The sequence below is a fragment of the Dreissena polymorpha genome, chromosome 16, assembly GCF_020536995.1.
Source record: "Dreissena polymorpha isolate Duluth1 chromosome 16, UMN_Dpol_1.0, whole genome shotgun sequence".
NCBI classification, from domain to species: domain Eukaryota; kingdom Metazoa; phylum Mollusca; class Bivalvia; order Myida; family Dreissenidae; genus Dreissena; species Dreissena polymorpha.
This window is the reverse complement of record NC_068370.1, coordinates 23,843,444-23,987,622: the sequence shown is the minus strand read 5'-3', so window position 1 is coordinate 23,987,622 and position 144,179 is coordinate 23,843,444. Positions and strand designations below refer to the sequence as shown.

At 33.2% G+C, this 144,179-nt stretch overlaps 3 protein-coding genes across 12 annotated transcripts in view; 2 read left to right on the top strand and 1 right to left on the bottom strand.

The window, feature by feature from the left end:
• Positions 1–4,855, top strand: part of LOC127862006 (uncharacterized) — a 16,068-nt gene extending 11,213 nt beyond the window's left edge. The window contains exons 2-5 of the mRNA XM_052400867.1: positions 2,012–2,080; positions 2,556–2,606; positions 2,736–2,792; positions 4,360–4,855. Coding sequence (XP_052256827.1) covers positions 2,012–2,080; positions 2,556–2,606; positions 2,736–2,792; positions 4,360–4,508 — 326 coding nt within the window. The 3' untranslated portion in view covers positions 4,509–4,855. The remainder of the gene's footprint in view (positions 1–2,011; positions 2,081–2,555; positions 2,607–2,735; positions 2,793–4,359) is intronic.
• Positions 4,856–57,977: 53,122 nt separating this feature from the next.
• LOC127862000 (aminopeptidase O-like) lies at positions 57,978–118,031 on the bottom strand. 10 transcript variants are annotated; one of them, XM_052400847.1, is made up of 17 exons: positions 85,434–85,494; positions 85,013–85,091; positions 82,846–83,595; positions 81,838–82,016; positions 77,054–77,177; positions 75,044–75,244; positions 72,674–72,860; positions 69,072–69,178; positions 68,713–68,791; positions 67,401–67,508; positions 66,931–66,971; positions 66,645–66,708; positions 65,404–65,466; positions 64,829–64,921; positions 64,301–64,417; positions 59,919–60,005; positions 57,978–58,681 (listed from the first exon to the last, which is right to left on the bottom strand). In XM_052400847.1, exons 3-17 carry the CDS (start codon positions 83,505–83,507, stop codon positions 58,532–58,534), a joined length of 2,262 nt encoding a protein of 753 aa, XP_052256807.1. In that variant the 5' UTR covers positions 83,508–83,595; positions 85,013–85,091; positions 85,434–85,494; the 3' UTR covers positions 57,978–58,531. The 10 variants fall into 10 exon arrangements, 9 of the variants coding, with proteins under 9 accessions (XP_052256807.1, XP_052256810.1, XP_052256808.1 ...); XM_052400850.1 differs by having other exon boundaries at positions 82,846–83,518; positions 85,434–85,491; XM_052400848.1 differs by having other exon boundaries at positions 82,846–83,527; positions 85,434–85,485.
• A 4,890-nt stretch (positions 118,032–122,921) lies between these two features.
• Positions 122,922–128,636, top strand: LOC127861717 (pyroglutamylated RF-amide peptide receptor-like). Its single transcript, XM_052400404.1, is given in 8 exon segments — positions 122,922–123,194; positions 124,910–125,017; positions 125,019–125,032; positions 125,416–125,539; positions 125,953–126,155; positions 126,638–126,767; positions 127,271–127,525; positions 128,604–128,636. Coding segments are annotated over 8 exon segments (1,140 nt in total).
• The last annotated feature ends 15,543 nt before the right edge of the window (positions 128,637–144,179 follow it).

The window sequence follows — 144,179 nt, the reverse complement described above, 5'->3', positions numbered from 1 at the left end:
TCTTGGGTCACACCGTGCGACGGGTGCAGCAACAGCCTACGAAACCTAATCACGTATCTACACTAATTTTCAATTGAGTATTTTCGTTTCTCGGCATCATGTTAAAAATCCAATACTAGCCGAACATCTTTTTGGCCATAAAAGTAGTCAGGCTAAAATCTCTCCCACCTGTTCTGTTTAATAGAATCATTAGAGTAGGAAAAACATGTAAGTTTAAAGGTACAGTTATTTAAATTATCATGTAGCATAATACTTCGTAATTGTGATTATTTTGCCTACTAAAATAACATTTGTTAACATACTAATGATCCATAAGAATGTTGAAAAACAACGATTAACACCACGGATGAATCAAACAGTTTCGTTAAGGTTCAATGAGGCAATATTACTATACATTAATTGTACATATCAGCACTTCAAAAAGCTAAGGTCGATAATAAACTCAATACGCTCTTATCACTTATTATTTATGTCACTGACTTGTTAGAGTCACTAATTTACATAACTTTATATTGACAATCAGAATCTATGGAACGTTTAGTCAATCACATGATGCATATCGCTGATGCCAGCTACCGGGCAGGTCACATAAACAGAAATATATACCAACCTCTGAAGCTTCTCTGTCAAACTTAGATTGTTTGATCAAGAACATTCGAGTCCTTAGTGGCTTTATTTCAACATGGTTCTTCCATGCACGCCTCTTGCATTTATAAACATGGAAGTATTGGATAGGTTTAATAGCTAAAATAGGTGACACTTATCGGATTTCCCACTGTTTGCACGGACATGGACTTAATCGTCAATCGTGTGTACATAATTTGAATCGCCGTTAATCACAATTTATGTGAAGCACAATCAACTGAAGTAATTGAGTGATGGACGCACTAAACGGATCGATGATTTTATTGCTATCATTTAATTTGAAATGGGCATTACACTTCGCATGTATCGCCCTTCATTCCACTGTCTGATTGAGCGCATCATTTATTTCTAATATTTTTATTCACCGAAATATTGTCATCTCCCTAGATCAACTCCCCAAACTACTACTAATGGCATATTTCCTGTTTGATGTTATTTAATATCATTAAAATGTATCCACACTGTCTAGTTAATCCTTTCATACATTTTGACGAGGATTTAATAACAGTTTTTACTCAATAAAATGAAGCAATAATCAATTCCTGTTTGACATGGGAAATCATTACAATGCGTTGCAATAAATTTTACACATTTCGACAAAAAAGGATCTAAAGACACAGCTTGCATGTTGTCGTAACCACTTTACTCGTAAAGGTTGACATAATGCAACCATTGAAGCTTTGTTTTGAAGATTCCGATTTATAGAGACACATGTTTCTTTTAATTCATTTCAATAAAGTTACTTATCGAATGTATATGGAATGCTTGAGAAGATAAATTTTATTTCATTATCATTTTGATTGTTTTGCACATAAGTATGAATGTACATGTGTTGATTGCATGTTGTATATAATGTAAACACACATTATGAAATCGACGTGCTCAAAAAATTAAATAAAACACGCTTTAACAAATTTTTTGTAAGGCGATAATGATACTAATAAACTTGAGGTTTTGTAAACCGTTGCAAACAGAAACAAATAAAACGTATTAGATTCTAGGGCCAATCCTACAAGAGCGATAGTCAGTTGAAATAGTTAATTGTCCATCTAAAACACAGACTAAGTCCTAACAAGAGTGGAACGTAAGTGATATTTGTGATCGTCGTGTCGGTGAGTAATGTCCTTTTGAGACACAATCGTGAAAGCAAAGCAATAAAATCTTTCTGAGTTAGAAAAAGTAAAACTAAAAAGCGACAACAGTCAAAACCTCTTTTAGCCGCTAGTTGATGTATACATGAGACATGTAAATTAAACATTAACATATGTAATTTAAAAATTTAAATAAAAGCATGGTGTTCATAATTATTGTTTTGTTGTTTTCACTGCCGGTTTTTGGACTTGGTATAATGTATGTTATTTTTCAGGCATCACAGATGCAAGATCATTAACTGCAGACGATGGACTTTTTCCAGAAAATATCAATAAACGCAACAGTAAGTGCGATTTGTAAGATTAAGTCGGTACCTCATTTATAGTACACGCTATCGCTCAATCGCCACCTTCCTTATTCATAGAAGTTACATTGTTAAGAACATAAACACACATCGGGTACTTGTTAGCCCATTAACGAATACTTTGGAATATTTATGTCATGGTGATATACTCTTAATGAAATCCCAAAGAATAATTGACAAAAAATGACGACACGAGTGGATCCAAATATTAATTGACATTCGTTACAAATCAACACGTGAACCAATGATGTGAATAATTACCAGTGGCCTTTAACTAACGAACGGTTTTAACAAAAGCGGCGCATCTGTTGCACTTTTATACGAACTGATCTTTTGTTGATGAAAATAGCGGCGATAATAACTGTTTTAAATAAATACTTCATTGACAAATAAAGGACAACATGCTCGTTTGTACTCAGGATGAAGAATGCTGATAACGTATTCTTTCTTGTAGCATGGTGGAGCAAAAAGTCACTGGATACCATGAACACAATTCCCCATTCCAGTAAGTTATAGATTTCTTTTTAAAACTTAGTAAATAACCTTAATTGCACTTGTTGATTGCATTTAAATGTTCACTTATTTACGATACTTTGCTGACATGTATAGCTAATATATTAACAATTGTTTCCAGATTATGATAATGCCGACTTTGAATTTAACCAGTGTCAAGATGCTTTAGAAGTGTATTGTAAGTATACTTTATTTTATTTTTTTAATAGCATCGCTTTGACTCGACCTCTTTATAAATGTTCATTCTCTCTATAACAGATATTGCTACTTTTGTTTACTATTTATACAGGTAATATTAGTAGAAAACCAACAGAAACTACCATTTAACTTCCAACTAATTAAATAAATATTATTACAATTATTTTTTTAATTATTATTTTTGTTGTTGAAGTACTAGTAGTATTTGTAAAAATAGCAGCAGTAGTAGTAGTAGTAGTAGTAGTAGTAGTAGTAGTAGTAGTAGTAGTAGTAGTAGTAGTAGTAGTGGTAGAAGTAGTAGTAGTAGTAGAAGTAGTAGTAATAGTAGTAGTTGTAGTAGTAGTAGGAGAAGTAGTAGAAGTAGTAGTAGTAGTAGTAGTAGTAGTAGTTGTAGTAGCAGTAGTAGTAGTAGTAGAAGTAGTAGTAGTAGTAGTAGTATTATTAGTAGTAGTAGTAGAAGTAGTAGTAGTAGTAGTAGTAGTAGTAGTAGTAGTAGTAGTAGTAGTAGTAGTCGTAGTAGTAGTAGTAGTAGTAGTAGTAGTAGTAGTAGTAGTAGTAGTAGTAGTAGTAGTAGTAGTAGTAGTAGTAGTAGTAGTAGTAGTAGTTGTAGTAGTAGTAGTAGTAGTAGTTGTAGTAGTAGAAGAAGTAGTAGTAGTAGTAGTAGTAGTAGTACTACTAGTAGTAGTAGTAGTAACAGTTGTTGTAGAAGTAGAAGTGGTAAAAGTAGTAGAAGTAGTAGTAGTAGTAGTAGTAGTAGTAGTAGTAGTAGTAGTAGTAGTAGTAGAAGTAGTAGTAGTAGTAGTAGTAGTAGTAGTAGTAGTAATAGTAGTAGTAGTAGTAGTAGTAGTAGTAGTAGTAGAAGTAGTAGTAGTAGTAAATGTAGTAGTAGTAGTAAATGTAGTAGAAGTAGTAGTAGTAGTACTAGTAGTAGTAGTAGTAGTAGTAGTAGTAGTAGTAGTAGTAAGTAGTAGTAGTAGTAGTAGTAGTAGTAGTAGTAGTAGTAGTAGTAGTAGTAAATGTATTAGTAGAAGTAGTAGTAGTAGCAGTAGTAGTAGTAGTAGTAGTAGTAGTAGAAGTAATAGTAGTAGTAGTAGTAGAAGTAGTAGTAGTAGTAGTAGTAGTAGTAGTAGTAGTAGTAGTAGTAGTAGTAGTAGTAGTAGTAGTAGTAGTAGTAGTAGTAGTAGTAGTAGTAGTAGTAGTAGCCGTAGTAGTAGTAGTAGTAGTAGTAGTAGTAGTAGTAGTAGTAGTAGTAGTAGTAGTAGTAGTAGTAGTAGTAGTAGTATTAGTAGTAGTTGTTGTTGTTGTTGTAGTAGGCGTAGTACTAGTACTAGTAGTACTGATAATAGTACTAGTGTTAGTTGAAATAGCTGTTGCAGTACAAGCAATTGTAGAAGTAGTAATATAAGTAGAAGTAATACGACTAGTAGTAGTTAATAATATCACATTCTTCATCCATAAATATTGCACGATAATTATATTTACTTTAATAACAGTTATATTTCGTGTATTCTACATTGCTCCAGATTTAGTTTGTTGTCCATTTCCAGCATGTTACGTCAACAAATGCGTGCAGAGCTTTTTCACGTGCTCTCGACAGTCAGTATCAGAAGAACTGTTTGGAGCGTGTAAAATGGTCCACAGAATGTGCGCGAAATCCTGTTCGAAGGGCGGAATGTTGGACGATCTCATTCGTTGAAGTGGCACCTCAATGATCAAGAACTTCGAACGAAACAAAAACACATATTTTACAGACAAAAAACGTCTGCTTTTATTCTGTTCTATAGACTTTTGACTTGCGAAGCGTTTTAGGGTTGTATATAATTTGAAATGTAAACATATAAAAAATACTAAGGGTATATAGCAACAAAAAGAAATGGATAAAAGCGAATTTCGAACAGCTGTTTGCTTTTCTGATTGAAATAAACATAACAACAAAACAATATGTATGCTAATTTGTAGCGCCGATTTTGAGCAAATGTTTACCATTTGTTTATGCCATAGCATACATAAATAAATACGAAATAAATAAACAAATAAACAATGTGTACAAACGAATAGTTCGTTTTAGTTTGTAAGAAATGATTCACACTATTCACAATTATCCACCTCACAACTGTATTGATCTATAGTGCGAACAAAGAATCAGGTACACCCACGTAGTACTAATAAGGTCCTGATACACCGTATGTGAATTCATAAGTACGAAGGGGATAGTTACAGACAAAATAACACAATATAATTGCTTATATTCACATGATGGTCGTTTTTAAATTGGGCGATTTGCTTAAGATGATATAAAGATTGTGTGGCTTTCACAATTTTTCATGATTTTCGTCAACGCAGTGTGTGCATAAATGGATCGACTGAATTTTAAAATAGTTTGGGGAGATTTAAACAGAGACCTCTAAACACCACGCAACTAGTTTAGTTAAGACATGCATTGTTGACTTATACGCCATTGACAGAATACCTAGGGTATGTTCAGCATTTCTGGATCCATATTATTTAAAGTTGCTTATTTGTCAGGCTGTAACCATCCTATAATATTTTAAAATCTCTTCCGTTTAAATAAACTTCCTCACATATATGTTATAATAATATCAGACATAAACACACGAATGACTGCACACACATAATGCTATGAGCGTGTAGCCACAAAAGTGATATTTTATCTACTATGAAAGCTAAGGACAAGTTCAACTTAGTTCAACACATTTAGTAAAAGCTATTTGCAGATTGCAGATATGCCCGTACGCCTCATTGGACCGCCCGTTAATATAAATCCGAATGTATTGATCAACTGCTTTTATCTTTTTATCTGTTTGTCCCAAACGAACAAGTCATGAACAAAATTGAAAACAGGATGTGTGCTTTAGAAGGAAACATCATACAAGCAATCACCTTTTTGAAAAACGGTTGGATAGAGACGTCATCCGTAAATGTTATCTGAAGCTGTTAATTATCTACGAAGTAGCAAGTCTTTGTTACCATGTCAATAGATACACATCTTTCTTACGCACCATTTCTGAACTCTCCCGCGGCGTAGCCAGACGTCGATAGGTTGAACAATTATATGTCGAGTCAATACGTAATTGGTATTTATAAAAAATACACGGAAAAACATTTAAAATGAGAACAGTATTAGCAGCATTTGAGATTAATTGTTTCTGGTAATGATGGATATCATGTATCAATAAAGACGTCTCTCGTGGCTTAAAATACATGTACTCGGCTATCAAAGAAGTTTGTTTGTTTGCCATAACTTATGTTTTAAAAGTATTTACAACGCTGATTATTACTTACCTTGATAATAATAATTTGGACATATAATAATGATTTAATGAACAAGATTAATTTATTGCTCGACTGAGAAATATGTAAATGAAAACTGACATTGCATTAAAACAAGACACAACTACGATTATATTTTAGAAATATCTATACAGATAACTCAATTGCATTTGCTTTATATTCACGGCCGTTAATCACGGTCACCCCTTCTTTTAGAGATGCATCAATAAATGAGCCAATGCAATTTTAGAAGTGGCGCTATGACCCATGTGTTTTGAAATTCCATTAATAAGTGTACAGGGTGCGTAGGTTTTGATACGTTGTTGTTTTCAGCATATATCGGATTATTTTTAAAAAATGGCGATGAAGTGTGATTCGACGAAGATCAATGCATCCAAAAATGTACATAAACATACATTCTCAACCCATTTATAAACTTGAGAAACTTTATAAGTTGTGGAATGGTGAAGTTTTAAAAAGCATTTCGGTGAGTTTTTCCTGTGTGGCGGGCAAATTGCCACCCAATTAAATCACTAACGACATCAAACGATTGCGTAAAACATATATTAAATGCTGCATGCACACACATATTGGCTTCTTGCCAACGTAATAGAACATTTTGCATTTTGTTCCAAACGAGATGGAGCTAATGCATAGATGATGGCACTAATAATAGGAGGGTCGCCAATGCATCATGTATCAATTAACAGTCCTATCGCAATGACATCATCAAATAACGTAAATTTGATTACTAATGTTAGTTGTTATTTTTACTTTATTGTTTAATGTACATGCGATGCCCCAAATCTTTAGAGAACATAAACACGTTTTATAATAAATAAGATGTAATTTTTGTAATATATACGATATCAACTCAATTAAGAAGTCACCAACCTGAATAAAACATATTGCATAATATAAACCAACAATGTGTAATACTCAATAAAACCAATAACGTAATTATCAACATTATCAAAATAGTTTATTGACATAATTTTTTGTATAAAGCATGATAATTCACGACATAAATTTAAGATAATACTTCTTCTTGAAAAGATGATTTGTGTCCTTTAATCCAAATGCTTCATTTACTAAAATGCCAAGGTCAACGAATCTTAATTAGGCTCATATGTGTGGTCTTTCCCATTATCTTACAAAGAATAAAGTCTAAATCAATCAAGGCATTATAAGAAAACTACTTTTTTGTAATTAAAAACGCACGCGACTCAATTATGCAGAAGTAGTCAACTTACAAAAATAAATGTAAGTCTTGTAAACATAATAGAAACCATCACATAATATTTATTTTATATATAAAATAGTCACTTAAAAAGCTATAAAACTGAATTGGCACCACCTCAAATTCTTAGCGCCACCTCTTTGGCATTGGCTCAATATCTTTTTGAAAAATGCAAATTTGTATTTTAGATCGGCTAGAAACCTATGTTTTTGTGCATGCATTAAGTTGTACAATCGTTTTATGAAATGAGCGGTTTAATGTTCTGGGAATGAGCTCGTCACACAGGCAAAAGACATCGATTTGGTTTTACGAATTCTACCATGCCGCAACTTATAAAGGTTCTCACGTTTCAAAATGGGTTGTGATTGTATGTTTCTGTACATTTCTGGATGACTTTATCTTCGCTGAATCGCACTTTATTGGCCGATTTGAATAAATAATGCGAACTATGTTTTAAAAACGCATGCTTCTTAATTACCCTGTAAACTAATCGTAAAATGTCTAAACATTTGGGCCTGAGCGCCACCTCGGAAGAAGCATTGGCTCATTTATTAATGCATTTCGAAAAAGAGGTGGCGCCTGTGATTATTAACGGCCGTGTCATTTCTATTAAGCACATTCTGGATTATTGATACTTATGTCGAACAAATTTAATCGTAGATTAGACTTAAAGAGAAATTTGGGCAGATTCTGAATATTTATTAGTTCTTACATGATAGTGTCAAAGAAGATATAAACGGATATAATATTAGCTAAAATCGGTGATATTATATTTTAACATATGTTTATACTGTTTTGTTAAATCAATGGATACAATTTCGCATGCTTATGTAAAAAACTAAATGTACGTTCATGCTAGTACCATAGGAAATACAAAAGAACACGATTAAAGTTGATATAAGAACTGTTTGAAGAACTATTTGAAGAAATAATATATGCAACAAATGTGAACAGTCTTCAGGCAGCTAAGCAAGTTACAAATAGAGAAGAATTTTCTGATTGTCCAAACAGGTCGTGAAAAAAGAATATTGTGTTAAACACACCTTAAACATGTAGAACAATAATAAAAGTACATGTAAATGAGCGAAATAGATGTTAAATATCTGATATAAAATTATGTTTACTGCAGAAGTATCAAAACATTTAAAACTAAACAAGTACGAGCTTCAATATCATATAGAATATTAAACTGAAATAGTGTTATAAGAACGTGTATGAGTCGAGTAGGCTTTCTTGGGTCACACCGTGCGACGGGTGCAGCAACAGCCTACGAAACCTAATCACGTATCTACACTAATTTTCAATTGAGTATTTTCGTTTCTCGGCATCATGTTAAAAATCCAATACTAGCCGAATATCTTTTTGGCCATAAAAGTAGTCAGGCTAAAATCTCTCCCACCTGTTCTGTTTAATAGAATCATTAGAGTAGGAAAAACATGTAAGTTTAAAGGTACAGTTATTTAAATTATCATGTAGCATAATACTTACATTGAATTTGAAATGGTATTTTAGTTAAACTACCTAATATTTACATACACGGATTCATTTGGTAACGAAACCAATGAACAGCATAATAATTAAACATGCCGCTGTTCAACAAATGGAATGGCTTCTTACTTTGTGGCTTGCAGATGATGTCCTCATGGAATCTGTCAAGAACTTGATGGGTTTCATTTAAAAGATCCATCGCCTTAAGAATGAAATACTCTACATTTGTAGCGGTATTTTTGTTTGGTACAGAAAAACACAATTATCATACCAGAACTTTCTTTTGATTCATTTGATATTAATTTCCCCAAACACAATGTCAAACATGTCAAAAGGACACGGATACATAACGTTGATTTTCCCATAATTATTTTATACTGATTATAAAAAAACACACAATAATTTTGGGTCAGAAACTAGTGTACAGGAGACACGGTATACACATATTTAATCAAAACAACTTAAGCAATTTGTCGAAAGTAGTTCACGCCATACATGGATCTCCTATATGTCGGGTGAATTACCCTATCAAATAAAAGAAGCATTATCTTTAAAAGCACATAAACACTCAAAATCAACGAATATTTCGTACAATATTTCGAAAATTAATGTTAACGCATACAAAAAACAATGGTCCTTATGGTAAAAGCCAAAATTTCAACGCTAGATGTGGTTTAGTAACACGATTTAAAGCGATACAAAATGCTCGGTTTTAGTTTTGTGTGGTTTACTTTAATAAAGAAAAGATAAAATTACAGAAACTCTATAATGGTATAAATTCTTATTATTATCATGAGATTTTTATTGTTACCGAACATAACAGTACACATAACATGATCCGCCTTTGGTCACTTGCCTTAAATAAAGGACCAACTTATTGTATATAATGAGAATGCAATACTGCTCCAGCAGCTGGAGTTTCACTTCTTAATATTGAAACGGTCTAAGCAAAGTATTATTGCGGTTCGGGGGTTGGGGGGGGGGTGGGGGGTGGGGGGGGCTAGCCGAAACACACACATAGCTAAACATTGTCATTAGCAACAGACGTTATTTTAAAATGGTTTAGATCAAATGTATCTAAGGAGACATAGAATTAAAATGTGACTCGTTAATATAGCGTACTTAACATAACGTTTTAGTGTCGTAATTATCTCACTTTAACGGTAAACTTATGCCTTGCTACAATCGAGACGAACCAAATACATGGCGCCAGTAGTTTGTTTGTCTTTTGGTAGGGCAAAAAGAGGACACTATAAATAAGGGTGCATTTATTTTAATCGGATATGGCGCTGGGTCGATGATTTCTTAGCCAAATTACTACGAACAAGTACGCGTATCAATTGTCGCGAAATAAACTGTTTAAATATATTCATTCATACAGTTCAATTTTCGTTCATGCTATGTTTAACTTTAGTAGTCAGCTATTCATAATAGACATTAATTCAATTTTATGTCAGAAAAATGGAAGGTTTCATATAAATTTTGACGGACAGTTCAATAACTGGTCACTTGCCTGAAACAAATGAACTAATGGATAGATACTGTTTTTCTGTATTATAGATCAATTTACATAACTACGAAAGTATGATCAAAAATAGGAGAACGAATGATATGGTCACTTTATTTGGAAAAAGTAATACCGAATCGTATCAAAGTTCTATACGTAGATAAGACATTGATATTTAGATATATGAGATTTAATTCATTTTACTATTCATCCCCGTTTTGTACGCACGCATGTGTACTTCACGGCGTACACCTGATTATTTTTGTGTGAAGATGAATGAACTCGGTGTAATTGAAGAAAGATTTGATTTAAATGTGGACGTTATAAAAACCTTTGTTGTGAATACAATATGCACAAAGGAAACAAATTATTTTTCTTAGAAAATGATGTCATAAATATTTAACATTTAACTCCCCATAATTGTGTGTATGTTCAAACCACCATTCCATTACTCCAAGTAAAAGTAAGCACGTTAATACGCTAACACTTCGAGCTAACGTTAGCACACAAACAGACTAACACCTCTAGCTAACGTTAGATTTTCATTACTTTAACACCCAAAGCTAACATTAGTATGCTAACCAGGCTCATCTTACCAGCTATCTAGAAGCTAACTTTGGCAGGCTAACAGGCTAACACCCCACACTAACGTTAGCATTCCCATACGCTAACACCAAAAAGCTACCATAAGCACACTTACGAATCTAACGCATAAGCATGCTATAAAAACATCAGAACATCTTATAAGAGGTCCTTAGCTGAGCATGGCTCCCAATATCCAGGCCCTCTGTCAACTTGCTTGCTCTATGTAGTTTTTAAAGGTACAGCAAAGATAAGCTGTTGGTCCCTGAATAATGCTACAGTCTAATGCGCTGTTTAGCTGTCTTAAACAGCTTATGAATTAATTTGTATGGCCCCAGCTTGCTATAATACTGTCACCAGCAAGAAGAAGATGTAATATGCTCCAGTCTGCAACGGAGTTACATTTGAAGGGTTTAATGATGTAATGGTGCACTTATTTGGGGTTGCATAACAAATGTTGAATTATGATAATGGGTTACCAAGTGTACGTTTTATTTGAAAGTATCCATCTCAAATACTTGGTGAATTTCAGTTAAAAAGTTATAACGAATGTGTCTTCCTTGATACCATCTGATAACATTTAAAATACATTTAAAATAAAAATATAATTGGAATACGTGTAAATACGCTTTTCCCTGCGCCGATAGATCCGCTTTGGTATAGGAACAACTGCGATTAAACGCGTATTTCTCCTTGAATAAAATATTTCAGGTGTACCCATGTACAGAATGCAAAGCTCGCTTTGATTACAATACTGGTCGAACTCAGTTAATTTTATTTTGTTGAAGTTTTAAGTTGTTTTCAACTAAGCACAAATAATTAGGTTATACATGGGCCACGATGTATTTGAAGAGATCTAAAATGCAAGTCTTTAACAATAGTTAGAACATTTTCCATCGTGACACAATCAACAATAAGGTGTCAATAAATGAATATTTGATTAATGTATATATTTATTGCAATGAATTACGTAGAATAGAAGAATTTACATAATGATATGCTCATGTATGCGATGAACGTTTTCTGATGCCATAATTAATAAACTATGGCATGGAGAAATTTTACAAATTTCGTTGAAACGTTCTTTTTAATGACCTTTATTAAATTAACTTAAGTTACTTTAGTGAAGGCAATCGAATATTAGCAAATCTAATAAACAACTTTATAGTTATATAGTGAATGAAGTAAACAAATGTTTTGTAACTTTATCATGAAATATTAAACACAAAAAAAAATTAGAAACAAAAAGGGTTGAACAAGTTAGAGAAAACTTTTTCCACGCCTTGTCGACCTATAGTTATTGTGAGCAGTATTTGTAGCTGTGTCCGACAAAAGTAGCATGGGAAAAAACATTATATACAATACTATAGTATGGCAATATTACAATACCAATGATCGTTGTTCATCACAATTCGAAAGTTTGAATATTTTAATTAAACGTCTTCACAGCAGTTTTTTGTAATTTTGCTCAAGAACATTGAGAATTATGGTAGTCCTCACACCAAAAAAAACCCCAGCCTTATTTAGTTTACTATTTCATCTGTGGACATATTGTTACAATTAATGTTCTCAATACGCTTCAAAAACACAGTTCTGCTAAATGTCAGCCGTGTTCGTTGCTGCGTAAATACGGTGGACATTCACCGCCTCAAGTGTTTTGGTCATGGTCATTTTGCGACATGCATTAACCTCGCTGCAGAGCTGCAAGCTCAGGGTGCAGAATCAACGGGATTTTAAGAGGTTTACACACGGGCTGGACAAAACACACCGATAAGAACTTTATTTGTTAAAATATCTCAAGTTATTGAAAGAAATTTGCTAAAATTTTTACAACATAACATACTGTTTTTCTTGCAGTTTGTGCCGATATCTTAAGGTATAAGAATACATCCTTGAAAACGCCTGACAGAATTTCACGTTGCGTGGAGCATAACCGTGCAGTACACAATGAAGTTTTGAACAAGAACACACTTATTATAAAATAAAGTAATTCTGATGTATATAAAAATATGTCTTTAATGCACTAGTTGTAATTCTAAAGAAAAAATGTTATTTAAAAAAAGTTATTTAAAAAAGCACCACATACCGGTTTGTTTACATCCATTAACGTGTAATTGGGAACCCACAAAGTCACGTGATCCTACACCCTGAAACTTGTTATAGTTAATGCATTCATCGGGAAAAGGAGCGGATAGTTGCGGCGTGTAATATAATAAAACAAAATATTATGTTATGTTTAATATAGAGTTTAGTGCTTTATTGGTAAAGCTGTATGAAATACATCTAATGGAAATAAATGATCAAAATTTGAAATAGATTACGCTGTGGCCGAAACTGACTTACCATGCATCAGTCACATATTCCTGAATGTGGCGTTTGACAGCGTTATTAGAGCGCCAACTGTTTAAAAACAAGCAAATATTTAATGTTGAGTTAACACTGGACCGCATTGGAACATTGTTTACATCCGCCGTCGGGTTATATTGTATTGTCTAAAGCTACCAACATATTCATGGTATATCATTTGAAGGCATTTGTTTTAAGAACTCTGCAAATCTGGCTTTGCACGAAGCGAATTGGTAAACCAATTTTAGTTCGACTATGTTTTATAAGATGACGCTAATTGGTTACGAGCTTTATGATATGTTATCAAGTAACAAGTTTAGTTTTCTGACGCATACAAAATGATTGTCATACAAAAAATACTGGTCCAAACTATTTGTCAGTTATGTAGATCGCAATGACGTTTCATCTCAATTATGTTTTATATGTTTGAACAAAAGAACATGCTTAAACTGTTTTCGGTTGTTTGGACACGGGATAGTTAAACATTTATATTTAAAGGTTGGTGAATGCCGTTGCTTACTGTTTTATAAGCGTTATCCGGGTAATGTTTTAAATAATTTTAGAGATGCACATTGCCGAGTTCAATCGAAAAACATCCTTTATACAGGTGTCCAATATCACCCGATATTGAGTTTGATAGCTTCAATTTTATACCAAACGACTTGTAGTTTCATTTTGAAACACGTTTTATCTTCAACACCACCTAACAGAAAGACGGTCAATAGGCATCTACTTGCTCGGAAAAATCTAACCAAACTGTGAGTAAATAACACGAGATTATTTTGCTGTTTCTGGAAAGTATACTTACAACTATTTTAGATTACAGTTGTTTTGCCGGCATAAAACTAAGTCGGCTTCTAAAGGTACCTTTTAAGTCAGCGTTATTCACTATCGCCCATTACAATAAGAAATTCGTTTATTGTAATATTACCAATCCAATCCGTAAACCCCTCTTGACGTATAAGAGCAACAAATACATTTGTTTTAAAGCTCAAGTTTGACGAGGTACAATCTATATCATACAGTTTTGTCAACAGGCGAAAGTCCACTACTTGTTGCCGCATTGTTGGATCTACACAAAACAATAACGGTCTTTTTTTATCATCTAACTGAGCACTTTCAGATTTCATATTCAACAGTAGAAAACTAATTATGAGCCTTTCTACGGTGTATTTTCTTTATGTGTTTTTGGACCTTGAACCATGTTTATCAGTTGCAATTAAAACACTCCACATTCATTTCACTGAATTTATTATTCCCATTGTGTTGGTTGTGTCTTGGTTTAACAAGTTTGGCGAGATGGTCGATTAAAAAAGGGTACTTTTGATGTCTCTGCCAAATTATTGAAGACACTGTAATCATGTTGTTAAGCTCTACAATACATATCCCTTACTCGTCACGCTTTTAAATCTTTTCAAAGTTATAAATGTTATCAAGTTTGTCTAGCAGCGGCCCGTGTATCAAACAGACCCTCCAAGAAATGACACAGGTGTATAGTGTCTTTTGTTTAATTGTCTTCTGTCTCAAATCACATTTGCACTACCCGTTTTAGTTCTGCGAAATACTCTGCAAAGTTTTTATTTTCATCGATAAAAAGCATTAAACCTCATACAAAGCTGACATACGTTTGTTAAACGAATTATAAATAAATAATAAGCACATCAAAATTATGACGATAGTATTTTGAAAGTTGTTGAACAACGTCATCTGCTGCTTTGTCTCTTATATTGCTTTTCCCACAACAGAACGCGACAGACGGTTTCGTTTACAAGCATGTGGTATTTCAGATGGTTCTATAAAATCTCCGGTAGTGTTTGCCATCAAACAACAACTATCTAGGTCGAGGGATATCGTACTTACGTCTCTTCGAAGACTTTGTTGATAACCTTTAATAAGCAATGTCGCAGATTTACGCAAGGAATATGTTCCTGCTCAAGATCACCGATTTGTGTCTCTACTATTCTCAACTATTTACATAACTATAAAAGTTAATGGCCATCATCAATTTCTTACGATTTTGAGTTCGTCTCATTTTGGCGTTTAGCCCCATGTCTAAGTGATATCAGACTAGTAGAGCCCAGCTTAAAGCAACTCTTCACGTACATAGTTCACACGATCATGACTTTGGTAGATCCATAAGTGTTTTGTCTCCGATGTTCAGCTTTATTAAAATTAAAATCTTTGAGAGGATTAAGTCCAAAATCCCAACGCTACCACCTGTGTTAAAATGTCTATTTCGCGGATTCGTTTATTCTGTCATCTACACGAAAGAGAGCTTAAAATGCCAAAAAAAAGGTGCGTCTTAATCTTCATTTTATTTCCAATGGAAGATTGTGTATACGATGTGTTTTTATCACGTTGTTGAATTTAAGTATCATAAAGCCATATATCAAATAAATAACACACGTTGATAAAACTCAATTTAGAACATTAGATGAAATTCTTTTGATCCATATTCATAGCAGCTTTCTAAACGCACAAATTATTTAAGCTTACGTCAGCGTGCAAATACGCTTATACTTTAAGCTAACGTTATCACACCAACAGGCTTACACATCAAGCTAACGTTTTCATACCAATACGCTAACACCCAAAGCTAATATAAGCATTCTAAACATGCTAATGCTACCAGCTGCTATAGGCCAAAGTATGAAGCCAATACGAGGTGACCCCACGCTTATTTGAGCATGCTAACCATTATAACGATATCAGCTTACTATAAGCTAACGAAAGCACACTAACAAGACAGCACAGTCAATTAGAGGCCAATACTTCCGTAAGTTGTAATTACTGTTATATTTAACTAAATGTAAAATTATATTGTAATCAAGTAGCCTGCTAACACGCAAGCAAATCGTACACAAAAACAATACTTACATTAACACTAAAGCTAAGAACATTCATCCGACAGTTTCATCATCATTATTATGATCGTAGTATATATCATCATTATTGTTGTTGTCAAATTCTATATCATTATCATAATTTAAATCACCGTAATTATTATTATTAGTATCAAAATCAACATTCATCATCGTTATCATAATCATCATCATAATCATCATTTTAATACTACTCCACCTCCTCCTCCTCCTTATCATCATCTCATCATCATCACCTTCTTTATTAACATCAGCATTTTACTCATAACCAGAATATCTATATTATGAAATATATAATAAATAACATAAAAACTTTGATCATGCTTATATAAGGAGTATTGTATTTGATGTCTTGTTACTTAGTTAGCAAAATAACGTGTCTTATATTAGAAAAGGAGATAATACGATATATAATATTATGATGATACACTATTTATCAACAACACTACCGAGATAATTGTGACGAAAGTAATTTGGTATTGTTATTATTGACGATAATAATACTGACTATTATGATATTTGGTGGGTGTTCGTGGTTGTTTTGTTTATTTATAATCATGGTGGTGTTCTGCGCCAGATGACGATGGTGTAATGGTGTGTTAGGATGATGATACAGATACGATATTGAGGAGAAGGGTAATAAACCATTGTAATCAACAGTTATTTTGTATTCACTAGCAATAGACATCGAATATAAAGCACGGTGTTAACCGGTAACAATAAAGTCTGGTTGACACTAAAAGTGGGTAACTAGGTCATATACTTCTATGTTGAACACAGATATTTGGTCGACACCAAAGTGCGCAAAGTGCGGTGCGACAAAGTAAAAGTCAGAGTTTATTTTTTTTTAAATAACACCTATAAACAAGAGGACCTGAAAGGTCCAAAGTCGCTCACCTGAGATAACAAGATATTATTGGGACAAATCTTCTGACCAAGTTTCATGAAGAAAATAAATGTTGCCTCTAGAGTGTTAACAAGGTTTTACTATAGCCATATAAGGAAAAATGCCCCGGCCCCTGCCAGCCATGTTTTTCAACCAACCGGCATCATTTTCAAACTCGTCCAAGATATTATTGGGATGAATCTTCTGACCAAGTTTCATGAAGATTGGACAGTAAACGTGGCCTCTAGAGTGTTAACAAGATTTTACTATAGCCATATAAGGAAAAATGCCCCGCCCCTTGGAAGCCATGTTTTGCAAGCAAACATAATTATTTTCGAACTCATCCAAGATATCCTTAGGACCAATCTTCCGACCAAATTTCATGAAGATTGGACAATGAATGTGGCCTCGAGAGTGTTTACAACGTTTTACTATAGCCATATAAGGAAAAATGCCCGGCCCCTGGTGGCCATGTTTTTAAAGCAACCAAAACCATTTTCGAACTTATCCAAGACATCATTGGGACCAATCGTCTGACCAAGTTTCATAATGAACGGAAAATAAATGTGACCTCTAGTCAGTGTTAACAAGGTTTTACTAAAGCCGTATAAGGAAAAATGCCCCGCTCCGTGGTGGCCATGTTTTTCAACCAACCGGTATCATTTTTGAACTCGTCCAAGATATTATTGGGATGAATCTTCTGACTGAGTTTCATGAAGATCGGACTTTAAATGTGGCATCTAGAGTGTTAACAAGATTTTACTATAGCCATATAAAGCCATAAAAGGAAAAATGCCCCGCCCCTTGGCAGCCATGTTTATCAAGCAAACGTAACCATTTTCGAACTCATCCAAGATATCATTGAGTCCAATCTTCTGACCAAATTTCATGAAGATTGAAAAATAAATGTGGCCTCTAGAGTGTTCACAAGGTTTTACTATAGCCATATAAAGAAAAATGCCCCGCCCCTTGGCAGCTTTTTTTATTAAGCAAACGTAACCATTTTCGAACTCATCCAAGATATCATTGAGACTAATCTTCCGACCAAATTTTATGAAGATTTAAAAAATAAATGTGGCCTCAAGAGTGTTAACAAGATTTTACTATAGCCATATAAGGAAAACTGCCCCGCCCCTTGGCGGCCATTATTTTTCACCGATCGGGATCATTTTCAAACTCAACCGAGATATCAGTAAAGCCAATGTTTTGACCAAGTTGCATGATGATTGGGCAAAAATTGTGACTTCTAGAGTGTTCACAATGTTTCTCTATAGCCATATAAGGAATACTGCACCGCCCCCTGGCGGCCATGTTTTTCAACGGACCGGAACACTTTTTGAACTCAACCAACATATCATTTAGACAAATATTTTGACAAAGTTACATGAAGATTTGGCATCAAATATGTGACTTCTACAGTGTTCACAAGGTTTTTCTTTTTTTTTGACCTAGTGACCTTGAATTGACCCAGCATGACCCAGTTTCGAACTCAGTCGATGTATCAATGGGACAAATGTTCTGACCAAATTTCATGAAGATCAGACAATAAATGTGGCCTCTAGAGTGTTCACAAGGCAAAATGTTGACGACGGACGACGCACGACGGTCGACGGACAAAAGGCGATCACAAAAGCTCACCATGAGCACGTTGTGCTCAGGTGAGCTAAAAACAAAAGCTAATCTTTTGAAAGTCGCATCGACGAAATCAACAAACACAGGAATATCTGCAGCGTTGGTTTGATAAAGACTTACTTTAAAAGGTTTGCGGTTAAGTTATTATAATTTCAGTACACTTTGTATATGTTTTTGTATTACCGGAACTTAGGAGCCTCAGAAAAGAAAATATCGTTCATATATCATTTAGGCACGTGGTCGATTTTTGCATCGAAACGCTGTAGCGTATTGGAACGTATAAAATGTTCGGTTCTTCAGAACCGGGGCTTTTTTAAAGGTAACACCTACAACGCTGTTAACGTGCACGTTTTCACAATTTTCAAAACTGCATCGGATTTTCGCGTTAAAAAACCCCCACATTTTACGGTTCACAACGAACATCGGACCTTAACTACGTTTTTACCCGTCACAGTTGATAATCGTCAAACAAATTATCTGATTAAATACGTTATAATTTGTTACAGAAAGGGATGCCCCATAGCGGTTTCTAACGTGTTTTTACGCTTTTATACAACTGAAAAATGAAGTGCATGAGAATACTATAAGAACTGTAACGTATTTTTATGAACTTTGTCAATAGCAAATACACCTCTGTAACGTATAAAAACGTACTTTTGAAAAAATCAATACAGGTCAATAAACAATGTTTTTGTCTTCAATTAAGTTTCAGTTCATTTACAAACATTGACAATTGTAATTTTTAAGAAATAAAGTTTCAGGGTTACTACGCTTATTAGGGGTCAGGTTTTGAAACAACGAAATTTGTATGCGTTCTATAACGTTGAAGACGTTCACTGTAAAAATCGTCCCGGTTTTAAGGAGTGAAAAAAAAAACGTGTACGTACTAATACGTAACAGGTGTGCAAAGGATATCTCATCAATAAACTTGCTTCGAAAGATACGAAATTTCATCATGAGAATTGTTTTAATTTCTACTTCGAAATGGAAATAAATTAATCATTTAAGGAATAGCATATTTGCATAGAATACCTCTTTCGCAACAAGTGTTATTCAAACGTTGATTATGCACGGATATCATACCACCTTTGTACTTTGAAAATGTGGTAATTGTTTTATTCAAAGCTCTGATCAATCGCTTCTTGCGTTTTCGAAATTATTTTGCATCGCAAAAGGCACTTCTTGTTAAAGGGGCCTTTTCACAGATTTTGGCATGTATTGAAGTTTGTCATTTAATGCTTTATATTGATAAATGTAAACATTTGATCTAAAAAGCTCCAGTAAAAATATCAAGAATACAATTACCACTGACCCCTAGATTAAAAGTCTACCACTTAGACCACTCGGCCATCGTGCTCATACAATGACGGGTGTGTTTTATACTTTATATATTAAGCAATCCTCGTAGTTTCACAAAATATAACAACATCAACAGAACTCTCCAAATTATTCAATCGTTTTGCGTTGCAACGCTGTATAATTTTCAAGTTATCAATCATTAGAAGGATGCATACAATGGCTATTTTAGAGCATGTTAAATGTTTAATATTACTGTTTCCTCACAAATATCATAGCTAAACGAAAACTTGCGAATCTGAAACACTTTTTTGAACTTTGTCAATTTAGCTAAACGTAAAAAGGTCCCTTTAAAGAAAAGGCGCGACTGCCTTTTGTTTACAGTTTTACACAGTTTTACCAGGTGATTACTCTATGACATATAGCAGAAGTTGTTTCCGACTTCGTTGAGTGTTTTAATCGCTAAGGACATGCGGCTCTTAAAAAATATTTTTTAAGCATTATATTTAATAAGAAAATGCAAAAAAGACATTCTTATGAACGCAAGTTGAGCAGATACCACAGTTAACACTTTACCCCAAATAGGTGTGTTATTTGGTGAATCGTAGCGCTTTTAAGCTGCAGTCAAAATTGTGGAGTAACAACATTTATTTTGAATGCGAAAAACTAAAAACGTTAGCACCGAAAAGCGCCATTCTGTACGCATACTATTCGTGCCGCTTGAACACAAAATACAATAGTTAACACATTCTATGAACGCTAGATACATTCTAATTAACAAGAAAATGATGAAAAAGTGTGTACATTGGTGTTGAGTTCTAGAGTGCAGGTTATAGGCACCCATATCAATTTATTGTATCATATTAATTTAAACAATGTATCAACTGCGTAATCCTCAGAAAGTATTCAACCGTAATGGTATACAGTATCAACTCACATAATGTTTTGCATTCCATAAATTTAAAATTGTGTTCTTTTCGTTTGACGTAAAATGTTGCAGCTGCTTAAATGATCGCAAATAATCGAGTTGAAAATGATTTCATCGTCAGCTACGCCGAAACAGATTTAAAATTAGAATGAACAATTGCATATTAATTTATAATGCAATCTGGTGGTAAATGCATTGATTGATTACCGTTCATAATGATTGATGTGTACAAGACTAATAATAAGAAAAGAGTAAATGACAACCATTATAAAGTAACATATCAAGTTTTTAATTAATTAATTGAGCAGTTAAGGTACGTGAAAGCATCATGCGTGCTTCTTTATGTAGCATAATTGATTGATAAAAGTAACGATCATAATTCTTTTGGATCAGGTCATTTTCTCTTGAAACAACCCGTTGAAGCAATAGAACAATGCCGATATGCCTTACAAATCATTCGGGCTGACAAACAGCAACTGAACAAAACTGATGATATATGTCTATTAATATCATTAAATAGTAAATCAGTGAATCAAATTTCCTTATCTCATATGGTACCGGAATATGATCAAACAACACTGAAGGGATGGTACTTCCAATCGTGAACAATATTAATTTCCGAATGCTTATCTTAATTACTAGTGCGCAATGAAGCAAAACTGTTGTTTGCGTATTACCTGAATCACGCAAGGCAAACTGTCCAATACAATACTACGTTAATACTTTTGAGTAAAACAGTTTAGGGGCTTGCTTTTATGACAACATACGTATGTGCATCATATGGAGGATTTATACCTCAAATTAAATCATCTGACATAAGTGACGTTGAAAGGGTCAGTAAAAGAAAGACGTGTTTATTTTGTTCTAACTAACTTATAGTAAATGTTTTATAGAATTCAATACGTGCTCGTATTCATAGACTTTTCGAAAATGTTTATCCTTGATTACCTGCAATGTTACTTCGAAACAGAGCCACGCACACAATTTGTGTAAAGCACATCTTGCGCATGAAGGAGTCTACAATAGTATCGTCTGAGCACAAATTATGGGGAAATAATCATAGGATAATTTTGTTCAGCGTTAACGTTAATATCCATTGCATTTTTCTTATATGGAATCAATCCACAACTGACGGTTAAATATGCTCAATGTTCAAACATTAGAGTTTGGATTCGTAGAACAGCAATTAATGACATTTATCGAAACACAATCGTAATACTCTCATTACATGTTCATATGGCAATGCACAACTTTCTACACGCACTAAAAACCTGCAGAAATGTTTAATTTAAATTGACTTGAAAAGTACAGAGAGTTATAAGGAAACACTTAGCAACTATTATAACCCGACACAAACATATATTACTAAATACACGACTGTTATCGATAAACGTCGATACAACAACAACGTGAGCGCTCAAATGTGATTAAAAATATAACTTAAACTACAAGCAATCATAATACATTTACAATCTAAACATATGATTGCAAATCTAAGCAATATACGATATTTTAAAATCGCCTAAGAAAATTGTTGCCTTACAAATTCGACTTTATAAACCATTATGATTAAAATATTAGCCATGTACTTGTGCATGTACAGTATTATGTGTTAAGATAACATTTCGCCTATAAGTCCATATGCTGGATTGCATACGCGTATACTGGTTAAAACTTGTATTACTGTCAATGTTGAAACCAGTGACAAGAAATTGGGGAAGCGGACAACGACAACAAGCCAGGCATGGTATTGTAATGCGCATGGGGGGATTAGAGGGTGAAGGTTAGGGTTAGTGTTAGGGGGCGGGTTAGGGTTAGGATTAGCCTTAACCTATACCTTAACCCTAACCCGACCCCTAACACTAACCCTAACCTAACCATAACCCAGGGTTATCTCCCTTATACCATGCCTCGCTCGTTGTAATTGTCCTCTTCCTTCCCGAAGAAATTGCGGCTGAAAATTCGCACTTTCAAGAGCATCTTTATTATATCCACCTCTGCGAAATTTCGTGCCGATTTACGAAAACTACCATAAGAAGAAACGACTTATCTAACTCAGTGCTACTTGTAGAAAATAATTGTTATCGTAATTATATAGCAGAGTTATTTATTATTTTAACGTGTGCTAGATTTTTTACCAAATAATACTCTACGTATCAAGGTTTTAGTTCTAAAATGGTGAATTTAAACACGCTACAGATATTATTGCATTCTTAATGGTGTACTTTGACGCGCCAAAAATATAATTGCATCCTTCGATAAACCATTGCCAGACTTAAAAAGTAATGTAAATCATAAGTTAATAAATCATAAGACAAACTCTCAACAACCACTCAAAAGTATCACTTAACTGGGTTTTGCCATATTTCAAACATCTGATACGTCATGTAGTAATTGATGTGTGTTTGCTTTCGCTGGTAAAACCAAGTTTAACGCCTTAATTATTCTTTTCGCACAAGAGAAGTTTAATGTACGTGCTTCTCTCTAATTGATCTGTAGTAATTTATTGTCTTTAATTATTCCGTTCACACTGGTTACATTTGAGAAAAAGTTATGTACGTACTATTTACTCATTAATCTATCGTGTCGATTATTTGGTTAAGAAATCAACCGATTAACAACCAATTACTGATAATATCGATGTCGCCATTACACGATGATTGTTTTTTTAACGTACATTTTTATATTTTAACTGTTAGTCATATATAAAAAGTTAAATAATGCCAAGAAAAACACTGATTTGCATAAAATAAAACCAGTTATAAACCATAAATTCGTCCAGATTTGGACGGACTTTACTTGTGTATATAGCGTATACCGTTACCCAAAGAATTTCAAAAACTGAGTTTGTAAATCAACATTTCTGCACCATGTTAGACTATTTTCCAAAGATGTCAAACGTAATTCGTTAATGCTTTTTCGAGCCTTCCTGATAGGCACAACTATTCTGGCCGTCTTGGTATGAGTCGAGTCGTTACAATAAGCTTTTGCTGCTATTTTCTTCACGTCTTTTTGATGATTTAAAGAGATATTACACGCATCAAACTATTTTACTATTGATTGGAAATTAAAAAAACTCAGTCCCTACTCGAGCTTCTGATAAAAATTTATTTCCCCAAGAATAATTTATTCAGTCACTGAGAATATTAGAAATACAGTGTAACGTTGCATTTATGCCGTGGAAATAATGGTACGATAAATTATAGAAAATAAAGAATTTTCGTTAAACGCCAATAATCCCGTTGTTGGAAAAAGGTTAAATGAAGTCAGAGTCTCTGGAACGCCTTTCATTTTAAAGTTGACAGTGTATTATGCGTTTGAGAGCGGTTTGGAAACGCATTAACAAGTGTGACACAACTTGCAAGGTGTTCGACTTGCCGTACATGTGTACTCGTATCGATGAGAGTGTGCGAATATTATTAGCGATTTTGCCGTAACATTTCAAAAATATTTTGCAAACTGATCTGTCAGATGGTCTTAGATACATGAGGTTTCTTTCCTTTTATAATCAGAGTTCACATTCGTCTAGAGCATGTCATTGTATTCAAGTATAGGCTACTTTGAAATATTAACTTTTTATTGTGATATGGTTGTTTTGTTATTCAATCGAAATACGACTGCAATCTCGATTAACGATTTCGATATTGAGGCAAACTTACCAGAAATCACGTAGTTTTAATGCCTACTGCAATTTTGAAAATATGTTACATTAAAACTGATATCAAAAAGCTTGCATAATTAAAATTAAGTACAAGCTAAAATCTCATGACTGCGCCTTCTAGTTCTTTATTGCATGGAAACGATTTAAATCTTGTTAAAACCAATATAAACTAACCACAAATACTGCAAGGTAAAAGCTTAAAACGTAATGAACAATTATACAGACAAGAGATTTTATAAACGAAAACAACTTGACAAATCCGATGAACCATATTAAGATCCAAAAACTTGAAAGTTAAAGATTAATCTATTTTACAGGTAAGACAAGGGAGCAATTGGTGAAACATTAAACCACACATTTGTACAATTTGGGACTTATAATATTTTACATGTTAACTGATTACCACACAATGCACTGATTCTCTACCAAACAACGTATGAAGCAAATCAAATGCGATACTCTCTTTTGTAATATCAATTTAGGATACAAATTACCATATAATACATATTAGTATATACTTGTATATTGTCAATAGTTGTCAAAATAAACGCCATTTATTGTTTAATATGAATAACATAAAATATTTTATATAGTGTCTTAGTATTTTCTCTAGTTTACAAGGTGCACATATTACAAGTGGAAGACAAAGGCTCCTTATCAGCTAATTAGTTCTTTTCTTATGAACTTGTGCCCTCAGACTGTTCGTTTGAATGTTCAATGAGCAGGACAATGTATCCGATAACCCCAACATCTGTTCAACAATAGTAATGAATCGTTGAATATCATCTGTATGGAAACAAGATAGCGTAAAAACTACATTTTATCAAAAGAACAGACTAAGCAAGTCACCATGATTGTGAATTCAGAAACAAACGATGTGGTAGTAAAGGAAATATGACATTTTTTTTATCGCGAACTTATATATTACTCATGGCGAAGAGAAAATTATGTACAACTTTGGACAGTACAATTGTGCAACAGTGCAATCACGAAGCAGCTGAATATTTGGATTGTAAACTACACTCGTAAACGAAAAGCATCATTAAAATTGAAGAGTTTGCTGCTTTTGATTAATAACTCTTTAAACATTATTTCCCAAAAGGACGTAAACTTCATTTTCAAAAATTGAGAACAACAATGATAATTATATAAAATGCAATAACAAATTGTAAAAAGTCTCCTGCAATTTTAATCAACCAAATGCATCATTAAATTGTTTGTACATGTGTCTTCAGATGTGAGCTTTGACAACCACAATGCCCGTCATGACTCGAGAATGACCATTCATATTTTATTCAATGAACTATAACCACAAATTATATTTCAATAGACAAATATAATTCGTTCCCGCTGTATACAACAAAACAAGTCGACAACAAGTGCTGAATGGACTTTTAAAAATAATGAATAACTCTAAATCCCGTTACTTGGTCGATGTTGTAGCATTTAGAAAATTCCATTTAATCCCGTGCTCTTTCATCGCAGTCTCATCTTAATTGCTTGAATGCAATAATCGTGAACATCAAATCAGTCGATTAATGAGTAAACTACATTAAGGTATATTCTATGGTATATACAATAACTGGAATTAATCATTAATATATTTTAAATGAATTTAAAATAGCAGACGTGAACGTAATGTTAATTCACATATGGATGATTTGGAAAGGAGAACATACATTATCGTGTAAAAATAAATAGACAAGTCGATATTTATACAATTACTGGATCTTAAAATTACAAATTCTATATGTTGCATGTATTGGGTACACACGTAGATAAACATTATTAATACATATACGGTTTTTAAGATGTCACTTAAAGCATCGTTTAAATAAAAAAAATGCAATTATAAACCTCTTGTTGTAACATCCCAACATTTAGTCCATTAGTTCTATATAAAACAAATACTTATTGGACGACCCATTTAAACCCAGTTCCGCCATGCACTCGAGCAAAGGTAAGCATTCACAGTCAACTTCTGTTAATTTGTCATTTATTGACGACGCAATGTTTTGCCATTTTTATTTCTTGTCCATTAACTAACATAAACAGTTCATTGACATTTAAGGCTTTTGAATTGTAAAAAATCATGTAATGAAACTATTTCAAAGCTTATTCTGTAACCAAACATGTGTTGTTATTTAGGGTGATGCTAATATGTTGTATTTAAAAAACAACCACCAACATCAGTACAGTCGCGAAACTTTTAAATGTAAGTACCTTTCATAACTTTTCGTAATGCAACTCTTATCCATACTGCCGTTAACTGCGGATGATGTAACGATTGAAATAATAAACAAAGCAATAATAAAACACGGAAGAGACATGCAAATGGAATTACAACATAAAAATACAACATTATTCTGCATTTTAATAAATCACGCCTTCTTAGCCAATTTAGGCACAACTTTTTTTGATTTTAGAAGTGCAATTCATGAAAAAAAGGATTATGTGCAGCCCAGCGAACAGGATTAATTCGACAGGGCTTACATTATGAAACAATGGGAACTGCTCGTTATTTCAATATCAACAAATCATTCTAATAACCGAACCTGCATACGGCCTAGCAAAACATATTATATATATAAAAAACGTACCAATAGACAATTACAACAGTTATTTTTTTCTTAAATTAATTTTGTTTTTAAAGCGATAACAAACGAGTAGAAGATTTGATATGATTGACCATACCTGTTTTAACATTCACATGGGACCTGCGTATACCACGAATAAGTAAACGGTGAATAGGTGCACTTTTCTGTTGTAGGCATTAATAATTTGTTTCCTTTCGATCATATAACATGGTTTAAAGAAAAGCTATTTTAATTATTTACACGAGTATCGCCTGGATGAGCACATATTAGGCTTTGCAGGTCCCATTGATAACGCGTGTGGCAATAATATTTTAGTTCATTTAACTGCAGGCACAAGGCTTCATTGCGTTTTCCAAGAAACAAAACATACAACTGATGTAACGCCACGGTTGAATGGTGCGTTTTTTTTGTATCGTGACATACACGAAATTGTTTTGCACACTTAATTGGCATACGATTCCTTAAACTAATTTAGAAATATAAAAGCCAAATGAGTGCTTTATGATATAAAAGTAAGTCAGGCATGAACAAAATGCATGTGTACAAGAACACAAATTGATAAAATATGTATCACTGAATTGACATTCTGAATCAAAACATACTGACTCGTTGATTGTTTTTTTCAATACTTATTGTTGACATTTTTATTAGCTTTTAACAAACGCCATAATCAACAAAGAAACACATAGCACTACCGAAACAAGAAAATTTGCTGTGTGTAATCTATTACGGTAACATATTTTGATAAACTATTTATTGCGCGCCGTTTATATTTAGCACGTTTGGTCCATATTTAGCAAACGCGGTCTAAATTAGACAAATGCTCCGAGGTCGGAGACAGTTCCCCCCCCCCCCCCATTTGACACAGGATTAATTTGCCACAAGACTGACCATACAATTTACTCTTATCATATATGTGTAACTGAGCAACTTAAATAAGCTTGTTTAGTTGACACAGAATAACTTCTGTTAAATCATCGTTATAGTAAATGTGTTGAGAATATTAAATCATAATAACTAGTGGTGTCACGATGATCGAATACAATCGATTAATCGTTGTTTGATGGGAGAGCCAGCGATAATCGATTCTATTCGAAAAATCGATGTCACTGATTTAGCAGATAATCATTGAAAAGAACTGAAACTAAAATAAACTCAGTCGGCAGTCATATATATGCAGTTGTTAGTTTATATGTTGTTTTTTTTCACAGTTTAAATCACTTCCATCTGTATATATTGTTTTACATATCAACCTTTTATTGTCATATAAATATCATTTTTCAACAATAAAAGTTATGTCAAATTATATTGTCGCAATATATTTCATTCCTTTGTCCTCTTTATAGAGCTTGATACATTCAGCTGAACATGCAAATACTCGGTGAAGTTATAACGAACATTCAACGATTTATAATCGTTAATGTATGTTTGATTTGATTTGATAATTGATTATGATTTTTGCCTGTTTTTATACATTAATTATAACTGATGGTGCTCTAAAAGCCTATCGATAAATTTGCTGACGAGTAATTATTCGGAAACGATTTTCATATTATTGTGAAAGTGATTTTGACCAATGAACATGTGAAGTATCAAGCCAATCAGTCGATTCGTTGACATGTTTTTGATCAGACTTATTGTGAAAATGACCTTGACCTAGTGACCCCAATTTCAATATAGATTAGCTACTGTCCAGGGCAAATTCAAATGTAAAGGTTCAAGCCAATCGGTCCATTCGTTGTAGAGTTATTGATCGGCCAAGATTTTCACACTTATTGTATCAGTGACCTTTACCTTTAAATTAGAGACCCCATTTTCAATAGGGGCCATCAACTGTCCAACGCCAATGCACATGGGAGGTATCATACCGATCGGTCCCGCTGTTCAAAAGTTATTGATCGTTTTTTAAAATCTTAGTGTGAGAGTGACCTTGACCTTTGACCTAGTGACCCCAATGTCGATGGGGGTCATCTTCTGGCAAAGGCCAATAGAACACATTAGAAAAATCAAGCCAATGGCAAATCCATTCTCAAGTTTTTTATCGGAAACTAACTGGTCTACCTACAGGTAAAGCCGACTGACCGACGTTCAGCAAAGCAATATGCCCCCTTTTCTTCGAAGGGGGGGGGGGCATACAGTAGTGAACTGATTGTCTCTTTCCTATTTTAAGGACCTAGACCTTGCATATAGATAAAGATTAACTTATCAATATGAGGTTTATTACACTCGTAAGATCACCAATTTTGTTTTACATGTCATATCATAACAATTAATATTTCGCAAGGACATAATAAATGAATACATTAGGCGCTTTGATACGTGCACCAGCATCTGGATTCAACAAGTATAGAGTTAGCATTCGAAATTCACTTTAGCACAGCATTTAGCACGAATGGGACATTCAATAAACCCCACTGGATACATGTTCAGCAAGCAACTGTTTCCTTAAATATACTCTTGCTATATTTCATTTTTCATAGCCGTTCAGCGTTGATTCCCAGTGAATTAAACTGATTGACTTTCCGTCACATAATCTTCACAAAAGCAACAACAAGACTGTGTGCACAATCTTTCAGCACGTCAAATATTCGATTTAACCGTCACTCGTTCCTGTTATAGCGTAAACTCTGATTCATCTCGTGTCATGATTACATATCACACAATCGTTCAAATTATCGGAGCAGTCGATTTATAATTGGTTACCAATAAGAGAATGGCCAAATATCTCTTATACTCCTATTTCACAAAATATATCGTGAAAAATCAAACAACCCATAAATCATGGCATCGACCACTCTTTTCATACCCTTATCCATACCGTCTCGAATCGCTGCGAAGGCATTTTCAGCTATCTTAAGCTGTTGTTTGTCTAGACTTATGATAAACTCACCAAATAAATACACGCCCATTGCCTGAAAAAGAAAATGATTCTTCTGCACCATTTATATTAATTTTTATAAGTGTTATATCAGTTGAAGTATTCTTTCATCTATTTTATCCGATTTCACTTTGGAAACTTATATTTATCGCACTGAATTTAACAGTATTAATGCATACAATTCAGCGCCAAGTTGATAATAAATTTTGTGAGCTATAACAAAACACGTGCAGATGTATTAAAAATAAGTACTTTAACAATTGTAAAATTGTAGTATAAGCCGTATTTAAATAGTGTGTTTACTTCTAAATGTTTTACTATTATTGTAGGAACGTATACGCCTTAGAGTAGAAACATGAACATCCTCATTACAGAATATTATTTAAAAACAATTACATGAAACAAGAGCTTTCCAGGCAAAAAAACAGAGGGCCCCAACCTCAAAATCTCAATAAATAGCCAAACATAGCTTAACAACAATCTAGTTATGTTTGGGTGCATATTTAATTTCAAATATTTCTGTAACCATCGCCTTAATAATTTTGATCTGACGAAAAAACCCTGATATAACTTGCATAAACACCATAAGGTCATCTTACCACATAACGAGTTGAATAACTGTACCTTTCCATCTTTTTGAGTTGTCGCAGGATCTATAATAAAGAGTTCACTCATTTCTGTGACCATAAAAACAAACAGGAGATGTGTTTGTAAGAAACACAATGCCACCTACTGCACCGCTTTGATTTTTTTGACCTTGACCTTGAAGGAGGACCTTGACCTTTCAGTTCTGAAAATGTGCAGCTCTATGAGATACACGTGCATGCCAAATATCAAGTTGCTATGTTTTATATTGCAAAAGTAAATGTAAAAGGTTTAAGTTTGTGACAGATAGACACATACAATAACAGACATACAGGCCAAAAACTATATACCCCCGATCCTTCGATCCGGGCAGCATACAAAATTTCCCTGTAAAAACTTAAATAATGGCCATATTCTCAACATTTTTCAAAATACCTATCTTAACTACATTTCGAGTTCGCAAATTAAGATTTTGGACGAACAGACGAATACGATTGAAATAATGCGCATATTCCCAATTTGGTTTCTATCCACATACCACGTTTTATCAACCTAGCTTACATAATTGTTGAGTTTTCGCCGTATCCAATTTAAAGTTTTCAAATATGTCGGTAACCATAGCAATTATAATCATAACAACAATTTCTTAATAATTAGAACACTTAAATAACATGCTTATTCATCGATGGTATTCTAACCATATACCAAGTAATATCAACCAAGCTTTACTTTGTGACATATCGCACGATCCAGATATTAGTCTGACCGAGAAATAAAAATACAGCAATAACGCGCATTTTTGCAATATGGCCATTTATCAACATAAAACGTTCCATCAACTAATTTAAGTACTATTTGAAGTATATTAATTCAGACGGACAGACGGACACTCCGGCGAACCTGTAATAAACAGATGCTCCGCTCAAGAATAAAAAGTACCTTTACCTGATGGTCAATAAGAAATTCGTGTATCATTCCGTACAGACACGATACTTTACATTTTATTATTAGCTCGCACATTCTGTGTGTGACCTGAAAATAAATAATGAATCAATTAATCATATTGCACAAGATGTTCAAATATAGGATTAAACTGAAACTAAGGATATTTATGGATATAAATGATTATTATTATTGTCAGGAAGCCTTTTGTTAAAGGCAAGTTTCCAATAGCCTGTACAATAAAAGGTGAGTGTGTTTGTAAACAAATTCCCAGTTTAATTAAAAACAATAAGGTAGCGAGCAGTTTCTCCACAAATTAAACAAATAACAATGGAGATCTTGACATCAAATGACCAACGTAAGTGATGGGTTTTAAATAAATCGACACTTCATAACATGTACATAAGTGAACTCAGCCTGCGTTAGCATATACCTTTGTGGATGCGTATTTTATTTAGGCGATAAAACCTTTTGTTTTTCCGAGGACGGTTATGTCAACTAAGACGTCCGGTTTACCAAAGGCTGTATCACCCTGAATTAGGTGGGATACTTTAAAATGATACCAAACGCTAACATACTGTAATGTCTCGAACAATCATAATTAAACGCTAGAATCAGCCTTCCGCACCTATCGATAAGTGCATGACATGTACAGCTGTTAGTCATGTTTTAAAGAAGGCTTGTGATCAATATGATGTTCCGAACCCCTGTGGCTTAAACCAGTAAAATAAACATGGGGTTATAAAAACGAAACCTATAGTAAGACACATGTTCGATTGATAAGAGTGCAAATGGACAGTTAATCATTTATTTAGCACTTAAATCGCGATGACTGTGTGAGAAAACATAAGCAGAGGCGTTAAATGGCTTTGTACTTAATAAGCATCTAATTTACAGGAATGCGGTTGTTCTTGACCACGAAAGTGTTGGTACTTCCGAAACCATTTCAGCGGTGTTTTAAATAGATAGAGAAAGCGATATTTATAATCGGATATACGTTCGAAAAACCAATACAAATTCAAAGATCCGTTCTGAAAAGTCATATCGATTAGGAAAACAATTAGTGTCGATATTTCTGGCCTTAATCATTTGACCCTTTGGGCTATCCCAGTGATGACCCCAGAGGCATGAGTTCAACAAGTTTAGTTAAGGACAACTAGGCGATGTGTAAAAACCAGTATTAACACATGACCCTTGCGGTTTCAGAAAAGATGTTTTAAACTTCATTTTTATCATTCATTTGTTTTAGAGGAAATGTCGTTTGAATAAAATGTTTACCCTTATATAAAAAAAACAACGCCCCTCACATGATGCGAGAGAGACACAAGCCTCATAATTATGTTACCTTATTTCTAGATCTTAGCAGCCGATTATGTTGTTTTAAGTATTCGATTAAGTCATATATGGAAACATTACATCGACCCTCGCGGGATATGTTGTTCAACAGCGCAGAAACATTTAATCAACTTTGTTCACGGACTTATTTGTTAATTACTGCCACGTTATTCAATGAATTGTTTCTGACAAGATCGTCAAAGCGTTTCTACCAGTCAAGAGAATTTGACCCAGCCTGATGGCTGCAGTGTTTATCAGTGAATCTTATTTGGTAACGTTTGAACAGGGCTATCTAAGGAAGTAACATTTACAACGAAATATTTCGCGTTAGTTAAAAGTATTCAATAAATGTATGCAATCAATCATATGAATTCAACTTAGTGCAACTAATCATTTTCCGACAACTGGTTACAAAGGGCATACCATATAATTCAAGTTAATGCCCGACGGACGCATACACTTTATTTTTGTAATTTAACATGATTTCTAGGCTAGTGACCAGTTAATTACATTTTTTAAACAAACACCAACATGAGAATCTATATAATAAACAGCCAAAGAAATGAAAAAATAAGGGAACATCATTACATAGTTGAGACATAAATGTAGAGTGAGTAATAAAGCTACTTGCTACTGGCACAGTGTCGCCCTATAAAGCATTATTTATTTTTCAAACCTATAGACAAGAAGGGTGGAGAAAAAAAAGAAGGACAGAGAGAGAGAGAAATTGACGTAAACAAATAAACGTCAAGCTTTGGTATACTAAATAAGCTGTCAGACATAAACATAACCAACTTTTTTCCCAATGATTTGTTAATATGTGCTTTATGCGAAGTTGTGAGAAAAAGCGTCGCAATTGCAAAACACTGTAAAACATAGTGAACAAATGGTACGAGTCGTAAAACAACTACAAAAGAGAATAATAAAATTACTTTAGCTATTCACTTTACACAAATACTTACAATATATTAACTCTTGATAAATGTCATTTAATCATCAAAGCAACCGTAAAACTTTGTTTCGTTAATCCATGATCCAATTTGTGTATACAACTATACATGTATAACCTAGACAATTTGAGAAAAAAACGCTTTTAGGACTTCGTGAATGTCACCATAAATGGCACAAACAAGGCGAGCTAAAATCACAAATAATGTAAATGTGAAGTCGTAAGGCTTCAAAAATCCACCTAAACATATATATAGAGCACACATATAAGAACAAGCACTGGAGAAACACAACAAATATGTACTTACCTCAGGGTAAGCACGTTCATAGTTAATTTGAGAGAACACAAGTTCTAAAACATCAGCATGAAGTTTTTGCGTGCGTAAGCAAATGTTACAACATCACTAAAATTTGGACATTCTGAAACTAAAATACGTATTAAATAATATAATACATATAATATTGATAATATTGATAAGACAACTCTAAATGAAGAGTGTCGTTCAAATAAGAATATTAATAAAAATATTAATTGCTTAGTCTCAAACGCAACTCTTTATCTCGCGTCGCTATGTGCAAGGGCAGCTGACCCAGAAAACGTACATAACTTGATGTGAAACGTGTCTTGCATATTTTTTTATAAATATTTTACCACTCCAAAAATGTATTTCTCTCTTAAAACGTATACCATTTATGCGGACTGACCACCGACCGACATATGACTGCAATTTCTCCTTTCCAGCGGGGGCGGGGACTAGAAATTGTAATCTTGCTTTTGAAAAAATCGCTAAAATAAGACGATATTGGTCGTTTCTATATTAAACAACTTAGTTTGATTGTATCATTGTAATTTCATGCAAATCGATGGTAAGTTTGCGCCGCTCCAGATTTAGTTTGTTGTCCATTTCAAGCATGTTACGTCAACAAATGCGTGCAGAGCTTTTTCATGTGCTCTCGAAAGTCAGTATCAGAAGAACTGTTTGGAGCGTGTAAAATGGTCCACAGAATGTGCGCGAAATCCCGTTCGAAGGACGGAATGTTAGACGATCTCATTCGTTGAAGTGGCATCTCAATGATCAAGAACTTCGAACGAAACAAAACACATATTTCACACACAAAAACGTCTGCTTTTAATCTGTTCTGTAGATTATACTTTTGACCGGCGCAGCGTTTAAGCGTTGTATATAGTTTGAGATGTGAACATATAAAAAATCCTAGGGTATATAACAACATAAAGAAAAGAAGAAAAACACATTTTGAACAGCCTTTTGTTTTTTTTGCATGAAATAAACATAACGACAAAACAATATGTATGCTATTTGTAGCGCCGATTTTTAGCAAATGTTTACCATTTGTTTATGCCATAGCATTCATTAATAAATACGAAAAAATTAACAAATAAACAATGTGTACAAAAATAGTTCGTTTTAGTTTGTTAAAAATGATTCACACTATTTACAATTATCCATCTCACAACTGTATTGATTTATAGTGCGAACAAAGAATCAGGTACACCATCGTAGTACTGATAAGGTCCTGATACACCGTATGTGAATTCATATGTGCGAAGTGAATAGATACAGGCAAAATAACACAATATAATTGCTTATATTCACGTGATGGTCGTTTTTAAATTTGGCGAGTTGCTTAAGATGATAAAGATTGTGTGGCTTTCACAATTTTTCATGATTGTATTCAAAGTAGTGTGCAAATAAATGGATCGACTGAATTTTAAAATAGTTTGGGGAGATTAAAACAGAGACCTCCAAACACCACGCAGCTAGTTTAGTTAAGACATGCATTGTCGATTTTTAGGCCATTGACAGACTACCTAGGGTATTTTCAGCATTTCTTGATCCATATGATTTATAGTTGCTTATTTGTCAGGCTGTAACCATCCTATTATATGCAAAAATCTCTTACCTTTCAATAAATTTCTTTACATAATTGTTTTAATAAAATCAGACATTAACAAACGAATGACTGCACACACATAATGCTAGGAGGTTGAAACTGCAAGAGTGCTACTTTATCTACAATGCAAGTTACGGACAAGTTCAACTTAGTTCAACACAGCTAGTAAAAGCTTTTTGCAGATTAAATATATGCCCAAACGCCTCATTGGATCGCTCGTTAATCCAAATCCGAATTTATTGACCACCTGCTTTTATCGTTTTATCTGTTTGTCCCAAACGAACAAGTCATAAACAAAATTGAAAACAGGATGTGTGCTTTAGAAGGAAACATCATACAAGCAATTGCCTTTTTGAAAAACGGTTTGATAGAGACGTCATCCGTAAATGTTATCTGAAGCTGTTAATTATCGACGAAGTAGCAAGTCTTTGTTTCCATGTCAATAGATACACATCTTTCTTACGAAGACCATTTCTAAACTCTCCAGTGGCGTACCAAGACGTCGATAGGTTGAACAACTAGACGTCGAGTCAATACGTAATTGGTTTTAATAAATAAATACACGGAAAAACATTCAAAATGAGAACAGTATTAACAGCATTTTAGATTAATTGTTTCTGGTAATTATGGATATCATGTATCAATAAAGACAGCTCTTGTGGCTTTAAATACATGTACTCGGCTATCAAAAAAGTTCGTTTGTTGGTCATAACTATGTTTTAAATGTATTTACAACGCTGATTATTACTACACTGGATAATATATTTTGAACACAAAATGATGATTTAATGAACAAGATTAATTTATTGCTCGACTGAGAAATATGTAAATGAACAATGATATTGCATTAAAATAAGACACAAATACGATTATATATTAGAAATATCCATACAGATAACTCAATTGCATTTGCTTTATATTCACGGCCGTTAATCACGGGAACCACCTCTTTTTAGATGCATTAATAAATGACCCAATGCAACTTTCGAAGTGGCACTCAGACCCGGGAGTTTTGAATTTCATGGATAAGTGTACAGGGTGCTTTGGTTTTATATGTTTTGTTCAGCATATATCGGATTGTTTTAAGAAAATGGCGATCTAGTATGATTCGACGAAGATTAATTCATCCGAAAATGTACAGAAACATACATTCACAACCCATTTATAAACTTGAGAACCTTTATACATTGTGGCATGGTGAACTTTCAAAAAGCATTTTGATAAGTTTTTCCTGTGTGACGAGCACATTTTCACCCACTTTATTCTCTAACGACATCAAACGATTGCGTACAACATATATTAAGTGCCGCATGCACAAAACGATTGGCTTCTTGCGGACGTAAAAGATGATTGTGCATGTTTTCCAAAAGAGATACTAGGCGATCGTGCTCATAATAGAGGTTGGCGCCAATGCACGATGTATCAATTAACAGTCCTATCGCATGACATCATCACAAAACGTAAATGTGATAGATAATGTGAGTTGTTATCTTAACTTTTGTTAGAGTAATATTTGTATGCGATTGCCCAAAACTTTAGAGAACATAAACACATTCAATAATAAAGAAGATATAGTTTTTAAATATATAAGTTATCAATTTAAATAAGAAGTCAACAACCTGAATAAAACATATTGCACGATATATACCAAAAATGTTTAATACTCAATAAAACCAATAACGTAATTATCAACATTATCAAAATAGTTCATTGACAGCAATTTTTGTACACAGTACGATAAATCACGATATAGATTTAAGATAATACCTCTTCTTGAAACGATGATTCATGTCCCTTAATCCAAATGCTTCATTAACTAAAAGGTCAAGGTCAACGAATCTTAATTAGGCTCATACATGAGTTCTTTCCCACTATAAATGCCAAAAAATTAAGATAGCTCGGTCTTTTTCCCTGAACGTGTATTAAACGTGTTAAACGTTCTTATCTTACAAAGACTAAAATCTAAATCCATCAAGGCATTATTAGGAAACAACTTTTTTGTAATTAAAAACGCACGCGACTCAAATGTGCTGAAGTAGTCAACTTACAAATATAAATATAAGTCTAGTAAACATAATAGAAACCATCATATAAAATATTTATTTAATATATATAATAGTCAATTTAAAAAGCTATATAACTGCATTGGCACCACCTCCAATTCATAGCGCCCCCCCCCTTTTGCATTGGCCCAATATCTGTTTAGATCGGCTAGAAACCATTTTTGTGCATGCATTAACTTTTACATGTTTACAGCAATCATTTTATGAAATGAGCGGTTAATTGTCTGGGAATGGGCTCGTCACACAGGGAAAAGCCATCGATTTGGTTTTACGAATTCTACCATGCCACAACTTATAAAGGTCCTCACGTTTCCAAATTGGCTGTGGTTTTATGTCTCTGTACATTTGTGGATGAATTTATCTTCGCTGAATCGCACTTCATTGGCCGAATTGTATAAATAATGCGAAATACGTTTTAAAAACGTATGATTCCTAATTACCCTGTACAATTATCCGTTAAATTTCAAAACATTCTGGCCTGAGCGCCACCTCGGGAGTAGCATGGGCTCATTTATTAATGCATCTCAAAAATGAGGTGGCGTCTGTGATTATTAACGGCCGTGAATATTATATTAAGCACGTTTTGGATTATTGACACTTATATCGAACAAATTCAATCGTAGATTAGACTTAATGAGAAGTTATTGGCACAGTCATTTAAATTATCATGTACTGTAGCATAATGCTTACAATGAAATTGAAATGGTATTTTTAGTTAAACTACCTAATATTAACATGCACGGTTTCATTTAGTAACGAAACCAAAAAACTGCATAATAATTAAACGTGCTGCTGTTCAACAAATGTAATGGCTTCCTACTTCGTGGCTTGCAGATGAGATATTCGTGGAATCTGTCAAGAACTTGATGGGATTCATTTAAAAGATCCATCGCCTGAAGAATGAAATACATTTTAGCGGCCTTTTTGTTTGGTACAGACATTAACAGAAAAAACACATTTATCATACCAAAACTTTATTTTGATTAATTGGATAATAATTTCCCCAAATACAATGTCAAACATGTCAACATGACACGGATACTTAGCTTTGATTTTTCCGTAATTATTTTGTACTAATTATCAAAAACAAAAGACAATAATTTTGGGTCAGAAACTAGTGTACAGGAGACACGGTATACACATATTTAATCAAAACAACTTGAGCAATATTTCGAAAGTAGTTCACGCCATACATGAATCTCCTATCTGTCGGGTAAATTACCCTATCAATTAAGATGAGCATTATCTTTAAAAGCACATAAACACTCAAAATAAATGATTATTTCGAACAATATTTAAAAAAATAATGTTAACGCATAAAAAACAATGTTCCTTTTGGTAAAAGCCAAAATTTCAACGCTAGAAGTGGTTTGGTAACGCGATTTAAAGTGATACAAAATGCTCGTTTTTATTGTTGTGTGTCTTAAAGAAAAGATAACATTTCAGATACTCTATAATGGTATAAATTCTTATTATTATCATATTGTTATTGTTACCGAACATAAATATAAACATAACATGATCCGCCTTGAAACGGTCTAAGCAAAGCATTGAAGTTTTATTGCGGTTCGGGGGGGGGGGGGGGGGGCTAGCCGAATCACACACATAGCCCAGAAATTGTCATAAGCAACACACGTTAGTTTTAAATGGTTTAGATCAGATGTACCTAAGCAGACATAAAATTAAAACGTGACGCGTGAATCGCAAATTCAACATAACGTTTTAGTGTATTCGTGTCGTAATTATAAGAAATAAATTGAAACGATTAGCAAATATGTTTTCATCTGATAAGCATACCATGGAGTTCACATTTTTGAATGCACTTTCAATGTAAAAAAGATGTATTAACGTTAAATACTAACGTTTAATGTCACAGTATTAATACAATAATCAAATACACTTAAAAACACTCTTAACACTTTATCTTAGCCTATATCTCAGTAGTACGGTAAACGTATGCCTTGCTCAAATCGAGACGACCCAAACACATGGCGCCACTAGTTTGTTTGTCTTTTGGTAGGCCAAAAAGAGGACACTTATAATAAGGGTGCATTTATTGTAATCGGATATGGCGTTGGGTCGGTGATTTCTTAGCCAAATTCATTCGAACAGAGTACGCGTTTCAATCGTCGCGAAATAAACTGTTTAAATATATTCGTTCATACAGTTCAATTTCCGTTCAATCTATGTATGACTTTAGTATTCAGTTATTCCAAATAGACATTAATTCAATTTTATGTCAGAAATAATTGGAAGGTTTCATATTAATTTTGACAGACAGTTCAATACCTGGTCACCTGCCTGAAATAAATGAACTTGTTGATGGTATCAAAAAGTTCTCTCCTGATGTCGTGTGAAGAGAATGTTTTTCTGTATTATTGATCAATTTACATAACTACTAAAGTATGATCAAATATAAAAGAACGAATGATATGGTTACTTTATTTGGAAAAAGTAATACCGAATCGTATCAAAGTTATATACGTAGATATGTACGTCGACGTACATTTTTTGTACTTCGACGTACAAAAATGTACTTCGACGTACAAATTTACCGACCCTTGAGTGATAGCCAATCAGAAGACGCCTTACATCTGTTGCTTTTAGAGATATTTGACATTGAACATTATCATTATTATTATTTATACCAAATTATGCGACTATCGACCGATAACTCATAGATAATGTGCGTATTTATTGAACATTATTATTCCCCTACCGGTGAAACCGGAGGGGACTTATGATTTTCGCTCTGTGTGTCTGTCACACTTTTCTGGATCCTGCGATAACTTAAAATGTTCTTAATATTTTTTCATGAAACTTTAAACATGGATAGATGGCAATATGGACATTATGCACGTCATTTCATTTTGTTCCTGCGTCAAAAATTCTGGTTGCTATGGCAACAAATAAAAAAATAATCTGACAATGTTGCAATTTCTGACAATGGTGGAGCCGGTAGGGGACATATATTGCTTGGCAATAGTCTTGTTATTATTAGTATTTATACCAAATCACGCGACTATCGACCGCTAACTCATAGATATTGTGCGTATTTATTAAACATTATTATTATTACCAAATTATGCGACTATCGACCGCCAACTCTTAGATATTGTGCGTATTTATTGACCTGGCGTGGCGGAATTAACCTCTGACATATGTAAATTATGGTTGTCACAAAATACGACCAACCCGGGGAGGTTACTATACATTATTAATCTCGTAATCGTTTGGTAACTGTTTGGATACTCACAATATGCTGGATAATTTTAATTTTCAAAAAGTTAACCTTGAATCTTCTTCAAATTTGTGTATAATCTATTTCAATGCATTAAAGACTTGAAACTTCTATGTTTTTTTGCAATTTTGATATTTTTATTCATTTTGTCCTCAATTAAAAAAGAAATTTTAAACATGTATTATGAATTAATCTGAAGGAAAAGCGGCTCAAAAGACGAGTGTTTTGATTGGCTGTTCAGAAAATGTGTACGTCGAAGTACAAACATGTACGTCGAAGTACAAATTGTACTTCGACGTGCAAATATATACTTCGAAGTGTATTTCAGATTTGTACGTCGACGTAAAATTATTGTACTTCGACGTAAAAATTGTACGTCGAGGTACATTTCTCTTTTTACCTGTTGGGCCCTAAATAATGCTACAGTCTAATGATATTTTACGCTGTCTTAAACAGCTTATGAATGAATTTGTATGGCCCCAGCTTGCTCAAATGCTGTCAACAGCACGGGGTAGGATGTAATACGCACCAGTCTGCAATGGAGTTTCCTTTGAAGGTTTTTAGGATGTAATGGTGCACTTATTTGGGTTTGCTTAACAAATTTTGAATTATGATAATGGGTTACCAAGTGTACGTTTTATTTTAAATTATCCGTCCCAAATACATGGTGGATTTCAGTTTAAAAGTTATAACGAATTTGTTTTCCTAAATACCATCTGAAAACAAATAACATACAAATATAATTGGAATCTTGTGCATACGCTTTTCCATGCGCCGATAGATCCGCTTTGCTATAAAAACAACTGCGATAAAACGCGTATTTGTCCTTGAATAAAATAATTAATGTGTACCAATGTACAGAATGCAAAGCTCGCTTTGATTACAACACTTGTCGAACTCATTCAATTTTATATTGTTTAAGTTTTCAGTTGTTTTCAACTGTGCGCATATAAGAAGGTTATAGATCTACATGGACCACTATGTATTTGAAGAAATCTAACATGCAAGTCTTTAACAATAGTTAGTATATTTTATTTCGTGAAACAATCAACAGTAAGGTGTCAATAAATGAATATTTGATTAGTGTATAGATTTATTGCGATGAATTACGTAGAATAGAAGAATTTGACTAATGATATGCTCATGTATGCGATGAACGCGGAAACGCTGTTGTCATGTTTCATTATGCACTTCTGGTAGGTATGTTAACCATCGTCTTTGAAATCAAGATATAATATACTTTTGGATACGGAGTATGTAGGTCAGCTTAACGTTTTCCGATGCCCTAATTAATAAACTATGGCATGAGGAAATTTTACAAATCTTGTTGAAACGTTCTTCTTTAATGACCTTTATTAAATTAACTTAAGTTACTTTAGTGAAGACATCAAATATAGCAAAGCTAATAAACAACTATATAGTTATATAATGAATGAATTAAACACAAATTTTTTGTAAACTTATCATGAAATACCAAAGAAAAAATTAAATTAAAAACAAAAAGGGTCGTTCAGGTTAGTGGAAACTCTGTCCATGCCTTGTCGACCAATAGTTACTGTGAGCAGCAATTGTATTTGTAGCTGTGTCCGAAAAAAGTAGCATGAGGAAAACATTATATACAATACTATAGTATGACAATTTTACAATACTTATGATCAATGTTCATCACAATGCTAAAGTTTGTAATACTTAATTAAACGTCTTCACGGCCTTTTTTTGTAATTTTGCTCAAGAACATTGAGAATTATGGTATACCTTATAACAAAAGAAAAAAAGCCTTATTTAGTTTACTATTTCATCTGTGGACATATTGTTACAATTATTAATGTTCTCTATACGCTTCAAAATCGCAATTCTGCTAAATGTCAGCCGTGTTCGTTGCTGCGTAAATATGGTGGAAATTCACCGCCTAAAGAGTTTTGGTCACGGTCATGTTGCGACATGCATTAACCTCGCTGCAGAGCTGCAAGCTCAGGGTGCAGAATCAACGGGATTTACGGGTTTTACACACGGGCTGGACAGAACACACCGATAAGATTTAAAAATATCTCAAGTTATTGAAAGAAATTTGCTGTTTTTCTTGCAGTTTGAGCCGATATCTTAAGGATTAAGAATAAATCCTTGAATACGTCAGAAATCGGTGACACAATTTCACGTTGCGTGGAGCATAACCGCGAAGTACACAATGAAGCTTTGAACCAGAACACAGGCTTATTAAATAAAGTAATTCTGATGTATTTCACACTGCCATAGGCAGCATACAAATCTGTCTTTTATGCACAAGTTGAAATTCTTAAGAAGAACTGTTATTTTCAAAGTCATTCAAAAAAGCACCACATACCGGTGAGTTTACCTCCATTAACGTGTAATTGGGAAAACCACAAAGTCACGTGATCCTGCACCCTGAAGCTAGTTATATTTAATGTATTCAGAGGGAATAGGAGCGGTTAGTTGCGTCATGAAATATAATACAACATAATATTATGCTATGTTTAATATATAGAGTTAAGTGCTTTATTGCTAAAGCTGTATGAAATACATATTATTGAAATAAATGATCAAAATTTGAAACCCGTTTATCTACTGCACCCTCTCACAGAAAGACGCTCACTAGACATATACTTGCTCGGAGAAATCTAACCAAACTGTGAGTAAATAACCCGAGATTAATTGGCTTTTGTTTGAAAATTTAATTACAACAGTGTAGGATTACAGTTTTTTACCGGCATAAAACTATGTCAGCTTCTAAAGGTACCTTTTAAGTCAGTGTTCTTCACTATCGCCCATTACAATAAGAAAGTATTTAATTGTAATATTAACAATCCAATACGTAAACCCATCCTGACGTATAAGAGCAACATATACATGTGTTTTAAAGTTCTAGTTTGACGAGGTACAATCTATATCATAAGGTTTTGTCAACGGGCAAAAGTCCACTACTTGTAGCCGTATTGTTGGATCTACACAAAACAATAATGGCCCTATTTCATCATCTAACTGGGCATTTTCAAATTTCATTGTCAAGAATTGAAAACTAATTAAAAGCCTCTCTACAGTGCATTTTCTTTGTGTTTTTGGACCAGTACTGGTATATTTGCACAGGTCCTTCTTAGTTTTCCGTCCCTTTCGCACCCTGTTTATCCGTTGCAATTAAAACATTCCACATTTATTTTACTTTATTTACATCTTTTATGCCAGTTGTGTTTGTTGTTTCTTTGTTTGACAAGTTTGGCGAGATGGTCGATTAAAAAAATGTAGTTTGAATGTTTCCGCCGAATTCTTGAAGCCAGAGTAATCATGTTGTTAAGCTCTACAGTACATATCCCTCACGTTGTTTAACTCTACAGTACATATCCTTTACTCGTCACGCTTTTACATCTTCTCAAAGTTATACATTTTATCAAGTATATCTAGCAGCGGTCTGTGTATCAAACAAACCCTCCAATAAGTGACAAAGATGGATAGTTTATTTTGTTTTATTTTCTATTTGCACTACCCGTTTTAGGTCTGCATAGTTTTTATTTTCATTGATAACAAGATGTGTTTGTGAAACACAATGTCCCCCTATATGACGTTTGACCTTGTAGGATGACCTTGACCTTGACCCTTTACCACTCAAAATGTGCAGCTCCATGAGATACACATGCATTTCAAATATAAAATTGCTAGCTTCAATATTGCAGAAGTGACATTACATGAGCAGTTTTGACCCATATATTTGACCTTGAAGGATGACATTGACCTTGACCTTTCACCACTCAAAATGTGCAACTCCATGAGATACACATGCATGCCGAATATCAAGTTGCTATCTTCAATATTGCAAAAGTATTCATAAAATTAGCGATATGGGCCACATATATTTGACCTCTGACTTTGAAGGATGACCTTGACCTTGACCTTTCACCACTCAAAATGTGCAGCTCCATGAGATACACATGCATGCCAGATATCAAGTTGCTATCGTCAATATTGCAAAAGTACTCATAAAATGAGCGATTTTGGCCACATATATTTGACATCTTACCTTGAAGGATGACATTGACCTTTCACCACTCAAACTGTGCAGCTCCATGAGATACACATGCATGCCAAATATCAAGTTGCTATCTTGAATATTGAAATACTGCAAAAGTGTACATAAAATGAGCGATTTTGACCCATATATTTGACATTTGACCTTGAAGGATGACCTTGACCTTGACCTTTCACCACTCAAAATGTGCAGCTCCATGAGATACATATGCATGCCAAATATCAAGTTCCTATCTTCAATATTGCAAAAGTTATTACAAATGTTAAAGTTGGCGCAAACCAACCAACCAACCAACAGACCAACCAACAGACCAACAGACAGGGCAAAAACAATATGTCCCCCATTACTATAGTGGGGGACATAAAAAGCCTTAAACCTCATACGAAGCTGACATACGTGAGTTAAACGAATTTAGAAATCACTAATAAGCATGTACAAATTATGACGATAAATTTTTGAAAGTTGTTGAAAAAACGTAATCTGCTGCTTTCTGTTCGATGGCTTTGCCACAACTGAACGCGACAGACGGTTTCGTTTACAAGCATGTGGTATTTCTTCAGATGGTTCTATAAAATCTCGGAAGGGTTTGCCATCAAACAACAACTATCTAGGTCGAGGAATATCATACTCACGTCTTTTCGAAGACTGTGTTTATAACCTTCAATTAGCAATGTCGCAGATTTACGCAAGGTATATGTTCCTGCTCAAGATCACCTGTATCTCTGCTAATCTCAGCTGTTTACATAACTATGAAAGTTAATCGTCATCAGCAATTTTTTAAGCTTTTGAGTTCGTCTTGTTTGGCGTTTAGCCCCATGTCTAAGTGATATTAGAACAGTACAGCCCAGCTTAAAGCATCTCTTCACGTACATAATTCAATTCACACGATCATGACTTTGGTAGATCCATAAGTATGTTGTCTCCGATGTTCAGTTTTATTAAAATTTAAATCTTTGAGAGGATTAAGTCCAGAATCCCAAAGCTGCCACCTGTGTTAAAATGTCTAATTCGCGGATTCGTTTATTATGTCCTCTACATGAAGGAGGGTTTAAAATGTCATAAAAATGTGCGTCATAATCTGCATGTTATTACCTAGATTAGATTGTGTATACTATTTGTTGTTTTGACGATGTTGAATTTAAGTATCATATATCCATATATATAATAAATTAAACACGTTGATAAAACTCAATTAAGAACATCAGATGAAAATCTTTTGATTCATATTCAAAGCAGCATTCTAAACACGCCAATTATTTAAGCTTACGTCAGCGTGCTAATACGCTTATACTTTAAGCTAACGTTATCACGCCAACAGGCTTACACATCAAGCTAACGTTATCATACCAAAACGCTAACACCCAAAGCTAACATTAGCATTCTAAACATGCTAATGCTACCAGCTGCTATAGGCCAAAGTATGAAGACAATACGAAGTGACCCGACGCGTATGTGAGCATGCTAACCATTATTATAATAACGATATCAGCTTACTATAAGCTAACGATAGCAAACTAACAAGGCAGCACAGCCAATTAGAGGCCAACATTTGCAGAAGTTGTAATTACTGTTATATTTAACTAAATGTATAATTATATTGTTATCAAGTAGCCTGCTTATACGCTAGAAAATCATGTAACAAACAATAGTTACATTAACACTTACGCTACACAAATTCATCCTCATTTCGACAGTTTCATCATCATCATCATGATCGTAGTATATATCATCATTGTTGTTGTTGTCAAATTCGATATCATTATCATAATTTTAATCACTGTAATCATTATCATTATCAAAATCAACATTAATCATCGTTATCATAATCATCATTATAATTCTCCTCCTCCGCCACCTCCTCCTTAGCATCATTCTCACCTTTATTTACATCAGCATTTTCCCCATAACCAGAATATCAATATTTTGAAATATTATAAATAACATAAATACTTTGATCATGCTAATATAAGGAGTATTGTAGTTGATGTCTTGTTACTGAATTAACAAAATAACGTATCTAATATTTGAATTGGAGATAAAACGATAGATGTAATATTATGATGATACACTATTCATAACGAACACTACCGAGATAATTGTGGTGAAAGTAATTTGGTATTGTTATTATTGACGATAATAATACTGACTATTATGATAGTTGGTGGGGTGTTCGTGGTTGTTGTTTTTGTGTATCCTCATGGTGATGTTCTGCGCCAGATGACGATGGTGTAATGGTGTGTAAGGATAATGATAAAACATACGATATTGAGGAGAAGGGTAATAAACCATTGCAATCAACTGTTATTTTGTATTCACTAGCAATAGACATCGAACATAAAGCACGGTGTTAACCGTTAATAATAAAGTCTGGTTGACATAAAAAAGTGGGTTACCAGATCTTATACTTTTGAGTTGAACAGATATATTTGGTCGACACCAAAGTGCGCAAAGTGTGATGCGACAAAGTTGATGTCAGTTTTCTTTCTCAATAAAATTAACACCAATAAAAACAAAAGTCAATCTTTTGAAAGTCGCATCGACGAAATCAACATACACGGGGAATATATGCGGCGTTGGTTTAATACAGACTTACTTTAAAAGGTTTGCGGTTACGTTATTATAATTTCAGTACACTTTGTACATGTTTTAGTATTACCGGATCTTGGGAGCCGCAGAATAGAAAATATCGCAAATATATCTCATCAATAAACTTGCTTCGAAAGATAGGAGAAATAATCATAAGAGTGTTTTAATTTCAACTACGAAATGAAAATAAATTAATCAACAAGGAATGGTATATTTGCATAGAATACCTCTTTTGCCACGAGTGTTAGTTAAACGTTGATTATGCGCGGATATCATACCACCTTTGTACTTTGAAATTGTGGTAGTTGTTTTATTCAAAGCTCTAATCAAATCGATTCTTGCGTTTTCGAATTTTTTTTTGCATCGCAAAAGGCACTTCTTCTTAAAGGGGTCTTTCCACAGATTTTGGCATGTATTGACGTTTGTCAAATGCTTTATATTGATAAATGTAAACATTTGATCAAAAAATAAAAAACTTCAGTAAATCATATCAAGCATACAATTAAAACAAGAAAAATGTAGCCTTCAACAGGGCTCGAACCACTGACATCTGGAGTAAAAGTCTACCACTTAGACCACTCGGCCATCCGTGCTCATCTAAACTATTCAATAGTTTTGCGTTGCAACGCTTTATAATTGTCAGCTTTTTAAATCATCAGAAGATGCATATAAAGGCTATTTTCGAGCATGTTAAATGTTCAGTATTACTGTTTCCTCACAAATATCATAACTCAAACGAAATTTGAATCGTCTTTTGTTAATTTTGTCAATTTAGCTAAACGTGAAAAGGCCCCTTTAAAGAAAAGGTGCGATTGTATTTTTGTTTACAGTTTACTCTGCGACATAAAGCAGAAGTTGTTTCCGAATTCGTTGAGTGTTTTAATCTCTAAGGACATACGGCTCTTAAAATAAGCATTGTAGTTAATAACAAAATGTAAAAAAGACATTCTTATGTACGCATGTTAAGCAGATACCACAGTTAACACTTTACCCCAATGCGTGTGTTATTTGGTGAATCGTAGCGCTTTTAAGCTGCAGCCAGAATTGTGGAGTAACAACATTTATTTTGCATGCGAAAAACTAAAAATATTATCACCGTGAAGCGCCATTCTGTACCCATACTATTCGTGCCGCGGTAACAAAGGCAAAATACAATAGTTAACAAATTCCATGAACGCTAGCTACGTTCTTATTAACAAGAAAATGATGAAAAAGTTAGTACATTGGTGTTGAGTTCTAGAGTGAATGTTATAGACAACCATTTCAATTTATTTTATCATATTAATTTAAACAATTTATCAACTGTGTAATCATCAGAAAGTATGCAACCGTTATGGTATACAGTTAAAACTAACAGAATGTTTTGCATTCCATAAATTTAGAATTTTGTTCTATTCGTTTGACGTAAAATGTTGCAGCCGCTCAAATGATCGTAAGTAATCGATTTCAAAATGATCATCGTCAGCTACGCCGAAAAATATTTAATAAGAACGCACAACTGAATAGCCATTTATAATGCAATCTGGTGTTAAATGCATGGATTGATTACCGTTCATGATGATTTAAGTGTACAAGACTAATAATCCGAAAAGAGTATATGACAACCATTATAAAGTAACATATCAAGTTTCTAATTAATTAATTGAGCAGTTAAGGTACGTGAATGCATCATGCGTGCTTCTTTATGTAGCATAATTGATTGATAAAAGTAACAATCATTATTCTTTCGGATCTGATCATTTTCTCTTGAAACATCCCGTTGAAGCAATAAAACAATGCCGACATGCCTTACAAATCATTCGGGCTGACAAACAGTAACTGAACAAAACTGATGATATATGTCTATTAATATCATAAAATAGTAAATCAGTAAATCAAATTTTCTTATCGCATATGGTACCGGATTATGATCAAACAACACTGAACGGGTGGTACTTCCAATCGTGACCAATATTAATTTCCGAATGCTTATCTTAATGACTAAAGCGCAATGAAGTATAACAGATGTTTGCGTATTCCCTGAATCACTCAAGGCAAACTGTCCAATACAATACTCTGTTAATACTTTGGAGTAAAACAGTTTACGAACTTGCTTTTATGGCAATATACGTGCGTGCCCGTTGTCATGACGTATATTAGAAGTATCAGCATCATGTGGTGGATTTATACTTCAAATCAAATCATCTGACAATAGTGACGTTGGAAGGGTGAGTAAACGAAAGACGTTTTTATTTTGTTCTAACTAACTTATATTATAGAATAAAGTACGTGCTCGTATTCATAGACTTTTCGAAAAAGTTTGTTCTTGATTAACTGCAAATGTTACTTCGCAACAGAGCCACGCACACAATTTGTGCAAAGCACATCTTGCGAATGAAGGAGTGTAAAATAGTATGTCTGAACACAAATTATGGGGAAATAATCATATGATAATTTTGTTCAGCGTTAAAGTTAATATACATTGCATTTTTCTTATATGGAATCAATCTACAATTGACGGTTAAATATGCTAAATAATCAAACATTAGAATTTGGATTCGTAGAACAGCAATTAATGAAATGTATCAAAACACAATAGTAATACTCTCATTACATGTTCATATGGCAATGCCCAACTTTTTACACGAACTAAAAACATGCAGAAATGATTAATTTAATTTCATTTGAAAAGTACAGAGAGTTATAAGGAAACACTGAGCAACTATTATCAGACACAAATATACATTACTAAAAACACGACTTTTATCGATACAACGTCGATACAATAACAACGTCGGCGCTCGAATGTGATTAAAAACAAGGGTTGTTTGTAAAACATTCATGCCCCCCATATGGGCTGTCAGTTGTAGTGGCAGCCATTGTGTGAATACGTTTTTTGTCACTGTGACCTAGACCTTTGACCTAGTGACCTGAAAATCTATATGATCATCTGCCAGTCATTTTCAACGTACCTATGAAGTTTCATGATCCTAGGCGTAAGCATTCTTGAGTTATCATCCGGAAACCATTTTACTGTTTCGAGTCACTGTGGCCTTGACCTTTGACCTAGTGACCTGGAAATCAATAGGGGTCATCTGCAAGCCATGATCAATGTTCCTATGAAGTTTCATAATCCTAGGCGTAAGCATTCTTGAGTTATCATGCGGAAACCATTTTACTGTTTCGAGTCACTGTGACCTTGACCTTTGACTCAGTGACATGAAAATCAATAGGCATCATCTGCCCGTCATGATCAATGTTCCAATTAAGTTTAATGATCCTAGGCGTAAGAATTCTTGAGTTATCATCCAGAAACCATTTAACTGTCTAGAGTCACTGTGACCTTGACCTTTGACCTAGTGACCTGAAAATTAATAGGGGTCATTTGCCAGTCATGATCAATGTACCAATGAAGTTTCATGATCCTAGGTGTAAGCATTCTTGAGTTATCATCCGGAACTCATTTTACTATTTCGAGTCACTGTGACCTTGACCTTTGACCTAGTGACCTGAAAATCAATAGACTTTATCTGCCAGTTATGATCAATGCATCTATGAAGTTTCATGATCCTAGGCCTAAGCATTCTTGAGTTATCATCCGGAAACCATTTTACTATTGCGATTCACTGTGACCTTGACCTTTAACCTAGTGACCTGAAAATCAATAGGGGTCATCTGCCCGTCATGATCAATGTACCTATGAAGTTTCATGATATTAGGCCTCAGCGTTCTTGAGTTATCATCCGGAAACCATCTGGTGGACGGACCGACCGACCGACGGACCGACCGACATGTGCAAAACATTTACCCTCTTCTTCGAAGGGGGGCATAATAAAACTAAAACTACAGGCAATCATAATACATTTACAATCTGAACATATGATTGCAAATCTGAGCAATATGCATGCTATTTATAAAACGCCTAAGAAAATTGTTGCCTTACAAATTCGACTTTATAAACCATTATGATTAAAATATTAGCAATGCACTGTTGCATGTGCAGTAATATGTGTTAAGATGATCTTTCGCCAATTCCATATGATGGATTGCATAAGCGTATACTGGTTAAAACTTGTAATACTGTCTATGTTTAAACCAGTGACAGCAAATTGCGACTGAAAATTCGCACTTTGAAGAGCATCTTATTTTATCCACCTCAGGGAAATTTCGTGCCGAATTACGAAAACTGCCATAAGAAGAAAGGACTTTACTAACTCAGTGCCACTTGTAGAAACTAATTATTATCGTAATTTTATAGCAGAGTTAGTTATTATTTTAACCTGTGCTAGATTGTATACCAAACAATACTCGACGTATCACGATTTCAGTTCAACAATTGTGAACTTAAACACGCGACATATATAATTACATCCTTAATGGTGTACTTTTACGCGCCACAAATATAATTGCATCCTTCGATAAACCATTGCCAGACTTAAAAAGTAATGTAAATCATAAGTTAATAAATCATAAGACAAACTCTTAACAACCATTCAAAAGTATCACTTAACTAGGTTTTGCCGTATTTCAAACATTTGATACGTCATTTAGTAATTGATTTGTGTTTGCTTTCGAGGGTAAAACCAAGTTTAACGCCTTTATTATTCTTTTCGCACAAAAGAAGTTTAATGTACGTACTTCTCATTAATTGGTCTGTAGTTATTTATTGTCTTTGATTATTCCGTTCACACTGGTAACATTTTAGAAAAAGTTATGTACGTATTATTTACTCATTAATCTATCGTGTCGATTATTTGGTTAAGAAATCAACCAATTAACAGCCATTTACTGATAATATCGATGTCGCCATAACACGATAATTGTTTTTTATTTTACCGTACATTTTTTGTATTGAAACTGTTAGTCATATATAAAAAGTTCAATTAAGCCAAGAAAAGTACTGATTTGCATAATATAAAACCAGGTATAAACCATAAATTCGTCCAGATTTGGACGGACTTTACTTGTGAATATAGCGTATACCGTTACCCAAAGAATTAAAAAAACCTGCTAAGTTTGTAAATCAACATTTCCGCGCCATGAACTATTTTCCAAAGATGCCAAACGTAATTTGTAAATGCTTCTACTAGCATTACTGATAGGCACAACTATTCTGGCCGTCTTGGTATGAGTCGAGTCGTTACAATAAACTGTTGTTGCTATTTTCTTCACGTCTTTTTGATGATTTTCAGAGATATTACACGCATCAAACTATAATACTATTGATTTAAAATTAAAACAACAGTCCCTTCTCAAGCTGCTGAGAAAAATTTCTTTCCCCAATAATGTATTCAGTCACTGAGAATTTTATAAATTCAGTATAACTTAAATATAGAATTTTCGTTAAAAGTCAATAAATCCCGTTGTTGGCAAAAGGTTAAATAAAGTCACAGTCTCAGGAACGCCTTTCTTTTTAAAGTTGATAGTGTTTAATGCGTTTGAGAGCGGTAAGTAAACGCATTTACATGTGTGACGCAACTCGCAAGGTGTTCGACTTGCCATACGAGAAATCACCTGGTATAAATGCCTAATGCAATTTTGGAAAGATGTTACATTAAACTGATAAAAAAAAGCTTGCATAATTCAAAATTAAGTACAAACTAAAATCGCATGACTGCGCCTTCTAGTTATTTATTGCATGGAAACGATTTAAATCTCGTCAAAACCAATATAAACCCACCACAACTACTGAAAGGTAAAGCTTCAAACGTAAAATATGTAATTATATTGTCTTGGTATTTCCATATAGTTTACAAGGTGCACATATTCCAAGTGGCAGACGAAAGCTCCTTATCAGCTAATTAGTTCTTTTCTTATGAACTTGTGCCCTCAGACTGTTCGTTTGAACTTTCAATGAGCAGGACAATGCATCCGATAACCCCAACATCTGTTCAACAATAGTAATGAATCGTTGAATATCATCTGTATTGAAACAAGAGAGCATAAAAATTACACTGTATTAAAATAACAGACTAAGCAAGTCACCCTGTTTGTGAATTCAGAAACGAACCACGTGGTTGTAAAGGAAATATTACATTTTTTTTATCGCGGACTTATATATTACACATGGCGAAGAGGAAATTTTGTACAACTTTGGACATTACAATTGTGCAACAGTGTAATCACGAAGCAGCTGAATATTGGGATTTTAAAGTACACTCGTAAACGAAAAGCATCATTAAAATTGAAGAGTAGACAATTACGGAATTGTTGTGGTCATGATTTAAACAGGATAATCGGCGAATCGCAATAAATTATATGGACAATTATTAAATATTTTTACTGCATTTGATTAAAATCTTTAACCATTATTTCCCAAAAGGATGTAAACTTCATTTTCCAAAATTGCGAAAAACAATGATAATTTTATAAAATGCAATTACAAAATGTGAAATCTTCTGTAATTTTAATCCACCAAATGCATCATTAAATTGTTTGTACATGTTTTATCTTCAGATGTGAGCTTTGACAACCACAATGCTTTTCATGACTCGGGTATGAACATTCATATTTTATTCAATGAACTATAAACACAAAGTACATTTCAATAGACAAATGAAATTCGTTCCCGCTGTATACAACAAAACAAGTCGACAACAAGTGCTGAATGGACTTTTTAAAAATAATGAATAACTCTTAATCCCGTTACCTGGTCGATGTTGTAATAATTAGAAAATTCCATTTAATCCCGTGCTCTTTCATCGCAGTCTCATCTAAATTGCTAGAATGCAATAATCGTAAACATCAAATCAGTCGATTAATGTGTAAACTACATTAATCGAAATATGGTATATTCTCCATACAATCAGCGGAATTAATAATTTATATATTTTATATGAATTGAAAATAGCAGACGTAAACGTAATGTTAATTCACATACGATTTGGAAAGGAGAAAATACCGAATCATGTTAAAATCAATAGACAAGTCGATATTTATACAATAACTGGATCTTAAAATTACATATTCTAATTTTTGCATGAATATGAGTACACACGTAGATAAACAATATTCATACATATACGGTTTTTAAGATGTCACGTAAAGTATCGTTTAAATTAAAAAAATGCATTATAGACCTATTGTTGTAACATCCCAACAGTTAGTCTATTAGTTCTATATAAAACAAATAATTATTGGACGACCCATTTACACCCAGTTTCGTCATGCACGCGAGCAAAGGCAAACATTCACAATTAACTGCTGTTAATTTGTCATTTATTGACGAAACAATGTTTAGCCAGTTTTATGTCTTGTCCATTAACTATAATAAACAGTTCATTGAACTTAAAGGCTTTTGATTTATAAAAAATCATGTAATGAAAGCCTTTTTATAGCTTATTATGTTGCCAAACATGTTTTGTTAATTTGGGTTTTGCTTATATGTTGTATTAAAAAAAACCCAAAAATATCAGTACAGTCGCGAAACTTTTAAATGTAAGTACCTTTCATAACTTTTCGTTATGCAACTCTTATCCATACTGCCGTTAACTGCGGATGATTTAACGATTGGAATAATAAACAAATCAATAATAAAACTCATTAGAGACATGCGAATGGAATTACACCATAGTAGAAAAAACTTAATTCTGCATTTAAATAAATCACGCCGTCTTGGTCAATTTAAGCATAACTTTTTTTGAATTCAGAAGTATAATTCACGAAAAAAAAAGGAGTATGTGCAGCCCAGCTTACAGGATTCTGTCGACAGGGCTTACATTATGTGAGCTGTTCGTTATTTAAATATCAACAAATAATTCTAATATCCGAACCTGCATACAGCCTAGCAAAACATATTATATATATATAAATATATATATATATATATAAAACCCCACACCAACATTCAATAACAACGATGAATTTACCTTTCAATTAATTTTGTTAAAATCGATAACAAACGAGTAGACTATTTGATGTTATTGTCCATACCTGTTTTAACATTCACATGGGAGCCTGCGTATACCATGAATAAATAGAGGTGAATAGGTGCACGTTTCTGTTGTAGGCATTAATTATTAGTTACCTTTCAATCAAATAACAAGGTGTTACGAAAAGCCATTTTAATAATTTACTCGAGTATCGCCTGGATGAGCACATATTAGGCTTTGCAGGTCCCATTGATAACGCGTGTGGCACTTATATTTGAGTTCATTTAGCTGCAGGCACAAGGCTTCAATTCGTTTTCCAAGAAACAAAACATACAACTGATGTAGCACAACAGTTGAATGTTGCGTTGTTTTTTTTGTATCGTGACATACACAAAATTGTTTTGCACACTTGTTCGGCACACGATTCCTTAAACTAATTTCGGAATATAAAAGTTAAATGAGTGCTTTATGATATATAAGTCAGTCAGGAATGATTAAAATGTATGTGTACCGGAGTTGAAGGCGTCAAAATACAGTTGGGGCTGCATTGCTGTTCACTTTTACGCAATTCGTCCTGATGTAAGCTTTTTCCTTCTTTTATCGTTACAAACATTTTCACCCTGTGCATTCAAATGACAATTACAACAGATGTTAAAAGAACACAGATTGATAAATATGTATCACTGACTTGACATTCTAAATCAATACATACTGACTCGTTGATTGTTTTTTTTTAATAATTATTTTTGACTTTTTTTTAAGCTTTTATCAAACACCAGTTTCAACAAAGAAACACATAGAGCACTACCGAAACAAGACAATTCGCAGTGTGTAATCTATGACGGTAACTTAATTTGATAAACCATTTATTGCGCGCCGTCCATATTTAGAACGTTTGGTCTAGATTTTGCACGCGCGTTCTAAATTAGACAAATGCTCCGAGGTCATATAAGTGTGACTTAGCAAATAAAATATATTTTTAGTTGACTCAACATAATGTACTTCTGTTAAATCATTGTTATAGTAAATGGGTTGAGAATATTTTATCATAACAACTAGTGATATCACGATGATCGAATAAAATCGATTATATAAAATCGTTTTTGATGAGAAAGTCAGCGATAATCGGTTCTCTTTCCGAAAAGTCGATGTCACCGATTTAGCAGATAATCATTGAAAACAACTGAAACTAAGAGAAACTCAGTCGGCAGTCAGTTATTAGTGTCGATGTTCGTTTATTTCAAAGTTTAAAACACCTCCATTTGTTTATATTTTGCGTACATATAAACCGTTTATTGTGATAAAAAATATCATTTTTCAACATTAAAAATTATATCAAATTATAATGTCGCAATATATCTCTTCCTTTGTCCAATTTATAGAGCTTGATACATTCAGCTGAACATGCAAATGCTCTGTGAAATCATTTTTAACATTAAACGGTTTATAATCGTTTATGCATGTTTGATTTGATACTCGATTATGATTTTTGTCTGATTTTAATCACAAATTACAACTGATGGTGCTCTTAAAGCCAATCGGTAAATTTGCTGACGAGTAACTAATGGGGTTGTTTACCCTCGGGACTTCGGTTAAAAACCATAGCCCGAGCACACTGCTTAACATAAAAGCTCTGCAGAAAAGAGGTCGTAAACGGCCTCACGGTCAGCCCGATTTTACTGGGCTGAACCATGTAAACAATATGGGTCTTTGCAGTGATGGTGTGGTGCTTTAATAAAAAGTCTAATCAGTTAAAAATATCTTAGTATAAATATTTAGAAAGTGTTGAAAACGAGACACTCAACAATAAACTTTGCATGTATAACCTTGCTAAGAGAGCTTACGAGTAAATGATCGGAAACGATTTTCATATTATTGTGAAAGCGACCTTGACCTTTGACCTAGTGATCCCAATTTCAATATAGATTAGGTACTGACCAAGGCCAATTTACATGTGAAGTTTCAAGCCAATCGGTCCATTCGTTGACGAGTTATTGATCGGCAAAGATTTTCACACTTATTGTATCAGTGACATTGACGTTTCAAAAAGTGACCCCATATTTAATAGGGACCATCAACTGTCCAACGCCAATGCACATGGGAGGTATCAAGCCGATCGGTCCCTCTTTAAAAAAAATATTGATCGGATTTTTTTACTCTTAGTGTGACAGTGACCTTCACCTTTGACCTAGTGACCTTTCTTTCAATTGGGGACATCTTTTGGCAAAGGCCAATGAGACGCATTTTAAGTATCAAGCCAATCCGTTCTCAAGTTATTTATCGGAAACGAACTGGTCTACCTACATACTATCCGACCGATCGACGTTCAGCAAAACAATATGCCCCCTCTTCTTTGAAGGGGGCGGGGGGGGGGGGGGGCATACAGTAGTGAATTGATTGTCTCTTTCCTATTTTAAGGACCTTGATCTTGCATAAAGATAAAGAAAGACCTATCAATATGAGGTATATTACACTTGTTAGAACATCAATTCTGTTTTACATTTCATTTCATAACAATCAATATTTCGCAAGGACATAATACATGAATACAATAGGCGCTTTGATACGTGCACCAGCATCTGGAGTCAACATGTATAAAGTTAGCATTCCAAATTCACTTTAGCACAGCATTAAGCACGAATGGGACATCCAATAATCCCGACTGGATACATGTTTAGCAAGCAAACTGTTTCCTTAAATATACTCTTGCTATATTTCATTTTCATAGCCGTTCAGCGTTGATTCCCAGTGAATTAAACTGATTGACTTTCCGTCACATAATCTTCACAAAAGCAACAACACGACTGTGTGCACAATCTTTCAGCACGTCAAATATTCGATTTAACCGTCGTTCCTGTTATAGCGTAAATTCTGATTCATCTCGTGTCATGATTACATATCACACAATCGTTCAAATTATCGGAGCAGTCGATTCATAATTGTGCATCAGTAAGAGAATGGTCAAATATCCCTAATATTCCTATTTCACCAAATATATCGTGAAATCAAACAACTCCATAAATCATGGCATCGACCACTCTTTTCACACCCTTATCCATACCGTCCCGAATCGCTGCGAAGGCATTTTCAGCTATCTTACGCTGTTGTTTGTCTAGACTTATGATCAACTCACCAAATAAATACACGCCCATTGCCTGAAAAAGAAAATGATTCTTTTGCACCATTTATTTTAATTTTTATAAGTGTTATATCAGTTTAAGTATTCTTTCATCTATTTAATCCTGTTTCACTTTGGAAACTTTTATATTTATGTCACAGAATTATACAGTATTAATGCATACAATTCAGTGCCAAGTTGATATTAAATTGTGTGAGCTATAACACTACACGTACAGTTGTATAATAATAAGTACTTTAACACGTGTAAAAGTGTTGTATAAGTCGTATTTAAATAGTGCGTTCACTTCTAAATGTTTTACTATTATTTTAGGAACGTACACGCATTGGAGTAGATAAAAGAACATCCTAATTACAGAATATTATTTAAAAACAACTACATTACACAAGAGCTTTGTCCCAGGCAAAACAGAAGTTCACAAACTCAGAATCTCAATTAAATAGCCAAACATAGCTTAACAACAATCAAGTTATGGTTGGATGCATATTTAATTTCAATTATTTCTGTCACCATAGCCTCAATAATTTTGATCTGACGACAAAACCCTGATATAATTTGCATATACACCATAAGGCCATCTAACCACATAACGAGTGGAATAATCCTACCTTTACATCTTTTTGGGGTGTCGCAGAATCTATATTTAAGTTAGTTTCCACTTATTTCTGTGACCATAAAAACAACAAAATTTCTCTGTAAAAACTTGAATAATGCCCATATTTTCAACATTTCTTTCCTTATACCTAGATAAAGTACTTTTTGAATTCGCAAATCAAGATTTTTGTCGAACAGACGAATACAGTTGAAATAATGCGCATATTCCCCATATGGTTTCTATCCACATACCAAGTTTCATCAACCTAGCTCACATAATTGTTAAGTTTTCGCAGTATCCAATGTCAAGTTTTCAAATATTTTGGTAACCATAGCATCTATAATTATAACAACAATTTCTGTCTAACTACAACACTTTAATAACGTGCTTATTCATCGATGGTCTTCTATCCACATACAAAGTTACATCAATCTAGCTTTACTTTGTGACATATCGCACGATCCAGATATTAGTTTGACCGACGAATAAAAATACAGAAATAACGCGCATTTTTGCAATATGGCAATTTATCACCATAAAAAGTTCCATTAACTAGTTTAAGTACTATTTGAAGTATATTGATTCGGACGTACAGACGGACACTCCGGCGAACCTGTAATAAACAGATGCTACGCTCACGAATAAAAAGAACCTTTACCTGATGGTCAATAAGAAATTCGTGTATCATTCCGTACAGACACGATTCTTTATATTTTATTATCAGCTCGCACATTCTGTGTGTAACCTGAAAATAACTAAAGAATCAATTAATCATATTTCGCACGATGTTTAAATATAGGATTAAACTGAAACTAAGGATATTTAAGGATATAAATGATTATTATTATTGTCAGGAAGCCTTTTGTTAAAGGCATGCTTCCAATGGCCGTACAATACAAGTTGAGTGTGTTTGTAAAAAAATCCTCAGGTTAATTAAAAACGACCAGTTATGCAAATTAAACAAATAACAATGGAGATCTTGACATCAAATAACCAACGTAAAACAGACAGTGATGGGTTTTAAATAAATCGACACTTCATAGCATGTACATAAGTGAACTCAATCTGCGTTAGCATAGACCTTTATGGATGCGTATTTTAATTAGGCGATAAAACCTTTTGTTTTTCCGAGGATGGTTATGTCAACTGAGGCGTCCGATTTACCAAAGGCTGTATCGCCATGAATAAGGTGTGATACTTTTAAAATGATACCACAGACTGTAATGTCTCGAACAATCATAATTAAACGATAGAATTAGCCTTCCGCACCTATCGATAAGTGCATGACATGTACAACTATATTTAGACATGTCATGTTTAAAGAAGGCTTGTGATCGATATGAAGTTCCGAACCCCGTTGGCTTAAACCAGTAAAATAAACATGGGGTAATAAATACGGAACATATCGTAAGACACATGTTGGATTGATAAGAGTGCAGATGGACAGTTTATTATTTATTTAGCACAAACATCGCGATGACTGTGTGAAAAAACATCAACAGAGACGATAAATGGCTTTGTACTTGATTAGCATCTAATGTATAGGAATGCCATTGTTCTTTGACCAAGAAAATGTTGGTACTTCTGAAACCATTTCAGCGGTGTTTTAAATAGTTAGAGAAAGCGATATTTGCAATCGGCTATATGTTCGTAAAACAAATTGAAAGATCCGTTCTGAAAAGTCATGTCGATTAAGAAAACAAGTCGTGTCGATATTTCTGGCCAAAAGCATGTGACCCTTTGGGCTAGCCCAGTGATGACCCCAGAGGCATGAGTTCAACACGTTTAGTTAAGGACAACTAGGCGATGTGTACAAACAACTATTAACACAAGACCCTTGCGGTTTCAGAAAAAAAGATGTTTTAAACTTCATTTTTAGCATTCATTTGTTTTAGAGGAGATGTCGTTTGAATAAAATGTATACCCTTATTATAAAAAAACGCCCCCCCCCCCCCCACATGATCGAGAGAGAAACAATCCTAATAATTATGTTCCATTATTTATAGATCTTAGCAGCCGATCATGTTGTTTTACGTATTCGATTAAGTCATATATGGAAACATTACATCGACCCTCGCGGATATGTTGTTCACCAGCGCAGAAACATTTAATCAACTTTGTTAACGGACTACGTACGGTACATTGCTGCTACGTAATTCAATGAATTGTTTCTGACAAGATCGTCAAAGCGTTCATACCAGTCTAGAGAAATTGACCCAGCCGTATGGCGGTAGTGTTTTTCAGTAAAACTAATTTTGTAACTTTTGAACAGGGCTATCCATGGTTGTAACATTAACAACGAAATATTTGGCGTTTATTACAAGTATTCATTATATATATGCAATTAATCATATCACTTCCACTTATTTCAACTAAGCAGAACCATTTTAGTATATCTTATAATAGACCATCCAAGGAACACTTGCTCGAGGTTTAATTATTATCCGACAACTGGTTACAGAGGGCATACCGTTTAATCCCATTTAATTCCCGAAGGACGCATAAACTTTAATTTTGTAATAAAACATGATTTCTAGGCTAGTGACCAGTTTATAAATTTTTTTAAACAAACAAAAACATGAAAATCCATATACTATACCGCTCAAGTAATGAAACAAGAGGGCCTGAAGGGCCCAAAGTCGCTCACCTGAGATAACAAGATATTATTTAGACAAATCTTCTGACCAAGTTTCACGAAGATCGGAAAATAAATGTGGCCTCTAGAGTGAAAACAAGGTTTTACTATAGCCATATAAGGAAAAATGCCCCGCCCCCCTGGCAGCCATGTTTTCTACCTACCGGCATCATTTTTTAACTCGTCCAAGATATTATCGGGATGAATCCTCTGACCAAGTTCCATGAAGATCGGACAGTAAATGTGGCCTCTAGAGTGTTAACAAGATTTTACTATAGCCATATAAGGAAAAATGTCCCGCCCCTTAGAAGCCATTTTTTCAAGCAAACATAATTATTTTCGAACTCATCCAAGATATCATTGAGACCAATCTTCTGGCCTAATTTCATGAAGATTGGACAACAAATGTGGCCTCTAAAGTGTAAATAAGGTTTTACAATAGCCATATAAGGAAAAATGCCCCGCCCCTGGTGGCCATGTTTTTAAAGCAACCAACACCATTTTCGAACTCATCCAAGATATCATTGGGACAAATCTTCTGACCAAGTTTCATGATGATCGGAAAATAAATGTGACCTCTAGAGTGTTAACAAGGTTTTACTATAGCCATATAAGGAAAATAGCCCCGCCCCGGGGTGGCCATGTTGTTCAACCAACCGGCATCATTTTTGAACTCGTCCATGATATTATTGGGATGAATCTTCTGACCGAGTTTCATGAAGATCGGACTATAAATGTGGCCTCTAGAGTGTTAACCAGATTTTACTAGAGCCTTATATAGCCAAATAAGGAAAAATGCCCCGCCCCTTGGCGGCCATGTTTTTCAAGCAAACGTAACCATTTTCAAACTCATTCAAGATATTATTAAGACAAATCTTCTGACCATATTTCATCAAGATTGGACAATAAATGTGGCCTCTAGAGTGTTAACAAGGTTTTACTATAGCCATATAAGGAAAAATGCCCCGACCCCTGGCGGCCATGTTTTTCAACCAACCGGGATCATTTTGGAACTCGTCCAAGATATGATTGGGATCATCTTCTGACCAAGTTTCATGAAGATTGGAAATAAATGTGGCCTCTAGATTGTTAACAAGATTTTACTATAGCCATATATAGCCATATAAGGAAAAATGCCCCGCCTCTTGGCAGCCATGTTTTTCAAGCAAATGTTTCCAAGTTTGAACTCATCCAAGATATCAGTGGGACAAATCTTCTGAGCAAGTTTCATGAAGATCGGAAAATAAATGTGGCCTCTAGAGTGTTAACAAGGTTTTACTATAGCCATATAAGGAAAAATGCCCCGCCCTCTGGCGGCCATGTTTTTCAACCAACCGGCATCATTTTCGAACACGTCCAAGATATTATTGGGATGAATCTTCTGACCAAGTTTTATGAAGATCAGACAATAAATATGGCCTCTAGAGTGTTAACAATATTTTACTATAGCCATATATGGAAAAACGCCCCGCCCCTTGGCAGCCATTTTTCTCAAGCAAACGTAACCATTTCGAACTCATCCAAGATATCATTGAAACCAATGTTCTGACCAAATTTCGTGAAGATTAAACAATAAATGTGGCCTCTAGAGAGTTAACAAGACAAATGTTCACGCCGCACAACGCACAACGGACAACGGACGACGGACAAAAAGTGATCACAAAAGCTCAACATGACCACGTTGCGTTCAGGTGAGCTTAAAATAAGGGAACATCATTACATACTTGAGACATATAGAGTAGAGTGAGTAATATAGCTACTTACTACTGGCACAGTGTCGCCCTATTAAGCATTGTTTATTTTTAAAACATATAAACAAGGCGGGTGGAGAAAAGTGTAGAAAAATAAAGAAGTACAAAGAGAGAATTGGCGTACAAAAATAAACGGAATAAATTGGAATACAAAATAAGCTGTCAGACATAAACATTACCGGCTTTTTTCCCAATGACTATTGATTTGTTAATATGTGCTTTATGCGAAGTTGTGAGAAAAAAACGTGGCAATTGCAAAACACTGAGAAACTTAGTGAACAAATGGTACGAGTCGTAAGACAACTACAAATCAAAAAATAAACTTACAGTCGTGTCGCTATTCACCTTACACAAATACTTACAATAAATTGACACTTGATAAATATCATTTAATCATCATTGCAACCATAAAACCATAAAACCTGTTTTCGTTCATGCATGATCCAATTTGTGTATATAACTTATACAATTTGAGAAAAACAAAACTCACTTTTAAGGCTTCGTGAATGTCACCATAAATGGCGCAAACAAGGCGAGCTAAAATCACCAATTCTGTAGATTTTACGTCGTAGGGCGACAGAACAAGAAAACCACCTACACATAAAAATAAAACACACTTATAAAAACAAGCAAAAACAACAAATATGTACTTACCTCGGGGTTAGCACGCTCATAGTTAATTTGAGAAAAAACGAGTTCTATTACATCAGCATGAAGTTTTCCGTGTGTAAGCATATGTTCCAACATCACTAAAGTTTGGACATTCTGAAACTAAAATAATATTTTGTAATATAACACACATCTATTGATAAGACAGCTCTAAATGAAGAGTATCGTTTAAATTATAATGAAATTAATAAAAAAAAATTGCCTTGTCTCAAACGCGACTAGCAGAAAAACGTATTAACTTGAAGTGCAACATGTCTCGCATATCTTCATTTCATTTCACGAAATATTTAAGTTTCTATTTTACCAGTTCAAAAATGTTTTTCTCTCTACAAACATATACCATTTTGGCGGACTGTCCACCGACCGACCGACATATTACTTCAATGTAACCTTTCCCGCGGCTAAATATTGTTAAATATTGTAAATCTCTCAAATAGGACGATAAATGATCGTACATAAAATCTAAGTTACGAACCAAGCTTGAAGGTAAAAAAAAACGTAGTTCGGTTGTACCATTGTAATTTCATGCAAATCAATGGTCAGTTTGCGCCGTTTTTGCCAGTGAAGTCGTGCATACTGGCTATTGTAATTCGTGATCCGCTCCATCTAAAACCAATTTGATATGGTTCACTGAAACGCATTTTGTGTCGACATTTAACAAACTACATTACTGTAAACAAACGGAAATGGCGCTATCGTATTTCATCAAATTCCGGTGCAGAGTCATTATGGGAGTCATAGAACTAGCGGCTTTGTGTTAAATGCACTTCTATTGACACTGCACGGTCTAGTTATCGAGTGAATGAACTAGTTCAAACCTCACACTTTACGTAAAATACTATATGACAGGATATAGGAAAGACAAAAACAATGTTGATAATAATTTATCAAATGTTAAAGGAAAATATCAAATCGGGTCATCGCAACAATAGAATGATGCTACTAAAGAGTTTGTCATTTGCTTCTTAACATTTAGGACGTAATTGTATTAACAGCTGTCAAAGGTAATACATTAATATTACAGAATGAACTAGCAAAGGCTTGCCAATACGATTATAAAACATTATTTTTACATTTATTATACTTACCAACTTAAATACCGGAATCACAAACGGGTTTTCATTAATGTCTGTAGCAGTCTTGAATAAATGCTTAAAAAACACACACTGAATAAATAGACTGTTGCAAACAGATCACGACAGCAATTTTAATAACGTTAAACTCAATTATTGCAAAAATATGTTTATAACTAATATATATTTATCGATCTTCAAAGACTACTCGAAAATGTCATTTGGTAAAAAAATGTGCAATGTTTATACAGTCAATTAATACAAATTTAATTATGGAAAACTTTCAAAAATTATAAAGTGTGACAAACTAAATGTTTGATTACATCAAATCCAATTACCGTTCAATATTAATTGTAAAGTAGATTAAATTTCAAAGTATTGTTTTAGCTTTTATTAACATCAGATTGTGCAAACCTTGCGTCAATTTAAGGATGAATCTGTTATCTTCTGAGAAATGCAAACAAGAGGGCCATGATGGCCCTATATCGCTCCACTGTTTTTTATGCGAAAAGAGCGTGCAATGCGCATGGGTTGAAATGTACTCAAGCATGTGACTTTCTCTTTCTATCCCTCGTCCCACTGGACGCTTAAAGTTGGAAGGGTGAGCATTTTTATATATGGAAAACGTTACTACGGTGTTAACTAAACAGACTAAAAAGCCCGGGAATTGTCGCACAGGTCCTTTGCTTATAACGTAGGTACATTTATCTCACCAAGAACAAACTTGGCAGAGAACTATAAGATGTCACTACATACCAAATTTGGTAGCCCTAGGCCCAATGGTTGCACACTTGAGTGTGTACATTTTGTTACATTGTCAAAATATTTGTGCTCGCAATATTTGCATTGCTTTCTTTAAACAAATAAAAATATGTCGTCTCAATCGTATTGAATACAACTTGCCTTTGTTTAGTTGTGCTTGAACTTTTTTTCTAGGTACTATTTTCGGAATAACTTTTCCTGTCTGCACTAAGGAAAGATTCCATTTGTGTGAAAACATATTACTGAGGTTTTTCTTTTAAAAAATGTAGCAAGAATGATACGTGTTTCGCAATGAAAACTACTACAAGACTCCTCTTTGAAGCTTTGCAGCATTTACTTTCTAGATGTAAGCATGATACAGGACTGAGAAAGAAACCTATCGTGGCTTATTCTTTGTATGTGTCCCTTCTGTCAATACTGTATAAGCTGCTGATTTAATGCGTCTATCCGGTGCTAATAATTCATACTATAGAACTACAATATCATATGGTTACCGTCGGAAGTTCACGTGTATCAAGCCACTCTGCGGACACTGTGTCTTCGTTAAAAGCGTGATCTCTGAATTCAAGCAAACATGCATTAAGCAGTACAATAAGTTCACACATTAACATACATATTCAAAGACTTAATTTAATGCAAAGAGATATGGAAGTCTAAATTGCAAACATACCTATGAACGTGTACAATGTATACGTTACCATTAATTCATTAGGTATATGGTTTGAGTGTACTAGTATTGTAATTACATAGTTTTAAAATATAAAAACCAAAAAAGCATACCTTAGTTCAGGGAAAAGTTCAAAATATAACACCAGGATGTCCTGAAAAATTCATTTACTTCATAAAGATCTAAAAAGTGGTTTCAGTCAGATGCTGTAGTATAGTAAACTTTCAGTGATATTCTGTACAAAGTAAATACACTGAGAGCAACTATTATGTAGAGGACGAATTTTATGATTTTTTTAACGAATATTTAGATGCTATAAACTATAAAATGTTTGCGATGGACACTTATGTCCTAATATTCCCTTATGTCTAAAAATTCCACTAAGGTCGAGACGAACTTAATTTCATACGCTGATTAATATAGTTGTTAAGTTTCAACCCTGTAGCAGAAATACTTATGGAAAATACTTAAATTACGCGCGACATAAGTGTAAAATGTATTTATTAACGTGTTAAGACATGTGACGATAAAAGTAATACTATTTAAATTTAAAAAAAAACTTTTTACAAATATATGATGATACCTTGGACGTTATCAGGTTGTGATGAAAGCGACTGACGATTGTTGAAAGAAACTCGCAAAAACGCGTCGAGGAAGATTTTTCTTCCAAGAATTTCAACAAAAAGTAACCCTGCAACATAATCGAATATTTATTTTATAAGTAATGATATAAACTAATCATATCAATAACATCAATAATGCATTTTGGATAATTAATTCATTTTGAGCAAAAATGTGTCACGCGGTTACAGCTTTATGAACGAACGTTATAATGATCGTACTTGATAATGCATATTTGTTCCAAAATGGATGCCTTTCGATATAAGATACGTGTAAATAAAGAAATATACATAGAACAAACGCATAAAAACGCGAAAGAATCCATCATTACAACTCTGATTTGTTGGATTCAATTATTTGACACAGAAAGTCTACTCATTACTCTTTTATCTTATCTTTGCAGGTTCATCTAGTTTGTGTAGAATAATATTTTTTAATTTCGTTACAATATTAATACTACGTTCGCCTTTTTGTTAGTCTAATTCAGCATTTCGGTTTGTATCTTTCTAACAAAACACTTAATTACAAGTGAATGCAGATATTCATATAATTTACATGCGTTTGTTTCAGAATGCATAAACTCGATCAAGTCATCTTTGTATTTACAAATTAACCAGCTTATTGCAATTATTGTTGTTGTCGTAAAACACAGTAAATGCTGTACATCACTAGTTCAAATATAATTACAGAGCACACGTATAATTGCAAGACCATCGACACGAAGCTAGATGTAATTTTCCCGAACTTGAATAGTTGTTTATGTTTTATGTCGTACGTAAACAACGGCATTGATGTGAATGTAAGCTATAAATGGAGGCAGATCAAATAACAAGTTGTAAATAGAAACTTTTTACAATAATGCTTTCAGTAACATCACATTTCTAAGATCATACAGCCACTATCGGCTAATGCTTAGTAGTTAATATCTAGAAGGTGTTTACGAACACAAGCAGAGGTGCAAGCAGATCCTTTCTAAAACACAATAATGCAACATATTAGTCGCGTTACAGTCTTTGACTGGAATCAACCCCTTTTGGAAAGTTAAGTAAACGTAAATAAATGAAAGTCCATTCGTACGGTAACTTTACATGAACTACTGGGGCCATAGACAATATAAATGTATGCTTTCCCCCCGCTTTTAAATAGTTTTGTTCCCGTTTTTAAATACATAATTACACTAACTGTTAAAATAAAAGAAAATTTATAAAAGGTTTCTTAAATTGTGAACAATCCCACTGGGGCATACAAAATTCACTCTACATGTATTCAACAACCTTTATATAGTGCAGCTGCAAAAATCCTTTGTCTGGGTTCATCCCATTTTTAATAACGTTTTCTTCTGAAGGCTTCACTCTGTAATGAAGATATACCCATAGGGTTTCTTTCATTAACAGCCTTCTAATCGAGAATTATGCGGTTTGCTTGGAATGTAATTTTGCAATTATCGCATTTTTGCTTAAAAGATATTCGCCACACACCGGATACATGCACTGTTTAAAAGACATATGAAGGTATATAAAACATATAAAGTATAGACAATTTATTTTGAACAATCTGCGCAATCCCTCGTATGCAATGAGATCGGGAGGCATAAATTATCGACAGGATATTCAGTGGTAAATGTTGCACATACCGTAGATGTTGTAAATCGTCAGACGTATTGTTTATTTCTGCCAAAAGAGTCCTGAACTTCAGGTAGTCAATGATCTGCCTTTCATGTTGGAACTGTTTTTCTGATTTCTGGAAGAGCAATGCAAACACAAGTTAATAGTACGCAAACTGCTACCGCTGCTAATGACACACGTATTCACGACAGTTCATCGCCATATGCCCTGAAGGTCACTTGCATTGTCTCATACGTTCAAAGCTGACGCCGCTTTGGGCCTCGCTCTTGCGGTTCGTTGGTTCAAAGAGAATTAACGAGTCCGCCTTCTAAAGACCGGATCAATTAAACTATCAATGAAACGCGTCTTCGAATATTTTGTTCCATAATGACTTATTGAATGTATGTTCGTATCGTGTTTCGAGTTTTTGATAATTTACGTCTAATATAACATTGATGTCATAAATTTGTCTCTTAAACGTGTAATATACGACAGTTCCTTTAATCACGTATACGTGATAATATCAGTTTTCTTATCTCGCAAATGACGTAAAACATGTATGTCGATGTTAGTAAATTTGTCAATACAATAATTAAAAAGAGAAAAATTATTGAGTTTTTATTCCTTGACTTATAATAGTCTACATAATACTAATTACAATAAATTGGGTGCACGATTCCTTTTCACCTATTTATTAACTGTAAATTCCGAAAAAAAGTACTTTTTATGATACATAATAGGATCAATAACGAAGTTTTGAATATTCGGAAAGCAGTCTGATATCCGAATTCGAAATTCCAATAAGAATGTTCGATTTTTAACGAAAACATTGGCACTGCATAGAAACTGATGTTAGTATGTCTACACATTTTAAGCATTACAATTATTGCAGACGAATGCCGTGTATTAGCCAATTATCTGATTGCAGCTATCATCAATTAACAAGATGAGTATTTAGAAAATTGGTTAACACACGTTTTGGGGAAGAACAACGGTCAGTTTGCGTTCCGAAAAGGTCCAGGTCAGTCGTAACAAAATCGACAATTTATACAAAAATCAGTTACAGTAATCCAACAACTAATTACGGTATTAATCCTTTAAATGAATCTTATTAAAATACATGCCCGCCGCGTGTCAAGAGAACATTTATTGATCAGACCAATATGTACAGCCAGCCAGAGTCCAAATCTTAACGATTACTTCAACATTCATGTGTCACTGTTTCTTTTGTAAGGATGAAATATAAATTAAACATGTCTTCTCGCTATGGACACACAATTGTATTTTTACGGACAATGACACGTTACAATATTAGTAAAAATATCATAGGTATATGTAATTTCCTTGAAGAACTTGGAAAAAGCTCTAATGAACATTAATTGAAAACAACCGCCTTGCAAAAAATTGTATTATATGTCCTGGAAAGATTTTACTCTAGCAATCAGTAGGCCCTCGCTGTTATGCTTTTCATACGGATTACGTAATGTTTTACATGTATGTATATATCTTTTCGCCGAACAGAAGATTTGAACGAAGCACACTTCAGTTGATTCCTAATCAGTACTTGACTTGTTAGTTTATACGTGTATATTAAGTTTATAGTAACATAGTCATGCACACGTGTGAATAGCTCGTTTAAGGCTCTCAAATAAAAAAATGTACATTTTTTAAAAGTATGTCAACCGTCAAAATATAAGTATTAAATATACCTATTGAATTGGTTTAATAATGATTGCTTTATCCCGCTTCTTCAACGATTAAAAGAATATACGTCCGATATTGCTACCGTTTATAAAAATGAACTATATATCGGACGTTGGTAAATACTGATATTTTTTTATTTGTTGCCATAGCAACCAGAATGTTTGATGTAGGAACAAAATGAAATGACGTGCATAATGTCCATATTGCATCTATCCATGTTTCAAGTTTCATAAAAACATATGAATAACTTTTAAAGTTATCGCAGGATCCAGAAAAGTGTGACGGACAGACAGACAGACAGACAGACAGACAGACAGACAGACAGACAGACCGAAAGACAGACAGACAGACAGACAGACAGACAGACAGACAGAGCGCAAACCTTAAGTCCCCTCCGGTTAAACCGGTAGGGGACAATACAAATAGGAAAATAGAATATTTAGTTATGACAAGTAAATAGAATTCAGTAATTGGGTACGAAAAAGACAATGTTTAGCATTAAAAAAGTTTCAATGTAAATGTAATTTGTGTTTCTTTTACAGGTATCAACGAAAATATTTAATATATTGTAAAATTTAAACATAGTGTAGTTTAAGTTTTCATAATGTTTTTAGACGATTTTAATTCCATATCCATAGAATTAACCATCACATATGCAACATCTTATGATAATTGTAGATGCCAACTTTAGTTTAAATAATGTGTTAGTTGCACAATTACAAACATATCCGTACATTCTTTAATCCGACAATATCAACATAACAGATATGCAAATAAAAACAAGCGCGTATTCGTTAACTAGCTGTTAACAGATTTTGCAACACGAGTTATGGAAACATTAAAAGACGCGAATCAAGAACCTGAAATATAAGCATATTTTGTAAATTATTTTCTTACACCAAACACTATTGGTTTTTGATCGGAATTAGTGTATGTTACTGCTTGGTGCTGTATACACATATATTAACAGAAATAATGTCCATATAAATAACCAGCAAGCAAATTACATCAATAATTTATTTAACGCATGGGCGCGTTGATTTATTTGCCTTCATTACATGTACTGACAGTTGCCCTTAAACATTTACGTTTAAAAAGCTCAATATGCACTTTTTTAAAGACAACCAAGAATGGTCGACTACTTGACAAGTTTGACGCGAAAATAGACTTTAATAAACGTATGTCCAATTAATTGTCGTTCCAATGAGGTGCTCCCAGATTAATTCGAAGTATTTCAATGTCTTTTTGATGTGTTTCATGTTGTCAGTTGTGAACACCACTAGCCTTAGAGTGCGGTTCGGCGACAAAAACCCGGTTTAAACTAGTATGATGCCTCTCTAAGATGATACCCATCGTTGAATGATTTGGTATTTGCGTTTTTTTTGTGTCGACGCGAATTACATAAAAGGCTATTTTTTATTAATAAAGGCTCTATAAGTGGTTATTGGAATGAATATTGCTGTACCCAAAAGTATGTAGTCGTCCTGGGGAAAATAATCGTTATCTTAGCAACACGATGTCATCCGTGTCAACTAGGAAAGCAAAACAAACAAAATGTTATGTATAGGCTCTTACAAAGAAGTGCAAAAATGGCGTAGCAATTAGTAAGCTACCGTTCAAACTTTTCCAACTACAACAAGTGTATGTTTTAATATGTTGAAACAGTGCTTGCAAAAAACAACATGAGGATATTTATCTTGTTACGGTGCGATCTTACCCCATTTTTATCTCGTATGCGATTTTATAGGTGTACACAAACTTTGAATGTCAATCAAACTTGGTAAATCGCAAAGTCGCTATTGAAAACACACATTGTTAACTTACTTATATATATCCAGCGAAAATGTCGTGCTAAGGTTAGCTTTATGTATTTTATATATATTTATATTTATGCATATCAGTAAATCAATGACGCATCAAAACGAACCCCTAAAGCGCCATTATGTATAACGGCTTCCGTATATGTGCAGAACCCCTCGCTAAGCCACTCCTCGTGCCAGTCACGTGGACCAATCAGAAGGCCGAACCAAGAATGACTGAGCTCGTGAGCGACACGCAGTAACATTTCGCCATCTGGAGCAAGCACGGACTGTGAGAGAAACATTAGACTCGGGCTGAAATGTACAATTTAAGACCCAAATTTTAACGCATGTTCACATGTTCAAACAGCCAACGACCGATTGTAAATGGAAGTACATTAAATTGAAAGCATGAATCAAATCCATGCGGATGTCATATTATAGTGTTATGAGTAATTTAAATTGAAATTGCAAAAATGGTCTACATCATTACAGAGTTTTATAGTTTTCATCATAACATGTTTTTTGCGTGAGCTAAAATGCTACCGCTAAAAAATTTCGTAGTGAATAAAGTCGAGATATAAAGCGAATATTTAAACAAAATAAACGCTTATCACTTTCTTGCTGATATGGCTGAAAAGTGAGCGGTATTTGAAAAAACAGGGCTCGAAAGGCCAAAGTCGCTCATCTGAGATGCAAAAGATCTGACCTGTTCTGTGCAACCCAAGATATCACTAGACCACTCTGACAAAGTTTCATGAAGAGTGAACTATAAATGTAACATTTAGAGTGCTAACAAGATTTAACTGTAGCCATATATAAGGATTAATCCCCCCTTGGCGGCCATGTTTTTCTACAGACCTGAACGTTATTTAAACTCATCCAAGATATACTGGAGCAAATGATCTGACCCAGTTTTATTAAGATTGTACAATAAATGTCACTTTTAGAGTGTTAACATTAGAGTGTTAACAAGTTTTTATTATAGCCATATAAGGAAAAATGCGACGCCCCTGGCGGCAATGTTTTTCAACCAACCGGAACCGTTTTCGTACTCGTCCAAGATATTAAATCAAATCAGCTTGCCAAGTTTCATGAAGATCGGACAATACATGTTGCCTCTAGAGTGTTAACAAGGTTTTACAAAAGCCATATACATGTATAGCCATATAAGGATAAAATCCACGCCCACTGGCGGTCATATTTTCAACAGACCGGAACCACTTTCAAACTCGTCCAAGATATTATTGGGACAAATCTTTTGACCAAGTTTCATGATGATCGGACAATAAATGTGGTCTCTAGAGTGAAAACAAGTTTTTACTTTAGCCATATTATAGGGAAAAATACCCCTCCCCCTGGCGGCCATGTTTTTTCAAACAGCCTGAACATTTTTCGAACTCGTCCAAGATATTATTGGGCCAAATCTTCTTACCAAGTTTCATTATGATCGGAAATAAATGTGCCCTTAAGAAAATTAACAAGGTTTCACTATAGCCATATCAGGAAAACTGCACGGCTCTCTTGCGGCCATGTTTTCTCAATAGAAAAGAACCATTTTCAAACTCATCCAAGATATTAGTAAAACAGATGTTCTGACCAAATTTCATGACAGTTAAGCTATAAATGTGACTTTTAGAGTGTTAACAAGTTTTTACTAAAGCCATATAAGGAAAAATGCGACGCCCCCTGGCGGTCATTTTTTCAACCAACCGGCACCATTTTTGAAGTCATCATAAGGTCAAATCTTTTGACCAGGTTTCATGAAGATCGGACAATAAATGTTGTCTTACGAGTGTTTACAAGGTTTTACTTTAGCCATATATTGCCATGTAAGGAAAAATGCCCTGTACCATGGCGGCCATGTTTTTCAAGTAACTAGAAATTTTCGAACTCGCCCAATATATAATTGTGACAAATCTTTTAACCCAGTTTCATAAAGATCGGAAAATAAATGTGGCCTCTAGAGTACTAACAAGGTTTTACTAAAGCCATATAAGGAAATATGCCCTGCCCCCTGGCGGCCATGTTTTACAACCAACCGGAATCATTTTCGAAATGGTCCAAGATATCATCGGCACATATCTTTCTAACAAAATTTCGTGAAGATCGGACAGTGAATGTGGTCTCTAGAGTATTAACCAGGCAAATGTTGATGCCGCACAACGGACAAAAGGCGATCACAAAAGCACACCATGAGCGCATTGAGCTCAGGTGAGCTAAAAAACACAAGTAATAAATGGTATAAGACGGCGAAAAATACTTGTCTCGGCATGGACGTCGCCATCTTGGCTTGATTACCACCTCTGACAATCATATCACCGTATAGGCTTTATAACGATAATTTATTAATTTATATTCTTAGAACAAAACACAATGACTGTGTATGTGTTTCTCAGAACTATAAATTGTATTCGAACATCAGAGATGAAACAGCAGTGATTTGCGCATTATTAAAACAGAATCTAGTCTAATTAACGATCACATGTGTTGCTAACCTTGCCATTCCCAGACTTTGGAAATTTTCCGGAACGATCAGAATATCGAGTCGTTTGAATGGGTAGGGCCCTAGTAACCTTTCGGCCGCAGTTAAACATCGGGGAAAGTAAGGACTTATCAACGTCAGCACCGCCTCTTTGTGACGCCTCGGAGTGAACAAACGGCATTTCATTGTGTTTCCCTTAGATTCAGGCTGAGTTCTTTATAACATATAAAAAAAAAGTACTTTATTCTTCAATTACCAATAGCAAGCTTTTTGTCTACCAGCTCAGAATTTCTCAATAGATTAATATGGAGAAATATTTTTCCGATAAACATATTAAAAATCAAATGTTTCATGTTGTAGAACAAGTACACTACTTGGTTTGTTATAAACAATTCTTATTTGTTTATTATTTACCGATAAAAATAAAACTTGCGTTTCCGTTAGAATGAGGATAGTTCGCAAAATACATTAGAATCTACAATAACAAGGGCTGTTTGTAAAACATGCATGCCCCCCATATGGGGTGTCAGTTGTACTGGCAGCCATTGTGTGAATAAGTTTTTGGTCACTGACCGTGACCTTTGACCTAGTGACTTGAAAATCAATAGGTGTCATCTGCCAGTCATGATCAATGTCCCTATGAAGTTTCATGATCCTAGGCCTTATTATTCTTGAGTTATCATCAGGAAACCATTTTACTGTTTCGAGTCACTGTGACCTTGACCTTTGACCTAGTGACCTGAAAATTAATAGGGGTCATCTGCCAGTCATGATCAATGTATCTATGAAGTTTCATGATCCTTGGCGTAAGCACTCTTGAGTTATCATCCGGCAACCATTTTACTATTTCGAATCACTGTGACCTTGACCTGTGACCTAGTGACCTGAAAATCATTAGGGGTCATCTGCCAGTCATGATCAATGTTCCTATAAAGTTTCATGATCCTAGGCCTTAGCATTCTTGAGTTATCATCCGGAAACCATTTTACTATTTCGAGTCACTGTGACCTTGATCTTTGACCTATTGACCTGAAAATCAATAGGGATCATCTGCCAGTCATGATCAATCTACGTATGAAATTTCATGATCATAGGCCTAAGCGTTCTTAAGTTATCATCCGGACACCATCTGGTGAACGGACCGACGGACCGACCGACCGACCGACCGACATGAGCAAAACAATATACCCCCTCTTCTTCGAAGGGGGGCATAAAAACATCACCCGCATATAGGATAAGTATTCAATCTCTTTTAGTAACTAATATCTATACAGAATGCTTGCAATAATAGTCATGATTAAGATAAACACACCTTTTCAATACTTTTAAAAATGTAAAAGCGTAATATAGAACAGATGTCTAAATTTTAAAGGGGACTTTTCACGTTTGGGTAAATTGACAAAATTGAAAAAAGTTGTTTCAGATTCTCAAATTTTCGTTTTAGTTGTGATATTTGTGAGGAAACAGTAATACTGAACATTTACCATGCTCTAAAATACCCATTATATGCATCTTTTGACGATTTAAAAACCCGAAAATTATAAAGCGTTGCAACGCAAAACGAATTAATAATTTGGAGAGTTCCGTTGTTGTCGTTATATTTTGTGAAACTACGAGTATTGGTTATATGAAGTATAAAATACACCTAACATTGTATTCGGAAGGATGGCCGAGTGGTCAAAGCGGGAGACTTTTTACTGCAGGACTCCAGGGGTCAGTGGTTCGAGCCGTGCTGATGGTTGCCTTTTCTTTCTTTTTTAATTTTATTCTTGATTTTTTTACTGGAGCTTTTTATGTCCAAGTTTAATATTTATCAACATAAAGCATTTAATGACAAACTTCAAAACATGCCAAAATATGTGAAAAGGCCCCTTTAACACCGACTCTAAGTAAATTGATATCATCTTCATAACACATACATACATAGTGGGGTGAATAAACGTATAATTTATTGTCAATGCTTTCTCAGGAGGATGGTATAATGCCGAGTTTGGGCAAATTAAATAAAACAAATATCACGTACTCAGTAACTGAAGCCATTTGGTCAGTATGACTTAAGGTATCCACCAACGTCCACTTGCCAATTGCGAGCGCTAATGTTGAGCTCGGCATTGCCATGTCACTTGAAAAGTGATAGGTCAGGGTTTCTATGAGACAGAATAAAATAATTATAGCCCATGCACATCAATTTTATATAAAATTATTTTTCTATTTTCATTGTCAAAATCTGCTACGTTGTTCTATTGCTAATGTTCTTGATATCTGTTCTACCATTTCTACACGAAACAAGCGATCATCATCATAAACAACACCAAAAGCACACTATCACATTATATGTTTAATGGTTGTTATAATCTACCCAAAGAACCAAATACAGCTTGTTTTAAAAGGTTATAGTTTTGCCAAAATAATGAGCTCAACAAAAACATCACGTGACAGCAATACTTTTTAACAAATCAGAATTGCGACCCAAATTGAGATTTTATAAGATCAATAATTCTGATCAATTTCAAAATATATGACGTCAAGACATTGAACTAAATACCAATATAGCCAAAGAAGGAAAACTTTTGCGCCTTTGGCTGGCCATGTTTTTTAAGACACTGGTAACATTTTCGCAAATAGACCAGAGGTCACAAGAACAAATCTACAACATATAACGTTTGGATTGATTACAAGCCTTTTCGTTAATCTGACCTAGTGACCTAGTTTTCAAGCTACCGCAATCCATTTTGAACTAGGCCAAGATATAAGTTTAACAAATGTTCTCACATAGTTTCATGCCGATAGGACAATAAATCTGGTCTTTAGAGTTAAACAAGTTTACAGGTCGAAAACGCATCAGGCATAACGCACAACGAACGACAGACAAAGGTGATCACAAACGCTACACACGTTAAGAATTGTTATTGGACTAAAAAGGTCTCTTCAAGAGTGTTAACAAGGTTTTACTTTAGCCATATGTGGAAAACTGCCCCGTCCCTGGCGGCTATGGTTTTCGGCGAACCTGACCCATTTTCAATCTTGGTCGATATATTATAACAACAAATGTTCTGACGAATTGTCATGAAGATTTGACTCAAATGTGCCCAACTTCAAACCGCCATGTTTGTTTCGACAACCCGTGACCATTTTCAATCTCAGCGACGACCCTATTTGAACAAATATTCTGATTCATTTTCATAAAGATTGGGCTTAAACGGGATTTCTCGAGCGTTAACCAGGTTTTAGTGTAGCAATATAAGTAAAACAGCACAGTCCCATCGCGGTCGTGTTTTACAATGAACCATAACAGTTATTGAACTAGGCAGAGACGTTATTAGAACAACAAGAGCACCGCATAACGAGCTGGCTATGACAATACCTCGTTTTTTTTTCCGAAAACGCCATGCTAAAAATTATGACGACGTTTATAAAATTTCGACTATAAATGTTACTTTAAAAGTATTAACAAGCGTGTTCTTTAATTTGACAGAGAGACCAAGACTCTGACCTCACAAGTCCCAGTTTCGATTTCGGCCAAGATATTATTGAGATAAATTTTCTGAAAACGCTTCATTTTGTTTGTCTATAGGCCAGAGGGGGTAATCACGTGATAGTCAAGATGACGACGTCCATGCCGAGGCAGGTATTTTTCGCCGTTTAAACCCTTCATTACTCGTAAGATTTTTTTTTAAATGCCGCTCAATTTGGAGCCATATCAGCATGAAGGTTATTAGCGTTTATTTCGTGTTAATATTCACTATTTATAGGAAATTTACTAGCGCAAAATTTCTTAACGGGATGACCAAATAACAGCTTCACTTAGAAAATTCGCGGGAAATAAAGTCGAGATATATACCGAATTTTAACATGAAATAAACGATAATCACCCTTTTACTGACATCGCTTTAAAGTTGGCGTAATTTGAAAATTAAACGGGTATGAAACGGCGAAAATGACTTTTTCTGCATGGACGTCGCTATCTTGACTATGTTGATTACTCCCGCTGATAGTGTTAACATGGTAAATGTAGACGATGAACGACTGACGATGAGCAACATGACCGACAAAAGACGATTACAAAAGCTCACCATGACAAGGTTCTGAAACTAGAGCTTTTCACAGTAATTACGAATACCAAAAAAGATGTCGCATTTAATGATGAAAAAATACGAATGATGAAAAAGAATTTCTTTGCGGAAAAAGGGACATTACTTGAAGAGTATTGAAACTTTGAAAGAGCAGGATTTATTCGCCGGCATACACAAGGCATTATGTAGAAATTTGAAGTTGAAAAGCAGCCATAACTAAAGCAACATTTAAGCAACTAAGAAATAAAACGCACATACGTGTACTCAATTTCGATTCACAAAGAACAATCCATGTTTGTGTGAATTCTGCTTCAAAACATAGGATTACTTCCGTGTACAAGTTTGTCTCTATGGACAGACGAACAGACATTCCAAGCTGGAAATATGTATTTCTATAGGAAACACACAGCCCCATCATAAGGAAAAATCCATTTAAGTTTGAAAGTGACATTTTGAAAACTACATGAGTACTTTATCAGACATGTTTGTGTCAGCGGACAGACAGACAGGCCCCCCCCCCATAATGATTCCATTATATGGGCTCAACTTCATAGCAGGATGAACCATGACAAGAGCTATAAAAGAGCCTTCATGTCTTCTATACACATGTATATACAATGCACAACATGGATTGATGAAAATGGCATCATACAATTTAAGTATGATTATATAAATATTAAGCAGACATCCTGATCTGGCTATACAAAAAAGAGATGTATATATAAACTATACAACATTATCGTTACACCTTACTTCTAGAATTCCAAGAAAGCTACAAACAGAAACATGCTGTACCAACAAATAATGAGATTATGTTGATAATAAATGTAAAACAAGAGATGTGTTCGTCAGAAACACAATGCCCCCTACTGCGCCGCTTTGAAATAAAATTTCTATTTATCATTTGGCAGGTATAGAAATCATCTCCCTTTAAAGCTTATTACTTCCCTTGGATTTTGTCCAATCCACAATCCAACCGGTAGGGGGGGGGGGGGGGTCTGAAGACATTTAAAAAATGACCAAGTCAGACATCACTGACAACCAAGGTTTATCAAAGAGATCATAGCCAGAGTTCATCATGTACATTGTATCTATGGACATAAGTCCACAGGTATGTAATGAACCCTACCATTCACAAATAAGTACAGGAAAGAAATGATAATTATATTATTTAAAAAAAAACCTTTGACAAATCTATCATTTAAGTTATAAATAATCAAAATAAAAAATCTGTACAGTAACTGTGAAAAGAACTTAAATTCTTGGTAAGGATATATATTATATGACATTTATAATTATATTACTTGAAAATAATAGTCTATAACAATAGTCTATTTTTAGTAGCAAATAATTAAAAGCCACTACCGTGACTGTAGATTCACCACTCAAAATGTGCAGCTCCATGAGATACACATGCATGCCAAATATCAAGTTGTTTTGTTCAATATTGAATAATTATCTCCCTTTAAAGCTTATTACTTCTCTTGGATTTGTATTTTTGACCTTAGACCTTGAAGGATGACCTTGACCTTTTACCACGATGTGTTTGTCCTAGATATTGTCTAGATACAACTTCTGACCAAGTTTCATAAAGATCAGATGAAAATTATTTTAATTAGAGAGCGGACACGAAAAGTGTGACAGACTGACAGACAGACTGACAGACGGACAGTGCGAAAACTATAGACCCCCTTTTCTTCGAAAGGGGGCATAAACAAGAGCTGTCAGAGGACAGCGCGCTCGACTATTCAAGTGCTTGACAGTATAATGTAAGCCATCATGGGAAAATTGTTCATATTCAATAATTTATTAGACGATCTTTCAAAAATAAAAAAAGGAAAAAAAACAAATATTTTTTTTTTGGGGGGGGGGGGGAGTTGAGAGGGGGTAAAAAGTTGGGTGTGGTCATTTATTAGACAATTTTTCAAAAATAAAAAAAGGAACACAATTTATTTATTTTTTTTGGGGGGGGGGGGGTAGGGGGGTTAGAGGGGGGTATAATGTGGGGTGTGGTAATTTATTAGATGATGTTTAAAAAAAAATTTGGAGGGGGGGAGGGGTAGGGAGGGAAGAGATTCTGGGTAGGGGTGTGGTGTATTGTTTGGGTGGAATCCATTGTGGTATTCAGGTAAGTGTTGTTTTGTCAAAGTAATAATAAAAAGTGATCATAAATAAAGAAGTTATGGTAATTTAAGGAAAATAAGTTTTCAATTATCTAAGTGTAAAAGGGGCCTTAATTATGTAAAAATGCTCGATACAGTGGTCTGCTCTTGTTTATAGGTTGGGGTCATGTTGGTAAACAAGTATGCAACATATACCTAAAAGCAATATGTCAAAGGATATAGGAAATATTTGGGGAAGTACGCAAACTTTAACATAGATTTATCAATAATATGCATATTCTAAGTATAAAAGGGGCAATAATTATGACAAAATTCTTGATAGAGTTGTCTGCTCTTGTTTATAGGTTGGGGTGATGTTGGTAAACAAGTATGCAAAATATGAAAGCAATATGTCAAGGGACAATGAAAATAAATGGGGTAGTACGAAAACTTAAACATTTGCTGCATATTCTAAGTGAAAAAGGGGCCATAATTATAACAAAATGCTTGATAGACTTGTCTGCTCTTGTTTATAAGTTGGGGTAATGTTGAAACGCTGACGCCGGGGTGAGTAGGATAGCTCCACTATATATATTTCATATATAATAGTTGAGCTAAAAAGAAATTCATACCAATGCCATCAACTTCTTGTCCTGTTATGACAGGGTCATTATCACCCGTCATTAGGACAACCAGGTCGTTATCCCCTGGGGCTACATGGGCACTCCACGTGGCTAAGGCTTCTGGGATGTCTTGGCTCGGAAACAGGGACCTGTTGTTAATCCAGTGGCCATGGGTGAACACACAGGGACTGCAGCAATTATTGAGATAAGGTGAAGGAACAATTGGTATTGTTCAAAGAAAACTCCAAAGCGTTCACATACATTTAACTATAAAACCACTGACTTATCATTTAAGGCCAACAAATGACTTGCTCATTAAACACATTATTGTGTTCAAATTCAACTTAAGCCAGGAAACCATTTTGACATAATGAGACAATTTTATAAACATACATGTAATGTTGCATGTTTGCTCATTTTTTTAATTCAAATGTCAAAATAACTTTACAATAACAACTTACAAAAGTTGTGTGAAATAATTTGATACCCTAAACAAGAGATGTGTTTGTCAGAAACACAATGCCCCCTACAGTGCCGCTTTGAAGCCATATATTTGACCTTAGACCTTCAAGGATGACCTTGACCTTTCACCACTCAAAATGTGCAACTCCAGGAGATACACATGCATGCCAAATATCAAGTTGTTATCTTCAATATTGAAAAAAGATATGGCCAATGTATAAGTTTTCAGATGGACGGACATACGCCATATATTTTGCCTTTGACCTTGAAGGATGACCTTGACCTTTCACCACTCAAAATATGCAGCTCCATGAGATACACATGCATGCCAACTACCAAGTTGCTATCTTCAATATTGAAAAAGTTATGGCTAATGTTTTCGGACAGACTGACTGACGGACAGTTCAACTGCTATATGCCACCCTACCAGGCCAGGGGCATTAAAATAATCACCAATAACAGCCTTAAAAAAATAAAATAAAAACATGTAAAAAAATATGTACAGTAATTTATATGCACCAAGTTTGTGCACCAATAATTTTGAAAATGTATTACTTTCCGTCCTGATCCATTGTCCATTTTAAAGACTCCCCTTCAGGTTTGGTTTTGAAGTTTATCTCAAAACAGTTGGGAAAGCAACAACCACATGTAACACCACTTTTCCAAATTTTTAAGCACCAGTCATCTAGGAAATATTCCATCGGCATTTTTTCTGCATCCTTCCATCGTTTTTGCAGGCAAATGCTGTCAATTGAAGGAATGTTTGACACATTGTTACAATTATATCCAGTAAAAAGTTCAGCATTTTCAATTTGATTCACTTGCATTTTATTCACATATGCAAACTGTACTTCATTTACTGATACAACGTCAATGGCATGTGAATCAAGAATCATCACAAAATCATCAGTATCACACACTGACTTTTGCCATATTTTGTCACAATATTTCACTTTTTCTTCAGATGATTTTTTTGTTCCATTCTCATTTATTTCAATATCATGTGTGCAAGATGTCAAATATTTGCTATAAATATGGTCCGCTATAACAGGCTGATTTCTAATTGCACAATTTTTGATGCACTGCATAGATTTACAGAGCACTAACACTGAACAATTGAATGTTTTAGAAGTCAAGTCACATTTTAAGTCTAACACATAGTGGAAAATATGTATATCTTTCAGGTTTGATAAAAGAGGAAGGTCCAAGTTATCCATGGTGCATTATGCTGAAACTTCTTTAAAGTTAGATACACTGTTGAATAATAATGAATACTTTTCTGATCACTTTAATTCTTGTCATATCCTATTGAAGAAAACTATTTGATAAGTGTGTTAAAAACATTGTCACTATAGAATATAATTTGTCAAGGCTTCTTTTAATTATATAGCTATTGTTAAATAAAACCTGGTTAACATCTGACAATTTTTTTTAATTCAAAGAGATTCTCTCGAAGGTTATTTTTGGCATCAGTAACATCATGATAAAGTTATTCCCAAATTTGGTTTACATTGCACTTTTAATTTAGGCTGTCAGTAACACAGTCAAGATGGGCTTTGCTTTAAATGATTTCTTTGCATTACAAACTTAATAAGTTGTTTAACACTAACAGACAGTCTTGTGCGGGAAGAGGACAACAACAACGAGTGCGGCATGGTATATGGGGAGATAAGCCTGGGTTACGGTTAGGTAAGGGGTCAGGTTAGGGTTAAGGCTAACCCTAACCCAAACCCGACCCCTAACCTTTACCCTAACCCTCTAACCCCCCATGCGCATTACAATACCATGCCTCGCTCGTTGTCGTTGTCCTCTTCCCATCTTGTGCATGGTAATTGGTATCACTTGAAACAAATTTTGTAATTTAGGACTGGATAAATATATATTGAAGAGGAAAATGATACCACACATGTTGGAACTCCTGAGCTGTTGTTTAAGACCAGATTCTATACAGCTGAGCACTGACTTTATTTTATATCAGTCAGTGCACAGTGGTTAAGATACAGATAGATTGGTAGAGATAGTGTCCCATACAGCTGTTCAGCTGTTATTCAACATGATAGTTGAGCTTTTGTTCAACTTGTGGGTTGTGCTTTGGTTCCACAAAGTGGTTGAGCAGTGGGCGTACTTGATGGTTGTGCAGTTTTACAGCTAGTTGTTGAGCAAAAGTTCAACACAAAAGCGAAGCTTTGCTTATGTTAAAGCTGGATTGGTAATTGCAGGCTCAGGTTATACTTTAAATGTATCCCAGGTACTCATAAGTATACTTAAATGTACCCCGGGTACAGAATAAATACTAAATTGTATCATAGAAGTATAATGCAAAATTTGTCATTATTGTTTTTTTTTTCCCCAAATTATTATTTTTGTCAATATTTTGTAAAATGACATCTATATTATTGAAACTCATACTAAGAAAAGAATGTTGATCAAGGCAGGGTTTGTTCAAAGAGTCAAATACTTTTTTTGTATTGCGTTGCACATTTTATGACATCTGACTTTCAGCGGAAAAATCATTTGAGTACAGTTCAAATTGGTTGGGAACCTTTTACTATATTTTCCGTACCTGGGGTATAATTTAAGTATACCTACTTAAGAGTACCCAAGGTACATTTAAGTAGTATCTGAGCCAACAATGATCAATTGAGCGATGTTTTATTAATCACCTCTGAGGGTGTGTTAAACAACTTGTAAGAATATATATCAATACTGCTGTAACATATACCTGCAGACTATCTGAAAGATAATCTTATACAACCCTGTCACAAGGTTGGTGTGTGGAAGTGTCAACTTACGTTAGCTCGCTTCAGAACGAAAGTTAGAGAAATAATTGAACATGCAATAAAGAGGATTGCTAACTTAAATAAATCTTCTTATAAGAGTTCAGTATAATTAAACGAAACCATAGCCTAGACATTACAGATTTATATAATTTTAAAGTCGTGATGCTACTATTGAAGTTTTGTACATGTGAAATATGTTAATTTAGAGAATGATCAAATATGCAATAGTGTGGGTGATTGAATAAGAAAAAAAAATCTTATTGCGTGTGTTAAACATAGCCTTTTGATTAAAAAGGAACCTTCCCTAGATACAAAAGCGGTGTGTACATATATTTGTTAAATTGTACGAAAGAATGCCTGTACTAATAGTTTGCGAGTAAATACGAAAATAAGAGGCGTAACGCAAACACGATGTTTACATTTCTTTCATGACATGCTTATCCATAAGGGAGTTAACTACTCCGAGGTTTGCTCGACCGGTTACCTTGCACCAATATTTTAGCATCGACGAATTTGAATTGGTCACTCATTATGAAGCCCCATTATAAAATAGAACAAATAAATAATACAACAGTAAATAAAAAGTCCAGTAATGGATTTGAAATAGAAATACGTTTACTTGTAAACTACGGTTAATGCACGTAAATATTCACACACTTTTTATGACAAAAATACAAATCCTTACCCTCTTTGTATCATTATTTGTATTTTATTGACAGCGACTCGTAACTGTATCGAATTCGGACACGTGCAGTGCACACACGGCTAAAAATTACGTCATATAAAAATTCACGAGGTAATGCACATTCACGAACCTATAGGAATGAAGAATATACTGAACCAAAAGATTTTGTTGGATTTTTTTATATTTTCTATACGTCGTCTATAATACATATGTAATACAAACTTTTATTATATACATATTTATACTATTGTATCAGCTCTCGTAATTGTATAATATTCCGCCGTTCTTTATAAAATTTATTCCGTATTGGAAGGTATGATTTTTAACCATCCTTTCTCGAGAAACAAAATGTTTACTTGACGAATCGTAAATCAATGCCGTCAATGATACTGTAGGGCTATTTCGCGGACGTTGCACCAAAGAATGGCTTGGGTGATTTAGATTGGTCAAATACTTTAAAAGGTTTATAATACAACTATAATTTAAGAGCGTTGTGCACAATACTCCGATATATTTGAGCCGCCTTCTAAGAAAATTGGGCTTAATGCAAGTGCGTAAAGGGTCGTCCCAGAGAAGCCTGTGTAGTCCGCACAGGCTATTCAAGGGCGACACTTTCCGCTTTTATGGTGTTTTTAGTTTCAATGAAGTCCCTCCTTACCAAAAATCAAGTTTAGGCGGAAAGTGTCGTCCCTGATTAGCATGTGCGGACTGCACAAGCTAATCTGGGATGACACTTTATGCACATGCATTAAGCCCAGTTTTCTCAGAACAAGGCTCATATGTACAAGCACACGGCTGATATACTCAATATGGTCAATAGATCAGATGTGTATTCTTACACAGACATCTCCGTATTGTACTTAATGATGGTGGCTAACTAAATATTACACAATACTAAAAATGCGTGTGTGAGACTGTTTGAACACATTTAATGCGTATGTGATAACAATATATTTGTATTACTAAATTTTCGACAAGCGAAGTTATTCGTTGACACATAAATTGGTCTGTCAAATGTGGTTACTTCCCGTGGAATGAAATATTCATATACACACAGGTTTAATTTAGTTACGTTCTAAGGAATTTTGCTGATACTAAATGTATGGATAAATCTTTCTGACAAAGGGATAATTATTTCTCTAAAATACAATTTCCTGATGTTCGAATTGCGATCCGTATGCTGCGAACATATTAAAGATAGCTTGCTAATAATGGTGATTTTACTACACCCGACTAGATTTTGACACATACAACCCTTTGATATTGTTCGTATTACCTACTTAAAATGCACAAAAAGTGTTGGATATGTCTAAATAAGAAGCATGACGGTATGCGTTTTATTTACGAACAAGTTTTAATTAAGTATGAAACAAGAATTGTTTTTTTCTAAAATTTTAACGAAATTAAATAAATATTGAGATTTCAGTTCTGCCTTAAAAACAAGAGCACCGCCTTGCGGGTGCAGACCGCGCATCTATTTTCTTTTTAAAGGTGAAGGGACTCTCAATTTCAATCACAAAGGAGGGAGGGGTGGAGTGAAGAGGGGTGTATAGTGTTGGGGTGTGGACATTTATTACGTTATCTTCCAAAAATGCGGAAAAAAATGCATTTTTTTTATATTTTTTTCGGGGTGGGGGGAGTGGGGGGGGGTTGGGGGTGGGGGGGTTGGGGTGGGGGAGGGGATTCTTGGGTGCGATGGACGGTATTTCAAAAATAAAATAACATAGATAAATATTTGTGTTTTTTAACCGTTTCAAAATAAAAAAATTGGGGTGGGGTTGAGGTGGGGGGGGGGGGTATAGTGTGAGGGTGTGGTGGTCATTTGTGAGATGATCTTAAACAAAAAATTAGGGGGGGGGGGATTCGGGGGGGGGGCACGGGGGATGGTTTGGGTGGAGTCTATTGTGGTATGTCAGGTAAGAGTAGTTTTGTTTAAGTATCAATCAAATCTAATCATAAATAAAGAAGTTATGGCAATTTTAGCAAAATTTAATAATTTTACCTTGAGAGTCAAGGTCATTCAAAGGTCAATGTAAAATTCAACTTGCCATGTACAGTAACCTCATGATAGCATGAAAGTATTTGAAGTTTGAAAGCAATAGCCTTGATACTTTAGAAGTAAAGTGGATCGAAACACAAAATTTAACTATATATTCAAAGTTACTAAGTAAAAAAAAGGCCATAATTCCGTAAAAATGACAACCAGAGTTATGCAACTAGTCCTTTTACTGTACCCTTATGATAGTTTGCGAGTGTTCCAAGTATGAAAGTAATATCTATGATACTTTAGGGGTAAAGTGGACCAAAACACAAAACTTAACCAAATTTTCAATTTTCTAAGTATAAAGGGCCCATAATTCCGTCCAAATGCCAGTCAGAGTTACATAACTTTGCCTGCACAGTCCCCTTATGATAGTTAATAAGTGTTGCAAGTATGAAAGCAATAGCTTTGATACTGTAGGAATAAAGTGGACCTAAACACAAAACTTAACAAAATTTTCAATTTTCTAAATATAAAAAGGGCACATAATTCTGTCAAAATGCCAGTCAGAGTTACATAACTTTGCCTGCACAGTCCCCTTATGATAGTTAGTAAGTGTTGCAAGTTTGAAAGCAATAGCTTTGATACTTAAGGAATAAAATGGACCTAAACACAAAACTTAACCAAAATTTACAATTTTCTTAGTATAAAAATGGCACATAATTCTGTCAAAATGCACGCCAGAGTTATCTAACTTTGTCTGCCCAGTCCCCTCATGATAGTTAGTAAGTGTACCAAGTTTGAATGCTATAGCATTGATACTTTCTGAGAAAAATGGACCTAAACGCAAAACTTAACCGGACGCCAACGCCGACGCCGACGCCGACGATAAGGTGATGACAATAGCTCATAATTTTTTTTCAAAAAATAGATGAGCTAAAAAGGATGATGACCGAATGATTCTCGGACCCCAAATGCTCAGTAGTCATGAAGAAAACATCTGGGATCCCTGGATTCTTCGAATAATCTAAGAAAACTTATGTGACTCAAAGTAAATTTGACAATGTCTCTGACATTTATATATGTATTGGGAATAAACGACCGTTTATTGCCCCTTATTTTCACCCTAAGAAGCATGCATATTAGAAATTTACAGTAAAGTATGTACATATATTTATCAGAAACAAAAAAATCACTTATATATATATATGTAGTGATTTGTTTCAGAGAAGTTGATTTTTCGTTATAATATTATTACTTTTCATTCAAAACGATGTTTTCACTAATGAATATCATAGCCACACGCTAACAACATGTGCTTTTACGAGACTTTTTTTATAAAGTTTCTGTGAGTTTTTACAAACTACAAATAATTATATAAACAATGAAATTCATAATAATTTTTCTCGATATATCGCTTCCTTCCCTGCCATATTATCTAAATTTTTCACATATGATTCTACATAATCAAACGAAAGTGTTTACAGATATTTAACGTTATTGACAACTTTATTGAATTTTGGGTAAGAGATTATGTAAAAGTCGTCGCTGAACAATACATTACATGTGTCAAAAATGATCACATTTGTTCGTTAAATGGCTCCACATTAGAAGGTCGCTTAAAAGTTTATCGTCCAATTCAATCTAAAGTGTTGTTTTGATTTTAGTTTTTGTAGGGAGAATTGATTGCCAGTGCATATGGTTACTAAATATTTAATAAATAGAACGTTGAAAACTTCGAAAGATCCTATTGTGGCAATATATAGCCGAAAACATAGTACATAGTTTTCTGTGTCTATTACTGTGCGACTGTTAATTAATTACGCGTCCTGTGCTATGTCAATATAAACATTTCATTCACCACGTGATATATTATCTTTTTAAGGCGGCTTTCTAGCAAGATGAAGCATAAACATTTCCGAATGTTTCTGTTTGTTTGCATAATTGACATAAGGGATGTTTATAAATCCAGTCATTCTTTCCACACGACGATGTGTCTCATGCAACAGAATTTGAAAATGTGTAACTCGGATTTTCAAAGTCACGTAGCATTTGTTAAATGTTCATGCGCTTCTGATTCCATTCGAACTTACACACTATTTGTGCTAAAAAACATAATTGCAAATGCAAAGGACAACTATTGAATAAACGTCCATTTTGCAGCATAGAAATACTTTGCGCTTTTATTTTAAAACGTTTTTTTTAATTTAATGTGTATATATTATAGCCATATCACAAATGAACCGAACAAAAGAGAAGTATTTTTGGTGGTGAATTGGTATTCACTTAACATTGTTGAGGCACATTGTTGAGGCATCCAATGAACCAACCACAATGTATAAAAATTAACAATGAAATAATAATACAATACACTAAATTGATGTCTTATTTGATTTACAAATGTCACGTATACGCAAGCATAAGTCATTTATGCACAAGAACCAGTAATTGATAATAACCATATATGAACTAGAATTTCCTTTCACAATGCAGCGTCATTTATGTCGAAGAAAAACCCAATGGAATGAATTATCAACAGATTGTATTGGCTATTCAACCACAATGTAATTGCGAATGCTGTGTTTTTCAAATCTTTTCTTGGTAAATGGCAATCATAGAGAGAAACGTTTACTTATTTGTCATTAACGATTGCTATGATTGCTGTTAGCTTTTTGGGGAAACGTGTGACGGTATGTTCTATTGCAGAGAATTTTGTTCAAACGTCTTCGTGTTTTTACCGTTTGATGACGCGGTCATTACCTTGTTGCAAATTGGAACATTACGGTATAAATATGAGGTCATCAACATTGTCTCAGCGTGCTCTAAATTGAATAGATGTGAAGTTTGAATTGTTTAAGCACGTTTTATCTAATTTATCACAGACTCAACATTAAAGGATATATCTTAACGTCAATAAAAGAACACATTTAAAATTAATCTATGATAAACTAAATTTTTTAAATGATTGTTTTTCAAATATTGTTTGTTGAAGAACCCTTAGTGAGATTTGTATTTTGCTATTGACAACAATGCTATATTTGTACTCTTTATGCACCGTTAGCACGTGTAAAATTGAGCGTATACAAACTCTTATTTGACAAAAATGCTGTGTTTTGACATTTGGGCCCGAAGTACGACAAGGATAGTGATGGTAGCATTGCGATTCTTATGTGCAAAAGGTGAACATTATTTGCCAAGATTTTGTGAAAGCCTCATACGTATATGTTACTCCCGTGTACAATTGTACAATTGTATCGACTAACTAAAATCTTAAGCACGGACGAAATATCTGTGTAATCAACTGAAGTTTAAGGGCACAACGCACAGCTACCTTTGGCACAACTTTTAATTAAATCACGTTTGGTTTGACCCTTTATTTATTAAACTAACATATCACCCAATTGTAACCACATGATAAGAAAATCTTTGATAAAAGAACTATTTTAAAGTACATTCTGATCCGATCCGCATAAAGTCTAAATCACAATTTTCCAGATATGTTTTTTCAGCATTTGTTATGACGAGTGTAACGAATTCAAGTAGTCACATATACATTATTTTAGTTAGAGGTCGCTTGTAAAGAATTTGTATAAGAAACACAATTCAGACACATTAATAAAACACGAACAGCATTGGTTTATAAGCATTGAAAGGCGAAATAAAGACCAACATTATCCTCTCTTCCAATATGTTTTTGGAGGGAATCACATTTGATGTCACTGATAAGGCAAGAAATAATGTGAAGCAGACACATTTTGTCTGGTTCAAATTACCAGTGACACAAACCTATTTATATAAATATACACCATACTTTCTCGGCGATCTCTTGTTAAAGATTGAAATTTGTACATCGTTGCACTGGAGGCTTTTTGATAGATGCTATGCGAAAATACATTATAAAGAAGTTAAACTCCAGCTGCTGGAGCAGTATCGAATTTTCATTAAAACAATTAATTGGTCCTTTATTTAAGGCAAGTGACCGATTGCCCAAACAGTACAAAACAGCACAATACAGCACAATACAAACCAACATAAACACAAAATATGAATAAAGCTGGGGTCACCGCCTTGGAACGGTCAATGCAAAGCATTGGGGGTTTAAACCTGGTTATAGAGCGCTCAACCTCACACTTGGCCCAACAATATTCATAATACATTTAAGTGTAAATAAAATTTAACGTCATAGCATTGTAACTCAAATTAAACAATAACAAAAGGGAATTAAAACGCATTCAATTTAATTACTATTTAATTACTCAATTCCATTGAAGATACAAGAGTAACAGAGTTACAACTTTTTGACGAACGATCAAATAAAACTATTAACAATTGTCAACTACATTCCTTCTTTATAGAAAAAGATTTGAGAATGTAGCATCATGGAGTTAATATCTCAGATAATCATCGCGCAAATACAGGAAGAAGCAGCAATAATGGGTGTAAAAATTCCATATTACATAGCTTGGTTGTTTATGTGACTGCTAAAAAAATAAAAATAATTAAATCAAACAAGAAACGCCTATCAGAGAGAAAATATAAATAAAATGGAACGTTATAAACCCAATGACCTATGCATGTAGATTACAACTTGGAAAGTCGGTCGTATGACGTCACAAAAATCCATAATGACATAATGACGTGAACAAATTCCAGGGACAGTACTAAATAAAAATATTAATGGGGCTGTGCTACTAATAAAACAAGTTTAGGTGATTTAATATTAAGAAGCAAATGAATAAAAATGGTAATTCCATTAAAGCGACATTATTGGAATCAAACAGTATATAGGTGTTTTGACAACTGAAGACAGAAATGATTTGATGTACGATTTGAGTCCAAATGTAGTTTTCATGCAGATTTGTTCATACGACACAATGACACAATTTTATTCAACAGTGAAAAATGCCTATAATGTAGTTTTCATGCAGATTTGTTCATAGGACACAATGACACAATTTTATTCAACAGTGAAAAATGCCTATGCGAAAATACATGTAGCATGACCAATTGTACAAATAACAGGTGATTATATAGTTTTGTGTTTAAATGTACTCTCTTGAAAATCAGTTTTACCACAAATAATATTTATAAAGCCGTGCAAGAGGCTTCCATTTTCAACTGATGCTTTGAATGAAAAAAAAAATTTTTGTCAAATAATTTAGGACAATACATAGTTTAAACTAACTAAATATTGAACGAACTTAATATCATTAAGGTTTGAAATAAGTATACAGGAATTAGCATTTTAATTGGTATGTAGGTGGCTTGATAATCAGTTCAAAACCGAAATTCAGCGATTTCACTATCAGACATTATGTAAATTTAAAAAAAATATAACAGAGCGGTATGGTAATCACATTCGGTGATAACTCTGTTATTTTTCTTCCAATACAAAGCGGACACATGAGATATGTTTCCGGATAAACTAAGGAGCTTTGTTTGACTGAAACACACTCTGAACCCTGCGAACATTAACATAAACTTTTGTTATATAATTTGATACAAGAATAAGAAATTCCACTGCTTATGTTTATAATGGAGTCTACACGAAAACACAAAAACAACAACAACGTAATGCAAGCTAAAAAGTTATGTAAATCTTCTGTTTTGCTTAATTTGAGCGTCATATGGTGCGCTATTTTTCTTTGGTGTGGCTAATGCCAGCTAAAATATATGACTTAATTATTCGTGTCAAATGATTTTATTTCTGCATTCGTTGTGCGGATTGTTTTGCTTCATGGCAAGATGAAGCTCTGAAAAAAAAATAAGACGGAAGTGTATAATTAATTTCTTGTCTGGCATTTCCAGACGTCCTTGTGAAATGAAATTGCTGAAAGCTTTCTGTTCGAATTTGTCGTTGCATTGTAACACTCATTAAACGTTTTGTGTCTATCATCTTTTCATCCTTATAATTTTAATTCAACTCGAACTACTTTCTTGTTGCCTATGTAATATAAGTACATTTCCGTTAACACTAACAAGTCGGATGCTTTATTGAATGTAGGTTGTCACAATTAATCGTATGTTTCATGTCCATTTTTAAACTACAATCATTAATGATTTATATTTCTCAAATACAGCAAAAAAAAACACACAGAAATATTATGCAGATAATTTGTATAAAGTGATGTTACTGTCATAACGTTCCGTCAACAAACGTCCGTAGGTTGCAATTTTCCGTAAACTATCGTCCCTAGGGGGCAATTTTAGTAAACTATCGTCCCAAGTTGGAAAGTAATCAATTTAATGCTCTTGTGATTTTTCTTGGGCCAAGACAATACCTCTTTCTTAAATGCAGTATTTCACAAACTGCGCCGTATAATTTAATATTTACAAACACTGAACAAATTACCGCGTACTTTAATCGCTCATCTGTTAAAACGCTGGGAAAAGTATCTTTTGGGAGAAATACTACTCCGGATATGGTGGTGCGAACTATATGCCAAATGAGAACGGATGTGTTTAGAGTTTAGCCTGTAAATAGTTATTTAAATGATCAATGACGAATTATTCAGCCCCTGATAATCCTTAAAAAATAGGTCAATAATAAAAAACAATTAGACCAAGAAAAGAGAATAACTCTTTATAACTAGGATTAAGTCAATTGTTCCACTTGCTCCGTCTGCATTGGATTTGCATTGGTCGCCGAGCAATAAATAATAATGGGTATTTCTTTCAACAAATAGTAACCTACCTATCGAACAAACCAAACAGTGTATGTATAGATTAGAGTCATTTCATTAACAGGAAAACACTCGTCTCGGTATACCTGTATTTCAAATCTCTAGATGGAAATAAGAAAATGGCAATAAAATGAAGTCAGTGAAATATGTTGATTAATGCATCGACATTTGGTTTATTATTACACAATTCAAACGAGTGTTAGTTTCATACATCTCAGCGATCCAACAAACGTCCTAGGTAAGTCAAAGTATACTATTTTTCAGTAATTTAAACAGCTTTGGATGAAAGTTTATGCACCGAAAACCGTGATTAAGATTAATATATGCGGATCGAATTTTAGTCAATTCAAACCTTACTGCTTGTATGCGAATCACAAATGCAGATGCAAATTACTCTTTATACCAAATACACTATAAGAACGGTATATCAATTACACAGTCAAATCAAAAGTAAGTTACCTAATTTGCATTAAATGCGTGTGTTTGAATACTTAAAATGTCGAGATTCATACCATTGTTTTAATGGTAGCAATCATAAACTATCGCAAGCTTTGTAAATATCCAGGCAATATATCGAATAAGGCATGAAATTAAACAAAAATACAAAATAAAATTAGTGCCATATAGAGAAATAACAGTGCCATGATTCTTTAAATACCAAATTAAATTAGGTACCTTAATCATTGATATTATTCAGTACGACGGAATTACGTTCCATAGAAATATCCATGTTTTATATATTTCTTACATAATATGTTTTCCTGTCCTTCATATATAATGATAAAATAATTACCTAAATTAGGTGTTTGAATCATTGTCAAGTTTGGGTAGGACAGTATTTTGAAAAAAAGAAAGATATTTGCTTAAGAAAAATTACATGAATCAGCAAAAATGTTCTTGAAAGGTTTTATTTGCATTAATAATTGTCGATTCACCCTTTTTCACGAAATTCTAATAACGCGACATTTGACTTATGTTAAATGTTAACTTAATCGAATAAAATTAAATGTTCGTGACAAGAACAGATGGTCAATATCACGTGTTTCTTATACATGACGCGAATTAACTTTTTTGAAAATAATGTTTTTTCGTTAGTATTGTGGATACCATGTAAAACGCGGCATTGTGTTTTATTAATACTGATAAAGTTTTTTTGAATTTGTGACAAAATGGTATAATATTATTCTGCCGTGATAGTCCCAACAAAACAATCTAACTCATTCTAAACTCATAAGCGATATGGTTTGATGCAGAAGGAATTGGACTGGTTTGTATTTCCATATTTATAGAAATCACGTAACTACGATAAAAATGATATTTGTGGTTGTTTTTCATTCATGTTATGGTTCATTCCATGTATACGTCATTTGATTAATGTACACGTGAGTTATTTAATTTCCTGATGGAACACTTTATATTCTCACAAATAATCGCATTACATTTAGATCTATATCTATATTTAATTTACTACGTGTTTAGATGGTGAAAAATATATAATACGAAGTAATAAGTGTCGTTTACAACACCATTTATATAGGGTTATGTATCAGGCATTTCCCCAAGCGGTTAAAGCACAGCGGTCCTGCGGTGCTTGGACTACAAAATCAATTTCGCCGCGGCATTTCACAATCCCTTGCAAGTGACATAAAAATAAATCATTTTTTATTCCTTCATGGTCTGAAAGAAGTGCCTATTTCTACAGAGTTTATTTTCTCTTCTGGTTAAAAAGCGAGTTTGCGATCTCATTTCTGTTTTAGTGATTATTTCTTGCATCCTGTGCGTTTGCAACTTTTGTATGCATTTGGTTAGGGATTATGTTGAAAGATGAACGTTTATTGAAGTACGGATTTTTTGTCGAAAATTCACTTCCTAAACTGTGTTTTCCGAGGATTTTTGCATTTTGGCGAATATTACTTTATTTAAAGCTGTTAGACGATATTTATTGTAACTTTCTTGTAACATTCGATGTTTATGAAAGGCAAGAAAATGCTTTGAATTTTGGAAAGAAAAGCCACAACCATTTCTACAGCTTTTCAGCTGTTGGCCAATTCCTCCCTACATCAGGAGCTGGTAAATACTATATTAAGTGTCAAAAACACAATACCAAACAAAATATTTGCTTAAATATCTTTCTGTATTTTAATAAAAATCAATTGGAAATATTTTGTTTAATAGTAATCACCCTATTGCGTGTATTTCAGGCTGCGAGGGGGGGGGGGGGCTTTAGCACTATGAAACGGGTAAACTGAAGTTTGCTGTCTTTGATGCTCTAATGATGGTCAGCATAGGAGGACTAGACCTTGAAACAGTATACTTCGGAAGAATGGTGGATGACTAGCACCAGGAAAAACAGTGTTTTCAATTAATAACATTGTATATCTGTAAACTCGTTGTAAACATGTATCTGTATTATTGTCGCTTTTTGAGTCAATTTTTGCGTATTTATGCCCACTGATTTTGTTTACTTTACTTTGGATATTATAATATATGATTGAAATGAAATAAATCGAGGAAAAATAAATAAATAATAAAAGGAAGTATTGCGATTGAATAGCTCCAAAGTAGTGTAAATTTTGATTTAGATCATGTAGTAATATATTTTTTAATCGAAGCGCGAAATGGTGCGCGCCCAATCCGCGCAGTCATACCGCTGGGTCTGACAAACATCACGGTGCTATGACTGTAAATGAAGTAACAAATCGATGATACATATGTAAAATTATAATTATACATGTTTGCAATAAAATATTCGTAACGACTAACGGTGATAAATGGAATGATAACACATTATGCAGTATTTGTTATAATAACAACATAACTGATGTATCTCAGACACTGATATCCTAAGCCTCATTTCAGCATTTAGAAATGCACATGAAATAAAAATGATGTCCTTTTAAAAACAATAATTGAAAATGAGAAGTTAGCATGCTATAATTCTTATAGGACTGCACCAAATGACCTTCTTTTATGATGTTCTACACGATAAATCAATTAAGCGATAAAATGTGAAATGAAAACTGCAGCGAACTTAATAAGGAACCAGGTACACCGAATTATTTGGAAAATATATATGCTTCAATGGAAAGAATTGAAGATTATCAAATGATAATTAGGCTATGATTTTAATATGGTATCTATTCATGGACCGTAACGTTTTGAAAACAAACGATATGAATGCATTCAAAAGTAAAACTTTTGTTAACAACACCGCGTGTTACTATATAATATTAAAATAACTAACTACGTTCCGTTTAATCATTTTAAATATAATTTAATAGTGTAATACAGTAATTAGAACATATGATTTTAAAATAGATTCAGCATTTGAAAGAACAAATTCACTCGAAATTACAAACGAATACTCTCAATGTAATTCCGAATATTAACGAGTAAACCATTTGATACTCTAGTGGCAGAAATTATTATTGACTGTTGAGGCAGTAAAATTTATTGCGCGTTTAAATACTTCATTTGATTGCCATTTTGTTTTATGGTAAGCGTATACAAATATGCGGTGGCTAAATGAAGCATTAATAAATTACTATTCTGAGCAACTTATTTCGTGTAAAATACATGCGCTTTTTCTGAAATTAATGGGCATACATGCTCATCATACAATACAAATCCGGAAATCGTATCACATTAGCAAATTTAAACCATTGCATAAAATAGCAATAGTCTTTGGTCTGGCAGACGATGGAATGACATTGTTGTTGTTTCCAATATGTTTTCTAAGAAATCAAATTTGGTGTAGCTGATAAAGCAAGAAATAATGTGAACTAGACACATACGTTTAGCCGATTGGATCAGCGATAACAACGGATATACATGTCTCCCTGAAACTTGAAATACTTGATGAAAAGTATGTTTATCGTGATAAACATAATATTGTATTCGTTTCTTGTCAACAATTGTCTAATGGTTTACCTTTAAATAGTATAGATTCAATCAAATTTCAAGTAGTCGTCATTATGGCTTTATTTTGCAGACTGGCGGTGAGGATAACGTCGTTTGCATCGTATGGAAGCTTCACTACAGACATACTACCGTTCGTCTGCTTTACGGAAATATAGCGGGAAATAATTTTTCGATAAAATTCAAAATGAACGACTTGTGGAGACCTTCGATAAAATTGCGTTTTATTATATTTTTTTTGCCACGTTATATTCAAGGTTAAGGTCCACAATTGACCGAAGTGCAAAATTATGCAATTATGAGGTAAAACTCGATTGATAAACTAAAAATATTCCTCTCCATTTTTTCACATAATGTATTATTAAATTATACAAAATAATACAATTGTAGTATAACGCCAATATATTTGTCTAAAATGCTTTGTGTGACTGACTGGATGATTCCCATAAAGAGGCGCTTTAACATTAAACATTTGTTACAGATTATAAAATGTTCGTTCAATTACACAGCAAAAAAATTGAAATGTTTCCAAATATGGATATGATAATGAATATAGTAACTTTAAACTGGGCTAGATTATGAAAAAAACACACTCTTATAACAAGGTGCTGGTACCACGTGACTTTTCCGGCTTTGTGTGGGACAATCGGTAGTCAACAAAACATCTCTTCAGGTAACGTTTTTGATAATTTCTTTATTAAATCAAAACCATTTACAAAAAAACAAAGACGAGTGCCCGGTCATTGTCACAATACACAACTTTGTAAATTTGCGTTAAATTAATTAAGTATTTTTTCCAAAAAAAGCAACCGCGTGTATGAAAACACACGAAGTGAAGTGCTATGTGTGGTAAATTTTTTATTCAATCAATAAAAAAAACTTTCATTATAATATTGTCGAAGGCTTAAAAATATAGGGCGGACATTGTAATTCTTCATAGCGAAGCTACGTGCATTGTGCAAATACATCTGATTCGGAGTGTGTGTGTATAAAAATGTAATAATGCTCTGTGTGGGACACATTTTTGAAATGCTATGTGTGGTATACAAGAATTTGCCCGTCAGTTCTGCATTTAATCTGAACACAGTTTTGTAAGAATGTAGAACACAGTTTTGTAAGAATGTATAATCAACTTACAAAAACAACAGCACCAAACCACACACCATGATCCTTATTAATTATAATCTTGGTGACCTAATGATGTTCTCAAACTGCATAGGTCTTTATTAGGTCTGTTATCAGTGCATTACATCGTAGTGTCATTATCATTTGTTTTATACGTGATTGTTAAGAGATAAGAGAGTTAGTTTAATACAAGAAACTGGCCAATACCAAGCGTAGTATCTTTGTCAACACATATATGTACAATTTGTTTATTGTGGCAGCATGTCCCTTTATAATGACTATTTAGCCGCATAGAAGAATTTGGTCAGGCATGGGGGTAACTCCTCTCTAAGAGTAAATCTAAACAATTGATCTTAATTTCGCTAGAATCAGATTCACGGCAAAATTCTATGTTCATCGCAATGGCTTTTTCTTTTTGATTTGATAGTAAAAAATGTTCCAGAATATTGTTTGTTAATCTATATAGTGCATGACCGGCAAATATCTAGTGTACAATTATATGTGAGAGGAAAGGACTATATTTGATATAGCTCCATACTAAAGGCGCTTCAGATGTATCATTTGGTTATACTCAATCAATCCACTTTGATAGCACGTGTTTAGTTGATAAACTATCAAACCAAAGTACCTATTGCGTACTGAATATATTTATGGATTTCAAAAATAAAACGAGGGAAAAAATAAAGTGCTTAACAAGAGATAATAAGGAGTTCAAAATATCCGTAACTAAAATATCTATCTGTCTCATACAATCGATATAATAAGCGAAATTGTTTTTATGATGGACAAAGCTATCAATGATAAATCAAATAATTAGTTGATGCAACGGCGTTAAGAAAACATGTGTTTCAATATGCTTCAATCAAAATAAATAATGATTGACTTCGAACATGTAATAGATACAGAAATTCAAATGCAATAAGTCATATCCAACAGCTTGATACTATCAAACAATTTAAAAGAAAATCGGCTGAAACAATCAATCGCGCAATATATTGCCCACACAACCCTTAATAGCTTGACCCATATGTATACTTATTTCAAGCTAATCAGAGCTTATTGGAATTGAGAACGAATCCGTCCGCCTAATTACCGTTGGTAAATTGAAATAAAGGGATAAGTCATTGTTTTCTCATTTACGGATTTCTTTCGGGTGACTTATGTAGATACATAATACTGAATATGCAGGTAATGTGGATAATTGAAATTGTAATGATTTTCCAATTTACGCGTTTTTTGGTGCTAGGCAAACTGTTGTGCTGGAAACAAATATCGGATCAGCTTCCATACTTGTGTCATCTTTTTAATATTTAGTTATACCGATAGTTTAAACATACGTTTTACCGAAATATATGTGTTATTTTGCAAGCTCAATAGGAAAGTTGAATATGTAAAAAGTAATTTATTCCAGTAAGCGAGGTGGCGCTAAGTACCTGCTGTTTTGAAAGTTCACGGATAATTCTTCCGGGTCAGAATATTGTGAATGTTTTTATTTCAACATATTTCGCAGGCAAAATGCATCTCAATTTGCATTCAAAAACTCCACCATGACACAACTTATTAAGTTCCCAACGTCTCCAAATTAGTTGTGAATGTACGTTTCTGTAGAATTGTGGATGAAAAAAACTTCGCAAAAGCGCACTACATTGCCCGATTTTTAAAATAATGCGAACTATGTTGAAAAAAAACCCATATAAAACTTACTCACTTTGTAGAATTATTGTGAATTTTCATAACATCCGGTCCTGAGTACCCGTGTTTAACGGCCGTGATAATGCAATGCATTGTTTTTAAGTTATCTTTGTAAAGCCTTTCTAATTAAACGTTTGTTTTCGGCGCTCTCTTTTGCCAACGAAAAGCATCCATTATACAGATAACTATTGTGTTCTCGCACAAAACAAATCGGAAATGAACACGATCTATGTAATTTGGCTGCCTACAACGACACATCAGGACAGTTTTCGCTTAATGATATGTCTTGCAATTTTAGCGCTAGAAGCATTGGTTCTTACAAATAAGCTTCAGCACAAGATTATGCTATCTGTCGTTTTTGAAACAGACCGTTAATTCAAACAACAAGTTAAATGTCTGGAATTTTTATAACGAAGATGTATATGAGACACAATTTATAATATATTTTTTTAAATATCTTTTTCAATCATGTACAAAACATATAATGATATTCCGTTTGGATACGCCACGATATACCAGATTTGTTTTAAAATCAGTTTATAGGCAAACGTGGTAATACAAAAGTATTTCATATCATTTGTGTTAAATTAAGCTCTACAAAGAACTACTGATTACACTGTTAAGCAAATACAACGCACATTTTTCATTCCTCTGCAGAATACAATTTTACGTTTTCCTTCAATTTATATTCATATATAACCAGATTAAATCGGTTAATGAGAAATAAATGACCATTTGCCATCGTTACTGTCATTTACCAGGAAAGGCTTTTCCATATAAAGCCTCCGAAGTTCCCAGTGGTCCCGAAAAGCTAATAAAATATATCTACACAACATACAGTTAAGGTAATCAAGAGCTGTTTCAACGATTAACGACTAGTTGTAAATTTCGATATACATAAATAACGATCGTTCAGATAAATCGCATTTTATTTTATGTTTTCAGTTTTTTATAGAGAAATATCAGTGAATTCAATAATAAGATTTAATTATGTCACTATTTCAAACAGTGAAAATTAACAGTGAAAATTATGGATAATTTTCACTGTTTGCTGTAAAATGACGTCAATTTTTACGAAATGACGCCATTATCCCAGCGAAATTCTTTAGTTAAACTCTTAACAATCTATATAAACTGTGAAAAAAAAATAAAAAGAAAAATTGTTGGATTCGGTGGATTATCGATTTTAATTCACTCGTGATCATAGAAAATATATATTTTCACTCGTGGCTGCGCCTCTCGTGAAAATATTATTTCATATGATCACTCGTGAGTTAAAATCGATAACCCACCGAATCCAACAAATATCTTCTATATATTAAGAAACCCGTAAAGTAATATTACATAAATTTCATACATAAATATACCACTAGGTAACATCCGTTTATTAACGAAATATTGTTTAAGATTATCTTCAAGATGCAAGGAATGGCAAAAATAGACCAATTTTTCGTCTTGTTAAATCCGGAATGGAGGACAGTTCGCTAATGAACATGAGAATTATTCTTGAAGCTAACCAAATAGTATGGCACATATACAATAATTGAAATATTTATTTACCGAAGACGAAGCATAAACATTTGTTTTAAAGCAAAATGTGCTAAAACTATTTTATAATATGATATTATAACTTATGACAGCTGTGTTTAAATTGTTATATTTTATCCATCGATTTCGAGCTCATTCGATCGAATTTAAATATGGTAAATGAAATTTATATTGGAAATACATAACAGAAGCGGAATATATAATATTTCATTAAATGCACTGTCAACATTTGACAGCTATCAAACATTACACACTCACATTGCAACAGTTTGGGCCCACTGAGAGTCATTATCGGCTTCTGTAAGCACCAACCAACGGTCACCGGTAAGCACACTGTGCCCATCGACACACTGGTCGACTAAGACAGATGGGTTTTTTTAACCGCTCAGTATGTTTTTTCCTTTTGGGGGGACGCACTCTTTCCGCCAGGTTGTTTACTTTGTCTTCTTCAAATTGTGGTATTTTATTTTAGGCAAGTTTGCCTAAACAATACAAGACAATGCATACCACACACATATCAAGCAGTACGTCAGACGAAAGTGAAGGTGTTCAGTCTTGAAGACCAATGACCTCTTTAACCTAATTAAATAGTCTCACAGGCTTAAAACCCACGATACCTTATCTGACATAAGTGTTCTTCAGAAGACAATCAGGCTAATAAGAGGTTCTTATGCTGATCAAATAACTGGCACTGAGGCCGCATGTGTTGGTAAGTATAAATGATGGCTATTTAAATGCTTTTAAAAAGTATCGTTTTTAATGGCGGTCACCAAAGTTTTCAGGAAAAGGGTTGTATATGAACAAAAACACCTGCGCGGAATAAATATAATTGGAAAGCATGTGTAAATGCCCAAAGTTGGCTCATGTTTATGTCTAACAAATTAATTATGATAAAAATATTCCACGTTTGGCACTTGCATGTGCACCATTCAAAAGTTGCTATGTTAATTTGTATATAAATTATTTAGTAGAGTTTCTAATAACCTATACAATGCAGAGAGTGTATTCGTTAAATGATTCACGATTGAGATTTTTAAAGAATATTATCTTCTGACTCGCATTATTGAATCTTTTCACAGTAAGTGTTACAAAAGATCCATGATTTGTATACTTATTAAACTGTATATATAGATAATAGTGAAAGGTAGTGATAAAAATTCTAACAATATGACTTAATTAATGCAACGCATTACACTTTTTATATTAAGCTGCTTTCTTTCTTTGATTTCGTGTATTTTTTTTCGGGTTATAACAAAACTGCCAGTCTGCTTTTTTCAGTCAGTTAATGTTCTATTGTATGTAATTATTTTTTCTGGGGTTTATTAATTTTACAGTTTCAGAAGTATAAAACTGCGCTTTAAAACGGCAAAACAAACTGAACTAGGAATACGGAGTCATTACAAGCAAGCATTATCAGTATATTGGGAATACAGTAATACTTCATTTTGTATTGCCAATGCCAAGATAATAAACGATATATATATAATTTTTATGTGGTAACTTATTATCAGCTTTCATTTAATAACATATGATTAATAACATTCATATTGCGTGTAGACATGCATTACGCAGCGGGCGTATAAACACTTTAGTCCCGAAAAAGGTAAACAATATAAATATACTATTAAAATAGACATTTGATTGCTGGTAACTTGTTTTAATATGTTATAGCTTCACTTTTCCTCAGCGATGAGAAAGTAATTTATTTTGTACACACATTTTACAATGTAAAACACAGTCCTCTCTATAACACTTTTTACAATTTTGTCAAAGAACATTGATATTAAATATTATTGATTATTTTACTTGCGGTACATTGTTTTTGGTTTAACGTTAAATCAACCACACGGCAAATGGAATAAATCACATGCAACACATTTACATTTTCCGATTGATCTTGCAGAATAAGACATTGTTCGGTAAAATGAAGGCTTAAACTATAACTAAAATTATTGAACCAAACAGGAAACAAGTATGAAAGCTGATTCAAAATAAAATGTTGTCCGTTCTTCATTGGAAACCATCTACTTATCATTTACACGCCCCTTGCTCGAATATGGCGATGTCATTTACAAGACCAAGAACGGTTAGAAAACTTCAAACTTGAGGCTGCACGAATAGTCACAGGTGCCACTAAATTAGTTTCAATTCAAAAGCGTTTGGAAGAAGTCGGATGGGAAACTTGAAGTAATTGTTGAGCTGAACAACTCATTCTTTTTTACAAAAAGAATAACAATCTAACCCAAACTGATCTTTCTGACTAATGTCCACCTATGCGTACTAACGCACGCTATAATTTAAGGAATACTCAAACGCCGAACATCCCACGAGCTAGAGCTCTACTACAAATATTTTATCCCATCATCTACCCTGCTTACAAAATCCTCTAACCGAAATCTTCAACGCAACATCATTCATCTGATTAAAACAATGTCATTCACCATCATTGGTTTTGCTTCCAGGTATATCCACAAGTTACTGTGTTTGTTATTCATGTATATGCATTCCGAAATAAATATGTTTAAATTAAAGATGACACAATATTCTTTTATCAGAACAGTTCGCTAAACACCAGCAAACGCGTAAGTTAGAAAATCATTCCAATTTCAATTTTCCACATGAATGCCACATTAAGTATTGTGTATATACATAAATCACCCGAAAGAAATCCGTAGATGAGAAAAAATGACTTTATCCCCTTATTTCAATTTACCAGCGGTAATAAGGCGGACGGAATCGTTCTCAATTCCAATTAGCTCTGATTAGATTGAAATAAGTATACATATGGGTCAAGCTATTAAGGACTTTGTGGGCAATATATAAAACCCTCGCGCGGTAGATTGTTTCATCCATTTTTCATATTGTTTCAAATTGTTCCAGCCGATTTTGTTACAAATTGTTTGCTAATCTAAAGCTGTTCCATATAAGTTATTGCATTTGAATGTGTATATCTATTAAATGCTCGAAGTCATTTTATTTAATTATTTGTTTTATTGAAACATATTAAAACAGTTGTTTTCTAAAAGCCGTGGCATCAGCTGATTATTTGATTTATCATTTATAGATTTGTTTGTCATAAAACAACTTCGCTTATCTAATCACTTCTATGAGTCGGATAGATATCATAGCTACGGATGTTTTGAACTACTTATGACCTCTGTCAAGCTTTGTATGTTTTTTAATAGCTACCTCGTTTTATTTCATGCTTTGCGATGATTTATAGAGAAATATTAGTGAATTTAAACTCATATTTCAATGTTTCAAACAGTGAAAAAAAAGTGAAAATTATCGATACTTTTCATTGTTTCACCGGAACTAATTTTTAGATATTTGTAGATTCCCCATTGTGACCCCCGATTAAAGATTAAGGCAATTAACAAAGGCGTCTACTCTGCATTGATGTATATAAAAACATACGGATGAGCTTCTTTTTAAAATACAATGGGGAGGGGGGCACCAAACGGTGTATTATATTGTCCGGAATGGCAACATACAAAATAAGCATTTGTAAGCGTACAACAAAAAGAAAATGTGTTGGTTTTGATGGAATATCGATTTTTATTCAATCGTGATCATAGAAAAATATATTTTCATCCGTGGCTGCGAGTTTATATTATCACTCGTGAATTTGAATCGATATTCCACCAAATCCAGCAAATATCCTCTATCTATTTTTGAAATCCATAAATATATTCAGTACGCAAATGGTATGTTGACTTCAGCTAAGCGCGTGCTATCAAAGTGGATTGATTGAGTATAACCAAATGAAACATATGAAGCGCCTATAGTATGGAGCTATATCAATTACAGACCTATTCTGTCACATGTAAATGTACAATATACATATGTACAATATATATATGTACAATATATATATGGACAATATATATATATGTACAATATATATATATATATATATATATATATATATATATATATATATATATATATATATATATATATATATATATATATATATATGTACAATATATATATACATATATATATATATATATATATATATATATATATATATATATGCCGTTATCAACGAACACTATTCTAGAACATAAAAAATATCGATTCAAAAGAAAAAGATACATAATTTAGATAGGTGATTTACTTTTAGAGGATAATAACTTTCATGCCTGACCAAACACTTCTAAGCGACTATAATTCATTTCAAAGACATGCTGCCGCAAAAAACGAATTGTACAGATATGTATTGATAAAGATACTACGCTTTGTATTGGCAAGAGTTTCTTTTATTTGCAATTACCTCTAAACAATCACTTATGAAACGCATGATAACGGCACTTATACACTGATTACAGAGCAGAGGACAAAGCTTATTACATATATGGGATCACTGTGTGTGGTTTGTTGCTGTGTTTTTTGTTATTTTGTAATTTTATAAAAGGTTCACAATATTTATTCATACCATACAGTATGAGTCATACGTAATATGTGTATTTAATGACGTTTATTCTGAGGCGTAATGACAAATTGATTGTATCCATTTCCAAGAGGTTTTATCCGCATTTCCACAAATTAAAATAATCCTAATCCGTCGGTTCAACGAAGCTGACCTATTTTTTCGACCAATGACAGTTTAATTCAAATAACCACGGTTAATATAGGTAAGTCAAACAGAAAGAAAACTTTCAGCCTTGAAGTAGTACCAGTCAATCATCAACAACTTTAATACGTTACCTTTTGTAGCGTAACAAAATGTTTTATCGCGATTAACAATCAATTCGCACATTTAATATTATATTATTCTTGCCAATGAAAAATGAAACTATTGGGCTACGAGAAGGTACAAGTTTGCTTTTTAAAGCAAGCAAGCGTCAAACATTTTAATAATATTGTTTTTTTTTTTCATATTTTTACTCATTATTGTTTATTATGACTCAACATGACTAGTTAACGCGAGTTAAAGAAACTTAGACTGATAATGAAAAGTAACGGCAAGACTTCCACCGACGAGTTCGACTGGGTTTATGATGAGGATATTGATGATGAATGTACGAAACAACAGAATCGATAGGACATGCACTTCCATCCACATAAAGAGTAAAACACCGCTGTTGACACGTTTTATTTGGACCAATCTCAGTTTTGAACTTTATTTCATTCGTTTAAACGGCGGTCGTGTTACCAACTCACACTTTTTACTGGTAGGTGTGTGTATCAGTATTCCATGCATACACTTATGCCAGTAACTGAGTTTTAATTAAAAACAAACACAAATAACGTGATCAAAAGTCATGAAAATAACGTCAGAACTTTTATTTTTGAGCACAAAATGCACATGGCGATGTGGGATTTGAATGAAACAAAATCCATACGGAAATTTTGGATTCAAACCCAAGACAGATGAACAAAACTATTTTATAGCTGTGTTATAAATTGTATATATATTGTCGTCATCGTAAACTCTAGTGTTTATTTGAACGTGTCAGAACTCATATAAACAAGTAAATCCAAACCGGAATATATAGCATATTAAAAGAAATATAATTGATTCAGCTTTTTTCACCAACTTACTAGAGTGTTTCTTTTTATAATGGAGCACAGTTTGAAGTTAGTATATTCATTCTCCTATACACATTTTGAAACATTTTATTTTTTTGCTGTAATATTGAACGAACATTTCATAATCTGTAACAAATGTTTAAGGTTTTAAAGCCACTTTATGGTAATCTTCCAGTCAGTCACACAAAGGACTTTTAGAGAAACATATTGGTGTTTCAAACAGTTTTGTAAAATTAAATAATAAATTATGTAAAAGAGAGGAGAGATCACTTAAGTATTTTCAATTGAGTTTTACCTCATAATTGCTTTTTCAACTTCGGCCAAAGGTGGACATTGACCGTGACTATAACGTGGCCAAAAATAAAAAATAAAAGGCAATTTTATTGAAGATCTCCCAAAGTCGTTCATTTTGAATTTCATCGAAAATAAATAAATTAACGGTTTATTTCCATCAAGCAGACGAACGTTAGTGTGTCTGTAGCAAAGCTGCCATACGATGCAAACGACGTGTTCCTTGCCGTCAGTCTGCAAAATAAAGCGACCATGACGACTACTTGAAATTTGATTGAATCTATATTATTTTACGGTAAACCATTAGACAAGTGTAGACAAGAAATGAATAAAAAAATGTTTATCAAGATAAACATACTTTTCATCAAGTATTTCAAGTTTCGTGGTTCCATGTATATCAGTTGTGTTCGCTGATCCAATCGGCTACACTAATGAGTCTCGTTCACATTATTTCTTGCTTAATCAGCTACACCTAATTTGATTTCTTAGAAAACATATTGGAAGGACAACAATGTCTTTTCATCGTCTACCAGATCCAACAAGCACAGACGATTTCTATTTTATTCAATGGTTTAGAATTGCTCATGTTATACGATTTTCGCATTTATATACTATTGATGAGCATTTATGCCCATTGATTTCAGACAAAGCGCATGTACTTTACACAAAAATATTTGTTTTGAATAAAATATAAATTGAAATTGGTATATGTTTATATTTCAGGGAAAATAATAATGTTGGATATAATGATTGAAGTTATTTCAGAACATATGCAGAAGAAATAAGTTTCTGGGAATGCGTAAATAAGACCTGTGCAAGAATATCCAATACTAAAAATGACACACGGAGTTTAGTGTTTATACAAATCGTTTGACTGGTGAAATTAAGACGAAATGTACATCTACATGTAAGAACGAAATACTCGATATTTATTGTTTTACTAAGTGGATGTATGATATCGCTACTCAATACCGTATGACTTTATTTACAAAAGCATGTGGGTGTGTTATTTATTTCGGTGACTTAGTTGATGGTGATGTTTTTTAGTTCAAAACGCACTCTCTATTTCGTTTTTATCAGCAGGGTTTCATTAATACATTTATAGTTTAGAGCTGGGCTGTTTATCAAAATAGTATCATTTAGGACACTTTCATGTATAAATCTGGAGTTAAACATAAAATGTGTATTCGATCTATACACAACAACGGTATTTAAAAAACCCTGTTATTATCACTAAATGGTACCAATTTTCTTCGAAAGATTGAAATATTAATATGTATTACATGGTTTAGCTTCAAGAAAATAACATTTGCTGATTTTTATGCAATATTTAAATTCATACGAACGCATTTTTAGTTTTTTGGAACTACGTTGGTCGATGTTATATTGCGAGTGCTTTTTCGCAGTGATTTTGAGGTACGGTTGTTTTATATTTAAACAAATGGTAGTGTTATTATGTAAGGTTGTAATCCGTAACGTTACATGAAAGCATGACTGTATGGTAGTAATTCATGGATTTCTTTCAATTACCTATACCGTACCAGTAATCTTGATGAGATTCTTACTTTCTTGTGCCTGTGGTCTTGTTTTTGTTCATGGCATGTTATATAATGCATCTGTTTCAAAATGAATTGTATAAAGGCCCTTCGTAATATGCACATCCAAAGACGCAACGAAGGCAATAAATGCTGGATTCTGTATGAAGGTTCCCCCGAATATGAAAATCATGTCGCAACTAGAGACGCAAAAATATTCTGAATGGTGAGCTTTCTATGTTATCCATATGATTAGATACAACTGTTTAATTTGGAAAACCACATTGTACACCATAATTCAGATAGAAGCAAACCATCTTCTAATTTGTACTATTTTACGGTGTTTACAAAAGCAAGCGATGAATCTCCAGGAACTATATCAGGATAAAAAGTATTGTTCTTACGAACTTCTTTTATAACAGAACACCGATTTCAAACATAAAATGATTGAAAATTGGTAAAACACGTTATTAATTAGATTTCTCCATGGCATGATATATTTACTTTATTGGCTTTGAATACGGTGCTTATTATTTAATCTAATCGTGTACCTGCTTGAACTTATAGACGAACGTACATGGACAATAACATTTATATGTATGCTTAAAAAAAGATTTCAATTAGAAAGAATAAAGAAAATAGAGAGCCAATACTGTCTGTCTTGGCCACATGCTTAATCAAAGTATTTATTTAAGAAGCTCTTATAGGCTTTAAGACGTCATGTATTACTTAAGGGGTGTTGCTGCAGTTTTGCTGATTTTGTTCCATCGAATAGATTTTGTCCAAAATTTATATATAAGATATATATAAAAATACTATATGAAAAATGAAATAAAAACATAGGGTCACCGGCCTTGCTTTGATTTTATTCACCATTATATAACATGTTCTTTTTCAATAAAACTGAAAAATCTCTAAATGTGTAAAAATAATTAATAACCTATAAAATTGGCAACATGTCGATATTATATAAGCTAAGATACATCATACACCATTTAATTAAACCACACACTAACAATGAAATGGAGTACACAAGTTAAATTTAAAGAAATTTATTTTTTTATATTTTTTATGTCACCCCAAAAAACGTCATTCTTTTACTATTGTAACCACATAAATGGAATTTTATTTTTTTTCTGTCTCATAGAATTCTGCGAAACTGCTCAAATATGTTCATCTACGTATTGTCATCATAAAACACAAATAAAAAAGGGGGTCACCGCATTTTCAGAGATTTTTTGTTTTAACTATCCCTACCGTCAACGTCAAATTTCATAAAAAAACAGCAATTAGGCAAAACCCAAGTAACGGTTCATAGATTGTTAGAAATATGCATAAACATTAGAAATTGTTTACAATCTTAACTGGGATCACAACAGCTAACCAAAAGACATAAATAAAAGACAATATTTAATCACAAAGATAATACCATACAGTATCAAACTCTATCTTAATCATTAATAACTTGCATTATATTTGTTCACAGATTTCAGCATGTTTTGAAGTTTGTGATTAAATGCTTTTAATTGATAAATGTAAACAACAGAACTAAAGAACTCCAGTATAAAACAAGAATGGAATTAAAGAAAGTAAGAAAGTAATAAAAGAAATTGACCCCACCTGGGATCGAACCACTGACAATTATATTATGAACCAACTCGGTCATTTCTGATGATTTTGATAACAACAATATTGAGTTGTGATAATTGCATCATCGGTGTTGCTTTAAATATATTCTCGGATAAATAAACTGCCACGACACCCCTTAATCATATTCAAATAGTGGAATTGATGAATTCTGGTGATTTTGATCCTAATTCAAAAATCATAGTGTACTTTAGCATATAAAACAGGCGATTGGATGAATTATATTGGGATTCAAAGTCATACATTTAGTTGTTTTGCAGAAAGTTAAAGAAACCAAAACAGTGATGTATTCTTTCCACTATGAAATATATCATAACTCTTGCACTAATGTAAAATTGTATATCGTTATAACATAGAACTAATCCGGTTCTATAAAGTCCACGATAGAGGTTATCACAGAGGGTCTGCTATATAGTTATTGGGATCGCATCGAAAGCGTGTGCAGTCTAATGTTTCACTGGATATAAATAAATAGCCATCGCACTTAACAACTAGATTCGGCTTATGCCAGTTCTATCAACTTTAATTCCCAGAGAGAGCAATAACCTTAGAAACGTTGACCGGTCTAGATTTGAACTTGTTTGCATTTCCATAATTCTTACATTTGAGTAATATGTTTTGTTTTAATTTAACCACCCGAGCCAAGTTGACTATTTATTAATGATAACCATGGCATTATTTTCTTACGAAGCGTTGATTATCCCCGTTGACACGAGCATTTCCTCAATTCAACACAGCTAGTTCTACCAAATTTAACCTTCATAGGCTTACTTGACATCAATGTCACCTGTTGGTTTTTATATGGTTTATACACACTTAAAATAGGTATGTCAACGTGTATAAACTGAGAACATGTACATGTATGAGTCCTTCACTTTACAGTTAATGTCTTATTTTTGTTCTAAGTTCGATTACTATTGATGTTTATACCATGCAATCTATCATTTTACATTCAATATAACAAAAATCACCTTATAGTCCATAACAATTTACGAAGACGGATATTACACCTTATACCTAAAATAAAATAAGTAACATGCACATTCATTCAATATGTTTACGATTGTTTTTTGTTTCATATCCCGCAAACATTGTTCTGTATGTCTAAACCATTCATGATAATTATGTATAATAAAACACAATCGCTACGTCTTATAAATATACTATTATAAGACCACAAAGTAAAAATTGTATGTACATTCCCTTTATCTTGTTGTAAATGTATTAATTTTACTTCAGATGTCAGAGCACTGAATTGTGTTTAGTTATCATTGATTCCGTTGTGAATGGCATGACATTGTTCATAATCAATCTTTTTAATTCGGAAATATATCGGGAGATGATCAAAGGCATCATTATCTGCGCCATCGTTACATGCCAATGTTAATGGTACACTGGTGGCACATTTTATCTTTAAAAAACATGAGCGAATGCGAATGAAACCCATGATTGTTAACTCGGGATTATAGAGTTGAATGTTGCTTAAAGGTTGTTTAACGTGATACATTTATAAATCTAGAAATGAAGGACAACAATGGTTAATGCCATCAGTTTGTCTTTTACTGAAGGCACGTGTTCAATAGCTAACCAAAATACAGGGCAGTACATCCAAATGACAAAACTTGCAACATCATGATGGTGAAACATTGGTCACCAGATTTGAACGTTAAAATTCATTAGGTGTTTGCAACCGGTAAAATACTTTTCAAACCTCATATCTTGACAAGATTTGAACACGAAACATACACCTCAAAGCTATGCTAAGCATGCTAATTCTTGAATTACAGGTTTATTAGTCAATGGTTCACTCTTTACTTTATGGGTTTTTTTCCCAAAAGATTATCAACGAGTACATGTAAAATTATAGCATTTATCAAATAAGTAAATATGAATTCACCAAAAAGAACGACCCATAATATCTAAAACAATACTTGTGTGTGTATTTTTTCTTATTAATTTAGTTTTGTTAACTAGTCTGAAACATGATTCTTTCGACCCCACTTATTTGTCATTTAAATTGTTTTTGTTTTTAGTTTGAATAAGTTCATGTTTTTTCAATACTGTAAAATTAAAATTACACTAAATAAATTAAAATATTGTTACATGCAAAATATATTGCTCCTCGACAAAACTCAATAAATAGGCCTTAACGGATCGCATGCTTGTTTGATAGATAAAATAATGGAATCATTGATATATAACCGATCCTCATTAATTAAAACTCTGCTGTGTTACCATGCTTATTAGAAAAAAGAAAAGAAAGAAGGAATCACATATTAACGTTTATTTACACAATTGTATGCAACGTTTATTTTATGACAGCTGCAATAAATTGTAACTGTTTGATACTTTCCATAGTTAACGCGATGTATTTATACTAAATATTTTGCGATTGTGTTGCCTGCATCCAATTTAATAATCAAATTAAAACAAACGAAAGCTATATGTATGATCAAATGCCTGAAACCACTGAAATTAAATGTATACAATAAAGTTGTCATCTGTATTGCACTTGACTGGTTGTAAATCAATGTAACTTTCATGTGACCAACGCATTACCGGATTTAACATGCGTTATTATACAAGAAATTCTTAAGTAAACTAATCAGAGAAACATTTGCTTACTAACAATATTTTCTCATAGTTATGAGTAAATTTATTATTCTCTATTCTCAAAATACTATTAAATACTCATCATCATTATTAACCATAATAGCATCATCATTTCAACATCATTATCATAAAAATAATAACCCAAAGACAAATATGAGTGAGTGTTTGTATTTGACAGGACGTTCGAATAAAACAAAGAGAGAATACAAATTATAAATAATATCAAACATAAAATGAATACCTAAATATTCTCCACCACGTTATATACCTCTCGAACTGTCATCTAACAGAAAAGATATAATAACAAACATTTGTAAAAGCAATAAAAAATATATGATCCAACCACAATCGGCACACTATGGCCTTCATGAACGGTCAAATGACCACTCAAGCCAACTGGCTAATCAACATATGGCACACTCTGGCCTTCACAAACGGTCAAATGACCACACAAGTCCAACTGGCTAATCAACATCTGGCACTCTGGCCTTTACAAACGGTCAAATGACCACACAAGCCAACTGGCTAATCAACAACAGGCACACTCTGGCCTTCACAAACTGTCAACTGACCACTCGGATAATACACACGAGAATAAAACAGATATAGTAAACAATATTTACAAAATTAATGAAAATTATTAAAACAAAAATTAAAAACATCATATTCATAATCTTAATAATAATATTAACATACTAAATAAACCATACCTTTATGTTCTCCAATGCTTAATATACCGTTCGAACTGTCCAGTTACTGCACTGCAAAAAATAAACTTGCAAAGATTGTTTATTTCATGTGGACATGCGTTTTAAGAAAGTACGGTCAACTAACACAAGCCAACTGGCTAATCAACATCTGGAACACTCTAGCCATTACAAACGGTCAAGTGACCACACAAGCCAACTGGCTAATCAACAACAGGCACACTCTGGCCTTCACAAACGGTCAAATGACCACTCGGATAATACACAAGAGAATAAAACAGATATAATAAAATAATGTTAATTTTTTTTAAGATAATTATAAAAAAACAATACAAAAACAACACCATCATAATCATAATCTTAATAATAATAATAACATACTGCATAAACCATACCTTTATGTTCTCTAATACTTAATATACCATTCGAACTGTCCAGTTACTGTACTGCAAAAAATAAACTTGCAAAAAGTGTTTATTCCATGTGGACATGCGTTCTCAGAGAATACGGTCAACTAACACAAGCCAACTGGCTTATCAACATAAGACATACTCTGGCCTTCACGCACGGTCAACTGACCACACATGCCAACCGGCTTATACTCATCAGGCTACTATGGCCATCAAAAAACTATTAACTGACCACTAAGATAATAAAAAGAGAATAAATCAGAAATGATAAAACAATATTTATAAAATTAATGATAATTATTAAAACAAAAAGAAAAAACATCATAATAATTATCCTAGTAATAATAATAGCATACTACATAAACCATACCTTTATGCTCTTCAATACTTAATATACTATTCGAACTGTCCAGTTACTGAACTGCAAACAATAAACTTGCTAATTCTATGTGACTTTCGATCTAAGAAAGTTCGGTAAACTAACAACACAAGCCAACTGGCTTTCACACATCAGATAGACTGGCTTTAAAAAACGGTCAACTGACCATACAAGCCAACTGGCTTTCCAAATCAGGCCAATTCGTTTTGAACAAATTGGTCCAATGACTACAAGAAACATACACAAATACCAAACACGAGTTACTAATGATCTCACAACCAATACGTATTTTCTGCTCTTAAAATTAAAACTACCGACTTGACATTTGATTTTATGTTCAATTCACCAACACAGACATACTTTAAGCTACTGATCGAAACCTGGCTCAAATTTCCATAGGAAATAGCATGAGCTCAATAGATATAATAGAACACAATTACACAAAAAACAAATCATACCTTTCGAGCTGCCCTCTTTAATGTTACACTGTTCATTATTTATCCTTCGAACTGTCAAGCTACTAAAAAATAAACTTTGCAAACATTTGTAAATGCAATTTCAAAATGTGTTTTGAGAAATTTTGGTGAACTGACACGCAAGCAAACTGGCTTATACGCATCTGAAAAAATCTTCTTTCAACAAACTGACAACACGAGGCAACCGGTTAATTCACATCAGCCAATCTGGCCTTTAATAACATACATTTAATGTTTTCCAATATATTGAATACCCATCGAACAGTACAATCTTAAAAAATAAAAAAGAAACAAAAATGTAAATGTAAACGTACGTTTTAACAAGTTTGGTTAAAAAACTACACGCGCCAACTGGGTTTATCCACATCTGGTTAACTGGCTGTCACCAAACGATAAGCAAATTACACATGTTAACTGGCATTCAAATAACTGCCAAATACCATAAAAGCAAAATGTCTTTACACATTAAGCCAACAGGCCACCAAACAAATACACAAACTATTCATGAAAACAAAATGACTTATAATGCAAATAAATCAGGTTTACTTTTGTTATGATTACAGTACCTTATATTCAAAAGTACATTTTACTATGACGAAACTAAATTTAACAAAACCAATAATTGCCTTTCATCTTAGTTTAAAAAAATACAACAGTCTTACTGTCAACTCTCTTTTCAAACCAAATTTATACCACAGCATATCCAAAATTTCGTAATTAGCATATTTGCATGCACCGATATTGTTACCAACCTTGCAGGGAAAAATAAACGTCTTAAATTAATATGAAAAATATAATAACTCGAATGTTTTAATTCAACTTAAAGAGAGTTTTAATTGCATAAAACAATAACATATAAACTGTTTTTTTTTCAATATCCATCTAACGAAATGTAATATATGCAAAACACAAACATGTTTCGAAAAAGTTTACCAGACAAGTCTCTATTGCTGTTTCATATATAAATAGAATATCTAATTTCCGTAATATATAAATTTTTGATGTTACATTCTTAATTCGTTATTGGAATACCTGAATAGTTGAAATATATGTACGCATAAATGAGCATCCGCTCATAATCATACCACGTCATATAACGCACACAACCATCGTGCTGAATTATAAGGAAATACGGCAGCTAATTGTAATTAATCGTTTGTTGAATCATACGTATGGAACTAATACAACAACTTGTAACACATATATTACCATGCAAGGGTCATATATTAAAAAACAACACAATTTAAGCAAGGTGTTCGTAAAAACATAAGGGAGAGTGATCTAACTCTACTACCAATACAACCTGGAGTGACACACTATTTGGCCTTACCTATATATAATCCTACAAGACCATTACATTTGCGACTTTTTTGGATAAATAGTTTCGTTTTTACCAAATTATAGTCAAATCAATTGATGAATCAGAATAGTTGGAACTAAACAAAAACAACAGCACAAATACAAATATGGAGCATGTTATTGAATATACTTTTCATAAAAGTTAACAATGAACACAACCTGTGTTAATTTCAATCGAAATGTTATTGCCAGTGTTATTAAAATAAACAGAACCATTAAGTCTGACCTTTGTTCGAAGTTCAAGCTCACCATTTCGCTTCTAGCAGAGAATCAGTCCTCTTATCGACAATCTTCTACTTCCGAATACTATGTATTTCGCAAATGAACGCCTTAACTTCTTTATCACCCCTTCGTTTTCCTTTTCCATTACTTTTGCCTGTCAAATACACCCTCAAATGGCGACTCAATAGATTTGCACATCATATATACCCCAACACGAAAAACTCGTGCGCTTTTGCGCTAAATCTTTAACACAAAACCCGTGCAATTTTCGCGCTAAACCATTACCATAATCTCTCTTATAATTAACATGTATAAAACCATTCTATATCGTATTTATCAAACCGAGAATAATTTCATTTGTAAATCGTTAATAAATGATCGCAACTAGTTTTAGATCCTTCATTATACTCGGCCAACAATATGACATGTTGCAAAGCCTTTAATTTTTATGCATAGTTTAAACCTATTTATTTTAGCTCGATTGCATCGAAAGCCTAAGGCTTATATAAACGCTCTCGAGTCCGTTTCCTGGGCCTAGAACCAGTACTTGGTGTCTTTGGGGGAGATCTAAAGAACGCTCCCACGGTGGGGATCGAACCAGTGACCTCCTTGTTGCTTGGCGGACACCATATCCATTACACCACGGCGACCTAAAGATCAACTCAAAGATTGTTTATAATTTTAATGCTTTACTTCCGCTTTGTAATACAACTACCATATTTAATATGCTGATTTAATTTGATATGTTATAAAAACGTCCTATCACAAAGGTGTTACGGTTCGGTCATTCTTTCATCATATTTTAATACCACTGTATGGCGATTATAATATATGTTATTACTAGGTTGAACCCGACTGTTTTCTCTCTTCAGACAATAAATACAGTATTATACAACTATTGGCTGATATAAGGAGGGAATACCATATAATATGAATACAATTTAAGTGTTAATATAAATGCATCAACGTTTACCGAATACGAACTTATTTACTTTATTTGAGATTTCGTTAAACTGTATCATTTAAAGATACAAACGTATGCATGTTTTTCAAATATGGTTATAATTTTGAAGATCACTGAAATTAACTTGATTATGATGTTATAAACAATCTTTGAGTTTCATTTAAAGAGACGGGTAAATCACGTATGAGCGCATCTTATCGTTGTTTGTTTTTGTGTTTTGTGAAAAGCAATTTTTGTTATTTTATACGATAAATAGCGTTATCATACTTTTTTCAGGAACCAAACACATTGACTATATATGCTTAATAAATGTTTAATTATGTATTCAAAAGTTTGCAACGCATGTTGCTAGAAATAGTTTTTTGTCTTTGGCCTGCATATGCTGTTTTTAGAAACATAAGGCAAACTGATTAAGACTGTCGCTACCTATATCTATAAGCCGGTACAAGGTTGGTTTGTAAGTTTTGTTAATGGCTTAGTGTGTTGTTAATTTTATAGCGTAGTGTAATAATGATCATTTTATGCATGCTATATAAACAACAATACATGCAATGGGCATTTTCTGTGTTGATAATCGATAAATAATCAATACAAACGAATCAATGCAAGTAAAGGACAGTGATCCCAGTTTGTCATACATTTAAGATATACTTATACTTGATATAATGTCCACGCATTGCTTCACGCCTGTTACAGGGAGTAAATAGCTTTTCGATGGTTGTCGTTTTTTAAAATTACAAGTGAGCGTGGTGACTTGAAAAATTTCGTGGTAGTACTTATTTAATGTTTGGAATTTTCACATAATGAATGCATAATACCTCAGATATTAAAACAAAAGGGTCAAACAAAGAACAAAAACTATCAAGCAAGTCTTACATGTTTTATTTATGCGCTTTGTGATGAGTTTGTTTTGCTTGATGTGAATCGACGTGAAACGTATTGCTAAATGTGAATTGCAGTCGGCGTATGTACAATATAAGCGCAAAATGTTCAAGAATGCAATATTAACTGTCATTTGTTGCTTTGACGCTCGTGCAAGAAATATATTTTTGTAGCGTCGTAATATTTAAGAGAATATGCACGAGACTTCATAATATTATCAACGGATACATGTCAATTGATGTTAAATGAATATTGGTGAATTAAGATTCACATGCATGTCCTTTGCAAAATCTTGTGTTTATTGCAACCCTCCAATTTAGCAATTTCATAATAACATTTAAATTGCATTACCAAAACACGAAGAGTCAATGTAAGGTTATTATTTAATCATTAGGAACCTAATATATCAAACTTAAATCAACATTACTTATTACATTAAAGGTTAGTATAACCCTTCGAGATATATACTCAGGTACAATAACTGGAGAACAATGTGTGTTTTCAAAGGGAATAAATAATGTTAATTTTGCTTTTGTATTATAATTATATTTAAATATCTGAAAATTTATCCTTCTAGACCATTTTGTACAAACGAAAAGTGGTACTTAGGCTAAATGCATTTATACAACGTAAAACATACATGTCTTTATAATTGCTCAATCATTTTAAACATATATGTTACTTTCATTTCAAGGTGTGTGGCTAACCAACTTGAAATGAAAGTAAATTTAAGTATAAATAAGAAACATATTTTATCTATGCCAATTAGAATATATCTGGTGGTTACAAAGTAGAAATCCGTCTTTTTTGCGCTTTTAAACTTAAAAATAATCGCGTTTGTTGAAATGGACGTTTACCTCTAGAAATCCTACTTTCGGTTTAAAAGCGGTACCGTTTGAAAAATAATAAATTACTTGCTTACTAGGCATAGATTTAATTTTACCTATGCCTATAAGAATATATCTGGTGGTTACAAGGCAGAAATCCGTCTTTTGCGCTTTTAAACTTAAAAATAATCGCGTTTGTCGAAATGATCGTAAATGTAAAATAAATCCTACTTTCGGTTTAAAAATTTAAAAAAAGTAAATTACTAGGCTATAGATTTAATGACAACTTTGCACACTTTCAAATTGCATATATATGTATCGATTAACATGCATTTCATTTCAAGGTGTGTGGCTTTAAAAGGTATTGTAAAAATACCTTATTTCACTTAACGGTTATATTCACTTGATTTATTTATTAACATTATCTTATTCCATTTTCAAGGATGAATTTCACCTGCAATTAAAAACAACAACAAATAGTATTGTTTTACAAAATATGCGTATGATCTCGATCAAGATTATCTGATTTATAGGCATGCGTGGCTTCTCTAAGTTTACGTACCTCTTGATATTATTATTTTTGTTCAGCCTTCCATCGGTGGATGCTTCCACTCAGATCAGTATCTTAATTGTAAACTAAGCAAATAGTACAATACAATACAATACAATACAATAAAATACAATACATTTCTTTCCGAAAGAGTGACTAGTCATTGAACATATTTAAACAATTCCCAAACAATAAAACATTAGCATCACGGGGTAGGGATTTATTTTTGTCATTCAAGTAGTTTTTTTTCCAGCATATCCGACTTTGTTTAATTGATACAATGATATTTGTCAATTTGTTTATGAAATTCATGCATTTACCATATGCGTTTTATATATTTACGTTAGTATAGCAAACAGGTATTTTTGGATTAGATGGATGTAAAAAATGTGCAAGAAACCAAATTAAATTTATATCTGTTATATTTTAAATTATGGTGGTAATGTTTTCAAACCATCTTTGGTAATGAAATTTAAATAATGTGTATAATTAATATTTTAAACATTCATTCGCATGCAACAAACATTATACTGCAATTATATCATACTTTATTTTTGCATACGTCATATTCAGAAAAAATATGCTATTTCATATGATTGCATCGCGATTCGTTTTCTATTGTCATCATTTCTCCAAATTTGTTGACTCATGATGCTTTTCAATAACGTTCTGTTGTACAATTGTATAAATGTATCTTAATTCAAAAAGTTGTGCCTCATGTAAAATGCACGTTGATTATTCATTTTGCATGGCTGTTTTTGTCACCAAAAAGACAGGTTCGTTTATATAATTGTGTTAACCCTTTTAATAATGTGTTAAGTCGTGCCATAAAATGCTATTCTCTTAAATTGTATGCTAAATCACTGAAAGTGCTATTTTCTTACATGGATATTTCGATGATGCAGTTCTTTATAAGATAAAACTACACATCAATTTAATTTTGATTATATTAAATTATCAATAATTTTTTGAAGTGTACTTATACTTATTGACTATTATTAAGTTTCCCACAAAAACGTTGCCATTTTTCATACCAACACACACATATGTCCATTAGCATGTGCCTAATATAGCCGTATATGCCACATATTTTTTAGAAATACGCATTTACAAAATATTTCTTGTCATAGCATGGTCGTTTAGATAACAAAACCGAGAAGTATCACACAAACAGAAATTGATTTACCCAAATCATTTTTTATCAATATTCATCCCAAGAATCCAGTAATTTTGATAAGACGAAAATGACACGTTGCAGAGGACAATTTGGGATGAATTATGACAAGCCCCAATGTCATAGGCTCCATAATTTATGCAACGACGTATCGTTATTGTATCGCTAGGCATGCGTACTTATTTCAATACGGTTGGCAAGAAGACCGCTGGTAGTTTCAGTCGCTGTGGAGAGACAGTGTGGTATTTATCGCAATTCTACGCTTGAAGATGATTGCAATATCTTGATAAATCATTCTACCGCGAAATTGAAGATTGTGCGGACTTAACTTTTTTACGGACCGGGTTTGGTGTCGCAATTTGTGTTTGTTGTCTATGTTGTGATAATTCAAAAGATGGAAATCGTAGGATTTGAGTTAAGTTTCGTAAACACAAACAGACGAATTGACAATATTTCAAATATATGATAAAAATTTACATGACTGAAAACACAATATGAAGATGCCTTATATCCTTTTGAGTTAGTTTTAAATGTGAATAGTTTTAGATACTAACCCCAAATATAGCATCATTATACATTGATATTATTGTGCAATATCATACAAAAAAGTAATTACAAAATATTGACCAAATGGATCACGAAACGATGATTAGCTTCGCACCATGGCACGTCAATTCAACAAATGCTACAACAGATGCTAACGACTACGATTACGAGATATTATACAGTCCACCTTTGCAAGAACTGGTACCAATGTCTTTGTCATACGGCGCAACACTTTTGCTTGGAATAATAGGCAATGGTTTAGTGATACTTTCCGTCAGTCGGTTCGAACAAATGATGACAATTACGAACACCTTTCTTCTTAGCCTCGCTTCCGCGGATTTGTTGTTGGTGTTGATCTGCGTTCCAATCAAGGTAAATAAATGTCGAACATCTTTTAATCAAAGGCATCAGTACTCCTTTATTTAAAATAATACAACAACAACTCAAAAACCTACAATTCAGTCGGGCTGGACAAATAAGGGACGTAGAACGCTCTACTTCAAACCAGAATATTATCGTTTACATTCCAAGCCCCGAAAAAATGCTATTATTTCTATGACCATGTCCCCTCTCCCTACTACTACTTAATGATTCAAGCAGAGAATGTTCACTTACTGACATTATACTGAGCCAATAGAATGTGCAATTTTGTGATTCTGTAATTGTAATTAAAATTGTTCTTTGCTAATAAACATTTGAACAATACCTTTATGCAATAACATACTTTAACACAACAATAAAAAACATTTAATCTAGTAATTTAACGTTATATGCAAGTATCTCCGATGATGATGTATTCTATCTAAAGAGAGAAACTAAACGAGTTCTATCTCATCGGCTACACTTGCATTGATCCATAGATTCCGCGTTTACTGAGTACGTTACTATTCGAGTCGGAATGCCATTTTCTTCCTTTAGATCGAGAAATATTAGAAATTTTAGCGACACGATTTAATGTTTTTCAGCACTTTACAGTGTTTTATAATATGAACAAATATTCATTACCTTATTAGAGGGGAAATACGCGATTTGAGATTTCATGTTGATGATTTGTGAAATAAATAAATTACAATGTTGAAACATCATAACAACGCAAACGACATAAAGTTAATTGCAAACTTACAATGTCGTATAGAAATAGAGTATACTAAAGCATGTAATTTGAACATCATAACTTCTTGCATATATTATAATGCCTAATGAAATAAATACATTAACTCCACCTCACAAACAACGCACGTGGCTTAAATCTACTTTATTGGTTAATAAATAAACAAGAACACTCGTTTATTTCAATGTATGAAATTATATTTAAGAACGTAACGTTGGTCTTACGTGTATCATTAAATAACGTGCGTATGAATGTGACCCTGACAATTTCAGAAACAGGTGACTTCTTTATGTACCCGTTTATTTGAAAACAGTAGCATGAACATGTCGATATCAACCTTAAAGGGGCCTTTTCACGTTTGGGTAAATTGACAAAATTGGAAAAAGTTGTTTCAGATTCGCAACTTTTCGTTTTAGTTATGATTTTTGTGAGGATACAGTAATACTGAACATTTACCATGCTCTAAAATAGCCATTATATGCATCTGTTGACAATTTAAAAACCTGAAAATTATAAAGCGTTGCAACGCGAAACGAATTTATTATTTGCAGAGTTCTGTTGTTGTCGTTATATTCTGTGAAACTACGAGGATTTCTTATATAAAATATAAAATACATATGGCATTGTATCCGCAAGAATGGCCGAGTGGTCAAAATGGTAGATTTTTTACTCCAGGACTCCAGGGGTCAGTGGTTCAAGCCCTGCTTATTTTCTTTTTTAAATTTTATTCTTGATTTTTTACTGGAGCTTTTTATATCTAGTGTTAATATTTATCAACATAAAGCATTTAATGACAAACTTCAAAACATGCCCAAATCTGTGAAAATGGTCCCTTTAAAATTTCATACACATTCTACGCACAATATAATACGATTTAAAACCCATTTTTATGTTAAAATACGTTTAAGAAAATTCATAAGTCTTTAAATTGCGCATTATTTCATTATTTGCATTGAAACACGTTTTATTGTTTCAGTTTGCGACCTTTTTTTCTTACCATTGGAGATTCGGTGCGTTCATGTGCAAAACCATTCACTACATCCAAAACGTGTCAGCAATTTGTTCCGTTGCGACCTTGACCGTTTATGAGCCTCGAAAGGTGGGTAATCGTATAACGTTGTTCGCCTTGCACATATATCCTTGTTCAATTTGACACTTTTCTCCCGGACGACTAAGTTACGAACTTCAGTGGGGCAACACTTGGTTATTGAGAGTTTTTCTTTTCTGAACCTTATTTTACCTTTTACTGACTACCTGCATCTGATTTGCTTATTGTACAGTTAACAAAATGACACGAACATATCTATATGTAGCTTGTAAATATATATATTAGCCGCAATGGTAACCATGACATTAATATCAAGTCTATATCTCAGTTTATTTGGAATTGTTTAAACAAATTAGATTATTCTTAAAAACAGGCATTTTAGGGTACATTCTATTAAACGCGTTTCTAATCTATGAAAAATATTGCTTTTTCAGATATTACGCAATAGTTCACCCAATGAAAGCTAAATACGTGTGTACAAAGGGACGAGCTAGGAGATGTATCTGTGCTCTTTGGTTCGCCTCCTTCATATTAGGAGTTCCCATCTTGATTGGAAGGGTATTCATTCGTTTCGATTACACAAAAAAAGTTTTAAACAAATTAAGAATTTACTTACAGTGTTTGCACGTATCAGAAACAATAGCAAACGATATCATTCGAGATATGTTAAATGTCATATAGAAGAAATGGTTTAAAACATGTACATATTGATGTAATGTAAAATACTATTAGTATTTAGGATTACGAAAGTCCCTCCTTTTTTTCTAAATTTATTTTGAAATTTAGTCCACGGCAAACGATATGCACCTCTCGGTTCTTTGATAGAAAATAAATAAATTTAAATATATACGATACCTAGGTGAAGTTTTATGTATAATTTAAGCTACATTTAGATTCAGGTCAGTCGGCATACCTGCAAATATGTAACTGACATAATTACAGATTTACATATTTATTTCGGCATACTATAGATTCAGATCCAGGTCGGTCGACACGGACAAGCGTATTGGTGTGTTAAATGGTTCAGCACTCCATTTCTCCGTATCTTATACGAGGGGTACATGTTCGGACTAATACTCGTTCTCCCCGTGATAATCATGTCTTTTGCCTACATACGAGTCTGTCAGGAACTTTGGTTCATGGCGAAGCACAGATCAACAATGAGAGCTGATGCGTAAGTTTGTTAAAATGCTTTTTGTATATGGTCATTCATTTCTTATATAAAGAAAACACATTTAATATTTGATAAAATCCAGATGTTTCAACGAGTAATGTGAAACCCAATTTAACCAAATGGCTAATTGTATTTTTCATAGGTAGAGATAGAAAAGGACAGAGATTGCAAAATCATGTATTAACCACTAAAAAATGGGGTTCAATTCAAATAATTCGTCGAAATTGATGGTTTGCCAAGTAATGTACAAGCGTTGTCAGTTTCCATTTTAGAATAATTCATTTCATGCCACGAATATTTCAGAGTAGATATTCATGTATATAAATGTGTTTGTTTAATGACATTTAGCGAACTCAATTGATAGTCAATTAATTAGAAGTCTGTTAACAGAACAAATTAAAGATTATCAAGTATTTGTTAGATAACTTCAGTGTTATTGATTATTTATGAAGATAATGTCTGTTCTACCGTCTTGTCTTCAGCGACACGCGTAGGAATCAGTTTTATGAGAGGAATGGGTCAACAAATAGCACACCTTTAAGAATGTCGAGCACGGAAAAGACTCCGGTTTTGCGGGTGAAATTTACTGATGACGATTCAACAAAAAAACAGGTTTTTATTTATCATTTTAAATATTATTAATTTCTTGTTCCTGGCAATGTATTCCGTGATGCTTAGCTGCATTGAAATATTTGTAACAATTCGAAACACAATATTAAAAGTGATCTGAACATGTACAATGATAGGTAATATATTGATGACACATGGAGGTTATTTTCTAAAAATGTATAATTTGCCGTGTTAGAATTCCATATTTATACAAAGTTAGAGATCCTTCTATTTATCCAACAATTAATTAATTTATATTAATTAATTAATAAATTTCCCTGTACAGTTACAGATTTTCTGCCACGTAAGGATTCAGTATTTTCTACCAAAGTAGTCGGCATTGTTTTTTCTAAAAGTCTTCATTCTGCCCTACACAGGCGATTTATATCTTAAACCAAGGTAGAGTTCATTTGCTCAGTCACTTTATATCACTCGTGTTCTACAAAGATATAATTCCTTATTGTTTACTATAGATATAGTTCCTTATTGTATTAAACTGGTTTCAGGTCATTAAAATGCTGGTTGCTGTAGTCGTCGTTTTTATCATTTGTTGGGCACCGATTCTAACGAATGATCTTCTTGTGGCGTTGGAGATACTTCCAGAGCTCAATATCCCTCCATATAAATACATGCGGGAAACATTCCATCTCATGTCTTATATAAATAGCTGTGTCAACCCAATTGTGTACGGATTTATGTCAAGAAACTTTCGGCAAATGTTTAAGAGAGCGTTGTGTGGGTGTCTTAAAGGACGTCAATACGTAAGACGTCTGACGTTTAAAAGTCAAAGCTTCAACGTAACCGCAAGGTGGAATTATAGAACGGGGGTAAGAGAGTCTGAAATCGATTATAACGCTTCTTGTACCGATGGATGTACAGACATTTTAGAAATGTCAAAAGCGAAAAGAGATTTATCACAAACGGAAGATGACGCAGTGAGCCTTTAACAGTCTATTCAGTATTCAAACAATTTATTTGGAATGTGTGTTTGTTTAAAAAAAATAAACATTCATTAGTGTTATCTATTTTTATTGGATCTCAGTGTTTTAAACAGTGCTTATAACGTTGATATAAAGTTGGTTAAACATAATATATGATACATGATATAATAGTATTTATAATATAACTGAATCAGAGTTTTGATTTATTTCATATTAGCAGTTTTTGCATACTCATGTAACTAACACTTTTTAATATGCCATATAAATAATTTAAATAGCGAATGTATCTTAATCTTTAGTATTATACATTTAAAATATGGATATACATATACCGAATGGACTCTATAATTGATGTAGTATTTATGGACTAAACAGTCAACCTAGAATTATTAATAAATACGCTAAATTAGTCAGTGAGAGTCGTTTTATTAAACATATATATTTAAATAATGCCATATTAAACATGGAAAAAGACGCTATATTGAATACGTAAAGTAAATTATATACTAAATACCTGGGTTTCAAATGTAGCTAGTGTTGAAAAAAAAAGGATGCGACAATAATATCTTCAACACAAACAGGAACTAAGATATAATAAACTACAGACCAATACACCAACTCCAAATAATAGCCGTGAGATTCCATGATCAATTCTTTTGACGTTGAACATGAAATTAGATGTGGCATGTAGACATTCGATTCAACAGTTAGCTATCTGATTGTACGACATGTACTCTCCTAGCACACGCGATGTGGAGGTGTTGCGTTTGCGTGTTAACTTTGCTTCAGGATTGAGACGTCATGACAGGCGGAAATACATTGTGCCCTTTAGTAAAGCGAGCAAATTAATCAAACGACACCTAATAACGATAGCCTTTTGCAATGACTGCTCTTACAGGAAGAAGTTCTGCTTACAGGGTCTGGTGCATAATGTAAACAAAGTTCTTACATGTATATATTTGCAAAAATTCTCGAATTTCGAACGATGTTATTATGTTAAATACTCCATTTACTTTATAAAAAGGAAACCATATTTCGGTTAACAAAACTTGTATGTTACAAAGCAGTATTTTTTTGTTGAACTATGAATATATGAAACGAATGAACGCACTTGACGATGTTGTTTTTTTAATTCACGTGTACACAATTGCACATTAATTTAGTGTTGAAATAACCATGAACAAGTGGCTTAATTTAAATGAGAAATTCAACGATATTAAACACACGTCCCAAAATACATTTTAAGACAGTAAACAATTTACACGCGAATTGCTACTGTAATTTTGTGTATGACACGTACAAAAGGAAGGGCACTTGACGAGAATAACATTAAAAGACTATGGTCTACTTTTGTGTTTAAGTTTACATAATAACATAAGAAGTTTGAACATTAATACATATGTAAAGTATACGAAACCTCAAACGTTTTATGTATATGAACATTTAAAAAATTAAAATACATCGTTAGCTTATATATGTATAATTGTGTATAACTATCAATAATTGCAACATGAACTGCAGTTAACGTGCTGTTAGAGAACACTTTTTAAAAAATCCTCGAAACTAAATAGTAATCAAACACAACATTTGAATATGTACAAATGCTAACAAGGCAGATCAGCTATGAAATATTTCTAGATGGTCAACACATATGTAAGCAACAGTTGCGTAAATCAGAATGTCAAATCGTGTATATATATTTCGAAGGAGATGATATTGGTAATCATAAGACATTATTCAAACATTAATTTGCAACAAAATGCAGGCATGCACATGCCTATGTTTTGCTCATTAAACGAAATAAGTGCACACGACCCATTTACTGCTAATATGTAGCCTCCATAAACAGTACCACGCACCAACATGTCAAAACATTCTTTGCAGACTAAAATGGTATGAGACGACCAGTGTAGTTGACAAATAGTAATTTATCAAGATTATTAAAACGATCCTTAAGTCCCTTTATTAAAATGATGAATGGAGTGTCATGAAAACGGAGATCAATTATATCAATTATATATAACTTGAACTAATTAGTAAACTTTGACCATAACGGAACACGTAATGTGATAATACAACATTTTATGCGCATTTGAGTATTTAATATGTTGTAGCCTCATATTACACTCATTACACTCATATTAAAAAAACCCTCATGTCTTAAATTGCTTTAAGTTGATATGTTCAATAATTTTACAGCATCATACATGTACAAAATAAGGGGAAAACCGAATCTTCCTTTAAAATGTTCAGTGATTTTTAAGTTATTTAAATATTTCATATATTTGTTATATATTATTTTATATATTGAGTACTTAATGAGAGGCCTAGTGTCATGAATCAAAAACAAAATCAACCGAAAATTGTCCAACTTATGACGGTCCTGTGTTTAGTTTCAATCTTTTGTTTTATTTATGACAACCTTGCACTGTACATTTTATATTAAACCTTTTGAGTAGTTATGGCAATCAAAATGTATTATTGTAATAATACTGAAGAAAAGTTATGTCACCCAGTGCCATGAAAACATGGATATGGCTAGGAACATTAACTGACAAACTGCCTGAAAATCCTAAATATTCTCTGCTGATAAGCTAATACGACCCATTAACAGTATACACGTTTCCTCATGCGCTTTCAAACTATTGTTTTCTGTATATTTTTCGCGCCGATGTTTAGCAGCAGTAGATATTTTTTTAAATTCAATATAAGACATACAATGTATAAATGTATAGGATCATAAAACAAAGCGATACCATGTAGCAGCAATAATGTTCAAACATGTTATACAAGATATGCTAATATCTACTTTTTGACCTTGTGATTTCCTTTTGATTAAAAAAAGGATACTATGTGTTTGTATATTTGGTTGTTTGTAAACATAACACACAAAAACACAACAACAAAAAGAATAGCTATGAATAAAGATGAGTTGCATAAAGCGGGTAGAAAGCATACTGGACTTGTTTATGAAAGCTTAATGTTTTTTACATTTTTGTTCAAATATATGAAGTGTATCATTGTTTAGGGCAATTTCTTTTTCAATTTGAATCTTCAATTTTAAATAATTGATAAAACAGTTCACTGTAGGTATTTGTTTTCTGTATTTCAGGCTGAATATAAAATATTTCATTAATATAATTATGTATTTCACAGCGTTATTAATCTCTTGTATTTTGAAGGTATTTACCCCTAAACTGATGTTTAAGAGAGATAGTTTAACATTTAATTGTTTTTTCTCTAGAAATGTTGTCAACTGATTCATACAGATTGAATATGTTTACACTCCCAGAAAAGGTGTTCTATTGTTAATATGTTCACTACACATATCGCATAGATTTGTGTTGTTTAGGTTGCACTTAAAAAGGTGTTTATTTGTTGCTATGATTCTCTGGATGTATTTATATTGAACATTTCTCAGTGTGCTATCAGTAGTTGATTTATATGGCATGACAAATATTTGTTTCAAATTAAGTTCGTTTTCTCCAAGAAGGTTTTGCCATTTAGTTTGAGCTTTAGAGATTCGGCAGGGGTTTTAATTTGAAGTGTGTAAAATATTGTGTTCGTTTTGTTTTGTTTTGCAATAATGTTTTCAACGAATGTTTTTTGAGTACATGGTGTGTTATTTGTATTGGTTACAGCTTTAATATGTATTTGTATACTTTTGATCAATGTGTAGTACATCATGAATTTACTTGTAGGTATTCCGAATATGTAGCATTAGTAATCAAAAGAATAGAAGTCGTTTATTCTGTAGTCGTACAATTGATCTACATATTTTATGTTTCGTTCGAACCGTTATTTGTAGAAAAACGTTTAATTGTTAGTGGTTATGTCTTTATTGTTCCATATAATGATTTTACTGTTTATTTTGGTTTCTAAATTATGAGTAATTATATACAATGCCGTATAGAACATTGGATAGAAATATGTTTTGGTTGAAATTTCATCTAAGATATTATTACTTAGTTTAATACCCAGTAAGGGGTAAAGATGTATATTTTCATGGTAAAAAGCACTCTTTTTAATCCAATATTTCGCCCGAAATGGGCTTTATCAAGGTTTACAAATATAAATTTACTACATCTTTTTTACTGTCTTGTACATCAATAAAGTAAATGTTTTTCAATGTCAAAAATGACAGGAAATGACGTCATACATTACCATGTGACATACAATTGCGCCAAAATAAATAAATAACATATACCGATGACAACACTGAAATGATTAATAATTAATTAATTATAATAATTCAAATTTCATTTTTTTAATTTAAGTTAAATTATAACGTATTGTATTAATACATATGCACACATATATACGCATATATTCACACATGTACATATCCTCTTATATACTTGCACATATAATTACACCTTTACATATAAACACCTACTTGTATACGTACATCCACACATATAAGTCGTATAAATATATATACACACTTACACATACTTATATACACACTCATACGCTATCAGTTGTTACTTAAATTGTGTACATGGATCTCGTATTGGCCTACACTATCGTCTATTAATCCGGCCATACTAAATCGGAATCTGCCTTTGTGTTGAGACCTTTTGGAGCTTCTGTCTTTAATATTTGTATCCAGTTAAGTTCTTTTATCTTGCGATAGTAATCTGAATTGTCCGTAATAGTTTGTAAAACGCATACACCCATGTCTTCTACACCATGTTCTCTGGAGTTAAAATGTTCAGCAACAGGGTTGCTTCTGTGGTGCCTTGTATCTGCCTCATGCTCCTTCAACCGTTCTGTTAGTGAGCGTGATGTCTCTCCCACATAAACCATTTTGTCACATTGTATACAGTTTATTTCATAGAAGCCGTTCCATGCTTAACAGGTCTGTTTTTGCTAATGGTCACTCCACCCACTCCTCCACGGTTCGGCAACCCCCTTGCTAGCATGTCATACACTACTCACCTTTTGGTACATCTTTCTACTAGGTTGACCTCCCTTGTCAAAGTCCGATTGGTTTTTACATGCACTAATATATCTGCTATGTTCTTGTCTCGTCTGTATGCAACAATAGGCATTTCACTTAAAACTTCCTTCGTTCTATTTGACTCATGGCATATTTGACTTATAGCGTATGAGTGTGTATATAAGTATGTGTAAGAGTGTATCTCTCTCTCTCTCTCTCTCTCTCTCTCTCTCTCTCTCTCTCTCTCTCTCAGAGCGAGCGACGATATCGCTGACGCTCGCCTATATCCTCTATCTTCTCTCTCGCTCTATCTCGCGGTCTATCTCTGCTATACTTTCGCCTTATCTCGTATCTTCTCTCTCTCTCTCCTCTCTCTCTCTCTCTCTCTCTCTTCTCTATCTCTCTCTTCTCTCTCTCTCTCTCTCTATACTATATATATATATATGACTTCTTTATGTTGATGTACGTATACAAGTAGGTGTAAAGGTGTAATTCTATGTACAAGTATATAAGAGGATGAATTTTTATAATTAATTAATTATTAATCATTTCAGTGTATTTTAATGTTGATAAATATAGAAAATAAGAATTAATGTTGATATATTGTATTAATATTGATGGCAAAGAAATAGGAATTTTGAATGTGTGGATATTTTTTGTCTCGTGAAGTCAATATCTGTATTATTATTATTATAGTATAGTATTTTAATTACAATTGGTAGTAAATTCTAATCAAGTATAGTAATCATACAACAAATAGTCATCGGTATATGTTATTTACTTATATTGGCGCAATTGTATATCACATGGTAATGTATGACGTCATGACGTCATTTCCTGTCATTTTTGACGTTGAAAAACATTTACTTTATTGATGTAAAAGGCAGTAAAAAAGATGTAGTAAATTTATATTTGTAAACCTTGATAAAGCCCATTTGGGGGAAATATTGGAATAAAAAGAGTGTTTTTTACCATGAAAATAAGATATTATTGTCGATATTACATTTAAAAAGTAAGGAGTCACCATATGTTTTAAGAATTTTCTGGTAGAATAATTTCCATTTACTCGTATTCGTATTATCTAAATATCTTTTTACCCAACTGCATTTGATTGCATTCAGGAATGAATCTATATCCGTTAGTCTAATACCTCCATATTCTACTGATTGAATTAATTGAGTTCGCTTAATTTTATCAGGTTTACCGTCCTATATGAAATTAAATATTTCTGATTTTATATCTTCAATATTATCATTTGGTGGGTTCGGGAGAACTGTTAGTGTATACATTAATTTTGGTATTATCTAAATATCTTTTCACCAAACTGCATTTGATTGCATTCAGGAATGAATCTATATCCGTTAGTCTGATACCTCCATCTTCTACTGATTGAATTAATTGAGTTCGCTTAATTTTATCAGGTTTACCGTCCCATGTGAAATTAAATATTTCTGATTTTATATCTACAATAATATCATTTGGTGGGTTTGGGAGGACTGTTAGTATATACATTAATGTAGGGAGTGCAAACGTTTTTAACACGATGTTTTTTCCGATTAGTGTAAGTTTACGATGCTGCCATGATTTTAAACAATTTTTGAATTTTTGTCATTTAGGCAATATGTTTTTTAGAATTGTTTGATTTTCACTGTTTGCAAAGGTAATTCCTAACGTTCGTTGTTGCTTCATCTGATGCCCAGTTGAATTTCATTTCTTTTTTAAGATGAATTTTGCTTTGTTTTAATTTACCTACTCGTAGCACAGTACATTTACATTTGTTTAGCTTAAGACCCGATGCCATTCCAAAAAGTGTAAACGATCTATAAGATTATTGAATGAGTCACTACTGTCATTTAAAAAGTAAGTTGCATCGTCAGCAAATAGGGACTGTTTAATTTCTTCGTCAGGTTCGCATCTGTATTATTTTGAACTGTATTGAATATGTGTTGTTTTATTTGCGTTTGATATTGTGTATCTAATAATATGCTGTTTTAATTTTAAGTATTCTGGGCCTCTTTCAGGTTGTTTTTGTGTAGTTTAAGTTCAACTAGAGAGTGGTCAGTCATAAATCCTGGTTTTATGCTACATGTGTCAATAATGTTGCAAAGCGACTCAGATATTAATAAATAGTCTAATCTACAAAATATTGTTGGTTTTGTGTTTGAGTGCCAGGTGAATTTGCTTTCGTTTGGGTATTCTGTACGCCAGATATCTATTATATTGTAGTTTTCAATAATGTTATTTAAAATGTTTCTATCTTTAGGATGTGTATGAGCAGCAGTAGATATGTCACAAATAAAAGTATTAATAGTAAAATAGTTCGTAAACCTGTTACTGCAAATAAAATATATGGGCTCATTAAAGTGTTCAGCTGTATGAGCTAAACAATGGCACACACGCGGACAAAACTATAACTTGTTTATTGATGTATAAAAAAAGAAATTCGTTAAATTACCTCCTGTTATATAATTGGGAAAGTGGCAACTGTGTTACGTTTACAAAAGTGTTATTAATGAAAGTGAAAAGTTACAGACGTTCAGGTAGTGAAGCCTCATATATTTTATCCAGTGATTACGACGGACAAGTTAGAAAAGTGTTTTTGTAAATACATCACAAACATCAAAGCCGATATAACGTTATATGGATTCTTTGTTTTTTTTCCATACGACATTAAAATTGTATCATATTTAAAACCCTTAATTTTGGTTACATAATATAATTATACCATGTATGGATATAATGATTAAACATAAATACTGTAGAAGACATCACAATCACAATAGAGAAATGCAAGTTTGTTCATACTAAATATAATCAGAAGAGTGCCACGTTCATGCGGGAAGATATGTTTGCATATTTATTTTTTAAACATGAACTTTTGTAAATAGTCTCTTCCCATATATTTAACCGGCATTTCAATGCGAAACCGTTATTAAGTAAATAACAACAACAACTATATTAGCCGAAAATATAGCTAATTCTCGATCGATGTGTTCTCCTATGCTTTTCATCAGTCAGATATCTTATTATGTATATTGGTGCAAAAGTTTTTGCTTTTAACTAATTGTTAATTATTGACTGCTTCCAAAATTTAAACTTGCAAATAAAGACACGTATTTTCTTTCTAGCAATATATTTATTTATAGGTCGTTTTTCGTTAAACGTGTGTTGATGCTTTTAATTAGAAATTTAAAAACTTTAAAACTTAAAAAAAGGACAACATGAATTTAAATTCATTTATCAGACTGCTTCCAACATTATAATTAGTATAATTATTAGAATTAAAGACCGTGTCAGTGGGATCGAATTGCTTAAGTAATCACATTAATATGGACATTTACCGTAACGCTTTTTACATAACCTGGTGTCTTTCTAGTTTCTAGTGATGTCAATTAAATGATGTACATTTGGAAAACTCAATCATTTTCTTGTAATGTCGCAACTTTGGTTCATATGCGATTCTATAACCAACATTTTACACTGTATTAATTAACTAAAATGAACATTACGCACACGTTCTTTTTTTAATTATTTAAATTTCTTAAATAATACAAATGTTTCTGCAAAAGCCATCATCGGAGGTTTTCATTTTTTATCACTTTAATACGCACAAATCATTTTTAAAAATGATGGCAGTTCTATGTAATTGAACTTAATATCAATTTTCAAAGAATCGTGCTTGGTTTAATAAAGAACTAATATTTAAAAGCAGTTCCGTTATTAATCGCCCTCTCTGGGATACAGCGCATACTATATTGAGAATTCTTAATATATATGTTCTTTGACATTCCATTACACGTAAATTACACATTAGTAGAATGCAATTAACGCAGTCTCTTTAGGGAGTTGATGCTTCTATTTTATTTTAACACAACCTCTCTAATTACATTTAAACTGCATTAACACAATTGTGCGAGTAACATATTTCTCAAATTAAGGCTTCAGAGATAGGAAATAATTCAAATGAAGTATCAATTTGTTAAATAGTTATCAATTGAATGTTCGAAAGGGATCATTACAACGATAAACAACAATTATGTTTTTGTGTAAATTGTGTTCAAACATTTTAAAATAGAGGATAATAAACGACGCCCCTGTTTGGATAATAGATTGCATGCGTCGGTACATCAATTTGAAGCTGAACTCGCGTCGTAAGCTCGTATAAACATTTGACAATATTATCCTCTACGAGAGCTCAACACTCCCAAAGGAGAACCAAATCATCTTTAACAAATCTTCACCTAACTGTTGAAGATATCTGTCTCGAACCCATGCTATATATAAATGAAAACCTATTCTAAATACTTCTTATATGAACATTTTATCGTTTAGTGAAGGGATACATTATCGAAAGAATTTACTTTTTTACACTTTTATATAATGTGGAAATACCAATGAAGCACACACATATTCATACAAACACCTTAGTATTAATGAACAAATGCATCAAAACGTGATTTCGTTATATTGAATTAGGTGCACGTAATCCAGATACTTCGGATCGAGATTTCGCACAATAGCAAACAAAAAAATTACGATATGCATATCTTTGTTTCGCAATATAAAAGCGAAATAGTATGAACACGTCGCCGTATCGCGAAATAAATGTCTAATAATCTAATCTAAGATTTCTAATTTTCTTACAATTATTATTATATATATTTGAGTGAAATATGTTTAAAGCAAATGGACAATATTCAAACAATTTTATAAGTTTTGAAGTTATCACACTTTCTAATATAATGAACGGATAATGTGATTGAACACTTATGTTTCTTTCATAAATTTTTTATCATTCCGCGTAAAATTTTTTTTATATTGTTTGATTATAATATTATTATGAATGAATGAGACATTTTAATACACGTGTTTGTCGTGGCAAATGAATTAACATTTCATATACAGATCGACAAAGGCATTGGCATTTCATTAACATACGTACAAATGCATCAACAGTTAATGTACAGATCGACAAAGGCAGGTACCTTTCATTCCCAGACTGACAAAGGAATCAATAGTGGATACATCGATCGACAAAGGCATGACAATTCATTCACCGTATGACAAAGACATAAATCGTTATACACAGATCGACAAAAGGCAAGACAATTCATTCACACACTGACAAAGGCATACACAGTTTATACACAAATCGACAAGGGTATGGCAATTCATGCATAGATCAATAAAGGCATTGACAATGCATGTATTGATCGACAAAATCATCAATCATTCCTAAACAAATCGCCAAAGGCATCAAACAGCCATTCACATATAGACATATGAATTTACAATTTGTTCAAAGATCAACTAATACGAACAAAATATCAATAAATCAATTCAATTTTTGCCATATGGTTTGAAAAGTCTTTCGAGTGAGGATTGTCTGTTAATGATTGTCACGAAAGTCATAAGAAGAGTACGTTTGCACGGAGAGTGTTGCGATTGATTCACTACGCGTTGCACAAACGCCTATAGGCATCATAAAACAGGACAACCAATCAAATAATCATAATGTAATGTTTTGAATATTGTATAACTTATTAAGGGAAATTCATAATTATTCATGAAAGTTTACTATAATTGGACGTCGCTTAAATTCGCGGGCTAAATTTTACCCGGTAAAGTAAAACATTAAGCCAAAAAAAAAACACGATATAATCGTATTTGTACCATGATCTCTTCAGTAATAAAATATAACTAATGCATGTCACAAGTGCTGGATTTGTGAGTATTGATTAAGCAGAAGAATGAAACGTGCAATAAAAAGGCCATGTGTTGGATTGCATATGGATTGAAAATTAGATAAAGCTAGCTAGATAGACAGACTTTGTCTTGCCTGATAATTCTTCAGAAAGAAAGATGAACCGTCGCTTAATGAGTGGATCAACAGCAATCAAGTAATCTAGAAGACAGAAAGGAATTCCCATAAAGTTTTATTGATATACACATTACATAAAATAAACCTGCGTTAAAAGCGTTCACAATCAATGTATTGTGATACATATTGTTCTTTTTTTCAGCGAAAATATTTATTAAATGAACAAAATGCAATAGCTAGTATTTAATGTTTCTTTTAAATAACAGGTCATATTAAAAAAGCATATGCATAACTTGCGTTTGAGATGCTCGAACATTATACCGCATACTACAGTCCATCTCATGTCATATGTAAACAGCTGTGTCAATCCCAGTTTGTTAGGATTTATGTTCAAAAACTTTATGTGAACATTTAAAAGAGCACTGTGTGTATGCTTAACATGCTGTCCATGCTCAAGATTCTGAGACATACCAATCAAGACTTCAACGTTACATCAAGGTGACATTAGAGAACTGACGTAAGATTGTCTGGAATCGAATACATTATATAACACTTTCTGCACCAATGGGTGTAGGTACCTCAGAAATTTCAGCACAAAAAATTGATTTACCACACATACAAGAACAGTTTTGAGAAGTGTTAAAATATGTACCTGTATGTGTGCATGACTTTTATTATTGAACACATACACATATGTGCTAATAAAATGATCGGATCTGCATGTTCTGCAGCATAAGAATTAAAACTGAATTATAAATATATATAAATATATATAAATATATATATATATATATATATATATATATATATATATATATATATATATATATTGTAGAATAGTGTTTTTACTTCTACAAATCGGATTATATAATTTCTTTATTATTAACTGGTCGAAAATACACATTTAATATGTGTATGAATTCATTTATAATAAAATAATTTCTAAATACGATAAATTATAATGTTTATAAGAATCTTTCCTCGACATATAACATAATGGTTAAATCGTTTTTATATTTGTAGTAAATAACATGATAAATGAATTATTTATTGATTTATTTTGCAGTTTCAACTATAACGTAAAATCAAACAAATATAATCATTTATGTACATGTATTTTTACTTTTATATGGTAGATAATGCTAAAATGAATCAATAAAATGATTAATAACATTATTTCTCAGTTGTTTATTGTTGTTAATTAATAACAAACAATAATGGAAAAAAATGTTTGGCACCGCCTGTAACTTTGGTCAAAGACAATATAACACAGAACTCGAGAGACGTGAATTTAGCACTTCGGTTAAAGTCATTAAATATCAAACAACAGTGAGTACTAGGAATAAAATCTTACATAAAGTAAACAATAAAATACAATAAAACAGTAGATCTGTATATTCAATTAACTGCACATGTCCAGATAAGCGTCAATGCCAAGGGGCCACAACGGAGAAAAACTCGCCCCATATCTGAATAAAATTTAATTAAACGCGAATGCTCTTTACTAAAATAGTTCAATAAGTTACTCAAATATTATACATGCCACACAAAACATTTGATAGAAACACTTGGACATTTAAGAAAAACTATTGACTTAAGAGTCTTACGATATGTTTTATAGACATAACCACATGATACTATATGGCCTTTTATGTAAATTTACAAGTTGTATTAAATAAAAGCTGTTCACTCGTACATATACTGTTGGTACTAATATGCCATTACACGTGAAGATGATTGAAACAATCATAACTAAGAAAGCAACTCGCATGCGTTTGTTTTTGTTTGTGTTTCCAAAATGAAATCAAAATGTGAACTTTTTGGCTATAAACTTTTGTTCTTACAGTAGCATAGGCACAAGCGCCGTTTAAACAGGTTCAATAATGTTTGCAGACTAAAAGAGAGGGCCGACCCTTTTATTTGATAAAGTCTCAACCTTCATGACGAAGGAGAGCTTCAGTAATGTATTAAAAACAACATCAGATTGAGGTTGTTATATTGCTGACGAATATGAAGCTCATGAACATAGGACATTGCGTTTCTTGGCTGAATGAGGAATTGATGTAGATTATTCAAGACTTTTAGTGACCGGATCCACAAAATAGAATGCGTATGGTGAATATTTTAAATGTTAACGATACTTATTGTAAACATGCACTTGATTTAATGTTTATGCAGAGTCCGAACGAATTCGACAAATTGGTCAGCACACTGATGCGACGGATACGTTTACGCCAGTTGTACTCTGACGGTTCACAATAATTGTACTTGCATATTGCTGGTACATTTAAAGCGTGCTTTGTTATAAGCATGACCTGAAATGATTTAGTTATTATAATAGTAACTTAAAAGCAATCGAATACAAATACAAGCAAACTAACAAAAACAATACAAAACAGATGTTTTATAAAAAGTTTTAGCTTAAAGTTGAAAATTTCATACTAGTTTATTCGGAACGCACATCGGACAATCCAGCCATAAAAGACGTTGCTTACACTTACGTCCGGTACCTCTAGCCTAAATAGACATGTGAAAATTGCGTTTAACCTTTTGCACATTATATAACGGCGCAGCTTTCTAATATTGTTTAAAAGTGAAACATACCTATATATAGATTTAGGTGGAAGTCCTCCAACCTTTGATACGCAAGGGAAACAACACGTCAAGCGGGATATTCTTTTTAATGTTCTATTATTTTACTAAATCAACGACACTTATCATCGTCATGTATAAAGGTCGGTGTCATGTTAATGCTATACCTTAACATATGAACAAAGATGGTATAACTTGTTGTCTCGTATGTCAGTTTCTTGTTGATATTTAATCATTAATGAACACTTAGACAACGCAATAGACAAAGGCTGCTCATACTAATGATATTTCGTAAAGAACTAATGCATAAGAACGCACAAATCTACAATTCTCATATAATCTCTGGAGTTTCAAGACATTTAATAAGAATGAAAATTATGGCAAACACATACAGTATACACGTTCAATTTCCATCAGCATGTGTCAACTCTTGCCATAAGCAAACATTAAAGTCAAGTTATGATTATAATTAAAAACGAACATTGCTCATATTTTAACGATGAATCTTTACTTTTAGTGGCAATTAAAGATTTGAAGTAACTAAAAAGCTTAATTTTGCAAAGTCGCGGACAAGAACAACGCGACAGCTTTACTTGCAGAATTCTGATTAAATAGTTTACGAATAAATACGATAGTTTTATGTGTATATTATACACAATGTAGCAATATATCACGATTGATTGTGGGTCTAAAATTTACTTCACAGAATTTATTTCTAATCATGAAAGTAAACATTGTCCCCACATACTTACTGAGAAAAACATAGGGGTGCAATACACTTTGAAGCAATTAACATAACTTATAGCTACCCATAACTCATCCTGTCGAATTACTTAGCAAGGTTATACACATATTATGTGATTCCTTGGCATGGCATACAAGGGCTTAACTGTTTTGTAGATGACTGTCGCATACCTTTAATACGTTTTAACGAAGACTGATACAATCCGCACATACAAAACGTTGTATCACAAGAAACAGCGTCTACGTGCAGTACGTATAAACGTGTAGAAGAACGTAATAGGACAGGTTTAGGTCTACGAACAGACGGTAAGGCAGACGATCGGACGGCCATGGCGGACACAAGACGTTATGTATACACTCCTTTCACGTTCTAACGGGAGGGGAGGGGTAATTACAATTATGCGCAAATACAAAGCGAAGAATTGTGTATTGTCTGCTGTTTAAAGAAAGTTAAACATCTAGTTTAACTTCATTAAAATAACTCATTAATTGAATAGCCATGGTATTAATGAAAGACGTTGTTTGAATAAAGTTGAATTGAATAACGATCGCGTACGGATTTTTAAATAAAGATGATATTCTTTCTTAAATACGAAACACAATCTCGTTCTGTTTGAATTTACCAAAGTGTGTATAAAAGAAATCTTTTAGTTTCAAATTATTGTATATTTTTGCACATGATATTAAGCATGTATGCTCCAGGTCTGAAAAGAATTTCACTTAACTTCGTGCAATGCACGAAGTTTAAATTGTGAATATAAATTGACATTAACGATCGAAGATGGCGGAAGCCGGTGCAAACAAAATGGATTATGTGTCTTTAATATTTATCAGCGACGATATTTTGCTTATAACAAGAAATATAAATATAACACTAACAGAGGCAATGATTGACATCGGTATTCGAAATATAATAAGGCTAATGTTCGTCAAAGGTCAAGGATGTTCAGTAAACCAATAGCTAGCTGGTGATAACGCAATTCTCTCAGATGTCTGACAATTATTCTCAATAACTAAGAAACACAATATATTCAACGTGATAGAAGTAGTATATTCTCATTTAAATTAGTGTATGCATAAAACTATTCTTGTATAATAAATACTGAAATCGATTATACGATAATTATAATTGAAATGCAGTGCCATTTGAATTGAAAACTTGAAAAAAAAAACATGTTTTATGACGATTGAAAAAATGGGTTCTAGCAATCAACACCATAATTCATTATCAGATTAGGCAAAAGACTCGGTAACAGATACACGTCAGACAGATATTAAATAAGCGTTATAATACCATATGCTAACATTAACAAAACTTGCAATAGTGGAAATTATGTATATTTATGAAACGAATAGATCTTTTAAAAACTGACATGAGAATCGGATTAGAATAAAATTTCTTCATCATTGATCAAAACACTATCAGCACTGCAAACAAATAGAAGACACGGATAACAACAAATCGGTATGAATACGAACTTTTATCTAATTACATTTAATGGTGTTTTTGTGTTTATAAAATCGATGCAAAACGCTAAACGTATCATTCAAAGTTCATATACATTATTACGATTGTCTAAATTTACCGCGAACTTTTATATCTGCATGTTTGAGCCCGTATCTTTAAAGAATTAAACAGAATCAAAATGAGTAATATAACATCACAAACTCTGAATTTATTTAGGACAGTACCGTAGTCATAGAACATTAACAAAGCCGTGACACTTATAAGAGGTGTATAATAATGCATTATGTCGTTTCTTTCATGCCGTTCGTTTAAGTTAATTCTTTAAACCACGTACATGTAGTTAACAGTTGTTTTAAATCCCATTGATTAAGTATAATTAGGAGGGTGAGGAAACTTTTTTCCAACGTTGCCTATTTATGTCTTTTTTTCAGACACATTTTAGTGAAATAACGTTTAATGAATGTCAACATTAAAAATAATTTAAGTATATAACAGTTGAAAGTACTATAATATTGTGCGTTATTTTTCCATTTTCAAACAATAATTAAATCACTTAATTGATGTAGAGTATGAAATATCGAAGATGTTAGAAGATCAAATCTAAATGTGATGTTTACGTTGTCCTTAGTACTGCCAATTATTCGCTGCTTAGGGAATGTTTATACCTGCCAAGTAAATTATTTCTTCCACCTACACTGCTCGTTATTGTTTTATGCTCGTGTAGTTTGTACAAATCCGCAAGCATTTAAAATCTCTAACGTCACCATTTGAAAAGACAAACACCACAACATATGCAAATGCTTGGATTTTTCTCCATCTAAGCGATGACATACACATATAATACCGTTATCATAAAATACCTTTATAAATATGTTTCGAATTTATTTTGTAAAACACAAAATATTAG

What these genes read in the sequence shown, in the direction of transcription:
- LOC127862000 (XM_052400851.1), bottom strand. Translation starts at nt 83,507, where the DNA reads ATGGATAACTTGGACCTTCCTCTTTTATCAAACCTGAAAGATATACAT. An exon ending in TGCAGCTGCACTATATAAAG is followed by an intron (nt 67,509 to 68,712) that starts GTTGTTGAATAC and finishes ATTATGTTGCAG; the next exon opens with GGTTACTTTTTGTTGAAATT. An exon ending in TGATTCCGGTATTTAAGTTG is followed by an intron (nt 64,922 to 65,403) that starts GTAAGTATAATA and finishes AATTGGTTTTAG; the next exon opens with ATGGAGCGGATCACGAATTA.